General features: G+C 40.1%; 1 protein-coding gene and 1 pseudogene across 1 annotated transcript; one reads left to right on the top strand and one right to left on the bottom strand.

Moving 5' to 3' along the window:
* Positions 1-51,957: 51,957 nt before the first annotated feature.
* On the bottom strand, positions 51,958-52,422 carry LOC149218112 (uncharacterized). Its single transcript, XM_089386483.1, has one exon. The coding sequence runs from the start codon at positions 52,420-52,422 to the stop codon at positions 51,958-51,960; it is 465 nt and encodes a 154-aa protein (XP_089242609.1).
* Positions 52,423-63,251: 10,829 nt separating this feature from the next.
* LOC149218111 (uncharacterized) lies at positions 63,252-99,356 on the top strand (annotated as a pseudogene).
* The last annotated feature ends 44,823 nt before the right edge of the window (positions 99,357-144,179 follow it).

Here is a 144,179-nt window from a genome sequence, read left to right as displayed (position 1 = left end):
GAATATGAGAAAAAAAATCAAATAGACTAAAAGGCGGACTTGAGGAAATATTACAATCACACCTATTCCTGTATCGGGTATAGTCCATATTGCAATCGACACTTTAGACTTCCGGAGGTCCTTTATACATCAAGACCATGGCATCGTTGATGGCCGATGACCAATCCTCCACTAGACGCGATATTATATTAAGCCATGTTATAATGTTTAATCAGGTCCACATGCTTTATTGCAATCGGTGCTTGTAGTCGGAAAACCCTCTCTGTAGCATTGTGATGGGCAGATGCAATATGGTATTAAACCATAGTTAATATGCCCATCGGGTCTGCAACCTTATTGCAACCTGCGCTTTCATGTGGTAAGGCTTTACGGCTTACGATCTGTGACGGATGTGATACTCCATTAAGTCATATTACATTATCACGACAGGTACACATACTTTATTGCAATCAAAGGTTTTAGTGTGGCAGGGCCTTAACCACTTGCGATATATAATCCCAATGTGCCGATGTGATATGAGGTGCTGGACCTGATAGGATCCCAAAACTCTCGTGCATATATTTTCAAGTTCGTTTTTTGGATCCAATAGTGTATTTGCCTATACTTAGTCTTTCTGTCTTTTCCGCTTCTCGATAGTGTTAAGCCTATGTATATGGGCTTTCTGTCCGCCGATAGTGTAAAAGCATGCATTCATGGGTTTTATGGGACTGATAGCATAAATGTATATATATATATATATAGATATATATATATAAGTTTGCACCTCCGATAGTGTTAAAAACACATATGTATGATATATGCTACTCCGCCTGTATCTGCATGCCTTTTGTGGCCCAATAGCTCTTGATAATATAAATGCACCCATTGCTCCTCTGATAGCTCTATCTGCTTCCTTATAGCTCTGCTTGTTCCTCTGTTGCTTTGATGGCATTCTGCATCCTCTGTTAGCTCTGTTTGCTCCTGTACTTTGGCATATATGTATGGTATATATATGGCTCCTCTGTAGCTTCGATAGCTCTATTTTGGCATATATGGTCCCTGAACGTTGTTTAAAGGCATGCACACACACACACACACACACACACACACACACACACACACACACACACACACACACACACACACACACACACACATATATCTATAGATATATATATGTATATCTGAGTTCTGCTCCTCTTGACTCTGTCTGCTCCTCTTGGCTCCTCTTGGCTCCGTTTGCTCCTTGAATATTGCCATATTGACATCAATGACAATCTATGTCCAACAATCTCCCCCTTTGACATCAATGGAAAAGGAATGCATACAGACTCCCCTTGTCAAAATGCTCCCCCTATCTTGCTACATCTTTATGAATGAACTTGAGTGATGATAAAGAAATAACCCCCATCTTTTGACGTAGATGTTTGAATGCTTCTCGAGGAAGAGGTTTTGTGAAAATATCATCTATTTGCTCCTTAGTACTGATATATTCCAAGACGATGTTTTGTTCAGCTACTTGCTCATAGAGGAAATGATACTTGATTGGTATTTGTTTGGTTCTTGAGTGAATCACTGGATTTTTTCTAAGACTGATAGCACTTGTGTTGTCACAATAGATAGTAATCGGTTGATCTATACATAAGTCGACATCTTTTAGAGATTCCTTCATCCATAGTATCTAAGTACAATAGTCTGCTGCAGCAATATACTCGGCTTCGGCTGTGGATAATGATATGGATGACTGTTTTTGGCTGAGCCAGGATACTAAACAGTTTCCTAGGAAGAACGCATTTCCACTAGTACTTTTCCGATCATCTATACTTCCATCCTAATCAGCATCGGTGTATGTAGTTACAGTTAGTGTTGAGCTCTTTGGGTACCAAAGACCGAAATCAAAAGTTCCTTTCATATATCTAAGGATTCTTCTTACAACTAATAAATGGGATTGTTTGGGAGCAGATTGAAATCTTCCCACCATTCCTACTACCTGCATTATGTCTGGTCTTGTAGCTGTTAAGTATAGAAGGGCTCTAATCATTGAACTATAATGAGTTGCATTTACTAGAGGGGAGTCATCATCTTTGCTCAATTTGCAGTTTGTGGTCATAGGTGTGCTCATGGGTGCACAGTCCTCCATTCCATATTTTTTGAGCATGTCTTTTAGATATTTGGTTTGAGATATACACAATCCTGCTCTGGTTTGAGATACTTGAAGTCCAAGGAAGTGAGACAACTCTCCTATCATTGACATCTCAAACTCTTTTGACATGTTTTGAGAAAATTCATGGCTCATTTCATCATTATTACTAGCAAAAATCAGATCATCGACATAAACAAGAGTAACTAGTAACTTACCTTCATCTGCCTTTATGTATAGATTACTTCTAGCCACTCCCTTTTTGAAGCCTTGTTGTTGTAGATAGTGATCCAATCTTGCATACCAAGCTCTAGGAGCTTGTTTCAACCCATATAAAGCCTTTTTCAACTTACATACTAAGTCCTTTCCTGCTGTTAGATCAAACCCTTCTGGCTGCTCCATGTAGACTTCCTCCTTGAGTTCCCCATTTAGAAATGTTGATTTCACGTCCATTTGATAGATTTTGAATCCTTTTGAGCAAGAAAATGCCAAGAACATCCTGATAGCTTCCATACAGGCTACTGGTGCAAATGTCTCTTCAAAGTCAATTCCTTCAATTTATGAATAACCTTTGCAGACAAGCCTTGCCTTGTTTCTGATAACCTGTCCTTCCGCATTCATTTGATTTTTGAACACTCATTTGGTTCCTATTATGTTTTTGTCCTTTGGACAAGGTACCAGCTCCCATGTCTTGTTCTTCTTAATTTGGAACATTTCTTCTTCCATGGCTTTTACCCAATGAGGATCCTTACTTGCTTCTGCAAATGTTTATGATTCTATCATAGATAGAAGGGAAATGACTTTTCTCTTGGGTGTAATTGTTATCCTTCTTCAGGTCTACACACCTTCATCTCTGTCGCCAATAATCTCCTCTTCTGGAAGATATATTTGGACATACTTCATCTTTGAAGGGGTATGAGGTGGTTCTCTTTCCTCTTCTTCTTCTTCCTCATCTATTTCTTTTTCTTTATGTTCTTCTTCTTCAATGAGAAAGTCATCTTCATGTTCTTCAATTTCTTTTTCTGGAAGATCTTCATCAATGCTTTCCACTATTTTCTTCAGTCGATAATTGTAGCACTTGTAAGCCTTGCTCCGTGTAGAGTATCCAAGAAATATCCCTTCATCAACCCGAGAATCAAACTTTCCTAGTGAGCCATCATTGATTTTTATGAAGCACTTGCTTCCAAAGATCTTGAAGTACTTCACTGAAGCAGGTCTTCCTTTCCATAACTCATAAGGAGTTTTTTCACAATTTGGTCTTAATTGAGTTCGATTCAAAGTATAAACAGTTGTCCCTACTGCTTCTCTCCAGAATTTAGGCTGCAAGTCTGCTGCTAATAACATTATTCTTGGCAATTCTTGGACTTTTCAATTTATTCTTTTAACTACCCCATTTTGCTGAGGTGTTCTGGCAGCAGAGAATTCCCTTTTAATTCCATGAATATTACAGAACTCACTAAACTCGTTTGATGTGAATTCTCCCCCTCTGTCTGTTCTGAGGCACTTAATTTTTGAATATGTTTCATTTTTTACAAGGGCTTTTAGATTCTTAAAACACTCAAAAGTTTTAGATTTATACTTTATAAAATATATCCACATCATTCTAGTATAGTCATCAACAAATAACACAAAGTACCTTTCTCCTTGGAGTGCCTGATTTCTAGTTGGCCCACACACATCAGCATGGATGATCTCCAAGGGCTTCGATGTAGAGAGCTCCTTTGTCTTGTGGTTGGTTCTGGTTTGCTTTCCATGTTGACATGGACCACATACTCCTTGATTTGGTTTGAACAGCCTTGGGATGTCTCGTACAGCTTTGATCTTGCTGATATTGATCAGATTTTCGAAGCTTGTATGTCCAAGTCGCTTGTGCCACAACCAAATTTCATCTGTCTGACTCAGGTAGCATTTATTTTCTTGAATCTTGTTCAGAATGTAAATGTTGTCTGGTGTTCTCACCCCTTTTGCCACAAGTTCCCCTGAGGCAGAGTTCCTTATTTCACAGTCTTTGGTGCTGAAGACAACCTTATGTCCTTGATCACAGATTTGGCTGACACTCAGGAGGTTGTGTTTGATTCCATCAACTAGTAGAGCATCTTGTGCTTTTCCTTTTCCATTGATCAGAGTAATAGTTCCTTTTCCTACAATTTTACCATATCTGCTTCCAAAGGACATTCCCTTCCTTTTTGCTCAGTGAGACAAACTTCCTTTTGTCTCCTATCATGTGTCTAGAGCACCCACTATCCACAAACCAATGGTTTCCTTTATTTTGAGCATATAGAGCCAGGCCGCATTTATCCGTGCTGGAGTTCTTACTACTTGTATTTCTTCCTTTGAGTGGGCAGTCTTGTTCATAGTGTCCATTATTGTAGCAGAAAGAGAAAATTAGATCAGATTTGGTCAAGGGATCAAATGAATTGAAGGTTTTGATTTGTCCCTTCCTTTTGGGGGCATACAAATTGATTATTCGGTCCTTTAGCTTTGGCGTTTCACTTCTGCGAGCCATGCAATGTTTGGCTTGATGACCGAAGTCTTTACAGTGAAAACAGTGTCCAAGAAAGATGGTTTTATACCTGTTGAAGCAACCATGGTTTGAGTCGATTTCCTTCCTAGGAATTACTCCTCCCTCAATCTTTGGATTTACGATGGGCCCTTGGTGGAGTACAAGTTTGTATTTTTTGTAGTGTCCATGATTCGACTCCACGTTCTTCTTTGGAATAATTCTCTCTTCACTCTTTGGATCTGAGATGCACTTTTGATAACATATCTTTTCTTGTTTTGGATTGCAGGAAAGTGCATCGACATATCTTTTTGCACTATTCTTAGTGCTTGAGGATTCTTCTTTGAAACCTATTCCAAGCTTGTCATGTTGAGGTTTTTGATTTTTCAGAATAGTCTCAAGTATTTGAGAGCTTTTATAGCCCTTTTTAATTTGCTCCAACTCCTTTCTTAGAGACACTATTTCGGCCTCACGTTCTTCACAAGTCTCTTCTTTTTCTTTAAGCTTTGCTTCCAAGAGATCTTCTATCCTTCTTGTTTCCTCATTTTCCACTTTGAGAGAAATGATTTTTTTCTGTAGTTTCTCATTTTCTTCATTGGCGCTTATTAATAGTTCATCTACATTTCCTTCCAGCCCTTAGTAGTCATCATCTGCGAGTGCCATGAAGAATGTTTCTTGGCTTTCATCATGGTCACTTTCCTCGCCTGATTTTTTTTTTATGACCATAAAATCATCCTCATCAGACTCATCTTGCTTAGAGAAGAAGTTCTTCTTATTGAACCCTTTCTTTTTGTGTGCCATTCTTTTAGAATTTCCTTCATCATCACTGTCATGTTTATGAGGACATTTTGTTGCATAATGACCTATTTTTCCACATTTAAAACAGATAAGGGGGTACTTGCCTTTAAGCTTATATCCTTTCTTAAGTTTTCATACAAATTGAGCCAATTCGGATTCCACATCTGACTCATCACTATAGTCATTCCTTTCTTTCCCCTTCTTTGACTTTGAGGCCTTGAATGCTGCATCTTTGGAGATTGGGCCACCTTTCCTCATTTCATAGGCAGTGAGAATTCCATGGAGTTCATCCATTTTGAGGGTATCTCGATCCTTTGCTTCTTCTATAGCGCTTATTTTGGAGTCAAATCTGTCTGGAAGAGATCTTAATACCTTTTGAAAAATGGTACTTTCTTCAATTTTTTCGTCCAATCCTTTCAGGGAGTTTACCACTTTAGCTACTCACAGGGGGTATGCTGCAATATCTTCTTCATCTTCCATCCTCAGACTTTCAAATTTTCTTCTGTGAGCTTGAAGCTTTGCCTTCTTGACTTTTGAGCCTCTATCGTATAAGCCAACTAGCTTCTCCCACATTTCTTTGGTAGAGGTACAGTGCATGACTTTTGTAAACTCGGAATCAGTGATTCCACTAGTGATGGAGTTCAAGACCTTTGAATTTGCGATGTAGGCTTTCCTCTCGTCTGGATCTGTTGGAAGAGTGGTAGTCATTTGGCATTCATTTTGAACAAAATGCCAGACTTCAGGTCCAAGGGACATTAAGTAGTAGGTCATTCTTTTTTTTCTAGAAACCAAAATTAGTGCCATCGAACATAGGAGGTCTTCCTGATGCTTTGTGATTTCTCATCATGGCTGTGGATCCTTCTTCAAGCTATTAGGCTAGTATGAAGAAGCTTGCTCTGATACCAATTGTTGGATATACTTGGGGAGGGGGGTGAATCAATATTTCTTTTTAATTGTTCTAGTTATTACCAAAAGCATATATATATATATATATATATATATATATATATAGAACACAGAAATCAACAGCTGGAATTAATGCTTTTATTAAACACAACATAGTGCAATGAAGTAAATACAATATAAGTATATATCTGATTGTGATTAGTTTCCAAGCTCCAATTTGGACTTCAGTGAGGCTCCAACCTCCAGAGCAGCAACTTTGTTTTGCAATGGTTCTGCACTTAGGAGCACCAACCCCTAAGGACTTCAATCCTGTTTAGTTCTGAGGCTCCAACCTCTTGGGCTCCAACCCAACCTTGGTATAAAGTGGTATGCTGCTAATATCTGTTCAGCTGAGGTTCTCCTTCACTCCTACTCTCCTACCTCTGTTGCTTCTACTACCTCACACTCTGGTTCTTCACCACAACAACAGCAACCACAATTCTTTGTTTTTACTATTTTATTCATTCCCATGCCTCTGTCCATTCGTTTCCGCTTACACCACCTCTTAGGCTTCCTCCTCGGTCGCTGCGGCTTCCTCTGTGTTGTGCAAGTTTACTGACTTTCTGGGGACACATAGATTCATTATACAGGTCCAAATGATCCATGGAGAACACATCTTCCCGGTTTACCGTAACAGTGCTCCTTTAGGCAATGATTGTGGGCATACACAGAGTTCTTTCAGTTAAACGGAGATGTTTTGTCCCGGTCGCAATCATAATCACCATGATTCACCCCTTTCAACTGACGTTCAGCCTTCTGAACCGTCGGAACAACCATCATAAGTCTTTTGGCTTAAAACACCCTGCGCAAGCCAAAAATTCCATTACACAGAGAATATGAGAAAAATAGTCAAACAGACTAAAAGGCAGACTTGAGGAAATATTACAATCGCACCTATTCCTATATCGGGTCCAGTCCATATCGCAATCGGTGCTTTAGACTTCCAGAGGTCCTTTATACATCAAGACCATGGCATCGCCGATGGTCGACGGCCGATCCTCCACTGGACGCGATATTATATTAAGCCATGTTATAATGTTTAATCGAGTCCACATGCTTTATCGCAATCAGCGCTTGTAGTTGGACAACCCTCTGTGTAGCATTGCGATGGGTGGATGCGATATGGTATTAAACCATAGTTAATATGCTCGTTGGGTCCGCAGCCTTATCGCAATCGGCGCTTTCATGTGGCAAGGCTTTACGGCTTGCGATCTATGATGGATGCGATAATGCATTAAGTCATATTACACTGTCGTGGCGGGTCCACATACTTTATCGCAATCGGAGGTTTTAGTGTGGCAGGGCCTTAACCACTTGCGATATATAATCCTGACGTGCCGATGCGATATGAGGTGCCGGACCCGATAGGATCCCAAAACTCCTGTGCATATATTTTCAAGTCTGTTTTCTGGATCCGATAGTGTATTTGCCTATACTTAGTCTTTCTGCCTTTTCCGCTTCCCGATAGTGTTAAGCCTATGTATATGGGCTTTCTGTCTGCCGATAGTGTAAAAACATGCATTCATGGGTTTTACGGGCCCGATAGCATAAATGTATATATATATATATATATATATATATATATATATATATATATATATATATATCTATTTATATATATATATATATATATATATATATATATATATATATATATATATATATATATATAAGTCTGCGCCTCCAATAGTGTTAAAAACACATATGTATGATATATGCTCCTCCGCCTGTATCTGCATGCATATAATTCTTTTGTGGCCCGATAGCTCCCGATAATATAAATGCACCCATTGCTCCTCTGATAGCTCTATCTGCTTCCTTATAGCTCTGCTTGTTCCTCTATTGCTCCTATGGCATTCTGCATCCTCTGTTAGATTTGTTTGCTCCTGTACTTTGGCATATATGTATGGTATATATATGGCTCCTCTATAGCTCCGATAGCTCTATTTTGGCATATATGGTCCCTGAACGCTGTATAAATGCATGCGCACACACACACACACACACACACACACACACATATATCTGAGTTCTGCTCCTCTTGGCTTCGTCTGCTCCTCTTGACTCCGTTTGCTCCTCTTGGCTCCATTTTCTCCTCGAATATTGCCATATTGACATCAATGACAATCTGTGTCCAATAATCTCAACATGTCATCTTTTCTTGTAGTCACTGAGCGATGGATCAACATGGTTTCAGCAAGAAGTGACTGCTGCTAGGATAAGGCCATGGAAGGCCCATCTGCACAGTATCTTCAGGCAAGACTGACATAAAAACTTGGGCAGCACTGTGCATTTTTGAGGCACAGGACGTTGTTGCGGGGTGGGGGTCTTGGGAGGACTGTTTTGCGCATTTTTGGAGAGAAGTGCAGGTTTCCTGACTGCTCTACGCATTTCTGGAGAGCAATGTTGGCTGGGGTATTTGCGAGTTGTGTGGTTTCAGTAGGCAAGGGAGGAAGCTTGATGTTTGCAAAAGAAAAGTGCACAGTTCCTGAAGCTAGATGAGGCTAGTTTGTTCGGGAAATGGCTAAGTGTGAGATCAGCGACACAGATGTAAATAGTGATAGGACTCGACTGTGATTACACATGGACACTTAGTGACACAACATAGACCATCCAAAATGCATAAGACATACTTTTCTTGATGTAAAAACCTTCATGACAAGAGTGCGAGAGGTGAGTGTGAAACATATCTATGTAATGAAAACAACTCCTACGCACAAGATTTCCCTTGAAGTGAAACAACATTCCCTTTGTATGACAAACAACAATCCCTTTGCCTAAGATGACACATGCTACATAAATATGAGAACACGGAAAACTCTTAAGATCAAGGAGGGGAGCTTGAAATCATCAACTTACCAATAAGTGACCAAGGATGATCAATCGTAGGATCCAAGGTAGGCTCAAAAATTTGCATGCGAGCTAAAATTTTGGAGGGTGGTTTTAGTCACTACAACAGGGGTATATGTTACAACTCCATTTTCCATGCCCAAGATCCATTAAGGGCCTACTATAGTCATCATGTTGAGACATATCCTTTCTACAATTGAATTCTTAGTTTTGTGGGGTGGTTTCTCCTTGCACCACTATCAAGGTGTGACTAATTGCTCCTTGCAACAATGGAAGGGAAGAAATAGCCACTTTCTACACCACAAGAAGTCGGTGACTACCTCCAAAGCCTTCTAGATTTGATGTTTTCCAAGGAGATTAGTGTAAGGTGAGTTGGATACCTTGCATCATGATATGGGTAACTTTTATTAGACTCAGAGTTCATTAAGCTTTAGGGGTCTAGAGACTTCATTTACCATCCTCCATCAATGTATATAAAGAAGGAATTCCAAGGGATAAGGGGAGGAAGAATAAATTGTAGCTTATCTTGCTGAATTTTCGAATACACTCTTCTACAACCTTCAAACATAAGAGCCTTGATGCTAGTGTGAGGGCCAAGAAGGAGTTGGAGTTGCGAGATAGGAGAGACCTTCAACCAAGAATAAAGGAAATACTTCTTGATGTACTATTTCTCTTAGTATCAATATAATAGTGTTATTCTCCATGACATGTTGCATTCAAACTTTTTTTTCCATAGAAAATCACCTGTAATTTTATTCACCATGAAATAAAGAACAAAATTACATCCCGCATATGCTAAAACCATTCTGGTAGTTGCACCTCACGACATTTGAGCTAATGAGAAAAAATATATATAAAAATTACAAAAGTAAATATTAGAAGTTAAGGCTAATAATAATCATTTAACTTCTCTTTTTTGCCTTTCTTTTTTTACACTTTCTACCATCCATATAAGTTTGGTTTACAGAGAATTACTGCCAGTTCTCTTCCCATGTGCTGTTTTTGTGCCCCCCAATCCCATTTTTTGTATGTGCCTCATCTTTCTATAGTTCTGATTTCTAGATCTCATGAGCTTCGATTTCATTAAGCAAGTGAGACATGTTTTCATTCTAGTATTCTGCATCCTCTTCTACTTGGTTTGGTGGGTTCTCCGTGATTTCTTCTGCTTATTATTCACAGAAATGAGGTTCCATGTTAGATTTTGGGTAGCTCAAAAGGTATTTCCAAGAGAGGACAACCCACCAAAAATAAGTTTGGTGGAAAATTTACCCAAAAGTGGGGTTTTGGACCCAAGCAGTGGTTTAGGACCAAAAGATAAATAATTAAATATTCTAAGGGTCAAAGAGGCTAAAACCCTAGATCTATAAGGTTTCCTAAGTGGCTCAAGGAAAAGTATAAGAGGAGCCTAAGAGAGGTTCACTAGACACATCGATTGCAAGAGAGATGTATCCCTCTTATGCTAAGTGTGCCCTAGGAGGGTCGAGTTTTGTTCATGGGGTTGCAGACCGTAATGAAGGTGGAAAGTTAATGCGAGCAACCCAAGTTTTCTAAGGCAAGGTATTGGAGGATAGAGACCTAACTGTGTTTTGTTATGAGTATTGAAGGAGGGATGAAACCCTATTTTTCTTATTGTAGGTGGACCATAAGGTTTCTAAGGTACTTGGAAAGGGTTTGAGACTCCTTAGGACTATATGTAGAAGGGAGAGAAGGGATGCACATTGGTTAGGTTGATCGCAGGCCTACAGAAGGGATATTTTAGAGGGTCGAGGCATTGAGATGAAGACTAAGGAAAATATTAGCAACTTGTTGTGGATTAGAGGAGGTTGTAGGGTGGTTAAGGACTAGTATGGCTTGATTCTTCCAAGATAGAGGTGTCTATGCTTCAAATCTAGAGGGTTGAGGGTTAGATCTGGTAAGCCAAAGGTCATATATGAGGTTCCAAATGTTAGATCAAGGGTGTTGATGGACAAATATAGACTTCTTAAGGTCGGAACATAGTGTTGTAGCAGACTGGACATGGAAATAGGGAAACAATGGTATAGATAAATGGTTTCATGGGTTTGGAAGACTTGGATAGAAATCTAAGTAGAAATGACTATTTATCTCATCACTGGAAGAAAAAGGAATCAAGATCTAAACAAGAAGGCTAAGGTCTAGGAGCTACAAATAGTGTGTTAAAGTACTGCTATACAATGAATTAGAGGATAAATTCATTGTGGGTTGTTGATCTTATTATGAGCTAATTATACAATGATTTGATGGGCAAGATCACTGTGAGAAGCAGATATGGTTAGGGCTGAGTATATTGTGTATTTTGGAGCAGCAAATACACTTTTGAGCAGCTGATATAAAGGAGGAAAAATGACCTGCCAGGTGTTAAGGACTAGAATTAATGAAAGGGATGATATAGAAAGGCTACATCAACAAGTAAGAGTTTTTTTCTTATCTTCTTTTGTGGTAAGATTGCACATTTGAAGTTGCTTATTGTAAGCCTTAGTTGTATACTATGTATACTAGTTCTAATTGTTGAGAATTAAATAGGGAAATTAATATGTTAATTCTCTTAACTTGATAATTGTTTGTGTTATCTTTTACTTATTAGCTTTGTTCATTGTTATTCCAATGTGTAATAAATCAAACAAATACCAAAATAATAAGAACAATGAAACAATATATAGGCTGCAAGCTAGGGCCAAAACCCCTCCTCTTGAGGGGAAAACTCGTAAATATATTCTTATCTTTTAGATCTTTCAATTGATGAATACCATGACCTACACTCAGAAAACTACCCTCGAAGATCAAGTCTACCACGACCTCTTGCTGCAATGTCTTTCACCTCCCAATAGATCCAAAATTCTACTCGCTGACAACAGCTGCAACTGTTGCTGCTTCTCTATGAGATTTTGATCTCCCTCTAATAACCTTCCTCTTGACTTCACTTGCCTTGTCTACTAAGATTCCCTAAGAGACATTCACTTGCCTTCCCTTATCTTACGATTCCAAAATCGAACCATAAGAGATCCTAGCGCAGAAACCCTAACTTCGATCTTCCCAAGAGAGATAGATAAGGCCCAGAAACATGTCGACTTCTTCGACTTCTTGTAACATCCCTAGTGATAATTCCATGTAATAAAAGTTAAAAATAATAACCATGGTTGATGGGACACTTATTCCAAGCTAAATGTTGGGTAAGGCATCCTAGGGGTGTTCATTTTGTTGTTTATGGCTAAGGAAATTGGCAAAGGCAACGACTAAGGCTTTAGAAAGGAAAAATGGCATTTTTGACACAATTATTTATGAAAATAATGGAAATTAGGAGAAAAAGGAGGTGAAGGGTCACAGGTTGCATGTGAGGAGGAAAATGAAGGAAAATAATGGAAAATGAAGAAAATAGAGGCCTCATTCATAAAAAGGCTTCTGAGGATTTGTTGGTAACCTTTTGTCAGTTTAGCTTTGGAGCTCTCTCATTACTCTCTCTCTCACTCTTGGACACTTAGAGTTTCTTGGAGCACTTTGGCATTGGAGCAAGAAAGGAAAAGATGGAAAGAGGAAGCAAAGATCAAGTAGGGAAAGGAAGGATCAAGCAGCTACATCAAGCTTCATTGTAGGTATGACTTGCATGCATATTTTCCTTGCTATATTTGGCATGCATGGTATCACATGTGGTTCTTTTATATCATGGAATGGGTTTTGCCAAGTGTGAAAATGTTCTTTGGCTTAGCCTTTCCATTTTCTGATAGTTTTGATGAGATGGGTTTCTCATATTTGGTTAATGTGGGATGGCCAGATGGATTCGAAGCTGAGTGGGTCCGAACTGCCAAACACATGGCCTAGCGGTATCTGAACTGGGTTATGGATCACGGTAAAGCCACTGGCCTAGTAACCCTTGAACTAGTCTACGAGTTGCGGTAAAGCCAGATTGTGTGCCTCAGTGGCCCAAGGAATCCTTGTCGATGAATGACGAGATATACGGTAAAGCCAAGAAATGGATTTATCTCCATTTGGCCTAGTAGTCCTAGGATGGGATGTATGGTAAATCCTAGAGAGTGTGTCTTGGTGTGGGGCCTAATGATCCCTAGATCGGACTATGGATTATGTTAAAGCCTGAGAGATTAGAAGGCACTCAAATTCCTCACGTGTAGGTAGAGAACTCTGGTGGCATCCATGCTTGTTGGTGTGTTCTATGAGTCCCACATTCATGCTTGGAATATGGCACGGGGTTGATTGGCTGAAGAAAGACTTGGCTCATCCAATCTATGGTTGGGTGGAATGTGGTAGTCCCATATCCAGTTGGTTTATTACATTCGTTAATGAGAAATTCATTCCCTTGATTTTCATGTGTAAATGTATTGATGTATATGTGGATTTTATGGTTGATATGTTTATGATATTTCTATATGCTAGTTATTTGTATGTTTTATGACAACAACTATGTATGGCTCTCAACATGTTTTTACTTGTAAATGAATGGATAATGTATCTATGGTGTAATAGATGATAATGCAACACATGACATGAGGGAATGATGGTTCATAGTGATTCTCAAATAAGTATGAGATCCCTACACTTAATTTTGTTGTTTACACTTGTAGGTTACATGTTGATGATATGTTTGACAAAATGCTTGTCATGGCTAATAGGGGTTCGATTAAGGTCTTGTTCAAATTATTTCTTTGGTATCATTGTTTTCTTGTTCATTTATTGATCTTAAGCTATCACTCCATTCTCGGTAGTGACTTGGGCTCTGGGCCTGAAAAACTGTCTTAAATCTCAGGGTCTTTGGCACAGAAATGGCAAATTGGGTCCCTAGATGCTGGCACATAAGCCTGTGAGAGAAACTTTGTGTTTCTGGATGTTTTCATGCATGTAGCATGGGAGTGAATGAGGCCTAAGATGGTTAAAACTTCAATAGGACCCAAGAGAAAGTTGTTTGAAGTGTTGGATTGGTTTTTGTGGGTCCTGAAGATGATGTTGGATGATTGTGTGTGATGTTTTTATCGATTCCACTTCCTTAAGGTCACATAGGAGGTTGAATCCAATCATAGTAGCCTCTCGTTGCATGTTTACCTTGGTTGTCTAGTTACTTGGGTAGATGTGGGAGGAGGGTGTTACACTTCCTCTTCTTCACACTTCCTTCTTCAACTTCTTCTTCTGCTTCTTCGCATAAGAGATGAGTGAGTGAGTGATCCAAATGGAGGACAAGTTCCTCTTATGTATAGGCTTATTCAAGGTTGGACGTGGCTCTTCATGTAGGTCGACTTGACAGCTCATTATGCCGACTTGATCTTGGAGGCATTTTGACACTTTAGATACAAAATAAATTTTTCTTTACAGTTTATAATGTAGCCATAGGGTCTTCAATATATGGAAATGACTCTACTACCTAGGACAAACCCTAGATGCACTCAATGGGTGCTTGACCTATAAAATAAAAGAACTTAAGCATGAAACCCATGCTCCAATAATAATAATAATTTCTTTTTCTTTTTATATTTACAAGAATACATTTCATACTTATGAAGACCCAACCTAGTTACACATTTTTCAATAGTACTAGTGATCGAGGTCCATGATTCTCGGTATTAGAGCCCCATGATTCTTTTGTTAATGAATTAATAAAATAACCAAGCTTTGGGATCAAATCATTGTATATTAAATTGATCTCATAGTTGACGATTTCTGTTGTGCAAAGTACTATAATGTTGAGGGTTCCTAGTGTGTTTGTTATGCTCTTAACCTGCAAAGTAATACCCAAACATAGAATTTGCGAAGAAAAGATACCGAGAACACAGAATATGCGAAGAAAATATACCTAGAGCACAGAATAGCAATGATTTTATTATTCAGAGAGAAATGTTCACAGGCCTCTTTGAGGGGGTAACCTCCAATAGAGCAGAGCTCGATTACAAAACAAGACACAATACTCCTCGCAGGGAGTCTCTATCCTTTATATATGACTCATACATGCAATACCACGGGCCAATACCGTGGGTTTTATTAATACCATCTATCTAATACTACCGCCCATTTACCATCTATCTAATACTACCGCCCATTTGAAACTAACTGTGGTCCCGTCATTAATTGCGGGTTAACCACTTACAAATATTAATATGGGCTTTATTGACTCTTGACCATGACGTGATCCCATGACATAAATAAGGGGGTTAGGGTGGGACCCTAACATGCCCTCCCCCTTAAGACTAGCCTTGTCCTCAAGGCTGAAGTTGCGGAAACTGCTGAAGAATAGTGGCTGGTTCCCAAGTTGCATCTTCCGGAGAGGTGTCTTTCCATTTGACGAGGACCTCCTTAATCATGCGGCCGTGCAGGTGCTTGTCTCGTGTGTCTAGAACCTGTTCAGGTTGAAGCCAGATTGACCCTTCTTCATCCAGTTCAGGTAGACTGGTTTGAACTCGGCAATTGTTCCCAATCACTTTCTTGAGGCACGATACATGGAAAACTGGGTGGATTTTTGCTGTAGGTGGCAAAGCCAACTTGTAAGCCACTTCTCCAATGCGCTGAAGTACTTGGTATGGTCCGTAGAATTTTGGAGAGAGCTTTTGACAACCCTTGTCTTTGAGTGATGTTTGCTTATATGGTTGCAGCCTCAAAAAGACCTGATCCCCTTCTTGAAATTGGCGCTTTGAGCGATGTTGGTCAGCCTGTTGCTTCATACGGTTCTGAGCTTGATGAAGATTCTCGCGCAGATGGGAAAGCATGGTTGCGCAGTGTTGTAGGAGTTGATCCACGGCTTGTACTTTGGAGCACCCCGTGAGATAAGAGGTAGGGGAAGGCGGAAGTTGTCCATAGACTGCTTCATAGGGAGTCATTTTGGTGGTGGCATGATAGTTGGTGTTATACCACCATTCCGCCAGAGGTAACCATTGTACCCAAAGGTGTTTCTTTTCTGAAGTGAAACACCTAAGGTAGGTTTCTAGACATTTGTTGACGGCTTCGGTTTGACCATCTGTTTGCGGATGATATGAAGTACTGAGTTTGAGTTGAGTGCCTTGTATTCTGAAGAGCTCCTGCCAAAAATTACTGGTGAAGATTGGGTCGCGGTCTGACACAATAGAAGTGGGCATGCCATGCAATTTGAAGATCTGATCCATGAAAGTTTGAGCAACCAAAGTTGGTGTAAATGGTTGGGGTAGGGCGCAGAAATGAGCATACTTCGACAGTCGGTCCACAACCACCATGATGACTGACTTGTTCCCAGACTTTGGAAGACCTGTAATGAAATCCATGGAGACCTCCGTCCAAATTGACGCCGGAATGGGCAATGGTTGTAATGTGCCTGGTGTGTTGACGGTTTCCCCTTTGTGGCATTGACAGACGTCACATTCTGCTACGAAGGTAAGGATGTCCTGTTTCATGCCGGCCCAAAAAAATGATCTTCTGGTGCGAGCATACGTCTTCTGAAAGCCCGAATGTCCTGCAATGGGAGATGAGTGCAATTCTGCCAAAATGTGACTTTTGAGGGTGGATGTTGGTGATATTACGACTCTGTCCTTGTAGCGAAGAATATCATTCTGCCACGAGTAGCCCTTGCTGGAATTAGGATCTACCAGCAATTGAGAAATGAGTTGGGAGAGCCCGGGATGTGAAAACCATTCCCTGCGAGCCTCTTCAATCCAGTCTGGAATGGGGAGGGAAATTGCGAGCAGAGTACTTTCCTCCTCAAATTGGCGCGACAATGCATCTGCTACCCTGTTGTCTTTCCCTTTCTTGTAAATGATCTCATAATCATATCCGAGCATTTTGGCTAACCATTTATTTTGTTGTGGGGAAGATAGGCATTGCTCCAAAAAATATTTAAGACTGTGATGATCTGTGCAGATTTGGAAACGTCGCCCCAACAAGTAAGGTCGCCAGGTCTCGACTGCATGTAAGATGGCCATCATTTCCTTCTCGTAGGTAGATTGGCCCAGATTCCTCCCACTTAGTTGTTGGCTGGTGAAGGCCAATGGTCGCCCTTCCTGCATTAAGACCGCTCCAATACCTGTTCCCGAAGCATCACATTCAATGACAAATGATTTGGTGAAGTCCGGTAGTGCTAAGACGGGAGTGGAACACATGGTGGTTTTGAGAGCGGTAAATGCCTGTTGTGCTTCCTCGTTCCAGAAGAAGGAATTTTTCTTTAGGAGTTGCGTTAGGGGCTTTGCTATGCGGCCATAGTTGCGGACAAATTTACGATAATAGCCTGTGAGACCCAAAAATCCTCTCAAGCTTTTCAAGGTCTTCGGTTGAGGCCATTCTTGCATTGCCTGGATCTTTTTGGGGTCCACCTTGACACCTTCTCGTCCCACAATGTGGCCCAAATACTCAACTTCTTCCATGCCAAACGCACACTTAGACATCTTGACAAATAATTTATGCATGCGGAGCAGTTGCAAGAGTAGATCTACATGCTGAAGATGTGCCGCCCAAGTGCCACTATAGATGAGGATGTCATCGAAGAAGACAAGGACAAATTTTCTGAGATATGGTTTGAGGAGGTGATTCATAAGGCTCTGAAAAGTAGAGGGGGCATTACAGAGACCAAATGGCATGACCAGGAACTCATAATGGCCTTCATGAGTTCTGAAAGCTGTCTTGGGAATGTCGACTTCCTTCATGCGAATTTGGTGGTAGCCTGAGCGAAGATCCAACTTAGTGAAGAATTGAGCCCCATTGAGTTCGTCCAGCAAATCGTCAACCACCGGGATGGGAAATTTATCTTTGACGGTTAACTTATTGAGGGCCCTGAAGTCGGGACACATCCGCCACTCCCCATATTTCTTGAGGACCATGACCACTGGGGATGAATAAGGACTAATGCTGGGACGAATGACACTTGCTTCCAACAATTCCTTGATGATTTTTTCTATTTCATTCTTTTGGGTGAACGGATATCTGTACGGTCGCACATTTGGGGGTTGGGCCCCTGGAACCAATGTGATGCTATGATCATGTTCCCCTCGCGAGGGTGGAAGCTCATGAGGCTTGTCAAAGACCATCCGATGTTTATCTAAAATCTGTTGCATCTCAGGATGAATTGGCAGAGGCATGGTGTCTACTACCTGGATGGCATTAAATTGAGCTACCACTCCATGATGGCCCTTTTTTAACAAATTTTCCATCCTATGCGAGCTGATGATAGAGGGGGCTCCCGCCTGTAGTCCACGAAGGGTGTGTGTGGAGTTGTTCTGCTTAAAACTCATATATAACTCCTGGAAATCCATTGTGATTGGCCCAAGAGTGTGGAGCCATTCCGCACCTAGGACAATGTCGCAATCCCCCATGTGTATTGAAAACATGTGGGTTTTCAATTGATAATCCCCCATTTGAATTTTGACATTTTCACAGCGACCTTCACATTTCATTGTGCCCCCATCTGCAATCTGGACTTGGAAGTTAGAAACTGCCCGGACGAAACAATGTGATGCTTCAGCGATCTTTTGGTGGATGAAATTATGGGTACTTCCACTATCAATCAAGACTACTACTGGGCGATGTTTAAGAAAACCCCTTATTTTGAGAGTTTGAGGGGAAGAAATTCCTGCCAATGCATTTAGCGAAATAATTGGTTCATCAGACACAATCTCCCTTTGGTTATCTTCTTCGATCGCCTCCGGTTCCTCAAGTGGTGGATCTTCCTCGGTGGAGCTGTAGTCAGTGGCATCTATTTGAAAAAGCTTGTGCTCTTTGCATTTATGACCCGGGGAATACTTTTCATCACAGTAGTAACATAGTCCTTGCTTCCTTCTTTCGGCCATTTCCGCAGGTGACACCTTTTGAATCTTAAGTGTCTGAGTCGTATTGGGAGCCTGTGAGGGACGACCTTTAGCGGGGAAGTTGGGGCGGCTGGATTGGGCTGTTAATGCACGTTCCACCTTACGGGCTACCTGGCAAGCCTCTGTCCATGTGGGAGGGTGGTGGAGTAGAACCTGAGCTTTGATGGCTTCTTTAAGACCGCTGATAAAGCATTCCATGTAGAACTCATCTGTGAGACCCCTAGTGCGGAAGGCTAAGGCTTCAAAAGCAGTAATATATTCCTCCACTGTACCCGTCTGTCGGAGCTTAGTGAGACGCCCCAAAAAAGAGTCTTCCTGTTCAAAGCGACTACGAAGAGTTTTGGCAAATTGGGCCCAATTCTGAAAATTTCCATTGCAACACTGATGCCATTCCTTCCATTGCCATCGTTCATTGTCCAAGTACATGGTGCCCACCATAAGCTTAGTCCCCTCATCTATGATATGATTCAATTGGAAATACTGCTCTATTTGTGCTAGCCATGCGGACGTGTGAGAACCGTCAAATTTATGCATATCCAACTTGGGAGGTCGCTGACTGGGTGGTGGATGTGTGTGCCAGATGTGATGAGAGTGGCTAGACTCACCCTCATGGTATTCATGGCCATTATACGCCTCCTCGTGGGCTGGCTCCTTGCCCTTTGGGAGTGCATCATGTATCTGGTTACTTATTCCTTTAAGCTCAAGTTCGATATTCTTCACCACAGTTTGGAGGGAGTGCACATGGTCTTCAATTTTGTCGATCCTTTCATTGGCCATCGCTTGAGCGCGAGTTTCTACCATACACCAACCTGATGAAAAATTGGGACCGCTTAAAAAATTTTTACTAAGAAATTAAATGGTACCACCTTGCTCAGCTCGTCGTCCTGATTTTGATGGGCTAGGTCACCAATAAGCGCCCTGGAAGATCTCAGACTCTTTTTTTTTTTTGGAAAACTCCTAACAGAGTTTTACTCCTTCCTAATCAATACTGCAGTCGCCAAATCCTCAGAATGTCAATGCCGCCAAAAGTCCTGCGAAAATTATATCCAGGGACAGGAACCCTTCACAACTACTCCGATCTGGTGGATCTGAGAGATCTGAATGGTGGAACAACTGCTGCTGCTGATCTGATGGAGCTGCGGGACTGATGTCGGCTGCTGCTGCTGCACTTGCTGATCTGGAATAGGTGATGTGTGATCCCCCGATAGAAAGGGAACTATGGTCTTGAGGAGTGTCAGGTGCTACAGATCGCAATATACATAAGGGTCTGATAGTAGTACTCGGCCCAATGTTTCAGGGCTCTAACTAAGGAGGATCGACCGTACCCTTAGTCGTACAACCCGACTACCCTATCGTACGGGCGAGTAATCTCTCCGAGTGCTGTTCTCGGTGTACTGTAGCCACAAGACGGCCAAAGGTTTATCTATGGCGAGGTTTCAAGGGAGCTAGGGGGCTTCCTATATACCCAGAGGGTACGTGGAAGACAGTCAGTGCGCGGTTCTGTCTAATGCGCTACTACTCGAAGGGGTACCCACAGGGGTTACAAGGGAGTCCAACAGACGTGACCACCTCTTGTATTTCCTGCGTGCATGCCTCCCCAAATCCGCAGGTTTATGTGCTTAACGACAGATCCCGTGGTTTAAAGACGCCGGGACACGTCTCTAGCCAAAATTTTTTTTGCTAAAATTTGGAGATCCCACCGAGCCCTGGAAAGAGCTCTGATACCACTTGTTATGCTCTTAACCTGCAAAGTAATACCCAAACATAGAATTTGCGAAGAAAAGATACCGAGAACACAGAATATGCGAAGAAAATATACCTAGAGCACAGAATAGCAATGATTTTATTATTCAGAGAGAAATGTTCACAGGCCTCTTCGAGGGGGCAACCTCCAATAGAGCAGAGCTCGATTACAAAACAAGACACGATACTCCTCGCAGGGAGTCTCTATCCTTTATATATGACTCATACATGCAATACCACGGGCCAATACCGTGGGTTTTATTAATACCATCTATCTAATACTACCGCCCATTTACCATCTATCTAATACTACCGCCCATTTGCAACTAACTGTGGTCCCGTCATTAATTGCGGGTTAACCACTTACAAATATTAATATGGGCTTTATTGACTCTTTACCATGACGTGATCCCATGACATAAATAAGGGGGTTAGGGTGGGACCCTAACAGTGTTTGTGTAGGTGATTAATCTCAGACCAGTTCTAGGACCCAAGGGAAAATTTAAAATGGAATTGAAGCTACTTTGAAGAGAAAATGTATCAGAGTGTGCATAAGAAGCAACTTAAGAGGGTGCTGTGAAATTGCTAGACATGGAGCAGGAGGTTTAACAAAGAAGGTGATTTGGCATAGATGAGATACCTTCGTGTGGATGGAAAACTGTTCATGAGATAGTATCTTCAATGGGTTGTGGAGTTGCACAACTAATAGAGGATCCATGTGCACATGAAGTATTTGACCCATGAGGATGAGGAATCATGCAGAGTTGAATTATGGTGGTCTAGAGTGGACTAGACCCAGTGTTTGAGCATAGCTAGAGATTGATTTTGGAAGGACATAAGATTAGTGACAGAAATTCCTGGGAGGGAAAGAGGAGTGAGCCAGTGGAGGTTGTGTAGATTCAAAGGGAGTCTAGCTTCAAAGGGAGACTGCGAAGGAAAGTCAGCCACCCAAAGGAAGTTTGAAACTTTGGGTTCAAGAGAGAGGATATTTCAGCCCATGCAAGGACAATCAAAAACCATGTTAGAACACTCATGGAGGTGCAAGGAAAAGTCGTGTTGCATGCGAGGACATCATGCATCACACATGAAAAACCTAGGCCTAGCACAAAGAAGTTGTAGCACTTGCGAGGAAGGATATGGATACACAAGGAAAGTCATGACTCATGCGAGGATGGTCATGAGCATGCAAGGAAAGTCATGGAGTTGAAAGTGTGAAGGAAATACCTTCCTCACTAGGAGGGAGTGTTGGATTTTGGGTAGCTCAAAAGGTATTTCGAGAGAGGAAAACCCACCAAAAAGAAATTTGTTTGTAAACAAAATTTGGGTTTTGGACCCAAATAGTGGGCTTAGGACCAAAAGAGAAATGATTAAATATTCTAAGTGCCAAAGAGGCTAAAACCCTAGATCTATAAGGTTTCTTAAGTGACCTAAGAAAAATTATAAAAGGAGCCTAAGAGAGGTTCATTATACACATCAAGTTCAAGAGAGATGTATCCCTATTATGCTAAGCATGCCCTACGAGGGTTGAGTTCTGTTCATGAGGGTGCAGACCCTAATGAAGGTGGAAAGCTAATGCGAGAAACCGAAGTTTACTAAGGCAAGGTCATGGAGGTTAGAGACCTAACTGTGTTCTATTCTGAGTATTGGAGGAGGTTTGAAGCCCTAGTTTTCTTATTGTAGGTGGACTATAAGGTTTCTAATGCAGCTAGAAAGGGGAAAAGACTCCTTAGGACTATATGCATAAGGGAGAGAAGGGCCATAGGTTGGTTAGGTTGATCGTAGGCTTGTAGAAGGCAAATTTTGGAGAGCACAAGCGTTGAGATGAAGGTTGAGGAAAATATTAACAACATGTTTTGTGTTATAGGAGTTTGTAGGGTGGTTAAGGCCTAGTATTGGCTAACGCTACCAAGACAGAGGCGATGATGCTTCATATTTGGAGGGCCAAGCATTAGATATGGTAATCCAAGGGTCATATTTGAGGTTCCAAAGGTCGAATTAAAGGTTTTGAGGGAGATATATATAGTGCTTAAGGTATGAATAGAGTGTTGTAGCAGATCAAACTTGGAAATAGGGAAGTTGTGGTCTAGATAAATGGTTATGTGTGTCTGGTATACTTAGATAGAAATCCAATTAGAACTGACTATATATCTCATCACTAGAAGAAAAAGGAGTCAAGGTCTAGAGAAAAAGGTGATGGTCTAAGAGCTATGAACAATGTGTTAAATTATTGATATTTAATAAATTAGAGGATTGATTCATTGTGCATTGTTGATCTTATGTTGAGCTTATTATACAATGACTTTATGGGAAACATCACCATGAGAAGCACATCTGGTTAGGGTTGAGTATATTGTGTATTTTGGAGCAACAAATACACTTGTGAGCAGCTAGTGTAAAGGAGGAAAAAGGATCAACTAGGTGCTAAGGACTAAAAGTGCTAAAAGGGTCGATATAGAAAAACTACATCAACAAGGGTTTTGTTCTTATATTCTTTTGTGGGTAGATTACAGATTGCAAGCCCTAGTTGTATACAAGTTGTTCTAGTGATTGAGGGTCATGATCCCTGGTACGAGAGCCTCTTCATTACTTTGTTAATGAATTAATAAAATAATTGAGCTTTGGGCTCAAATCACTATGTATTAAATTGATCTCACTGCTAAATATTTTCATTGTGCAAAATACTAGAAGGTTGAGGGCTCCTAGTGTCTTTGTGTGCATGATTAGCCTCATACCAGATCTAGAGCCTAAGGGAAAATTCAACAATCCAAGGGTTTCCATCCTTTTGATTTGTGGGCTTGGCCCTTTTTATTTTTTGGGGAATTTTTTGCTTATGGACATGTGTTATGCAAATGACCTATTTGGATGCGTATACAACATTAGAATGTCCTTTTCTCATAATCTAATTATTGGTTCCATTGAATATTTTTATGTTTCAATTGAATGTCATCAGGAAGACCTTTGTTAAGGTCTATTTCTACATAGCTTCTAGAAAAAGTAAATAGACCTTTCTATGTTTTATCAAGGTCTATCTTTCTTAATTTTACAAGAGTGTTTCCAATTTCCCCTAGAACCTTATGATGCTAGAAAGGGAGGGTTAGATTTAGTAGCTGAACCCATACCAAAATTATTGAGACCACCATTTTGGTGGTGTCAAAATATGGAAACCAAGGGATGATGAAGAGCCCATCTCTTCCCTAAAACCAGGGCATCCCATGCAAGACTTTCTCCAATTCACCTTGATTATCAAATTGGACTATAAAGAAACCTTTAGAGCATAAATAGATACCCTAGTTTTGGGTCTAGGAGGAAAAGAGCCATTGATCTAAAGCATAAAATTTTGGCTAGAATCCATTGAATCTACATATTACAGCCTTGGGTTGAAGGGAAGAAAAATGTGGTTTACCTTAGGGAGGTTGATCTCCATAAAAGGTTCTTGTTTCATGTTTTCAACAATATAGTGTCCTGGGTTGTTTTGAGGTTGATATCTAGGGGAGGAAACCTTCCCTTGCATAACATCCTTGTAAGAGGATAATCCATTAGATATCCTAGGTGCTGGAGCTCCTCCATGCAGCCACAGATTCAAGAATAGGGTTGAGTTCCTTGTAATGTAGTAGTCTTTAATCTGGGAAGCGTCTTGAAGCAACTTCCCTTATTATAACATGCATTGATTTCTTGTAGGGATGCCCAATCTATTCTCTGTGCACTGATTCAGGTTTTTGACTAAGTCTGAGCTCCCTATCTAGAAAAGGAATGACTTCCCACTTATATTCTTGAAGAAAATATAAAAATACTATGTCCCAACTCTTTCTATAGTTCATTATGCTCTGACCTGTTTACGCGGTGCACCTCCTTAAGGTGCATTTCCCTCAATGTTATGTCAATGAAGGAGCCATGAGCTAGAAAGGGAGGGTATTAAAAATATAGCCCTATTGGTCTTTCCCAATGTTCCCACCCCAAATATGCCACTCTGCCTGAAATATAGACAATGAAGCCCTTCTTTGAGCCTTGTTCCATTGCTTCATTTTGTTGGCATGTTGGTGTAGCCATTGATGTCATTTGTATTATGCCATGTATTCATGAATATTTATGTATTTTATTTAGTCTTATGTATGTATTCTGAAGGTTTTCATGATGTTGTAGAGAGTTGTCAGAGTCTGAGGAACTATCTAAGGAGTTTTCATGATGCATCAAGCTCACTCTTGAAGTTAAGCTAAAAGTTTGATAGATGCCCTGCAATTATGAGTTGATGCCTTGTACTGAGTCATATACATGTTCTCATGATGTCAAGTTGTGTATGGAAGGTTGTCACATTGGTATAATCATCCTCCTGAAGTTGAGTCACAAGTTCGATATATTTTGATGTATGCTCTGCCACATCCGCTTGGAGACAATGTTAACAAAGTGGTTGTAGGCTTTCAGTCATTGGAATGCTAGTATGAAGGGTGCAACTATAACTGAGGATATTTAGTTATGTCCCTATGATTGTGGTATAAATGGGAATTTCTCCAGGTTACATGCACACATCATATGTTTTTAAGTATTTTACGACAGTCGTGTTCAGAATTTTACACGAAAAGGTCGGGAAAGGTCAGGGAACTTCTAGAAAGTGATTAAATTTGAAAATTTCTATCATTGAGTGGAGTAAGTGACTAGATTAAGTCAAGAAGATTGACCCAGACAAATCCATGGTGTGAAAGAATTTTTTAGGGCTCCATCACTTGAGGCAATTATTGTTTTTACCATCTCAGGAAATTACAAATTTGAGAAGACTATGAGCTTATTTGATTATTTCTCTTGCAGTGTGAGAGTATGCGTGTGTGTATGAGGAGAGAATTTTCAAAAATCATTGGTTGTAGAAATATATTCAAAACATCAGAATATATAGAGATCATTATCAACAGTGATTCAAAGTTGTGTACAGGGATTGAAGACAAGTTTTGAAGTGAGTGTGTGGAGAATTGTGTAGGTTTTAACCCCGTACAGAAATTACCTGAATATAAATTCTCAAACACAAAAAAAAATAATGTGAGAGCATAACACATAAAACACATATACACAGAGATTTTCCCTTGGATCCCAAAACTGGGACTGACAGCTTTGATTTTTCATTATGTTCCTTTCAATGTTAAAATACATATTTATACATGCTGAAGCATCCAATACCATGGACCGAAAACCATTGCATCCAAAACCATGGGCTGAAAATCATCGCGTCAAAAACCATGTGCGAAAATCATGCACAAAACAATGTGTAGGTCAGCCCAACCTAATATAGGGTCAAATTTTTTTTTCCCAGGGCGCTGCCTCGGATCCCATAGAGGGGGGCTACCCACCCCCCTCAAACCCCCTCGACAGGGAGGGTTGCCGGCCCCCGTGTGACCCCCCCACTACATAATCGACACAACAAAGGGGGGTCTCCGCCCCCCCTCTAACCCCCCGGTTAACTACGTAGGCTAGTCGTGGAAATAATATAACACAACCCAACATTCTTTGAATTGTTTATTTCTTTCCAAAGGGGGCCACAAGAGAGCTTAATCATTTATCCAGCCCTGCAATGCCCATCATTTCTCTATACCAAGAGAACTTCTCAGAGCTCACAAATTTTGTCAATGCATCTGCAGTATTCTTCCAAATGTCCACTTTTACCAGCAACACCTTTTTGTCTTCTATCATATCCCTCACAAAGTGATACTGAACATCAATGTGATTTTTCTTTGAATGATAAGCATGATTCTTTGCCAAGAAAATTGCACTTTGGCTGTCACAGTCTATCCTTATAGCTCCCTGTACTAACCCCATACTTGAACACAATCTTTGCAACCAAACTGCTTCCTTGCTTGCATGAGTGGCTGCCATGTATTCTGCCTTTGTAGTTGATAGTGCCACTACAGATTATTTCTTACTCATCCAACTAACTACACCTCCAAATAGGTTAAACACATACCCACTTGTAGATCTTCTCTGATCCAGATCGCTAGCCTAGTCTGCATCAACAAAGCCATGAATATCCAACACTCTATCTAATCCTGGTCTTCCTTGGTAGCATAAACCATAATCACTAGTGCCACACAAATACCTGAAAACCCGCTTCACTACTGTCAAGTGCTCCTTCCCTGGTTTTGACATAAACCTACTCAATACTCCCACTTCATGTGCAATGTCTGGTCTAATACAGACCATTGCATACATCAGGCTATCGACTGCACTTACATATGGAACACGGGACATTTCCTCTTCCTCCTCTTTGTTGTGTGTGGAGAATGATTGTTCAAAGGTCTTTGTTTCAGCTGGATGTATACCCCAGGAAGTTTGTACACCCCTCCACGGGGGGGACTTGTCCCCCCCGTGGGGGTCCAGGGGAGCCAATCCCCCCCAGCTGGGGGGTCCGGGGGCCAGCGGTCCCCCGGCGGGGGTTCGGGGGCAGCGCCCCCGAAGCCAAAAATAGATGTAAAATTTCCTTGTAAAAGTATAGTAATTTCTAGTCAATCTGGGTTGTTCATTAGGCAGATGATCTGACGGTAGAACTTATGTTTAGTTTAGGGTTTTTTGCCCTAGAAGGCAACCCCTCTCTTTGTATGAGGGAGTTGTATTTGAGGCTATGACATAGATGTGTATTCTCTGAGCGAGAAACAGAGAGGTGAGACTGTGAGAGAAAACAGAGGATATTACAACGGATTTGCTGTAGGTTGTGTTTCTTCATTTTGCTAGATAATAGAAAGGAAGGACTGGCTGTTCAGGGTGGACGTAGCCCAAACTGGGTGAACCACGTATATCTGTGTCTCTCTTGTTTTATGCGTTTTTCTATGTTTATGTTTCTGTAGTATTTTATGTGTTCCATTGCTCCATAATAAATAATTCTCTAACATTCTTGTGTCTTGGGACACTGTTTGACAGATAACTTTACACCTATAGGAATAGGAAACTTCACAGGTTTACTATCCTGCATATTAAACCTCTGCAATATTTTCTCAACATACTTCCTTTGGTTTAACCAGAGCTTCCTCTTTGCCCGATCTCTTTTAATTTCGATGCTTAAAATATAGTTTGCAGCACCAAGATCTTTCATGTCGAATTTGGAGGACAATTGGGTCTTCAAATCCTGGATAATTTATTTGTCATTTCCAACTAGCAACATATCATCCACATACAAGACTAGATAAATAACACAGTCCCAATTAATTTAAAATACACATAGTGATCTGCTTTGCTTTTGGTAAATCCAAGTCCCCATATAAATGTATCAAATTTCTGATACCACATCCTTGGTGACTGTTTTAACCCATACATAGACTTCTTTAACTTGCATACCAGTTCTTTCTTACCCTTCACCGCAAAACCTTCAGGTTGCTTCATGTAGATCTCCTCTTCCAGATCCCCATGAAGAAATGTTGTCTTCACATCCATCTATTCTACCTCAAAATCAAAAGCAACAACAACATATAAAAGTAATCTAATAGAAGCTACCATGGCAACAGGAGAAAAAATATCACCAAAACCAATTCCCGGCACCTGGGAATAACCTTTTTCTACCAACCGAGCTTTGTATTTCTCCACCTTTCCTTCTACATTTTTCTTCTTCTTGAACACCCATTTGTTGCCAATGGGTTTCCTTCCAGTCGGCAATTGCACCAGATCCCAAGCCTCATTTTTGTGTAAATATGCCATTTTATCAACCATGGCCTCTTTCCAAAGTTTTCCATCCTTTGAATCTACGCTTCCTTCACAGTTCTCGGATCATCATCAGTAATAGATAAAGCAAAATTTTAATAGAAAGTAGATGGAATATACATTTTTGGCTACTTTCTTTCTCAAACTGATCTTCTCACACCCAGAGATTATGGCTCTTCATCTTTTGATTCCTCTTCTATTGTAGAGTTTGATTCTTCCTCTTTAAGCTCAAACTCTATCTTCTCAGGTTCCTTTGGTTGGACTTCATGTTTAATAACATCTTTCACCTCTCTAAACAACACATCTCAGTTGCACACAACCTTCCTTGTTACTGGGTTCCAAAGCTTATAACCCTTTAAGCCATCCTTATACCCAATAAAGATGCACTTTTTAGATTTACTATCCAACTTGGTTCTTTTCTCCTTTGGAACATGTACATATGCATCACATCCAAATACCCTCAGATGTGAAAGAGAGGGTATCTTACAAGTCCATACCTCTTGTGGAGTCTTATCCTCCAATGTTGATGAAGGTGATCTGTTGACCAGGTAACATGCTGTCTCCACTGCCTCTGCCCAGAATTCCTGTCCTAACCTAGCACCACTGAGCATGCTTCTTGCCCTTTCCATCCACATCTTGTTCATTCTTTCCTTAGCTCCATTTTTCTCAGGTGTGTATGGAGTAGTCTTCTGTCATGCTATACCACTTCTTACAGAATTCTTCAAATTCCTTACTGCAAAACTCTCCACTGTTATCTGTCCTCAACACCTTTATCTTCTTCTCTGTCTGGTTTTCCACCAGAGCCTTAGATTCTTTAAACCTGTCAAATACTTCAGATTTCTTCTTAAGGAAATATATTCATGTATTCCTTGAGAATTCATCTATAAATGATACATAGTACACATACTTACCCAGTGATGGAACCTTCACAGGTCCAAACACATCACTGTGCACAAGTTCTAATATCTGTTTCGCCCTCTTACCACTAAAGGGGAAACTCACCTGATTCTGCTTCCCATATACACAATTTTCACAGAAATCAAAATCCAGAGAGCTATTACTCATACCTTCTACCAGACCTTTACCATGAAGTATTCGAAGACCCTTCTCTCCAATATGTCCAAGCCTTTGATTCCATAGCATGGTATTCTCTCCAGATACCACTAGATTTTCTGCTCCACTTTCAGGAACCATAGAACTATTGCACCCATCAACAACAGTGCTACCTTGCAGCTTTTACAAAGTTCCAATTTGAACTCCCCACATTAATACCAGTGGTCCCCGAACCATCTTGCAGGTATCCTTCTCAAACACTGTTTTTACACCTGCATCATCCAACTTGCTTATCGAAATCAGATTTTTGGCCAATGTAGGAATATACAGAACACCCGAAAGTGTTCTAACCCTTCCACCTTGAAACTTGAACTTTACTTTTCCACGACCAATGATTCTAGCCTTCCTGTCATCCCCCAAGAAGACATCACCACCATCATATTTCTCATACTCGCAGAACCACTCTCTATGGGGAGTGAAGTGAAATGATGCAACTAAGTCAATCAACCGTGCCTCATGATCTACATGTGTACTTGAAGAAGCCAAGTACACATCCCCACCTTCATCTGAGGTGGTTTTTGCCTTTGCAGAAGAAGCATCATCAGATCCCTTTCCTTTGTCAGGAGCTTTAGATTTACAGTCCCTTTTGTAGTGCCCTTCCTTTCCACATTTCCAGCACACCACCTTTACAAGTTTTCCTAGAGATTTAGATCTCCCACTCGATGACTTATTTTTGTTTCTATTCTGGGACCGTCCTCGTACAGACAAGGCATCACCATTCTGGCTCTCCATATTTTTCCGTCTCATTTCCTCCATCAACAAGGATGAGACTATTTCATCAAACTGCGAGGCAGTTGCATTGTTACCTATTGCAATAACCAGACTATCCCATGAATCTGGTAGAGAACACAAAAAACTGATGCACTTATCTTCATCTGAAATTTTAATATCAACAAATAATAATTGACTTACCACAGTATTAAATGTGTTCAGATGCTCTGTCACTGAGTCTCCATCTTTCATCCTTAGGTTATACAGCTTTTTCCGTAGGAACAGTTTATTCACCAGAGACTTAGATTGGTACAAAGTCGCTAACTTGTCCCACAAAGCCTTAGCCGTAGCTTCCCCTGATACATTCAGTAATACTGAATCTAAGACACACAATCGTATTGTGCTCTTTGACTTCCGATCCAACATCTTCCATTCTTCATCGGACACTCCCGTTGGTTTAGTACTCGGATCTACCGTGATCCACTGATCTTTATCCACCAATAGATCCTCCATCTTGAGTTTCCATAACTGAAAACTCTGACCATTAAATTTCTCGATCTCTATCTTTCCACTGCTTGCCATCTTCTTTCACCACCAGAATCGATCCCGCAGATCTCCCACTGAACAAGGTCTACCACAGGCTTGAACGTAACCCCTTAGCAACAAAGACATTTCCTTGAAGCCAAAACATCTCCGATACCAAATGTAGGTTTTAACCCTGTACAGAAATTACCTGCATACAAATTCTCAAACACAGAAATAAACAATGCGAGAGCATAACACATATACACAAAAATTTTCCCCTGGATCCCAAAACCGGGACTACCAGCTTGATTTTTCATTATGTTCCTTTCAATGTTACAATACATATTTATACATGCCAAAGCATCCAATACCATGGACCGAAAACCATCGCGTCCAAAACCATGGACTGAAAACCATTGCGTCCAAAACCATGTGCGAAAATCATGCACAAAACCATAGGTAGGTCAGCCTAACCTAATATAGGTTCCAAATTTTTTTTTCCTAGGCCGCTACCTTGGACCCTATAGAGGGGGGCTACCCAACCCCCTCAAGCCCCCTGGACAGGGGGGGCTGGTGCCCGCCAATGATGCCCTCGCTAAACAATTGGCACAACGAAGTGGGGTCTCCGCCCCCCCTCTACCCGCCGGTTAACTACGTAGGCTAGTCGTGGAAATAATATAACACAACCCAATAAATTTTTGTCTTATTAGGAGAGAGGCTTTGTGACTTTTAAAATGATATTCATTGATGCTACTTTTTGTGTTTTGTAGTAGTGATTCAATTCAAATTTTAATTATAACTCCATAATTTTTTGTGCGTTAAGTTGTGGCTTAAAGCTAAGTGCATACTGATATTTCTATTGTAGGAGTGGTGGCTCCAAGTTGGTAGTGGCCAATATTCGCATTTATAATAAGGAACGGGGGCTCATTTTTTAGTGGTGGCTAGCTGATGTATGTAAATGAGAATATTTTGAAGAAATAGAAAATAAGAAGCAACAAGCAATTCAATGATTTTTTACTAGGAAGGGGTTTTCCACCTAAAATCTTGGTGTTCACGTGTGATTTTGTTTGTGTTCTACTTATGCATGTTTCTTTACATGTGATATTGATGCTTGAGCTCTAAAAGTTTTATTTGCAGAAAATTTTCTAATATTTGTGTAATATTGATTCAACACCCCCTAAGTATTACTAATTTCTAACACAATTTTGCAATTATCCCTATCGAGGGAGGATTCTACATGGTTGTACATTTGCTTGCCTTCATAGGCCGTAGTTGGTCTACAATAGGGGCTCGACCATTCCACAAGAAGTAGTATCAAAGATAGTCATTGATCATCGCCATGAAGGAAATTAAATTCTATATCTCCAAACCTTGGCACGTGTATGATGAATGTCTCGAGTGCTTAACCCGCAGCAGTGTTATTTGAACAACCACAAATGAGACAAACCCTAATCCCTCGAAAACGCTCCATATTTCTCTTATCCATCTTGTTGTATTCAAACTTATATACAAGTGAATGGAAAACTAATTTCCCTTGAGTAGATTGGCTTAGATCTATTTGTGATTAACACTCCTAGAGCTTGAAGAGGATTGAGACAGGTATTTTTGTCTTCTTGTGTGTAGGTAATAGGTGTTATGAGCTACAATTAGATCTCTAGAGTTGCACCAATTATGATTATGCAAGGAAAACCATAAAAAATGAAGTATTAACCATTATCTCTCTTCTAATAGCTTAAATATGGATTACTTATATTTACATATGGTGGGATATTGTATGCTTATTTATCATACAATTTGTCTTAAATCAAGGGCATATCCAAGGGACGTTCACCTTTCCATGGGGGAGATTTCTCCACAAAAAATGGTAATATGGGTCATCCACTATCAAGTCATTCTTCAACCATATTAAAATGAAAGAAACATTAACACATGCTTGAGATCATTCTCTGCTCTCTCCTGCTTCCACTAAACAACTGACTACTTCATTAGTGAGGCTAACCTCTTATGCTACTAAAACACCTTCTAGCATATATTCCATAGGTTGGAGAAGTAGGGATCTCTTCATACTCTTTACCATTATTTCTATACACTCTTCCCTTAGTTGTGTGATTATAATGTACCTCATTTTCACACTATTTTTTCTTTTCTATTAACAGAAAAATAATTTTAACAATAATTTTATCTCCTTATAAAATATGTCCTCGTGATAATATTGGAACATTAATCATATTCCTTGATTGAATGTATAAGTGTTATGTTACACTTAACATATTTACAATAATTTACTTATCAATACTTGAAGTCTCTTTGTTTTAGCTTATCTGCTGCATACCCATATCTATATTTTTAAATTGAGATACAACAATAGGTGAAGTCTATAAGACTACTATAGTCCTTTTTCTTTCTAACATGTTTACCTTTACATGTTGCTTGCAATAATAATTCTTACTGTTCGTAATACTTTTGTGTCATTTACTTCATATAGACATAGACTTTATGATATATATCAATCATAGTTTTCGTATCACTTGTACCATGGGGTTTTGTCCCCTTTTTGGTTCTGTCATGAGGGTTATGTTATGTATGTGCATCCCCATCCTTATACAACAACAAGGGAATTTCGTGCCCTCCTTTTGTATTCTTAACAAGGCACATACATTATACATTTCAATGGAACATTACACATAGGTGTTCACACTTAAGAACTTGGGATCTTTGGGTTTTTTTCCACCCATGTGATTGTTACCACTTGGTGATTTTCACATGGGCCAACACACCTTATTCACATGTTCATTAGGTTATGTGGATGTCATGGAATGAGGTAATTCGATGAATGAGGTTGAAAGAGATTTATACAACTAGGGTAATGTCGTTTGACCTCTGTTCATTTGCATTTTGGTTTTCCTCTTCCGCCATCAGGTTTTTTTCTCTACATAAACTTAGTTAGGGTTTTCGAACTATGACCTTAAGTCATGGCAGTGTTCTTGAGTCCATTATCCATTTGTGGTTTCAATATTGATTCCATATGGAATGAAGTCTTTCATCCATGTGGCCAATTTTTCCACAATAGACATAAGTAAAACACATTTTTCCTCTTTTTATTTCAACAAAGCTTAGTTTTCATTTCTCTCAGTCTGATATTCTATTTTCTAACTATACTATGGTTACTCTTGTAGGATATAAGAGGGTTTATAGGTTCCATGCTAGTGAAGAACCCTTTTGGGGTTCTGTACAATTTTCAAATTTTGGTTACCAAATGTCCAAAGAGGGTAAGGGGCTTTACTTAGCCATTTACCTCTCAGGTTACTTCCTCTGCATTTGTTCTAATATTTATGATATTTTCATTTTAGAAATTCTTTTACATTCCTCTTATTCTTTGCATATGTTCATATTTGAATTCTGATTCTTATGGTTTATCTTTTTAGGTTTTGAAGAATAGTAAGGGACAAAAATTTTCAGGACATTTGACATACAATTCTTAGGCAATCTCTATTACTTATTTTCCACTATGCCTTTTCAACATAATCACTCCCTTCTTGATTTATAATATCTCAAACTCATATCCTTTTGGGTTTTCTTAAGTATTTCATTTTGATTGACTTTACTGGCTTGGAATAATGCCTAATCTAAATTATATTAATTTTATAGATATGAGTATTTAACCCTTTCGAGGGTTTTATGAACTAACTCTAAGATCTTTGTCATCAAATTATTTTATTTTTTACCCTTATACATATTTAATGGAGAATGGGCTTTCTCATACTAGTTATTCTTCATATTTTTATTTTATGGACTCTAAAAATTGATTAAGGGTTTAAAATTTTGGTATAATGTTCTTTGCAGAGGTTAACCATGGTTTCCTCGATGACGATTCCATACCAGGTATATCTTGTTTGAATAACCATTTTCAAATAGTAGCAATATTATTCTATTTTTCATATTTCCCATCCATTTAGTAACAATTTTGCCTTTATTTCTTTATAGGTAACACTTACGTTCATGTGGCTCCTGCTCATTTCTTTGTTGGGTCATAAGGACAACACAAAGCTTGACCTCTTGCACTCTTAATACATAGGTTGGACTTGTGCACTGACTCTTCTTTATTTTTTATTCTAGCCCCATTTGTAAAATGGGTATTCTGTGGTTTTGGACCACCTTAGCTAGTTTCACCATAACTCAGATATTATTAATTCCAATATGATTGAAGGTACCTTCGTGTCCTTATTTCTCTTTTACCTCTTCCATTAAGAAAGCAGTGGCCACTTTCACTTGTAATTGAACTTTTGAACAAACAGTTTCCTTTAATATAAGTTCTTTTTATATAAAATATCTACTGGATAGATTTTCCTTATACCTGTTTACAATAATTCCATTATTTGGTCTCATTCCTATTTGAAGGAATTTTACTGTATTTATTTGAATGATATTGTTGTCGCTTCAAATCGCACCAGTAGCACAGGTGTTGCAGGGGAGATAAAAAGCCTCCTAGAGACAGCCTCTAAGTTGGTTGTAGACCAGTGCCTAGGACATCTTAGAGAGAGGAGTGCTTAAGAGATAATCTGTGAGCGGTTTTCAGCACTCCAATTGTCATGTAAAAAGGTAATAGGATGGGATTGGTTCAATAAGCCTTCACTGAGGTAGTTTCAAGCCAACACATGGATCCAAATGTTGGGGGTATATTGGGGCAATCTCGAAGAGAAATAACCTATTCTTCTGGTGGCCGACACATAAGAATGAGAAAACTTAAAACTGAAGTTGTAGAAATGGTGGAGAGGAGGAAAGGAATGAGGGAAGTAGATGCATAAGGCTGTAACAAACATAATCCTAAGAAACAATGTTCTAGCAGAAATATGGAATTCAATGTATAGGGCTGTAAACAACACAAAATCCCAAGCAAATCTTTTCCAATAGAAATATGGAAGAGGGAGGAGGTGGAGTGATAGAAACAACAGAGTACTTATTGAGGTTTCATGCCTATGACATGGGTACCTCTATCACTAAACAATGTGAGAAAGGTTATGATCATACAGGTACTACAAGTTAATCTAAGAACACAAGTAAATCTGTGGTTAATACAGGTACTGTAGGATATTGAACAACACAAGTAAATATGTAATACACCTAGGCATTGTTCTCTATTTAGTAGCTAGGGTAAATCCATGAACCAAGGAGAAACCAAAAATCTTATTACGCTATTTTAGAGAAGGAAAAACAACCTATGAAATGAGGTTACAGAAGGGAAAACATACTACACATCGATCATGCTTGGAATCAACAGGGAATTTCCATTTATCTTAAAGGGTCCAAATAACTAGTCCATACATTCAGCACGATATCAATGAAGTCCCCATTAAAAACAAATTCAGCCAAAATGGCTTCTTAGAATCAGACCCTGCGGGTGAGAAATTCTGGAACCAGCCAACCTTTGTTAAAGTGTTGCTTCCCCCTTTCTATAAGAAGAGGGGGAGCTAGAATTACAATTTACAAAATATCTTAGCCTAGGGCCATCTGTCCAACGGGCTAGCTGCTTGGGCCTGTGATGGCACTATTGCCCAAAAATAAAACAACATGGATCTGCTCCCTTTCTTCTAAATAAATGGAAATTACATAAATAATGAGAAAACTAGAGGATGATGGAGGAAGTGTCCCTTCTGTTGTCCCTGTGAATGGCCTCTGGTCAAGCCACTTCTCTAGAGTAGGGAGTGGGTCGATTGTAAATGTATGTCTTGGTAGTCCTTTTGCTTTGTGTCGAAGTAGAGTCCAATGCCAAACCATTAAGTCTTCTTGAGCCTCCCATACTGGTTGACCACCACACCATACTCTTATTCAATGCTCCAACTACTGACCCATCCACCTTTACTGCCTTGTACCATGCTCTCGGAGCCATGTTGTAATCAGGGTCTTTACCCTTACAAACACTGCATAATGGCAGGTTTCAATGTTCCTTAGCCCCCTTTAGTTTAGCCCCTTATACTGTTGTTCTCTTCATATGACCAGGGGCTATGACCGGGGGCTTAGCCTTCAGGCAATAAGACCCTTTAGACCTGTGTCCGCGGGCTGCTTTCCTTTGTTACTGGGAATCCCACATCCCAGAGATATCCTGCACCTACCTTTGATAACACCTAGTGATACCTGCGATCGCCGATCTGTGGGATTGGGCCCACTGACTGTATCGCAATTGCAACACAAGAGAGGGAGGGACCTTACATCTTTTTACATCACAAGCCGACAATTTGGATGCGAAGTCCTCATGAGATATGTCAAATAAAGTATCGCATCCGGGAGGATTCCCAGAATATCGTAATCACAGGCCCGAAGACTTTGGTGTAGGATCACTTTAGCCTATGCGATCATCAATCTGCAGGGGGTGACATCATCACTCCCATGTGTCACCCGAAAATGCCCTCATAGGACCCCTGAAAATACTAAATCTGAGTGACATGTGCCCTCCGTACTTGTCGCGTCACCTTCCGTACTACCACGTGGAGGAGAGAGGAAGGATCGGCCCAGCCTTGGTTTTTCCCTACATTTCCTTTGTTCATATTTTTCGGCCTCCTCCGACGATTTTACATTGGATCGCATAATCGGTAGTTCATAGGGCTTTTACAGTGGTAGCCCCTCTATTCCGTCGATTGCCGATATTGTGATGTGCGAGATTGCGGGGTCATGATAATGCAGGATAGCGACATTGCGGGAGTGTGGGGTCGTGGTACTATGGGTTCACGACACTGCAGGATCGCGACATTATGAGACTGCGGGGTAGCGGCACTGCGGGATTGTGGGATTGTGACACTGCGGGACTGCGGGGTCGCGGGATGGATGATATGTGGGTTGCGGGGTGGCTGATATGTGGGATGCAGGATGGCCAATATGCGGGATGAGGGATGGATGATATGCGATGAGATTAGCTCCCAAACCTCCTATTTGGGATTTTCTTTAAGTCCCCTCTCCTTGTCTTCTGGCTTTCCATGGGTAACTTTAACAGGCCATATCTCATGCTCCAGAAGTCCCTTTTTGGACTTCCATATACTATTGGAAATCTCTTCCAGAGAACTATGCAGTGGAGGGGGTCTGATTAAGCTCTGATAGCTCCTTTTGTTTGGAAGAGGGATTCAAAATTCATTGCTCTTTGTTACCCTTTTCACAGCTGCAAGCATATTTAGCAGTGACTACAACATATATATGTACTTCAAATCTGTTTACTTGCATCAACACACTCTATGTGTAGTTTTTAGGTTAAATTTAAATTCATTACTTTCTTTATGAAGTGAAAATACACTCATATTTTGTTTACAAGTATTTCCTTCATTCGTCATCCTTAAGGCGTGAGAGTAAAATTGCGTATTATGCTATACCTCCTTTATTTTTACTGGTTGTGGATATTTCTAACTAGCCAAGGATTTAAACCCTCCTTTTTATAATTGTATTTATTAATACAATACAAATTGAGGTTTACGATGACCGCCCTACAAAATTATGATCAAGGAAATATACATTTTATTCTTTTACTTAAGTTTATACTCCAAACCCTTTGATTGATTGTGTATGCCATAGCTAGGCCATTACCATTTATCCTAGATTTATTTGGTAATTGATAAATATTTTTCCATATTGAAAAACTCTAAAAATTGATTACAACATGTTCCTTGATATGTATTCTCACTTCAACAACACTTCACTTCTATTGACCCACTTACTAGTGTATTGATAAAATATAGGGAAAAGTCTCATAACATTTTACATGCAATTACTAAGAATTACTAATACATGTCTTTTCTATTCCATGTTTCCTTACTAAATTTCATTGAATAGCTGCTTGACTTCAACATAGTAGTACATGTTTATACTCACTGTGTTTCTGTGGGTATGCATGCATATTTCCATATTTTTTGTTGGATTGTCATACCACTCAGTACTACTTTTCTAATGTTAGATAATCTAGCTATACTTACATACCAACACATTAGATCATGAAACTCCAGTTAGTGTTTCTTAACCATTCTACATACTTAGGATTACACAAAATATATCAACCTATTTAATATAAAATCACTTCTTATTTCGTTCAACACTTCCCCACATTTGATAAGTGTGTGTGTGTGTGTGTGTATTCTTTCTGCATCTAAATTCCTTCTGGTTTACATATTTAGATATAACACATACACATTTTTTATGCATCCCTTGCACATGGAGTGAGTTGTGCACTATCCCTAGCATATACAACTATGTGTATTAATTTATATATGAACTAGCACATTAGTTGTATTGACATACCATATCACTACCAAGTCAATATTAAGTATAAAGACGCGTATATCTCCTTTCCGATTTTAACCAGACACATATATAGATTTAGAACGCGTGCACACATAATATAATATGAGGTCACACAACCGTTACAGATAATCAATAACACAACTAAAATTATCCAACTAGAACAACTTTTTGTAAACCTATGGGAGAAAGCACGTTCCTCCCAACCAACGACCTGCCACTAATAACTCCCCCCAGGCTCATACTTCTTATATGTGGGAATCACAACCTCTTTTGTATTCCTTAGTGGTTTTTTAATAATTTCTTCCCAACATATTTTTCCTTATCAACATCCTGCTTGTAGGGCCTATTGATGGCGCTCGACCCACCAACATGTCAAGGGGATCTCCCTGCTAAGAAGTCCCAATTAGACCTCAGACCCTTTGGTATAGGAGTCCCAGAAGTGGGTCGTAAAGCAATGCCTTGAGTGCGATGTCGCAGATAGGCAAGTAAGATAACTCTATCAGTAGCAAGGGTGTGACCATTGTAGTGAGTCAAGGAAGGTGTATGAGAGGTTTTGAACACATGTGGGTTGAGATGTTTGCACCCCTTGGCAACCTGTAAGTGTACTCAGCTAGGAAGGGAACACACGAGCGAAGATGCATCACAAGCTGGAAAGAAGGTCAATTTAGAAATCCAAAGTTATGGTTAAACCAACAACACATCTGCAACAATATTCATATAATTGCATACAAAAGTTTTCATACACAACTATGTAAGTTAAACAACGTACATTGCTACAACAAACGAAACAATCCAACTACAATAAAAACATATGCATGAAAACGTGTTGGCTCTTATTATATAAAAAAGTGTAAGTTCTAATGATACAATACATCCATGCAAACCTGCTAGCCCCAACAGTGAAACGTTACAACCACATCTGCCTGCTCCTCCAAAGAGATGAACTAGCTCCGTGCAATGGAGAAGCGAATGTGTGTTACCATATTGTCCAAGATCTTTCCAAGATAGTTTTATTAGAATCTTGGCTAACCAAAATCCTATACAATGAGTTATGAGGGACTATTTATAGCAAAGGGTGGGGTGGCCCTTGACATTCCCCTTTGTGACTGTTCAACTGCCCTCATGACTCTTCACAGACTCTATGACTGTTACATCCACTATTGACACTTGAATTACACTTGACATGATTCAACATTACAATGCACATGTACCCATGTGAACACAATGGCTTGAGCAAGCCAAACTAGACATCACTATGACTTAGACAACTATAGAAGTCCAACTGCTCAACATCCTCATGTTGATCAATAGTAACATATTGATGCCAAGATCTGTAGTCCCTGATAGTGTCCATGTGTTCCATGGTGACATTTGTATGAAACCTGACCTTTGCCTCCATAGCATCTGGGTACACTGCTTGGGCTCCTCTATCCAACTCGTCTGAAAGCATGCACATCATTGTCTTCAATGTGGTCGGACCAACAACATACTTGTGCATGATGTTTGCACTAATAGGCAAGTCTGGGCTGGTGGCGATGTGCATCAACTCGTCGAAGTACGAGTCAAGCTCTAGTCGAACCTGCTTCTTTGTCTTCACTTGGGTGAGAGTCCTAATTGATGGTGCATGGGTGTGCACCATAACATCCATACTCTTGAATACTCATGCATGGGAGGCCTGTATGCTAGTGATGAACTACGGGAGCTCTTCATAATTCTAGATCTGACTCTAGATACGTGCCTTCAACTCGACCGCATTGACCCTCATCATCTTAGGCAAGTGAAGTGGGGGTCCCTTGTACTTCATCATCCATGTTTGCATGTCATCAAAAACAGCATGCACATTCGTCAAAATGCATGCTCTTCTTGCACATCACCGCTACCATTCATTGAGATGGATGACTACCTTGTGCACAGTACCAAACTTGGAGTACAATGCTTGTATAACTATGTCAAGGGACAATACTTCATCTAGTCTTTCCTTCTTCAGTTCAGCTCGGGTAGACATTGTCACCAAGACTCCTCCTTGCTTGGCTGTTTGTAGTTCCTTTGCCATTTGCTCATTCTCAACTATTAGGAAATGAACACTTAAGCTAGTGTGTTCGGCATACACTCTGGTTGCATTGGCCAAGGCAGTTGGATGTTTGCGCACATCAGTCATGATCACTCGTTCTTCAACTTGCGTAGGAGATGTTTGATCCTCTGGAGTTAACACTCTGTGAGACTGCACAACTCTATGTTGGGATTCATCAAATGATATGTTGTACATCTCTTCTTTCGGTTGATCACCAAGGATCACAGTTCCTCCTTGGTCATCCAAGACTTGCTCATTATTAGGATGCATTGAAGCAGTTGAGTCGACCTCTTTGTGGTGAGGCATGAGATCGGTGTCTTGTTCTAACTCCTTCTTCTCCATGTTTGCATCCAGCTGTTGAAGTGCTTTTTCTATCTCACGAGCAAAGTATTACCCCAGTGATGTTTCACCCTGTTCACCTGATGCCAGTTTTTCAGATAAATCAACTACTTGTGTGGGCACTACTTTGTCTGTTTTCACATGTTGCACCCCTTGCTGTATTTGCTGCTGCTGCGCTTCCCTCTCCTGTTTACAGCTCTTGTTCCTTTCGGAGTTGCTCCCTCAACTCATGCAACTCCTTCTCTACTTCTTCAATTCTCTTCTTATACTTCTGCCTTCACATGATTCACTTGTCACACTGCTGCCTCTTTGCCTCTATAGCCATAGCTGCTTTCTCTACTTGTGGATATTCTCAAAACTTGCATCTTTTCTCCTCCTCCATGCGATCGACAATCTTCCTCTTCCCTTTGTCGTGTACTGATATGCTTGGCTTTGCTTCCACTGTTGCTACTGCTTGTGCTCTCTGTGATGTTTCTTCACGCTACTTCACTAACTAGTCCATAGGGAAGCCAACTGGTTCATTGGTTCTGGAGAAACTGTATAAATATCTCCATGGGTTCTCCTCAGCCCAATGAAATGCCTTGTGGATCCAGTTGAACTGAACTCTCATGTAGTGATATTTCATAATGCAATGTGGGTCATACAGATTGTAGCTTCGGAGGTCAAATGGGTACTTCTTCATCAGTTCTGCTTCAACATCCACTTGCTTGATACTCCAAATCTCATATAACCCAATCCGCAATGGAAGAGTGGGCCAAGGTGCCTTCTTCTTCCGATGAATTATAGTTGTCAATCCTGCCGACATGTGATATGCTACTTCTAGCATGACAGGCACGTCTAAGGAAAACATTGGCAGAACATGTGGAGGCTTCTCCGTAATGAACATTTAGATGAAAGTGTTGGACGATGAGCATACCAATCTGCAATGCCTATCAATGCCTCCATTGCTTCCTTTGATATGCAGAGTGGATCTTGTTCGAATATCATCTTGTACACAGGGGTGACAAAATGATCGGACAACCGTGTGATTACTCCTTTGAAGCTACATTCGGAAAGAAACTTGAAATATGTGTTCACAGCAGTCTCTATTAGTGACCATGCCCACTCCATGCCCACTCCAAGCCTAGGAACTCCTATCGAACATAGACTGCATCTAGGATGTAGGCGGACATTTAAATCTCTGTATGCATACCTCCCAATGACTATTGAGCCTTCGTTACTTGCTCCTTCAGCTGATGAGCCAGTATGTCAGACCAGTTACATGTTTTTCCTTCTCTTGCCAATTGGTACAGTGTGGGAAGGTTTCCGTGCTTGCTTGGCCATACAGTTGACAAGAAAATATGATCAAGTATTGGTATGCCTTCCTCAACATCTTTGTCTTGTAGTTCTGGTTGGGTGTAAACTTGAATCGAGATGGCTCCTTTACCCAATTCTTCAGAATGTCTCTAGAGTTAGCACTAATGTTGGGTAAGGTAAAAGGAGTCTCCATGATAGTCATGGGCTCTGACATTTGATACATCTCATCATAATCCCATTCCCAAAAGGTCGCAAGCTTCATCCCACGGACCCTGCTCAAGGTCATCGTCTCGGGATGAGTGTGAGAGATGATCCAGTGTATCATGTCCACGCATAGGAACACGAGATATCTACATGCATTTCGGTAGAAGATAGACTTGTGAATGTTCACATACACCTGACAGTCTTCGAGGTGTTCCCCAAAAGTGCCTGCAAATGTTTCATTGACCTCTTGCTACTTCAGTTTGATGTCCTTGTCTAGATACAACTTTGTATCTTCATAGATCGATAGACTAGAGGACACTTGCTCAACTGCTACTCCAGCTGCATTCCCATCAGTGTCCTGAGATCCTGTTCTCTTGGAAGCCATTCAGACAAATGAACACCTGAAATATCTGGAGACAAGCAACATTCATGGCAAGGAACCTGTCAGTGAAAACAAAGCAACTTTGGCAAATGACACAACACATACCTGGGAAATTGATGGGAAAGATTGTGCATTTTCTTCTTGGAGGTTGGGTGACTAGCTACCAGAACTGCACCAAAGGAAGTTTGGGCTATCTGGGCGGTAGGACTAGCTTTCGGATCTGTACAATGTGCAATCTAGACTGGCCGCTAGCTGCTAGGATTGCACAATTCCATTTGGGAGTAACTGCAGGCTCAAGGACTGCATTCCGCAATTTTTTTGGGCCAACAGTCACTGCCCCTCATAAATAAGAAAAACAATCCTGGATGGCAGTGATGGGTAGAAATGCACATTTATGGAGGGGAAGGCAGAGCCTTCCTTCCCCAGATTGCGTAATGCAGTCTCAGTGAAGGTAGAGTTTGGGCCAAGGTTGGCCCGACTCACCGACGGGCAACTAAAAGCAAATAAGACAGTGGATGCATGAAGACACTGAGTGAAAGCATAAGTGATTGACAATGCATTCAAAACATGAATGAAATATTTACCAAATAGATCAACATGCATGTGGGTGAAGCGGTTCGCCGGTTCAACAAACGTTCGTGCAAAATAGTTTCATGCATGCGGCAACATTGAGACAACAACGAAAACTGAAACAGACCTAGGACAAGCTAGTATACATGTAAACGACAACAAGCGTTCAAAGAAATCAGGCAAAAAACACTCACACAAGCGAATACACAAAAAGTGACAGAAATGTTGAAAAAGACAAGTTGAGACCACTTACCTGTGAATAGCTGAGTTGTATGTGTCGAAGAGTCCTTGATGTGCTGTGGAATGTCAAAGCTCCAAGATTGATGTGAAAGAATGAGCTCTGATGTGTTGAGTGAATAATTTTGGGTTCATGACGCACATGCCACAAATTTGGGAAAAAGAAACACTTGGAGGGAAGTTTCTAAAACAACTTTGCATGTAATCCTTGACTGCTAAAAATAGCTCCCTAAATCATGTGATGCCTTTTGCATGTTGCCCTTTTCTATTCCAGGAAGAGAAAGTCATGCATGCATGCAAGTCAATTTTCCTTTGTCCCGGGTGGAACTGGTCAACTAGACTGCTCATGCATGTAGCTGCTCAACTGCTTGAGAAAAATGTGCATTTCTGGCTGGGAGTTGGGCCAACTGCCAAGGAGGTTTGCACAATTTCTTGGCAGAGTAGCTGAATGCTACCCAGATTTGTACAAATTCTGGGTTGAGCAGCCCTGCTGGGGAAATTTGCACAATTCTTACTGGGAGTGTTGGTTGGTAGAATTTTGCAATTCTAGAGCCCAGCAGGCTGCCAGACACAATTGCACAATTTCTGGAGGGAAGGCTGGTTGCCCTCCAGAAATGCATAATTTTCTTTGGGAAGCTACTCATCCTGTAGCTGGACCAAGTTTGAGTTAACAACCTGTGAGGGAAATGCATCAAGCTATGATCGACAGGGTACCTTTGTGCATGAAAAACACTGAAGCTTGTGTACTTGACGAAGCAAGACAAGGTGTTGTGAAAGGTTGGTAGGGAGGCTCCAAAACGGGCTAAGACAAAATTTTGGAGGGTGGTTGTAGCCGCTACAACACTTGGCGACACACTGGTAGAACTCCAGCTCTTTGAATGGACCTTGTTCGTGAAAAAAAATTCTAACACCTCCGGAAGTATTGTTCAATTCTCAACTCACCTTGGTTTCACACTAGCTTGATTGTAAGATGTAGCATCTACCAAGCTCTTAGTCGATTGACACACATTCCAAGCCAAGGCAACATAGTTGTTTCGATTGGGGTTGAGGGGTATATTGGTGCATAAGCAGTATAGTCGTTAAAGTCTTAGTTTCATCTCTGGTGTTGCTTTGCTGCCAGCATGCCTGGACAATACCCTGGTGGTCACATAGGAACACGAGCATGGCTCTGCTGCTAGCAAGCCTGGTCAGTACCCCGCTGGAGTTACTTGCATCACCTACTTGTGCAGGAATTCTTTCTCTTCTTTCGCCTTATTCATTTTTCATTTTGAATATTTTGACTTTTCATTTTTTCATCTTTCACTGTGCATAGCACTTGTTCATTTCAGAGGTGGAAGAGCGATCCCGACTTCTTGAGAGTAGAATAGGTTGTTCCAGCAGAGAAGTAGTTTATTGTATCTCTGGCGTGCCTCTTAAGGTTTCCCCCCTCACCTTACTCTACTTGCCTAAGCTAACAAGGGTTAACCCAAAAACAACCAACTAGAGAAGGTGACACTAATTAGCATGCAAGCGTTGTGTTTTCAACAAGGTTCACTTTGAATAATACATATTTTCCTTCAATGTATCATGTACTAAAAGTAACAAGATCTTCATACAGAGGTAAGATGATAGATAACCAAGTAGCGATAGTTGTACAAGCCCTCTTGTACTTCACCCAGCTTGTTTCAAGAGTCATACATGGTTTCATGCAAAACTAACCTACGAACGAAACAAACAAACTATACGAAACAAGTGAACTAACAAACCACAAACCAAAGCAAAAGTAGAAGCAAAAGTGAAGGCAAAGCAAGTAAGAAAACCAGCATGCAGACAAACAAGCAAACAAAGTGAATAAGCAAACAAGCATGCAAGAAAACTGACTAAAAGCAAACACTACTCCTACTCCTACACTAACGGTGCATGGGCCTGATCACGTGAAGTGATATTTGTAATGCAGCCACCGGCGCATTGGTTGACCCGTGTTGGTGAAGTCTTGTTCTGTGAGAAACCTAGTGTTTGACAGTGCCGACAGGACATAAGTGAGTGCAAGTGCATGGCGAGCAGTCTGTGGACTTATCATGGTGTTGTGTGACACTGCGTGCAACTTTGAAGCACGAGCACACTCTTGATTGAGACATGCAAGAAAATGAAAGAAACAAAGATAACTTGCATCATACACGTGTGCTTGCAATGTAAGATTCCTCCAATGCATAAGTGATGGGATCGCGTAGTTCGAGTGGAGGAAGTGTGATCTGTGTGTGAGATGGATCTTCAATGCATACATATTAGTGATGAGGAGCCTTGGGTGATTGAATAGTTTCATGATCAAAAGTCAGACTAACCCTTAGAGAGCGAGGGCCTGCCATAACCATTAGCTTGGGCTGAAGTGCCTCGACAGTGTTGGGTGTTTCAACTTCATCATCAGATAGATCATCATAAACCGGTGGCTTCGAAAGATCAACTGTGATAGACTCATGATTGTGATAAAAAATGGAAGTAAATGGATCACGACTGCCACGATCAGAAAAATCAATGATTTCATCAGCATCTTCATGATCAGATGAATCAATCAGAGGGGTAGATGAAAAGCGAACAAAGTCATCCTCTATGTTTCCAGAAAAGAAAGATGAAAGATCAAGTGGATTTTCAATGAATAACTTATCCTCTTCGTTGTCGAATGATGGACCAACATTTGGTGAGTCTTGCAAGTGATCAACAATGGGTGCATCCATGGATGAAGACACACATGCAAAATCATGGATGGCAGGTTCACCAAAGAGATCAGGAAAGAATAGAGGGGGCTTCGATGGAAGGGAGTCATCTTTCGCCGAGTGTTGATGTTCAAGCTCCCACTCATATTCTTCATGAATGATAGCGAATGTTGGTTGTGCAACACCAACTCCACCAATGGGTTGTTCCTTGTTCAAAACAAGTGAAGAGTCTGGAATGGACGAACACAAGACAACATTATCTGAAGGAACACTGGAGTGCGAAGATGGAGGTCGTAGAACAGAATGCATATGAGAACTTGAAGAAATCACAACCAAATCTGCCTGAAAATTGAGTGAAGTGATGTTGGGAGGATGTGAAAGATGAATATGTGTGTGAGCATGATCCTCAACATCACTCGGTAGTGGTGGAGCTGTTGAATGAGAGGAAGGTAGACAACCAGTCAAGATAGTGCCCGCATCCACATGGGATTGCGCAGCGTCATCAATGAAGAATGTTGAGTGAGGCTTGATCTCAAGCATCTTCTTGGGGCAAGAAGATTTATTAAAGCAATACTCAAACCGGTCCCAAAGATAGGCAAATTTCAATTGGTTCCTCGGAGCTTGAAACTGCAAGTCACAGAAGTGCTGCCAAAAATCAATAACCGATTCATGCGGAGTCTTCCGTTGCTATAACAATTTTTGGTCAAGATAGTTTGGATCAAAATTATAGAAAGTATCTTCAATGAGATCACAAAAGTGCTCAAGTGAGTGCATGCTATCAACTGGTAGGCTGAGTAGCATACGACGTGGAGATTCGCGAAGTGTGTCTGCAAGCAACAAGCTGGCCTCTTCATTAGAACACCCATATTCCTCATGAAGCATGGAAAGAAAGTCATGTATGTACTTAGCCCATGCCACTTCGCCTTCACCATCATACGTGTAAGTGGAAAATAGATCGAAAAACTCCCCCTATGATGGAGACATCTTCACGATTCGAAAAACATCGTAAATGGAGAAGAGTGCAAGAATCCATGAAAGGTATGCAAAGGTTCAAAACAGGATGAGAGGATGTATCTTATCATCTAGCCCTCCTTCTAGTGCTAGAAATGTTGACGGTGCTGGACCCACCAACATGTCAAGGGGATCTCCCCAGTAATAAGTCCCAATTAGACCTCAAATCGTTTGGTGTAGGAGTCCCAGCAATGGGTCGTAAAGCAATGCCTTAACCGCGAGGTCGTACATAGGGAAGTAACATAACTCTATTAGTAGCAAGGGTGTGACTGCTGTAGTGAGTCAAGGAAGGTGTATGAGAGGTTTCTAACATAGTGGGTTGAGATGAGTGTGCCCCTTGGAAACCTGTAATCGTACTTAGCTGGGAAGGGAACACATGAGTGAAGATGCATCACAAGCTAGAATGTAGGTCAGTCCGATAATCCAAAGAGATGGTTAAACCAATAGAACACCTACAACAAGATTCATATAATTGCATACAAAAATTTTCATACACAACTACATAATTTAAACAACATACATTGCTATAGCAACTAGAACAATCCAACTACAATAACAACATATATATGAAAACATGTTGGCTCATATTATATAAAGAAGTGTAAGTTCCAATCATACAATACATCCATGTAAGCCTTCTAGCCCCAACAGTGGAACATTACAACCACATCCACCTTATTGACGCCGGACAGAATAGATATTATTTTGCAGGCTAGTTTCTACCAACAATTTACAGGAAAGAAACAAGAGAACACCCAAAATACAGAGAAAACGTCTCTGATATCAATGAGAATTATCAATTATCCCTCCATTGTCCAATCCCTAGCCCACAAGTCGGGCTATATAGCTAAAATTCGTGCAATAGGGAATTTTACCAAAATTGGCAAAATCCCAATAATCATGCCAAAAATTAAATACACGCCAAAAGAAATAGTCTGCCAAAAATCTGGCCCAAATCGGGTCAAAATCACTTCCTAAACGATAAACAAAAAATTACCATAAAAGGAAAAGAAAAACTAAAATGAAGGATTTGGAAAGGAAAGCGGCAGAATTTGAGGTTGAAAACGATGCTCACCAAGCGTAGTTGGTTGGCCACGACGTGCGCACTGAAAAGAGCTTTCCGGATTGGGTTCATATGCGCGATACGATACTTGTAGACAAAGTTATGGCCATAATATCGAAGCACACTCAAACTTCCCCAAATTAGGTAGAAATCAACGTTTCCTTCCATATTTGCGCTGATCTTCCAACTCAAGGTGTCTCAGCACCATTAACGTGCTATTTGACAGCTCATAATCCTCTGGCTTGGATCCTCCTACATCAGTCGCCCCGAGTTGGAAAGAACTCGTCCTTGAGTTCACAGTAGTGTCATCGTGATCCCCAAAACAAGGACTCAGGTGCTTCAAATTAAATACATTAGAAGTCCTCAAATGACTAGGGAGGCGTAACCTGTAGGCATTATCATCGATCTTCTGCAGTATCTCACAGGATCCAATCTTCCGCTCCTTAAGCTTATTATACTCCCTAACAGGAAAGTGATCACGAGTTAATACTGCCCAAACAAAATCACCAACATCAAAAAGTACCAGACGATGATGACTGTCTGCTCAAGCCTTGTACATGGAATTGCTCTCGTGAATGGCTAGTTTCACTTGCTCATGTATGCTCCTAAGATGTTCAGCCATCTCATCTGCCTTAGGGTTCAGACGACCTACTTGTGGAATAGGAGCTAATTCTAGCACCCGAGATGGATTCTGACCATAAACAATCTCAAATGGGCTCACTCCTATGGTTCTATTCTTCGACTGGTTATATGCGAACTCTGCCTAAGGTAATGCCAAATCCCACTACTTGGGCTTAGTTCCTGCCAAACACCTCAAAAGGTTGCCCAAACTCCGGTTCACCACCTCGGTTTGACCATCCGTCTGGGGGTGGTAGGCACTGTTGAAATTCAACTGTGTCCCCAGCTTCTCCCATAAACTCCTCCAGAAATGACTAATAAACTTGGTGTCACGATTTGAAGTGACTGATCGAGGAACACCATGTAATTGCACAATTTCCCTGAAGTAAATATGGGTGATCCGGGCAGCATCCATTGTCTTCCTGCAAGCTACAAAATGGGCCATCTTGGAAAACCTATCAACCACAACCAAAATGGAATCTGAGGCCTGTTGTGTATGGAGAAAACCCAACACAAAGTCCATACTGGCATCAAACCAAGGGCCTTTAGGAACAAGTAACGGAGTGTACAGGCCCGCATTAGTGAGAACTCCCTTGGACCACTAAACACATAACAACCCTCCACATAATGGGCCACATCACTGGTCAACTTGGGCCAATAATAATCAAAAGATATCAAGGCCAAAGTCTTATCTCGCCCAAAGTGACCCTCGCTATGAAGTTCTCTGATAATCTGCTGCCTGAGTGAGCAATCTGGAATGCACAACTGTAATCCTCGAAATAGATAACCATTATGCACAACAAAATCATGTCATTTACCATCTGTTACCTCCTGAAATATCCTCCTGAAGGAAGGATCTGCTGCATACATATCAGTGAATGTCTCAAACCCTGCAACTCTGGTGCTCATGGTGGTGAGGAGTAACGTGCGACGGCTCAGGGCATCTGTGACTCGGTTCAGGCTCCCGGCTTGGTGTCTCAGTGTAAATGTGAACTCCTATAAGTACACCACCCACTTGGCATCTCGCCTACTCAGCTTGTGTTGGCCATTGATGTACTTCAGGGCCTCATGATCTATGATAAGAATGAACTCCCTCTATACTAGATAGTGATGCCAATGCTTCAAGGACTAAACTATGGCATAGAACTCCATATCATAGGTGGAGTAATTCTTTTTTGATCCAGATAAATTTTCACTGAAAAAAGCTATGGGATGCCCTTCCTGACTCAGAACACTACCAATACCAATTCCAGATGCATCACAATTTACCTCAAACACCTTCTCAAAATTTGGAAGCGCCAAAACTAGTGCCTCTGTCATCTTCTGCTTGACCAGTTGAAAACTGGCATCTTCCTCCTCAGACCACTGGAAATCACGACCCTTGAGGCACTCTGGGATAGGAGCAATCAGAGTGCTGAAATTTCTGATGAACCTGTGGTAGAAGGATGCTAATCCATGGAAACTTCTGACATCATGTAAGGTCTTTGGCTTGGGCCATTCCAAGACCGCATCTATCTTCGACTGATCTGCTTGAACACCATCAGTAGACACCACAAAACCAAGGAAAGTGACAGAAGTAGTGAAGAAGGAACACTTCTTCTGATTGACAAATAGGCGCTCTGTCCTCAGCATATCAAAAACTGCACAGAGGTGGTCAAAGTGTGACGCCCATGTCTGGCTGTAAATGAGGATGTCGTCGAAGTAGACAACCACGAATTTCCCCATGAAAGGCTATAGAACCTGATGCATAAACCTCATAAAAGTACTGGGTGCATTGGACAGTCCAAAAGGCATGACCATCCACTCGTACAACCCATGCTGCGACTTGAACGCTGTCTTCCAGTCATCTCCAGGCCTGATTCTGATTTGGTGGTATCCGCTCTTAAGGTCAATTTTTGAGAAGACCTTGGAACCAAATAGCTGGTCTAACATATCATCCAGGTGGGGAATTGGAAACCTATACTTTACTATAATCTTGTTGATGGCTCTGCTGTCTACACACATACTCCAGAAGCCATTCTTCTTTGGCACTAACAAGGCAAGAACTGCACATGGGCTCATAGTCCCACAGATGTAGCCCCTATCCAACAACTCTTCCACCTATCACTGCAACTCTTCAGATTCCTTAGGACTGAGGCAGTATGCCGATCAATTAGACAGACTCAACCCTGGGATAAGGTCTATCTGATGCTGAATATTTCTCATAGGTGGTAACCCAGGAGGGAGATCCTTTGGCATTAGGTTAGAAAACTCTACTAGCAGCTGCTGCACCTCTGCCAGTAAATCTGTAGTCACGTCCATTGCACTATTCCCACAAGGCAGCAATGCATAGACCACATCTCCACGCTCCATCTCAACTAAGAACCTAGACATAGAAAACATGTTATTATTATTGGCCACCGGGGTAGGATTGGTTCCTTCCCGTCGAGGTGCCAACACTATCTTCTTCCCTTAGATGCTAAGGGAATAAGTATTCTTCCGTCCATCATGCACAACATTACGATCATACTGCCAAGGCCTGCCTAACAATATATGACAAGCATCCATAGACACTACATCGCACCAAGCATTATCAAAATATTTTCTACTGACCGAAAAAGACACTAAGCATCGCCTATCTACTTTTACCTCACTGCCCTTATTTAGCCATGACAACTTGTACAACTTGGGATGGCGATCTGTCTTCAACTGCAGTTTTTGGACAGCCTCTTCAGACACCACGTTCTCACAACTGCCACTGTTAATGATCATCTTGCAGACTTTATCTGCAACTGTGCAGGTTGTGTGAAAAATATTGGTCCTCAACCAATCGTCCCCTGAATCATCCTTGGGAGTCAGTAGACTCTTACGAATGACTAGAGTCTCATGTCCATCTCCATACAGTACATAACCCTCGTCATCATCATCATCAAACATAGGCTCTCCAATCTCCTTAGTTTAATCTACCATGCCATCCCCAATCAGGAGATTTTTACCCTTCTGACTGGCAGGCTTCCTGCAATTAGTCGCTATATGTCCCTATTCACCACATCTAAAACATTTAATACTAGGGTTAGAATTACCCTGCGGTCTCACTTCTCTTCTAATCACTAGCCTCCTATTTTGTTGTTTCTCCATAGCAAGTGCATGTTGATACGCTTCAGAAATGGTCCACAGTGAGTGAAGGCTGATGGCATCCTGCAGGGGCTGATGTAAACCCCCCAAATACCATGCCACCATCTACTCTTCCGTCTCAGATAAATCATTCTGAGCTATCAATTGATAGAACTCCTCAGTGTAATAATCAAATGATCTCGGGCCCTGCCTCAACGAATGAAGTCGTTGGAATAAGGATTGGATGTAGCCGAGAGGAAGGAAGTGACCCTTCAGCTTCTTCTTCATCTTCTCCCAATCAGTAATCTTGGCCTTGCCCTGCGTTTCCCGTGAATGTCTCAACTTCTCCCACCACGTAGATGCTCTGCCTTTCCCGTGAACGTCTCAACTGCTCCCACCATGCAAATGCTCTTCCTTTGAGTTTGATGGTGACCAGTTTCACTTTTACACGATTTGGGACTTCTTTATAATAAAAAATACGTTCAACCTCATTCAACCAATCAATAAATCCATCAGCCTGTAACGTACCAGAAAACTCAGGCATATTCACTCTGAAACCGAGGTCTCCATGACAATTCTCCCAACCACGATGCTCCTAGAATAGGGCATGATTATGATACGGGTTCACGAAACTGGAGTCAGAATCGGAATCGTGATCCTTCATCTCACGATTAGCGAATTCCTGCGCCGCTAGACGTTGGGTTAACTCTACAACTTGTCTCTGCAAATCCTCAATCATCACATCCTGAATGCTACGATCATAGTGCGAGACTTCCTCATTCAAAACCTGCCCACGACGACCGCGACCATGACCACCAGCCATTGAAACTGATGAACTCGCACCCCAGGAAGATGCTGAAGCTCTGATACAAACTGACGTCGTACAGAATAGAGATTATTCTGCAGGCTAGTTTCTACCAACAATTTATAGGAAAGAAACAAGAGAATGACCAAAATACAGAGAAAACGTCTCTGATATCAATGAGAATTATCAATTATCCCCGCATTGTCCAAACCCTAGCCCACAAGCTGGGCTATATAGCTAAAATTCGTCCAAAAGGGAATTTTACCATAATTGGAAAAATCCCAATAATCACACCAAAAATTAAATACACGCAAAAAGAAATAGTCTGCCAAAAATCTAGCCCAAATCGGGTCAAAATCACTTCCTATACGATAAACGAAAAATTACCATAAAAGGAAAAGGAAAACTAAAATTAAGGATTCAGAAATGAAAGCGGCAAAATTTGAGGTCGAAAACGACACTCACTGAGCGTAGCTAGGTGGCCACGATGTGTGCGACGAAAAGAGCTTTCTGGATTGGGGTCATATGCGTGATTCCGATACTTGTAGCCAAAGTTATGGCCAAATTACCGAAGCACACTCAAACTTCCCCAAATTAGGGAAAAATCAACGTTTCCTTCCATCTTTGCACTGATCTGCCAGCTTAAGGTGTCTTAGCGCCATCAACGTGCTATTTGACAGCTCATCATCCTCTGGCTCGGATCCTCCTGCATCACTTATCCTCCAAAGAGATGAACTAGCTCCGTGCAGTGGAGAAGCCAAGGCATGTTACAATACTGTCCAAGCTCTTTCCAAGATAGTCTTATCAGAAGCTTGGTTGACCAAAAGCCTATTCAATCAGTTGTGAGAGACTATTTATAACAAAGGGTGGGGTGGCCCTTGACATTCCCCTTTGTGAGTGTTCAACTACACTCATGACTCTTCACCTACTCTATGACTGTTACATCGACTAACGACACTTGACTTAAACTTGACATGAATCAACATTACAATGCACATGTACCCATGTGAACACAATGGCTTGAGCAAGCCAAACTAGACAACACTCTGACTTAGAGAAGTATAGAAGTCCAACTGCTCAACATCCTCATGTTGATCAACAGTTACATATTGATGCCAAGCTCTGTATTCCCTGACAGTGTCCATGTGTTTTGTGTTGACATTCGTATGAAACCTGACCTTTTCCTCCATAGCATACGAGTACACTACTCGGGCTCATCTATCCAACTCGTCTGAAAGCATGCGCATCAGTGTCTTCAATGTGGTCGGACCAGCAACATACTTGTGCATGATGTCTACACTTATAGGCAAGTTTGGGCTGGGGGTGATGCACATCAACTCGTTGAAGTATGAGTCAAGCTCTAGTCAGACCTGCTTCTTTGTCTTCGCCTGGGTGAGAGTCCCAATTGATGGGATCGCATGCGTGCACACCACAACATCCATACTCTTGAATACTCATGCATGGGAGGCCTGTATGCTAGTGATGAACTGTGGGAGCTCTTCATAATTCCAGATCTGACTCTGGATACGTGCCTTTAGCTTGACTGCATTGACCCTCATCATCTTAGGAAAGTGAAGTGGGGCTCCCTTATACTTCATCATCCATGTTTGCATGTCATCAACAGCAGCATGCACGTTCGTCAAAATGCATGCTCTTCTAGCACATCCTTGCTGCCATCTGTTGAGATGGATGACTTCCTTATGTATGATACCAAACTTGGAGTATAGTGCTCGCATAAATATGTCAAGGGACAATACTTCACCTAGTATTGCCTTCTTCAGTAAAGCTTAGGTGGACATTGTCACCAAGTCTCCTCCTTGCTTGGCCATTTGTAGTTCCTTTGCCATTCGCTCATTCTCAGCTATTAGGAAGTGAACACTTGAGCTAGTGGCTTCGACATACACTTTGGTTTCATTGGCCAAGGCAGCTGGATGTTTGCGCACATTAGTAACGATCACGCGTTCTTCATCTTGCGCAGGAGATGTTTGATCCTCCAGAGTTGACACTCTACGAGTTTGCACAACTCTATGTTGGGATTCGTCAAACGAGATGTTGTACATATTTTCTTCCGGCTAATCACCAAGGGTCTCAGTGCCTCCTTGGTCATCCGAGACTTTCTCATTATCTGGATGCATTGAAGCGGGTGAGTCGACCTCTTTGTGGTGAGGCATGAGGTCGGTGTCCTATTCTAACTCTTGCTGCTCCATGTCTGCATTCAGCTGTTGATGTGCTTGTTCTATCTCATGAGCGAAGTCTTGCCCATACAATGTTTCACCCTGTTTTCCTGATGCCATATGTTAAGGTGAATGAAATACTTGTACTGGTGCTGCTTCATCTATTTGCACATATTGCGCCTCCTGCTGTGTCTATTGTTGTTGCGCTTCCCTCTCTTGTTTGTGCAACTCTTGTTCCTTTCAGAGTTGCTCCCTCAACTCATGCAAGTCCTTCTTTGCTTCTTCCATTCTCTTCTTATCCTTCTACCTTCGTGTGATTCACTTGTCGCGTTGCTACCTCTTTGCCTCTATAGCCATAGCTTCTTTCTCTACAAGTGGATCTGCTCAAAACTTGCAACTTTGCTCCTCCTCCATGCGATCGACAATCTTCCTCTTCCCTTTGTCATGCACTGGTATGCTTCACTTTGCTGCCACTGCTGCTACTGTTGCTACTAGTGCTCTCCGTGATGTTGCTTCATGCTGCTTCGTTAACCACTTCAGAGTGAAGCCGACCGGTTCATTGAGTCTGTAGAAACTGTAGAAATATCTCCATGGGTCCTCCTCGGCCCAATGAAATGCCTTGTGGATCCAGTTGAACTAAACTCTCGTGCAATGATCTTTCACAATGCAATGTGGGTCATACGGATTGTAGGTTCGGAGGTCGAATGGGTACTTCTTCATCAGTTCTGCCTCAACATCTGCTTGCTTGATACTCCGAATCTAACGTAACCCAATCCGCAATGGAAGAGTGGGCCAAGGTGCCTTCCTCTTCCGATGTAGTCTAACTATCAATTCTATCGAGATGTGATATGCTACTTCCTACATGACAAGTATGTCCAAGGAAAACTTTGGCAGAACATACGAAGGCTTCTCCGCACTGAACATTCAGATGAAAGTGCTGGACGGTGAGGCATACCAATATGCAATGCCTATCAATGCCTCCATTGCTTCCTATGATATGTTGGGTGGATCCTGTTCGAATATCATCTTGTTCACAGGGGTCACAAAATGATTGAATAGTCGTGTGATTACTCCTTTGAAGCTGCATTCAGACAAAAACTTGAAATATGTGTTCACAGTAGTCTCTATCGATGACCATGCACACTCCAAGCCCGGGAACTCCTGTCAGGCACAGACTGCATCTAGGATGTAGGCGGACATGTAAATCTCTGCATGCATATCTCCGAGTGATTGTCGAGCCTTTGTTACTTGATCCTTTAGCTGATGAGCCAATAGGCCAGACTAGTTACATGGTTTTCCTTCTCTAGCTAATTGGTCCAGTGCAACTACCCAACTCTGTGGGAAGGTTTCCGTGCTTGCTTGGCCATACAATTGACAAGAAAATATGATCAAGTATTGGTATGCCTTCGTCAACATCTTTGTCTTTTAGATCTGGTTGGGTGTCAAACTGAATCGAGATGGCTCCTTTACCCAATTCTTCAGAATGTCTCTGGAGTTAGCACTACTGTTGGGTAAGCTGAAAGGAGTATCCATGATAGTCATGGGCTCCAACATATGATACATCTCATCATAATACCGTTACCAGAAGGTTGCAATCTTCGTCCCACTGAAATTGCTCAAGGTCATCATCTTGGGATCAGTGTGAGAGATGATACAGTGTATCATGTCCATGCATGGGAACACGAGATATCTGCATGCAACCCCGTACGAGTCATACTTGTGAATGTTCATGTACACTTCACGATCTTCGAGGTGTTCCCCAAAAGTGCCTGCAAATGTTTCATTGACCTCTTACCACTTCAGTTTGATGTCCTTGTCTAGATACAACTTTGTATCTTCGTAGATCAGCAGGCTAGAGGACACTTTCTCAACTGCTGCTCTAGTTGCATTCACATCAATGTCTTGAGATCCTGTTCTCTTGGAAGTCATTGAGACAGATGAACACCTGAAATATCTGGAGACAAGCAACATGCATGGAAATAAACCTGTCAGTGAAAACAAAGCAACTTTGAGGAATGACACATCACATACCTGGGAAACTGATGGGCAATATTGCGCAATTTCTTTTGGGAGGCTGGGTGACTGGCTACTAGAACTGTGCAAAAGGTAGTCTAGGCTATCTAGGAGGTAGGATTGGCTACTCAATCTGCACAATGCACAATCCAGACTTGCTACTAGCTGCTGGGATTGTGCAATGTGCAATTCCAGCTGGGAGTGACTGTAGGCTCAGGCGCTGCATTGCGCAATTTTCTGGGCTAGCAGTCACTGCCCCTTAGAAATGTGCAAAATAGTCCTATATGGTAGTGCTGGGTAGAAATGTACATTTCTGGAGAGGAAGGTGGAGCCTTCCTTCCCCAGATTGTGTAATGCAGTCTTAGTGAAGGCAGAGTTCGGGCCAAGGTTGGCCCGACTCGTCGACGAGAAACTGAAAGAAAATAAGACAATGAATGCATGGAAACACTGAGTGAAAGCATAAGTGATTGACAGTGCATGCAAAACATGAATGGAAGATTCATCAAATAGGTCAAAATGCATGTGGGTGAAATGGTTCGCTAGTTCGGCGAACGTTCATGCAAAACAGTTTCATGCATGCGACAATAGTGAGATAGCAACGAAAATTGAAACAGAGCTAGGACAAGCTAGTATACATGTAAACGACAACAAGTGTTCAAATAAATCAAGCAAACAACACTCACACAAGCAAATACACAAAAGGCGACAGAAATGCTGAAAAAGACAAGTTCAGGCCACTTACCCGTGAATAGATGAGCCAGATGTGTCAAAGAGTCCTAGATGTGTTGTGGGATGTGAGATATCAAATATCGATATGAAAGAATGAGCTATGATGTGTCAAATGAATATGTTTGGGCTCATGACGCACATACCACAAATCTAGGAAAAAGCGACACTTGGAGGGAAGTTTCTAAAACAACTTTGCACGTAACCCCCGGCTACTAAAAATAGGTCCCTAAATCATGGGATGCCTTTTGCATGTTTCCTTTTGCTATTCTAGGAAGAGAAAGTCATGCATGTATGCAAGTCAAGTTTCCTTGGTCCCGGGTAGAACTGGTCAACTAGACTACTCATGCATGTAGCTACTCAACTGATTGAGAAAAATGTAGATTTCTAGCTAGGAGCTAGGCTGACTACCCAGGAGGTTTGTGCAATTTCTGGGTAGAGAACTGATTGCTACCCAAATTTACGCAAATTATGGGTTGAGCAGCCCTACTGGGGAAATTTGCGCAATTCCTGCTGGGAGTGTTGGCTAGCAGAATTGTGCAATTCTAGAGCTCAGTAGGTTGCCAGATAGAATTGGGAAATTTTTGGAGGGAAGGTTGGTTTCCCTCCAGAAATGCGCAATTTTGCTTGGGGAAGCGGCTCAATGTGTGGCTAGACCAAGTTCGAGTGAAAAACCTGTGAAGGAAATGCATCAAGCTATGATCGACACACTGCCTTTGTGCATGAAAAACACTGAAGCTTGTGTACTTGACGAAGCAAGACAAGGTGCTATGAGAGGTTGGTAGGGAGGCTCCAAAATGGGCTAAGGAAAAATTTTGGAGGGTGGTTGTAGCCGCTACAACAGGGCCTACATCCCTTTTATTACCTAGTATTTTCTATATTTTATTTAGGAAAAAATATCTTATTTTTCCTTTAAATCATACATTTCTCTCCCATTGTTATTTTCTCTTTATTTTCACCCAACTTAGCATTTCTCTCCAGGTAAGTTCTAATATTTACATATCATAATATTTCTCTCCCATTGTGCTATTATGGAATTAACAATTTTCTCCTAGGATTTTTAGGAGAAGATTTGGGAAGGTCCACCATGTGGACTTGACCACTTAAAAATATTTCTAGAATAACAAGAAATCTCTATCACTGATGTGCTCTTCCCATAGATTCTTAAAAGAAAAAAAAATCATAATATAAAATTTAATTACATAATCAATTAATTCAAATCTTGACCTCTAGAGCCATTAAGTTCAAGCAATAAATAGGCATGGAAGAAGCCAAGCTAATTAAAAAACAAGACCATTATCTTAAAAGGAAAATCAAAGAAGCCATTGAAATAGAAAAAAGGAAAAACAACTTAAATCAAGACGATGGTTTAAAACTTAGCAATTCATGGAAACCATTACTGGAAATCATTAAAAACCAATAATTTCTCCCATCTTTTAGTTCCTTAATAATTAATTTCATAACTCATTTAGTTCCAATAAATCAATCTCAAATTTGAATTCTTTCTCTCTTAATCAATATATATAATAATATTATAATACTTTATTCCAAATTTATGAAACAATCCTAAAGGAAATTCATTTAAAAACAATACTAAATAATGAAGCTAATAAAAATTTACTTACTGTATACACATTAAGAATCAAAATTATATAACCTCATATGAAATCCATTTAAATAAAATTAAAAGATTGTAATGAAGAATCAACATATTAAATGAGTCAAATTAAAAAATTAAATTAAGAATCAACATATTAAATAAACCAAATAAAAAATAGAACATTAAAAAAAAAATCATATTTCAAAGCAACACTAATATCTAGTCAAACCCTGGAGTCTAGATGGTCCAAGAGATGGCGCCGCTAGGGTTTGATCCAGGAACCCTAGGCCTAGGGTCTAGCTGAAGCAGATGGCGCAGAGAGGACAGAGAGAGTACAGGCTACGGGCTAGCTGGCATCTCCATCAAGGACGGCAAAGGCAGGTTTCGGCAGTTAGTGACAGCTGGGAGCAGGTTGGAAAGTGGTCTCTACGACAGCGACAAACGGAGTTTTCCCTGCCCTGCAGCTGCTCTTTCGGTTTCCTGAACACGACGGTTTGGTCACGGTTTCAATCTCGTGAAGGTCTTCAAACTTGGTGGTATTACCCTGAAACGGCACCCGGTGGCGGTTTTGGACAGTTTCCTCTTCGGGCTTCGAGCGTAGGTCGGTTACAGTTTTTTACGGAGCGTTTTTAACCATGGTAAATTCAAATGACGCGGTTGCACTGGACCCGGCTCCTGAAGATATTCTCACTGTTTGGGGCAAGGAAGTCACGGAGAAGAGTATTAATGAAATTATTGGGCAACCGAACAGTTTCCCTGGTGTGTTTTTTCCGGCAGGTGTCTCGTGGCGGCATAACCCGGTGAAGGGGCTTCTGGAAGAGAGCTTGGAACTCTCAAGCAGCTATGGGGGTGGAGGAAGACTCACGGAGCCTTTAAGCCCTCACCATTACCTCGGCATACAGAAGGAGAAGGTCGGCACCTCCCCCGTTGGTAAGTCCTCCTCTCCGTCAAAAATTTTTGTTTCATCGGGCGGTCTCGAGGATATAATCAACTCGCCCCAACTTCATGGAGTATGGAGATCGGTGGGTGGCGTTCAGAGTGTGGGGAAAGTTGGGGGAGAACAGCCCTCCCTGGAGAATGTAAAAAGAAATCTGATTTCGAAGGACCGTCTGCCGGGTCTTCTTGAAAGGGATGAGGGTAATGCGAGTCAGTTCCATTCTATGCATGAGGGGGTCTTCTCAAACCATAAGCAGTGCGAAAATTCTTTGCATGAGGGACACTCGGCCCTAGGAGAAGCGGGCAGTCCTGTGGAGGGTCTGGTTGATTCCTCACTGGCCAATGAATTCCAAAACCCTAAGGACAAGGGGAAAACCTTAGGGCAGGAGGAAGGCGATCTACCTTCGCCTACTGTCGGAAAGAGCCCGGAGCCGGCAACCGAGAAAATAGAGGATAAGAGAAAGAAGGCGAAAGCGTGGAAAAGGAAGCGGGTTTCAAATCTGGTTTTGGGCATGGATGTCCAGGTCGAAGAAGCTTTGGAGGTTGCCGAGTGCACTCTTGTGGGCAGAGCAAGAGGGAGGTACGTATCTGGAAAATTCCTAAGACAATGGGCTGAGAGCCAATGGTTGGAGACCCCAGCAAAGTCTTTCAGAACGGATACGCTGCTTAAAGGATGGTTCAGGGTGAAATTCGATTCTAAGGAAGCCATGGAATGGGTGGAAGCTCGGAATTGGGCGTTCGGGAGCAGACCGGTCTTTTTCAAGCGCTGGACCCCCATGTTTGATGCAGCAAAGGAGAAAGTTGATGAAATTCCTGTTTGGGTTCGGGCCCCAAATCTCCCGCCACATTTATGGGTGGACTCAGTCTTCAAATCGATAGGGAATCATTTGGGTACTTTTCTGGATGTGGATAGATCCTATCTCCATACTTTTGAAAGAGGAGTTGCAAGGATCCTGGTTAGACTCAATCCCTCCGAAGGACTAGTGGAATCTTTTCCTCTGCAATACAAGGAGTATGTCTATGAACAATTACTGGATTATGAACTCTTTCCTTTCAGATGTCATGTTTGCCATGAATACGGGCATTTAGCGAGGGACTGCCCTTTGGGGAAAAGAAGAAGGGGATTTCATCAGAAGGAGGAGGAATGGGAGGACTTGCTGGGATCACCCAAATCCCAAAAGAAAAATGAGGAAGTCCCTGAGGAGAATCTCCAGTTCGAAGTTCCCTCCTCACAAGGGGAAGAGGATGTGCAGCAGAAGGAGGAGTGCCTCAACCATCGACCGGATGATCAATCAGGTCGGGAGACCCCTGCGGCTGAGAAGGCTGGTCCTTTGGAGGATCCAGCTCCCGGTATGCAGCCCCCTTCTTTTTTGTCCCCTGTTAATTCTGTTTCGTGCAATGATGATTATGTGGCAACCTCTTTTAAGTTACAAAACTCAGAAGATCTCTCACATAACATAGAGTGTCTGTCGGAAGCCATCCCGTCCTTAAATCTGAACAGTGAGGTGTTTCCAAAGAATAATATGGGAAAGGGTTGTCCTTCTGTCTCTCGTACCTATAACCTAAGGTCCCTCCATAAGCCCTCTCCTCTCACCAATGATTTTCAGGAATCTGTGGGTGGTCTAAGTCCTGAGTCTTCTAGGGGTCCTTCAAAGAAAGGTAGAGGTAGAAAATCTTTGTTATCAAAGACTCAAGTCAAGGCAAAGTTTGATGTGGCTGATGGGAAGCAAATGACGATTCCTGGGGTGCTTAGAGCAGGGAAAACCCCTGAGGCGGTTCTTAAATGATCTGTATGTCCTGGAATTGTAGGGGTTTAGCTAGTAAGCCCAAAAAACTAGCACTGAAAGACCTCATTTCTCGTCATCATCCGGATGTTGTTTTTCTTCAGGAAACCTTGGGTAAGGGAATCGATGTTGAATCTTCTATGTGTTCCCTCTTACCGGGTTGGTCCTTTACTGCTCTCGACGCTGCTGGTCATTCTGGAGGCCTTGCTATAGGTTTCAAAACCGGGAGGTTAAAGATCCAAAGCATTTGGGGCTCGGATCATGTTTTGGGTTTGGAGGCTCTATCGTCTGAGTTTGACCAGCCACTGCTGCTTATTAACATCTATGGTCCTTGCCAGGGTAGAGTTTCTTTTTGGAATAATTTTTTGGCAAAAGAGATCCTAAGGAACAAAAATTTGGTGATTGGGGGGGATTTAAATTTCTCTTTGGGACTGGCGGAAGCTTGGGGACCATCCGTGAGGGAAGATCCATTATCAGATTTCTTCTCAAAGGCCCTTCAGAGTGCAAAGCTGATTGATGTAAATATTATAAAGACAAAGCCGACTTGGAGGAACAGAAGAACGGGCGAAGACAGAGTAGCTAAGAGGTTGGATCGTTTCCTCATCAATGAAACGATGGCGACTTTTATCCCATTGTTCCGTCAATGGGTGGGTGAGGGGGGAAACTCGGATCACTTTCCAATCTACCTCGAACTCACTAAGCCCCCTGCAAAGCCGGCTTCCCCTTTCAAATTTAATGCCTCCTGGCTTCAGGAGGAGTCTTACCAACAACTGTTCAAAAGCACCTGGAGACATTTGGGGCCGAATTCTCAGGTCAGCAAAGGAGGTCATTTTATGGAAAATCTGAAGAGACTTAAGAGAGCAACCATTGATTGGGCTGCTGAGAGAAGAAGGAAACAGAATGAGGAGCTGGTAAAGATTGAGGAGGCTATTGGGGTTCTTGAAGACCCTGATTCAGATGCCTATGCGTCCCAGGAAACAAAAGAGAAAATTCTGTCTTTAGAAAAAGGTAAAGCAAAGATTTTGTTGGAGAAAGAAGAGGAGTGGAGGCTGAAAAGTAGGGCCATTTGGCTAAAAGCAGGGGATGAAAATACAAAGTTTTTTCATAATTATGCAAGAGGGCGAAAAATAGCAAACACCATTTGGAAGATGAGAGACCCAGATGGAAGGGAAGTGTCCTCTTTTGAAGCAATTTCTTCTTTAGGGAAGAATCATTTTCAAGCCCTCTTTTCAAATCCAGGGGGGATCTCCTTGGCGGAAATTATTAGAACAGCTCAAGCATTTCCAAGGATGGTGGATGAAGAAGATGCAGAGCTTCTCTTTAGGGAAGTGGACAAGGAGGAAGTCGAGCGTATTATAAAGACAATGCCTAAGGATAAAAGCCCGGGACCGGATGGCTGGACGATAGAACTTTTCACTCATTTTTTTGATATTATTGGTGATGAGCTTACCGAGGTGGTGGAGGAGTCTAGAATGAAAGGAGAAATCTTCAGCTCTTTCAATTCCACCTTCATAGCACTTATTCCAAAAAATGAGAACCCCTCCTCTTTTGAAGACTTCAGGCCTATCTCCCTCTACAATACTATTTATAAGATTATTGCAAAGATCATTGCAGTACGCCTGAAGCCCTATCTATCTGAGTATATCTCAAGTGAACAGTTCGGGTTCCTGGATGGTCGGCAAATTCACGAAGCAATTGGAGTTGCACAGGAAACCATCCACAGTATCAGACAAGCAAAGAAGAAAGGGGCTGTTCTAAAAATTGACCTGTCCAAGGCCTATGACAGGATTGACTGGTCGTATTTAAGATTACTTCTGACCCACCTGGGGTTCAAAGTAGAGTTTATAAATTGGATTATGGGGTGTATTTCAAAAGTCAATTTTGCGGTCCTGATAAATGGGGCGGCCTCCCAGTTTTTCAAAAGCCAGCGAGGTCTGAGACAAGGGTGCCCGCTGTCTCCTCTGCTCTTTCTCCTGGCTACAGAGGGGTTGAGCAGACTGATCTTAAAAGCAAAACAGGCGGGCTTGTTTACAGGTTTGGAGGTTGCTGTAAATTTATTCATTTCTCACCTATTGTTTGTTGATGATATTTTGTTATTCTTAAATGGGAACCTAGATGAGGTAAAAGTTCTTAAAGATATTATTGACCTATTTCTGAAAGCCACGGGACTTCAAGTTAATCACAGAAAATCTCATTACATTTTGGAGGGCTTCAATAGACATGAGGTAAGTGCAATTACTTCCATCATGCCATTTGAAACCTGTCCGATGGATGAGCCTTTCAAATACCTGGGGTTTTGGCTGAAACCATCATCTTATCACAAACAAGATTGGTTCTGGTTAGTGACTAAGATTGAACAGAGGATTTCGCATTGGAGCTATAAGTGGCTCTCTCGAGCCGGCAGACTGACTTTGGTCAATTCAGTCCTTCAAGCCATCCCTGTGTTCTGGGCAGCTCTGACATGGATTCCCAGAGGAATTATTCATAAAATCAGGCAGATTTGTAGAATATTTTTGTGGTCAGGCTCAAAGGAAAATGCTGTGCTCCCCTGGGTCGCCTGGGACAAGATTGCTAGACCGAAGGAGTGGGGAGGATGGGGAGTAAAACAGCTGGTGGATTTCTGCCAATCCTTGGCGGCAAAATCAGGTTGGCGAATTGTTGTAGCTGAAAACCTCTGGACCAGGGTTGTTAAAAGGAAATATATTGATCCAACCCCATTGGAAGACTGGATAAGAAGCCCAAACAAAAAAGGGAGAAATTGCTCGGTCATTTGGAAGGCAACAGTGGACGCCTTTAAAATCATTGAACAAGGATTAGCTTGGCAGGTGGGGAATGGTGAATGTGTGCGAATTGGAAAGGACCCTTGGGTGGGGTGTAATGAATTATTTGCTCTTTCTCCTGGGTTGCTGGAACACCTAGCCTCTAAAGGAATCAATCAGCTTTCTCAGATTGCAAACCCGGGATTATCTTCAATTTGGGGACAGGGATGGAAATCAGCTGAAGACTTGGATCTGGATTTTCGTTGGCAAGAAGAATGGAATGCTTTCATCCAAGAACTTAAACGATCGAATGTCAGATTAAAGGATGTTCATGATTCACTGGTCTGGGCTCATGCAGAAACAGGTCGTTACTCTCCAAAGGCCGGATATGGTTTTTTGATGAGTAGAAAAGGGTGGGAACCCCCGGTTTGGTGGGCAAAGCCCCTCTTCAAATTAAAATGTCCTAAAAAAGCCAGATTATTTCTTTGGTGTGCGCTAAAAAATAAAATTCCCACTTGGGACATTCTACAAGCCCGTTTCCAATTGGGGCCAAGCAGATGTCCCCTTTGTAAGGAAGCCTCAGAATCGATTCACCATCTTTTTGTCAGGTGTCCTTTCTCCAGGGCAGTTTGGGAGGAGATTTTCAAACTTCTGAAATTCTCAGGGAGATGGGAAGGGGATACTTTATCTGCTGCTTGGGATTACTGGTGGGATCACTACCCCGATAAAAATTTGAGAAATCTTCCGCCCATTGTTTGTTGGGGTATTTGGATCTCCCGAAATGGATGCATTTTCAACGAGAAGCTCTCCCCTGCACATGTTATTGCTCTTCAAGCATCAGCTATTTATGCTAGTCTCCCTGAACCTGAGGCCTCTACTTCTTCAAACAGGCGGGCAGATTTTAATATCAGAGAGGGCATCCCCTATGCTTTTTTTGACGGAGCTGCCCAAAATAATGTCACTGGGGCCGGAATCATTATACATCTCTCTCCTTCACATTCCTTAAAAGCCTCTGTTGGACTTGGGTCGGGAACAAACAATTTCGCAGAATTATCTGCCTTAAAACTTGTCCTGTGCTGGCTCATCCATAGAAACATCCTCACTGTTCAGATTTTTGGCGACTCGGCAAATGTGATTCATTGGGTCAATGAGAAATTTATATGCAGAAATTATATGCTGTTCCCCCTGCTGGAAGAAGTAAAAAGTTTAAAGTCTCATTTCAATAACTTCTCCATTGCTCATATCTACAGGGAAAATAATGAAGAAGCCGACCGGTATTCTAAAACAGGTCTGCAGCAAGTTCTGGGAGTTTGGAGGATAACGGAGCAATCTCAGGACCTGATCCGTGTGTCGGATCACCCACCTTTTCCTTAGTCTTTTTGTATTCCATACATCTTTGTGATGTTTCGTTTATAGATGATACTGTGTTTTGGACCGACTGTTTGGTTCAAAGTTTCGGCTTTAAGTTTTTTTTTAAAACTCATAGTTTTTTTGTATTGGGCTGTTTTCCCGTAAAAAAGGAGGCCCAAGATCTCTAGTGGACGTTTCTGAACTTCTATTTTTGATATGGCCGTTTCAGGCTGAAATCTAGGAGGACTCAAAAAGTCCTTTGGTCAAGAAAGACATGGACAACTATGATAACTCAACAGAGATAAATTTCTCTGTGGACCTTGCAAACAGAGGCTGAATGTTAACGCATTCCTTTTTGTAGCTTTTTTATTACTTCATTAATAGAAAAGCGTGGTATTTTTTCCTTGGAAAAAAAATATCTAGTCAAACCCTAATCTTAGATTAATAATATAGGATTACAAGTTAAATATAATAATAAAAATTCTTAATCAAAATTTATAAAAACAAGTAATTCATTTAACTTTCCAAAATAATAATAATATAATAAATTAAATTATCATAATTCATAAAATAATTGAAGCTTAAAGATTTACATAATATATAGATTCTAATAATTAAAATAATTTAAAATTATATAGTTTTATAAGAAATCCATTAAAATAATATTATAATATTGTAATTAAGAATCAATACATTAAAGAAGTTAAAATTAAAATTTAAAATTAAATAAATTAAATAAATCAAATGAATAAGTAAAACATTAACAAAATTTCATTTCTCAAAGAAAAATAACCAATCAGACCCTAATTTCATAGTAAAATCAATTAATTCGAATAATGGAATCTCCACTTTTAATTAAATCAACTAATACACAATTAAATAAATATAAATTATCATTTTTATCCAAATATCAAATTAACCTGGCTGACTAAATCTTTACTTATTGATCCTTTCCAGTAGCTATATACATACATAAGTTTATCTCTACAATAAATCATTAATCTCCTCTTAAACAATTAGTGTATCCCCTAAAGATAGACTCTCTTGGAAGTCCGAAACGTCGGGTTAATTAAACTCTATAAACAGGTTATTCCTCTCTTATTTAAAAATTCTCCCCACCTATATGGATTCATTATTTAAAAATAATCATAATAGTTTAAAAATAATCATGTCTTTTAAAAGCAAAGCATAGGGGTATCATAATGATCTTTGGTGTGAAGCTATAGATGAAGACATCAACTATTTGCTTCCTAATGGCCATTCAAATTTTAGTGGTGATTTTTTTTTTTTTAATGCCATTGTATGGACTACTTAATATCATCTTCCTCTCCATGTGTTTATGAGTTTGATGTTGGATTAGGGAAGTCTTCTTTTCATTCTTCCTCTAAACCCATTCAACCTTTTCATGTATGGCTTGCTTCTCCTAGCAATATACTATCTAATGGAATTTCTTCCCATAGAATGAGCATGTCTTTGAGTTCCAATAAATGATAGAGCTATGTCCTTTCCTCTTACAATAGTGAAAAACAAGAGAAGTCTTGCTAGATGCAGACTTCTTGCTTTTTGCCTTATTGTTCTAGATAATATTCTTACTCTTTGTCTTCTTATTCTAGCTAATTTTATTTCCACTTGTTATAACTGTTGGTGCAAGCTAATCCTTTACAATCTTCTCACCACTAACCTTCTGCAATCGACCATATGAAAGCTAAGGTGGTAATGGGTTATGACCTTCATGCACTATTCTCTTTCTTCTAATGAGTAGGAAAACTCCACCATGTCATTTGCATTCACAAACATGATCTTGGATTTTGTGGGGTTTCCTCTCTATCGTTGAAGCCTAGGTGTTCATGTTTGACCCTTTAATAGGGCTTAGGATGCCTTGCCTTCTCTTATGTAGCTCTGGTCTATCATAACACATTTTGATTAACACTTTCAATCCAATTCCTCCACTATTCTTTTCAAGTCCAACAATATACAATTGAGAAAAGCCTAATAAAGGTGAGCTTACCATAATTGTCTTGCTCATAATACCGACCTTATAGTGGCATTGGAAGGTGGCTTTCCTTTTTTCTTTTTTGAATAATTTCTTGTAGCTTTTCCAATGTTTATTCCTTCTCTACCAATTATCAATGTAGTTGAGCCATCATTCGAGTGATATTTCCCTCCTACAATATATCCATCTAGATAACCCTTTTCCCTAATTTCACTTTTCATTTTACTCTTGTCCCAATCTTCCATGATGTTTGTAAGGAAGTACTAACAATCATCAAATCACTTCTTTAATAATGGTGACAATTTGATAGAGGTATAAAGTTTCTTCTACGTATATACTATCCTATGGTCATACATTTTGACCTTCTCTTACAAGTGTTCACTATATTCTTGAAGCTAAACATTGATGGCACCTTAAGTCTTTGATCCATGATCTTTCCTTTGGTGATGTTAAACAAAATTGCTTAAGAAGTATGAAAATGCCATAAATTCAATATTCAAGAAGAAGAAACACAAAATGAATACATTATATACAATTTCATGAGCCCTGGTATTGCAACAAGAATGTTGCAACTGGCAAGGCTACCAAATTTAATTATCAATCCAGAATTCGTACAAACTTAAGAGGGGCCGACACTGTATGTGTAGCAACACCTTCCTCTTCCTAGTTTGACTCCCTTTCATGCAAGTGGAAAAAAGGAAATGAACCAAATTCAAATGAGCAAATATCTATGTAAGACACCAATCCTAAGTTTCAAAAGGAAATAGCAATAAGCAAATCTATTCTACTTTTGTTGGAAAGTAAATGACATAAAAGAAATCTAGAGTAATTGTAGAAATAAACAAGAAGCAAGTAATGAAGAATATAAATGGCGACTTAACGAAGAATTGGATCAATAAAAGTGGTATTAGAGAATTCACAGGCTATAAATATACTTCTACCATGAATTTGGAGTGAATCCGTGCAAGGAAAGACCTCGAAAACAAATTTCTACAAGAAATTCTCTATTGCTACAAGATTCTGCTAGCTAGTCTGTCCTCTAAGTTATCTCACCGAATGGCAAAGAAAATCAAATTCAAATGATATGGGGTAATTTTTTTTATTAATTAGGATGTCCCAGGAACCCAATCCAAGTGGAAACAATTTGAAATACCCTTGTTAACATGTGATAAAAAATAGCATAAATTTACTACTTCTTTGTTATAGAATTGTTGGGAATGACTGCCTATCTACTCTATTAACCAAAGAAAAGTTCCCAATAGGTATATAAATAAAATTTATTCATATTTTTGGTCTTATGATCATTATGGATTTCTTAGGGGTGTTCAACAATGTTGTGGAGCAAATCAAAATTCATTTTGAGGCTTTTTCCATAGTGTTACAGGATTAGGACAAAGTGCTAAAGGATTGTCTTGTTTGCTATAGGATCAGATCCAAGAGAAATATACGGGATTGGAAGGTGTTCTGAGGGCAATAAATAGTGTGATAAGGTAGGGGATGGGTCTATGAAGCCCTTTCTAATCCTAGTGCTCCTCAAGAGCCCATGTTGCATAAGGAAAGATGAACATGGTCGCCTCTAACAAATCTGAAAAAAGTGATCTCTATAAATAGTCTGATTGAAGATGTTTCTTGGGTAAGGAAGGAAAGTGATGGTGATGGAATGAGAAGTGTAAATGGTAATTCACAACCCTATGAACCCATACCCTGACCTAATGATAAGATATATTTGTTTTTTGATGCTTGAAAAGACTGCCAAACAAATGATTTAATTACAGAAAACAAAGGTGAAAAATGAAACTAATTCAAGATCTAACTATTGCAATAGGAAATTACCTATTTTTTTGGCTCGACAAAAAATATATACAACCACACTTCCCACAAGAAAGGTGACTTATAGACCTACACAAGCAACTTTCTCATAAACAAATTCAGTTAGAAAGGAAAGGATATACTACTAGCTAGATATAGGAAAGAAAATGCATGAATAAAATACACAAAGGAGAGAGACTAGAGACTTTGGGTCGAGCCCTAACCCAAGAGGAATCAGTGCTATAAATATGGATCAAACCAAAAATAAGATGGCTTTTATTCACTCTCAAAATAGTTCATACATAACAACATACTAGGTAAAGAAGCTTGCTACTCCTCAAAGTCTATTCTCCACTATTTCGAACTTGCGATTGGGCTACTAAGGCCCTTTATTTATATAAAAATACTTGAGGGGAAACATCCTTGAATAGGGGGACTTATTCCCTCTAAAACTTTTATAAAAGTGGATTTGGTCCCCAACAAGAGGAATCTTTATTAAACACTGAAATTTGGCTTCTCCTGTAGTAGGGAACACATCCCTAGGTTTTCTCAATCAATGGAGCTCCAATTTTTTTCAATAATTTAATAATACCCCATTCATTTATTATCTATCCTATATCAGAGAGAAAGTCCCTAGATTATATCATCTTCCAAATCTTTAAAATCAGCCTAATATTCTCACAATATTCTACAAAAATAAATATTATTAGGCGCATAATATGAAATTATCTCTAAACCTTCATGATGAACATATTAAAGCTAAAATTTTTTTATTAAGTGCATACAAAGAGATTTAATATAGCCTTTATGGGCCTAATAAAGGTTATATGGGACTTAATTTGTATATAATTTGGAGGCCCATCATAATGAACCAAGAGTTGTTAACGAAGTTCACCGACAAGGTGTGAGCTACGTCTTCGTCCCAACTTTAAAGTGGAGAGGCCTCTATATTATCTTAGCAAACAAATGGAAAGTAAATGGAAAACCACATGGTGGTACCTCACTTCTGGGAGTGACCTAGAATTTTGTTGCTCAGATCACAATTCTGACTACACCAATGGATTCCTTGTGAAATTTCATGAAAAATGAGTATAAACTTGACCAGGTTCTGTAACTTTCACCTTTGGGTCCCCTAGGGAATCTTGAATATGCCACAACAGTCAAAATATTCTAGGAATATTCTTGTAAAATTTTTCCTGGAATATGTCTTAGGAATCTTTCTCGAAAATCATGCCCACCTGGGGGTTGGTCCGTTATCAGCCCCTGTGTTGAGACTTGATACGCCCGACCCCTATTATCTCTTCTCCATGGACTATGATTAGTTGAATTGGTAGGGGTTTATATAATTTTGGGCTAGCATACCTACCAACATCCAGGTCATTGGCTCATTGGTTGGCATGTGATATGTGGGTATGTTCATTCGCGAGGGTCCCAGGTTCAAACCCAAATACCCCAACCACTTTTGTTTGATGTGTGTTGGTTATAACATACGTCACCTCCACCAAATTTAACTGGCTCTGCCAGATTTGGCCATGTTCCACCAATCCAACTGTCGCCATGTGACATTCATCGATGGTTGGACGAGGTGCATTTTACTTCCAGTTGGGTGCCACATGGCCTCATTTGATTGGGCCATGTGTTCCCATACTATATACATGTTCAATCCTCATTGTCCCACCATGTTATCCTCCTAGCAAGTTGCCAGATGGAGCATCCGATGGGTGACACATGGAACTCCTTAGGTGTGCCATGTGGCATGTCCTAGTGGTGCCAATGTGGCACTGTTAGTGCCAATTTTTTTATTGTTTGCCAAAAACTTCAAATGAGCATAACTTTTTCATATAAAATTGGATTAAGGTGTTGTTCATGATGTTGGAATCGTCTCAACATGATCTATGAGTTTGTGCCAATTTTATTGAGATTTGAGGACTTCAAATTTTGGGCCTTTTAGATCCTCCTATATTATTCCCTCACTTTCTCCTTTTCAATCCAACATGCCTTGCTAGGATCCATTCCTTTGAAACTCACTCGATGGTACTCCACATCTTCTTGTCATGAAGTCTTGGTTCTTCTGTCTAGGATGATCTATTTGGAAAACTTTTCCAAGTATTCTAGAGAAAATTCATCGACTAATGGAACCTTACCACTCTCCATTAGTCCCTGATCATGGGTGGTTCATAAAGTTTCAAGTTCTTATCATTGACTACAAAATACATCTATATATATGTTGGAAGATCAAGGCGATAAACATTTGTTCCAATATTTTCTAAGATAGTGAATGGACCATATCTGATTTGTTTCAACTTCTTTCCTTCTCCCTTCAACTTGTCCTTGTTGATGTGAAACCATACTCTGTATCCAACCTAGACTTGCTGATAAACTTTGTGCTTGTCATGTTGGGTCTTATACTGTGCCTAACTCTTCTCCAAATGTTCTTGCATTGCTTGATGAATCATCTAGATTGATTGAATTAACTTGTGAGCTATGTATTCATCACTTCTTTCATTAGAATCCTCATCTTTCCCATATACAAAATCTAAGGGAGCTTTCAACGTATACCAAAACGATGTCTCAAATGGGGAACTTTGAGTTGAAGAATTCAAATCCCTATTGTATGCATGTTGAACATAATGTATTTTTTCATCCCACAACTTAGGATGCTTGTTGCAATACCCTTGGAAAAAATGAACCACTGTTTGTTGAAAATATTTGTCCGTCCGTCGATTTGTGGATGGAATGTCATACTCCTCTTTAATTTGGTGTCTATCATCTTCCACAATCTTGTCCAAAAATCTCCAAGGAATCGAGATTCTTGATTTGAAACAATGGATGTGGGTAGTGTTAGTGTCAGTCTTTGCAGCCTTCCTCCAGTGATCAAATATGTTCTTACAAAGTGATTTGAAGGTGTCAAGGTCAAATTTTGTCATTTCAGTGAGTCTTCAAGAAAAATTTGGTCACTAGGCATTAGGTCTAGGGTTTGCTTTTACTCCTGTCAAATTTGTCCAAATGTCGGTCCTTGTCACCGTTCAGCTGAGTGTACCATCATTCAGAGGGTTGTCATCATCATGTCAGGGTCCAATGGGTCATTTTACACCTTGCTCATGCTTCAGTTGCGCCTAGGTAAGGTTCATTTCCCTCTCCTAGAGTTTTGAAGGCAATTTCTCTTGGATGGTCAAATCATCAGCAAAAATTGTATCCTGATGTTCATACACCTTCCCCTATCCTTAATTTACCTTATTAAACACTTCCCATCACTGAGATCCCCCAAATTCCTCATTTTTGCACAAACCCTAGTTTCTTGCTACAACTTGGCAATTTTCTAGGCAAGACCTATGTTTTGCCCTTTTGGACCCCTTCCCCTCACTCAATCTTTGAAATTCCAATTTCCCCTGCTTCCTAACATACCTCCCCACCTAGCAAAATTTCCTCAAGAATTTAGGAGTCCCCTATCCCCTTCATTTCACTTCATTTCGACAAATCCCTTGTTCCACACATCGGGATAGGTTTCACGCAAATGATGTTTATGAGAAATAAAAGATGAATTTTTGAAAATTGAGAGAGGTTTTTGTCCCCAACAGACCAAGGAAGAAAAACCTCCTTCAATTTTTACACAGGTGTCATGGTTTTAGAGAAATGTCAAAAATACAATCGCCTCGGGAGAATTGATGCACCTTTGAAGTGACCTTGGGAAAATAAAGTTTTCTCCTATATTGGTTGGCCAAATGACTTGCTTGATGAGTCAAAGGATAACTAGACACAAATGTATTTCCAATGAGCTATTATGAGCTCAATTTGGAGTTGAGGAAGACCTTCAAAAGTTGACTGCAACAGCACTCTGCCTTTAGGCAGCCTCATTTGGCACATTTTGACCAGTCTTGGGAGATTTGCTTTTTGACAGGTCAAATGAACTCCAAATTGAAAAATTACGATTAAGTGGGAAAGTAGACTCAAAGAATTTTCCAACGCGCTATCCTGCGCTCAATTTGGACACCGGGAAGGCCTCCAAAAGTCTCCTGCAAAAAGCACTACGCACAGGCTCTATGCGTCGCGCCTTCCCTATGCGCTGCGCCAGTGTATTTTTGGATTGAGAAATGCAGCCCAATGCGCCGCACCTTCCCTATGCACCGTGCCAGTTTCCCAATGAACTGCGCCACCAAAAACTTCAAAAACGTGCTCCAAATCGCTCAAAATGCATTTGTCTTCACTTGTACAAGTAAGATGAGCTTCCATCATTGCTTTTCATCCAAGGTTAGTGCTCGTGGTTGTCTTATGGTGTTTTTATCATCAAACCCTACCAAAGAAAATAGTATCAGGGTTTTGTGTTAATTACTTGGCTGCCAAGTTATCCCCTCACCTCAATCACTTCCTACTCCATTTTCCCTTGATTTTCCTATCCCTAAGACACATCATTCCATATTATTCCTATTTCCCCATCTCATTTGTAAAATTCCCAAAACCTCAAGTTTTTCAAACAGTAAAGTAACTGTCCATTGTTCCTATATTTGTCAAAATTCCAAAGGCAAAACATCACTTGACAAGACCCCACTGTCCACACTGCCCTATTTCCCACAGTCCCTCCCACATTTGGCAATTGCACCAAATTCTCATTCTTCATCTCATTAAAAGCCAAACAGACTTTGAAACACCATGAAGGTAGACACCGATACATTATATAACCAAGACAATGACTTTACAACTGAAACTGCATGCACCAGGAGAACACTGAAACATCGCAAAACGAATGATAGACTCCGAATCTTGGCCGAAGCCTCTTTAGCTCAGCATGGCATTTTATGAAGAAGCTCCAGCCAAAATTTCAAGAAATTTGGGACATTTTTTGCATTTTGACAAATTTTGGCACTAAAAAACAGGGTTTTTCTCCCTATGCGCCGCGCCACGTGGCGTGCACTTTTGCTAGGGAGCTCCAAATCACAAAAAGTTTACATTTCTAGATTTTTCATGAAAAATCATGGTTGCTGGTGCATGGTCAAGAAATTTGGGCAAGTTTTGAGTCCCCAGGAGGTCAAAAACACTCAAAAAATGACCTCTCTACCCCTATTTTGACACACAGGAAGCAGTCTTGGAAGATTGTAGTTTTGGAGGGGAAAATGACATCCAAATTGAAAAATTCCACTTGGGTTGGAAAGTAGACAGGCAAGGATTTCCAATGAGCTATCTTGGGCTCAATTTGGACTTCAGGAAGTTCCTCAAACTCAGCCTCAAAGTGGCGCGACACATAGAGGATTCGGCGTGGCACATAGAGGATTTTTGCTCAATTTTTCACCTTCTAGCTTAGAAATTCGGCCAGTTTGACTAGTTTTGCTTTTTGATGTGATTTTTGATCTATCTTGATGTAATTGGATAAACATGATGTAATTTTGGCACTCATTTACTTGTTCTACAGGATTCATTCACTAAAAAGTGAAAATTTAATGAATGAATCAGTTTCCTACCTTATAGAGGCAAGTTGTTTTGATTGCCTAGATTTTAGTGCTTTGTTTAGAATTGGTTGAAACAGCTCCTAGAATGATGAGCTCGACACCTAGAGGCAAGGGAATGGGTTGGGCTAGTCTATATCATGTAATTCCTAAGTCATTTTCAGGGTTGGACACTTGGGATTGCTTTGGCATATCATTGTACATTCTATCTCTGCATTTTTGGCTAAGGAAATACTAGGGTTTTGCAGCACTGTTTGGGATCCATGTGGTTTTATGTTTTGATGGTGTTCTTCTCTAAGTAATTGTAATTTCATTAGTGCTATGTGTATCATTTTCCTGTCTCTTCTTCTGAATTTGAACAAATGAGTGATTAAGGTAGAATCCATTAACTGCTATGCTCTGCCTTTGAATTTGTTTAAATTTCCATGTTTTCATCTATTTAAGGAGAATTCTTGAGACTCTCTTGCTCTCCTTAGCTCCTCACCAGTCTGATCTATCCATGCACTCACTTTAAAGCATCAAAACGATTGCCTTCCTTGCCCCAATTAGAACTCTGCAGAAACTGTGCCTCATCCCCAGACCCAAATTTGCCTTTCCCTGTTTCCAACACAAAACCCCCAAAAACTCTAAACAAACCCTTGTACTTTATACCTAGCCTAAAATTAGCTTTTATTTCAGTCATCTCGAGCCCCATTTCTTGTCTTTTGCCGAGATCGACCCGGAGAGAGCCCTCTCCTGTCCTCGTAGGGCTAGCTATGAGGTTGAGCGTGGTTTGATGTGGACCTAGAACCTTGTCTTTTCAGCCTGAGACAAATCTAGGCTCTAACATAGTGGTGATCGTACTGGGGAGAAAATGGTTTGCTTGTTGATGTCATTGGTTTTATAAGCTACAGACGAAGCCTGAAGTTATGCCAGGAAGCCTTCGAAATGCTTTTTCTTTGCATTAGCGCAAGTAGATAAATGCTGCTTCAGTCAATCTCCGGTCTAGCTTGTAAACGTGACATCTAACTTGTTAATTTCCCCAGTACATGTATCAAGTTCAGATCTGATGGTTGACGGTGGAAAATGATCAGACATAATAGGCTAAAATCATTCACCTGGCGACTTCATTCACTGAAAAATCCAGAGATCAATGCTTCATGGTGACTTCACTGCAGGAAAATTAGTAGCTTTTAGATTTTCAAGATGGATCGGGTTGCAAGAAGATACACTCCCATGAGCAGAGATCACATCCTAGGTTTTCCAAATAAAATGCCCAAGGTAGATTGGTCAAAGAATTTTCCTATGTTCAGAAATGTGGAAGGTAATGACGCTGCTCTTCATCTAGTGAAATTTCACATTCATGTGCATAAATTAAAGATCAATTTTCCTGAAGACTGTTTGATGAAAATGTTTATGGCTACTCTGGAAGACGAAGCCCGATCTTGATATGAAAGTTTGCCACTTGCTTCTATTTATTGTTTAAAATGTTTTCATGCAATATTCTTTGAAAGGTATAAAGAATCATATCCATCCTTGGCTTTAGTTCAAGACTGTTGTAGCCATGTTCATAGTTTTATTGAAAATCTTGAGAAAGTTTATGAAGATGATAATTTCATGGATGATGAGATCATGGAAGCCCTGTATGAAAATCCATTTCAGCAGCATAAAGATGATCATGAAAATTTGCAGCAGGATCAAGATCTTAGTACGGCGGAAGATGAAGGAATTTTGCATCTTGACAGTCAACAGGAATTACATGAAATGGATCAGTAGTATGAGGAAAATTTGTACACTCCTTCACTTGAAATTAATGAAGACAATCACTGCTTGAGCAAAACAAAACAGAAAGTATTATCTCCCCTATCTGAAGATGAGATAGATCAACTCTTGAAAGGTCATGTTACAGCCCAAGCTAAAGCAGATTTGTAGTGCACACATGGTCAAGAAGGTGATGGTGGAACTTCTTCCTCTTCTGAAAAGGATGGCAGTCCTGTAAGCAGCTTTATAGATCAGCAGGTTGAAGATGTCCATATAGCTGAAAGTGATGAAAGAAAAAATGTCGTTTCAGATCTGTCCATAGAAGAAGACAGCATGCAGGGAAGTCAAGTTTCAATTTCAGAATGTGATAACATTAAGTCAGCCATTTCAGATCTAGATTCAGATTGTGATGACCAAGAATACCTTGTACTGAATCCCATGAAGGAGAACCCTGCTGCTGAAAACATCTGGAATAGAGAAGACAGAGTTATGAATCCAAATGTTCTCATGTCATCAGAACAAAGCCTTCATAAAAAAGTAATCCAGTCAGTTCATGAAAAACAAGATGAAATCTTTGTTCAAGTAAGTGAAAAAGTTTCTTTGGATGCATCGTTGGTAGATGATATAAATGATAGTGTTGGGTTTCACGAAACATCTGAAGTTTCTTTTCTTATGATTGATGAATGTAATGAGAATCCGGCTATCATATCATATGAAGATGATCTACAATATATTCAGACTGCCGAAGATCAGACCATTCAGGATTCCCTTTCAGATTCTTCTTCATATGTCTCATGTTTTGAAATGTTCTTTCAAGAGGAGATCTGCTCATCTACTTGTTCAGAATTTTTTGAGGACCAGGAACATACTTTTACTAAAGTACATGATGAAGGAAGATCAGAATCAAGAGAAAAAGATACCTTGTTTCTCCAGCAGGAGGTAAATCTTCATGTTTTTCATGATCCAATGGCAAATCTGTTGCAGGCAGCAGTGAAGGTGATTATTACAGTGTTCAGTGATGAAGGAGATCATGGTCAATTAGCATTTTGGATGCCCAGTTACAAGTATCTATTGTTGACCAGGAGATCTGATCAGGAGAATCAATCAAGAAGGCATATGCTTGATTGGTTACATTGGCATTTTGATATAGTTTGATCGTATATTGCCTTTTAAGAAACACGGGTGGTCATGTACTGCCCTCAAGCTTTAAGTTTTAAGTTCAGGTCTTAGTCACTTTGAGTTAGTTTGTTAAAGTCAAGTTTTTAAGTCATTTCAGTTTCAAAATTTAGTCAAATTTTTAGTCAATAAATCAGTTAATAGTCTTGTGTCGATTTTTCAAAATAATGGACTCCATGGCCCAATGGATGTAGGCACGGTCTGCTCTCCTAAAGCTTTGCGGTTCTTGGCACCTCCAAGGAGCTACCATCCCCATTGGAGCCAATGTTAGTGTAAGTCTTTGCAGCCTTCCTCCAGTGATCAAATATGCTCTTACAAAGTGATTTTAAGATGTTAAGGTCAAATTTTGTCATTTCAGTGAGTCTTCAAGCAAAATTTGGTCAGTAGGCATTAGGTCTAGGGTTTGCTTTTACTCCTGTAAAAGTTGTCCAAATGTCGGTCCTTGTCACCGTTCAGCTGAGTGTACCATCATTCAAAGGGTTTTCATCATCATGTCAGGGTCCAATGGGTCATTTTACACCTTGCTCATCCTTCAGTTGCGCCTAGGTAAGGTTCATTTCCCTCTCCTAGGGTTTTGAAGGCAATTTCTCTTGGATGGTCAAATCATCAGCAAAACTTTTATCCTGAGGTTCATACACCTTCCCCTATCCTTAATGTACCTTATTAAACACTTCCCATCACTGAGATCCCCAAAATTCCCCATTTTTGCACAAACCCTAGTTTCTTGCTACAACTTGGCAATTTTCTAGGCTAGACCTGTGCTTTGCCCTTTTGGACCCCTTCCCCTCACTCAATATCTGAAATTCCACTTTCCCCTACGTCCTAACATACCTCCCCATCTAGAAAAATTTCCTCAAGAATTTAGGAGCCCCCTATCCCCTTCATTTCACTTCATTTCGACAAATCCCCTATTCCACACATCGGGATAGGTTTCACTCAAATGATGTTTCTGAGCAATAAAAGATGAATTTTTGAAAACTGAGAGATGTTTTTGTCCAAAACTGGCCAAGGAAGAAAAACCTCCACTTTTTACACAGGTGTCATGGTTTTAGAGAAATGTCAAAAATACAATCGCCTCGGGAGAATTGATGCACCTTTGAAGTGACCTTGCGAAAATAAAGTTTTCTCCTAAATTGGTTAGCCAAATGACTTGCTTGATGCATCAAATGATAACTAGACACAAAGAGATTTCCAATGAGCTATCCTGAGCTCAATTTGGAGTTGAGAAAGACCTTCAAAAGTTGACTGCAACAGCACTCTGCCTTTAGGCAGCCTCATTTCGCACATTTTGACCAGTTTTGGGAGATTTGCTTTTTGATAGGTCAAATGAACTCCAAATTGAAATATTATAATTGGGTTGGAAAGCAGACTCAAAGACCTTTCCAACACGCTATTCTGTGCCCAATTTGGACACCAGGAAGGCCTCCAAAAGTCTTCTACAAAAAGCACTACGCATAGGCTCTATGCACCGCGCCTTCCCTATGCACCGCACCAGTGTATTTTTGCACTGAGAAATGCAGCCCAATGCGATACACCTTCCCTATGCGCCGCGCTAGTTTTCCAATGCGCCACGCCACCAAAAACTTCAAAAACTTGCTCCAAATCGCTCAAAATGCGTGGGTCTTCACTTGTACAAGTAAAATGAGCTTCCATCATTGCTTTTCATCCAAGGTTAGTGCTCGTGGTTGTCTTATGGTGTTTTTATCATCAAACCCTACCAAAGAAAATAGTATCAGGGTTTTGTGTTAATTATTTGGCTGCCAAGTTATCCCCTCACCTCAATCACTCCCTACTCCATTTTCCCTTGATTTTCCTATCCCTAAGACACATCATTCCATATTATTCCTATTTCCCCATCTCATTTGTAAAATTTCCAAAACCTCAAGTTTTCCAAATAGTCAAGTGACTGTCCATTGTTCCTATATTTGTCAAAATTCCAAAGGAAAAAACATCACTTGACAAGACCCCACTGTCCACACTGCCCTATTTCCCACAATCCCTCCCACATTTGGCAATTGCACCAAATTCTCATTCTTCATCTCATTGAAAGCCAAACAGACTTTGAAACACCATGAAGGCAGACACTGATACATTATATAACCAAGATAGTGACTTTACAACTGAAACTGCATGCACCAGGAGAACACTGAAACATCGCAAAACGCATGATCGATTCTGAATCTTGGCCGAAGCCTCTTTAGCCCAACATGGCATTTGATGAAGAAGATCTAGCCCAAATTTCAAGAAATTTGGGACATTTTTTGCATTTTGACAAATTTTGGCACTAAAAAACAGGGTTTTTCTCCTTATGTTCCGCACCACGTGGCGCGCGCTTTTGCTAGGGAGCTCCAAATCACAAAACGTTTACATTTCTGGATTTTTCATGAAAAATCATGGTTGCTGGTGCATGGTAAAGAAATTTGGGCAAGTTTTAAGTCCCCAGGAGGTCAAAAACACTAAAAAAATGACCTCTCTGCCCCTATTTTGACACACAGGAAGCAGTCCTAGGAGATTGCAGTTTTGGAGGGGCAAATGACATCCAAATTGAAAAATTCCACTTGGGTTGGAAAGTAGACAGGCAGGGCTTTCCAATGCGCTATCTTGGGCTCAATTTGGACTTCAGGAAGTGCCTCAAAATCAGCCTCAAATTGGCGCGACACATAGAGGATTTGGCGCGGCGCATAGAGGATTTTTGCTCAATTTTTCACCTTCCAGCTCAGAAATTCGGCCAGTTTGACTAGTTTTTCTTTTTGATGTAATTTTTGATCTATCTTGATGTAATTGGATAAACATGATGTAATTTTGGCACTCATTTACTTGTTCTAGAGAATTCATTCACTAAAAAGTGAAAATTTAATGAATGAATCAGTTTCCTACCTTATAGAGGCAAGTTGTTTTGATTGCCTAGATTTTAGTGCTTTGTTTAGAATTGGTTGAAACAGCTCCTAGAATGATGAGCTCGACCCCTAGAGGCAAGGGAATGGGTTGGGCTAGTCTATATCATGTAATTCCTAAGTCATTTTCAGGGTTGGACACTTGGGATTTCTTTGGCATATCATTGTACATTCTATCTCTGCATTTTTGGCTAAGGAAAGACCAGGGTTTTGCAGCACTGTTTGGGATCCATGTGGCTTTATGTTTTGATGGTGTTCTTCTCTAAGTAATTGTAAGTTCATTAGTGTTATGTGTATCATTTTCCTGTCTCTTCTTCTGAATTTGAACAAATGAGTGATTAAGGTAGAATCCATTAACTGCTATGCTCTGCCTTTGAATTTGTTTAAATTTCCATGTTTTCGTCTGTTTAAGGAGAATTCTTGAGACTCTCTTGCTCTCCTTAGCTCCTCACCAGTCTGATCTATCCATGCATTCACTTTAAAGCATCAAAACGATTGCCTTCCTTGCCCCAATCAAAACTCTACAGAAACTGTGCCTCATCCCCGGACCCAAATTTACCTTTCCCTGTTTCCAACACAAAACCCCCAAAAACTCAAAACAAACCCTTGTACTTTATACCTAGCCTAAAATTAGCTTTTATTTCAGTCATCTCAAGCCCCATCGCTTGTCTTTTGCCGAGATCGACCCAGAGAGAGCCCTCTCTTGTCCTCGTAGGGCTAGCTACGAGGTTGAGCGTGGTTTGATGTGGACCTAGAACCTTGTCTTTTCAGCCTGAGACAAATCTAGGCTCTAACAGGTAGTCCAAAATGGACCCATACTTGGTAAAAGAAAAGTTGAGCAATTTGCTCAGGACTAATAATATTTTTACATGGCATCAAGACACACATATTTCTAAACCTATCCAACACTACATACAAGTATTCATGACACCTTTTTGACAAAGGAAACCCCCCTACAAAATCCATGGAGATACTCTCCCAAGGATGAGAAGGAAGAGGAAGTGGTGTGTACAACCCTAATTTTCTATTAGTGTGCTTACAAATAGAGAAATTCACACACCCCTTTATATATTTTGTTAAAATTTATTTCTTCTGAGGCCAATAACAAAAACTATACAAATGAGATATAATTTTCCTACTCCAAAGTTACCAGACACAAGAGAAATGAGAGCATCTTGAATTACATTGACTCTTTCAGTTGTAGGAATACATAACTTGCCAAGATGGTAGAGTAAATTATCCTGCAAATGGTGGTTTTCTACCTGTGATCCATAGGTTATCCTTTCATAAACTTCTTTAAAATCTTTATCAGTAGCATATTTTTCAACATAGCTATCATGAGATAAAGAAGCATTCTTCAAAACAATAGATGTAGAAACATGATTTCTAGAAAGAATATCTACCACTTTGTTACTTGTACCCTTCTTGTACTTGATTACCAAATGGAACTGTTGAAGGAATCCCACCACTTGAAGTGACAATCATGTTGCAACTTGGTATTTGACTGGAGATGCTGTAAGGGCTGATGGTCTGTATGTATGACAATCTCCTTCCCTATAAAGTAATGATTCCATTTCTTGACACTTTGAATCAAGGCATACAACTCTTAATCATACATGGAAGAATTTACAGTAGCTTGAGAGAAATTATCTAAATGGTAACAAACTGGTTTACAATGTTGCATCAATATTGCACCCATGGCATATCCACTAGCATCCATCTCGATCTCAAATGGTTGTTGAAGGTCTGGCAAGGCTAGTATTGGCACTATGCTAATATTTTCCTTTGAGGAGTCGAAAGCCTTCTACTACTTTCCTCCCCACTGAAATATCTGCTTCACACTAGTCAGGGCATGCAAAGGAGATGCATTGATGGAGTTAGTTATAAATATTCTCCAGTACTGTATTGTTCCAAGAAGCTTCTCTCTTCTGTTACATTTGTAGGTTTAGGCCATTTGATAATTGCATCAATCTTTAGTTGATCTCCTCCAACAATATGACTTAAATATACAAAGGTTTTTTTTTCAAATTCACATTGGACAATTTTACATATAATTTCTCCTTTGGCAAAGTATCTTGTGATTTTTTGACATGTTTGACATGATCATCCCAGGTTTTTCTAAAGACAGGTATATCATCTAGCTATATAAGCACAAACTCATCTAAAAATGGTACATCATTCATCACCCTCATGAATGTAGTTAGGGCATTTCAAAGCCCAAATGGAATTACCAACCACTTGAACATTCCTTCCTTGGTTTTGAAGAATGTCTTCCATACATCATTCTCTAAAATTCTGATTTGATGATAACCACTGTGAAAATCCAACTTAGTGAAATAAACAACATTATTCAATTGATCAAGAAAATCATTGATACAAGGGAGTGGATATCAATTTTTCATCACAATCTTATTGAGAGCTTGATAATACATGCACAATCTCCATGTGTCATCCTTCTTCGGCACCAACACAATCGGTGAACCATATGGGGATGAGCGAGGTCTAATGACTCCCTGGTCCAACAAATATTGCACTTGCTTCTTTATTTCTTCCATTTCCAGAACTGACATCTTGTACATGCCTACATTTGGAAGAAGGGAATCTTGCTAAAGATGAATCTCATGTTGAATTTATCTTTTTGGAGGCAATCCAACTAGTTCCTGAAAAATCTCATCATGATTAGATACATCTTTCCTGTGAGAAGGATTACAACCTTTGAAAGCATCAGATGCATTGACATTTTTTGCCTCAACCATGAACATACACTTCTTGCTAGAGTTGATGAATCTCTTCATCTATCTTGCACTAACAAGGGTTGAATTGACTTTCATGCGGTGAGCTCTGACAATATATTCCACCCCATATTTGGTGAGATGGTACTTTTTCTCATGCTTGAAAAAGAATTCTTGTTTGTCATTGTGGGCTTGTTGGGGCCTGACCCAGGTTCGGAGTTAATTAGCCAAACAAATCCCTTTACTACTAGCCCTTTCGGCAACAGTACGCAGAGCGTGGATTGAGGTCTCACCCGAAGTAGTATGGGAGGGTGCTAGAACCAGGTTTCCACACCGTTGAGATGTCTGAGAGGTTCGACTGGTCCTTTGTTTGTCCCTGCGTGCAGGTGACTTCACGCACCTTCCATTCGTCGCAGTCTCTTTGCGCAAATGTAACTAGGGGCTGTGTCGCGCTTTGCACTATTACCCGAGATCTTATTTATCTTCCAGTATTAATTAAGCACCTTCACATACTTAAATGAATTAATTTATACTTAACAATATAAAACATTCATACAGGTTCACGTAGTAAATAAACAATATACTTGCAAATTATATCCAATCATGCATTAAACCAGAAAAAGATACACATAATTATAGCAAAACTTCTCTTTATTGATTCTTCCAATGGTTACAGACTCGACCCTCTCTATGCACTCAGCTACAGGGGTTCGTGCACTCAGGTGCAGAGCCTTTTCCTACTCTACAACCCACAGACACACTTTACACTTCAACTCAATCACTTAGACTTCTCATCCTTCTATTAGTTCCTTGGTTAGTAGCTTTTTTCTACACTTAGAGCCTTGCTCTATTTATACAATCCCATGGTCCGCAGACCATGGGTAGGTCTATCCAGCCGAAATTACATTACAAAAACTAGGGTGGACAACCCTGTGACTCTATCATACTTTCGTGCCCTGCGCCCGCAATTCGCAGAGCTTTTACAACAAGATTCGGTCAAAACTTGGGCTTTAAGCCTCAAAACATGCCTTAGGGGGATTCCATGCCCAACAAGCCCCCAACACAAACATCGTGACTCACCCTCGAGTCACTTTGTCGGCACGAAGATCTTTGCGCGGAGTCCCTCCAACTGTTCTCGAACTGTGGCAAGGTTAGCAGCACAATGAGCTGCTGCTTGCTGGATCTGCTGCATACATTGTTCCAAGACCTCTGTGTCGGAAGTGCTTCTCTACATAAAGGTGTGCATCCCCTACATTTGTGCAAGATTGCCTTAAATTTTTGCTGTGATGGTGAAGGCCTCGTCGATCCAAGGTGGAACGCGCACCTTCAGGACTGCTTCGTTGTGTCATGCCGCATCCACCTATTCTTTCAGCGCTTTAGCTTGTTGCATCTGCGTGAGCCTATGAGTGAGGGCCACCATCTGCGCAGTTCCTTTGATGCTGTCATACTGTTGTTGGAGTTCTCGTGCCTCTGTCTCTAAGCGCTGGATGTTGGGGTCCTCTTGCAGATTTGTGAGGACCTCAAATGATTCTTCCAACATGCTGGTGCAGTCTCGCACTGCACTGCCAATTTCCTCTAGTCCCACTGTGATAGCACTAGCGCGTTGTTCTCTGACTTCTAGAGGGGTGGATGGCTACGCCTTTAACCGCAACTCGGAGACCTAAAGGTTCAGCTCCATCTGAACCTTTGTCATTTCCTCCCTGACCTCTCATACCCCTATTGCTAACCTGTGGATCCGCGCCTCTGCTAGTATGTCTGCTGGGATGGCCAGCTCTGGGATGCTTTGGCAAGCATCGTCTATTACCTGTACCAGCTGTTGATTCTGCGACACCACTTTGTCGCGCTACAAGCTTAGTTGTTCCATATTGATTTTCTGCTCATTGAGGACTTGCAGTGCGCGGCTCTCCCTAGCTCGCAGCTCTGTAGTTATCCCATCCTGTAAAACATATAAGGTCTCTCGCGGGAGTACATCCATATTGAGACTGAGACTTTTCAGCGCATTAATCGTAGGCTTGTCGGCCTCATTTGATGTCACTAGTGCCCCTTCCAGCAGCACTATGGTATTCATCATCCACGCATGCAACATATGTTCTGTTGCTGTTGCACTGACTGCAAGGCTGGTCGAAAGGGTACCAGCCTGAGGAGGGCGCACCTGTAACTCTTGCTACTACGCTTTGACGGGCCCCAACACAATCTGGTTCTCTTGCATGAAATTCTGGAGGGCCTTGGAGGTGACATCACGCACTGTCTCGCCAATGTCATGCAGATCACCCTTGGCTAGGGTGATTGGATCAATCGACAACTTCGATGCCTTTACCTTCTTACACGACCCTTCCCACTCGGCTGGGTGTTGGCACTTTAACTGTGTTGACACGGTTCGTGGGTCCATGCCTTCCTATTCTTCCTCTACTTCCTGCCCATGTGAAGGTGATGGTTGGCCCTTGCGCGCCTTTGTGGCTACCTCCTGCGCTGTTGCTGCTGCTGCTGTGGCCTATTCCTGCTCAAGTGTTGTTTGTGCAGTTGCCGCTGCTTCCTTCCTTCATTTTTCAGCCAACTATGCAATGGGCAGCTTGACCTTGTCTTTCTTTCTTTGTGCCACCGACTTCTCTATCTTCGTGATTTTTGGGGCGCACCACTCTAGCGGCCATGCCTCCAGTATGTTAAAAATGACACCGTCTGTGGCTATGAAGAGTAGCTTTATCCACTGTTTGGTCGGGTCCTTGTTCTCTCTGATGTAAATGTTGTGGATGTTCGCTTTGAATTCTGCAAAACTTTGTAGGCTGTTATAGACAGTGAGCAACAACCACGGCTTGCAGTTCATCTCCATTATGAGGTTCATCTCCATGAACACCCAGAATATTTTACTGTTGTGGAACCTCTTGGCATCCTTTGTGGCCTAGAGAGAAGCATACTTCGCAGCCTCTGGCACGTCCCTGTCAATTATGGTCTGGTAATTCTCCTGCCACAAGCACTATGGATAGCAAAAGCCATATATAATGGAACGTTTTGCCCTGTTCCTGAGATTCACGGCAATTCTCTAAAAACTCCTTGCAAAGGAACTCAGACTAGTTAAACTGGACCCCCTCCTTGCACTGCTCAGCCAGTGCGACCATCAGCACGGGTACATTGTCTGTGCGGCACTTGTGCATAACCTTACTAGCCAGTGTTTGGGTTGCCACTTTTAGTGCTTTGTGAGTGATGCTAGATATGGTGTAGCCCCTTTTCTTGTTTGCCAACTTATATTTTTTCTTCATTGCCTCTGCAATGGCCAAGTCACTGCTCTTCCCCTTTGAGATGTCTGCAGGGTCCTCTCCTTTGCATGGAAGCCGGGAGCTATGGTGAATCAAGTCTGCCGTGATGGGGATGGGCTCCTCCAGCCACAAACACCCATCATGCACCAGGCATAGCAGCGGCTTGATGACGAAAACGGTTATTGGGGCACGGTGGAAATGCGGCACCGAGAGCAGGTTCAGTAGCCCAGCCTTTTCCACTCTGCACAACCACTTTTGTGGCTCTAGTTCTGTAACCCTTGTTGCAGTGTTCTGCTTGGGCTTCATGAGGTGCCTGGTATCAAGGTGAGGGAACTTCTCGTGGTCAGCGAGGTCCCAATCTTCAAATTTTAGGCTCGGAACCTGTCACAAGTGTGTGCCCTAAAAAATAATGTTGTTTGGAAGGAGTGGGGTCTAGAGCAAGCTCTTGGTCTCCTCTAGGTCCTTGGGTACTTTAGCCTTTCCTTTTCGCGGGGGGACATAGGCGGGCAACTTTTTCGGGGGGTGCGTAGGCTAAGTTTCCTCCTCGATGCCTTCATCCTCATCTTCTACGATGATTAGGTCCTCTAGGTCTTCCTCTTATTCATTAGTCTCTATGGTGACAACTTTCCCTTTCTCCTCCATTGACAGCTTGATGTGCAGCAGGTTCCGCGTGGACACACGTACGAGAACCATCACTTGCTTGTCTTTCTTGGGTCTTGGTGTGTGCGGTGATTTTAGGATTTCTTCCACAATCTCGGCACCTTCTGGAGCATCCCCCGCAGTTAGGGCCTACGTAGCCTCCTCGATGGTCATTTCTGTTATCTCTATAACATCCTCAACTGTTGCCATTGTATCTGTCCAGAAATATAGCACTCACGAACTTAGGGGCTCAATCAATGCTCAACACACAACAATCAGGGCTCTACTCAATAGCTCAATTCATAAAATACCAAGTGTTGTTTGCTGGGCAGCCCTTTGTAATTTATAGCACTTTTTGAATTTGAATTTGACTGTTCCCCCAAAATCCGGTTCATTAATTCTCCCTTGGCTGCAAATTTTCCCAAATCTTGCCCATAAATCATGTCTTAAATGCCTGCCACCTGCTCTATTTGGTCTCAAGTTGAGTATCCCATCGCGAATAGTGACTTCAGCGGTCACTTTCTGGTCAACCCATGCGGTAGCGCAGCCCCCTGTGTGTGGTCATGGACCTTATGACTCTTTGCTTCTGCGCGCAGCTTCAACCTCGCGCAGCTCCTAGGTAGAATAGTTTATAGTCCTGCCCTCCCTTTCAATTGCCTGGAGCGCTGAGATTGTTCTTCCTTCGGCTAGTCAGGTGGTCGCACCACCCATGAAAAGTTTCACCCTGTCATCCATCATGTTTCTTGGAGAATACCCACCTTTTATTGTTACGGTCGGCATCGCGCACTTTACCGCTACCCTGGTCAATATGCTTAGCAATGTGTGGTCCAAGCCAAGGAATCAGACTGATCAATTCATGGCGATAAGCCTTAGACCTATCATAGTGATCATATGCATCCTGCCTTATCACCCTGGTCTTTTTTCCGAGAAAATATTCCTTTATTTTGTCCTCCAGCTTCTTGACCTCCACGTCCACTAGAGCGCTTTTCTTCCTTAATCGTATCCTTTCTTCTTCAAGTTCTTGGAGTCAGAGATTTCCTTGTCAAATTTCTGCCTGCGCGGTCAGGTTTTTGCACGCAGTCCTATAACCCCAGAGAACCACTGGTATGTGCAGGTCCCAGTTAGTTTGCTTCACATTTTGGACCTTATTCAGCGCTTCACATACTTTGTTAAAAGCTTCTGCATGGATATCTTTCTGCGCACTTGGTCTTTCCATACTGCGTGGTCCCAACCGGGGAGGTCATTCGCGCAATTTCCTTACCCACACCTGCTTACCAATCGTGTCTCCTATTGCGAGGACGGCGTGCATTCACGCAAGTTTCGCACCATATGTCTGTACCCACCTAGATTGGTGGGTGTGTAGGCCGGTTCATCTGTCATACTTGTCTTGCACACGCATTTGAGGCTTCCCAAACAGCATTTGCATCATCCTTATGTATTCACGCCAATCCTCAAAACGTCTTTGGTGCGTACCCCACAATCTTGTGGGCGTAGCTCATAGTACCCTTTTTAGAGCGTCGAAATGCTATTGCTCTGGTATTTCTCTTTCAAATTTGTTCAGGAAATCATCCACCTCGCTCAACCCATCATACGTAGGCAGATCTCTTACCTCTGTTGCTACACAATGCCGCGACCTTGTCATCACGTTACAGTTGAGCGGGGTTACCTCATGTAACCGGTTCTGCCATCGCTCTATCTCCTCGTTAGAATCTGAGGTGCAGGAGCTTTCACGCTCCCATGAGATTCAACCATCCACAGTTGGATTTACTTAGTCCTATTCCCGTGTGGTTATTTTGTAGATATAGTCCAAGTCATCGTCATTGTCATAGTCGCGCACTAGCTCTGTGTAGCGTGATCCTTCTATAGGGTCTAAAGGTACCACTACGCACAGTGACTTTTTCTCAAAGATCATCTTGCACTTCTTTAGATTTATCAGTCCATTCATGTCAGTGGCCCAATCTATTCCCAATAGCATGGGATAGGGATTGCTATCATCAACAATCTCTATCACTTCGAAATCTTCTAGCACACTCGCTCCTTTGATATCTACTTTGATTCCTTGCAATCTCCCCATAGGTAGGATCTTTTGCTGGTTCGCCATACGTAGTTGGATAGGAGAGAATTGCAGCGCAGGCCTACCCATGCGCTCCCATGTTATCTTTGGTAGGATGTTTGCATCCGATCCTAAGTCCAGAATCACTTGGTCCATCTCATATTTCCCGATCTGCGTGGTCAATCTCATTTGCCTTCCTGTTTGTGTTGTGTGCTTCCTGAGCTTCCAGACTATGCGCGGTTCTCCTAGCGCGGTCCTAGCGCATCCAGTTATGAGTTCTTGCAACCCCTTTACAGCCTTGCTATCATGCAACAGCTTCATGCATGTCTCCAAGAACATAGTGAGCATCAATGGGTCCATTTCCGGCTCCAGTATGTCTTTACTTCCTAAAGTGGAGGCATCAATGAAGCTCCTCTTAGCTTCCATGAAGGTCTCCTTAGCGCACTCCAAATCAAATTCCGGTTTCTTCGTTGGGGCCTTGCGAACCCAGGTTCTTTCTTTAGGCTGCTTGCCTTTGTCATCCCCTGTCATAATACCACACCGGAGCATGATATTTACATTAGGGTCTTCCTCGCATGGCTCAGACCTCATCATTTGCAGGTTCTGAGTCAGGGGAGGTTTGAGTGCTGCTTTATCACTGAACCTCGCTATCAGTGTTGGAGAGTCATTTGTCTCATGATCAAAAAATGTACAATACAAGCATGATGGTCGCGTTGGACTCATACAATTGCGGGCATAGTGCCCTGGCCCTCTGCAATTGTAACATATTAGCTATCTGTGACCTCTTCCTGGTCCCCCTCCACCTCGGCCTTGTCTGTGCCCCTGAAATCTGGTGCATGCCCTTCCTATGTTTTGATCGAGGGCTTGTGTTTCGGCCTGAACTCTGGAGGTAGGAGTCTGATCCATCATCAGTTCATAACTTCTACAGGTGCGCTCATCATGTCCTATTGACCTATAGAAATTACAGAACAACTGTTGTGAATTATGCGTATACTTCTGTAATAGATGGCAGTTATCTATAGCATGCTTCCCTCCTATCTAACCAATTGCGCACCATAACGTAGGAGCCGCACTTGGTCCTTCTTGTGCCTTCGGTATTAGTGGCAATGGCCCTCCTCTTGCAAGGTAATTCATGAACACCGGGCAGTGGTCCTTGTCATGCCGCTGGCCCTTGCATTTTACGCACCATACCTCATCGTGCATCTCTTGGCAGGTTGTCCTGTCTTATTTCAAACTCTGCATCTCCAGGCACAAGTTTTTTTGCTACGTGTGAATTTGCTGAACTCCTAGGTTAGTATCTTGTATCAAAGTCTTATGTAATCTCATTGCAACCTCCAAAGCCTCAGCCTGAGTGGTTAGTCTTTGTTGCGACAACGCATTCCGTATATGCGGCGTTAACAATGCTATAAACCATTCGCGGTGTTTCCCATCTATTAATGTCATGTTCGCTTCGCGAATTGTGCACTTTAGTCTTTGATCCAACTCCCACGGGGTTTCACCTGGTAGCATTGTGATTTCCTTGAATCTGATGATCGACTGTGCCTCCAATTTTGGCCTGCTAAATTCTTTGTTTAGCGTAGCTTGGATATCTGCTATCCCCGCATTTGGATTGTCATTGGAATGCTTAATGTACCAGGTCAGCGCGCAATCCTACAGAGCGTTGACCAACGTTGCCTTCTTTATATTATCGTCCGTGACACCCTGTGCTTCCCATACAACTTTTATCACGAACCAAAACTGGTCTGGATCTTCATTCCCTACTCCCTTGAACACTGGTAGCTTTATCTTGCTAGCCATACTGCTTCGTGGTGGTAGCGGAGGTGGTATGGGTGAAGTTGGGGTTGAAGATGGTGAAACTGGTGGTGGTGTGGGTGGGGGTGGTATGGGCGGAATTTTTTGCCTTATCAGATTGATCGCACTTCTTGGCGAAACCTTCACGAGCTCTTCTTCACCCCCTCACGGAGGTGAAATCAAGGGGCTAGTTTCTAGTTCTGTGCTACCTTCATTTCTGTAGATTCTCAAACTCCGCGTAGCACCAAACATCAATTTAATCGCATAACCCGTTTTTCACGCAGTAGAATTCTAATCCAAGTGTTCAAAGATTTAACGTCTTACTTTGCGGTCCCTTGAGGAAACGTCGTTTTGCCTTGCTATAGCTGACTGAAGTATCTACCACGAGTTCGGTGATGAATCCTCCTATGATTCGATCAAGCCAATGATTAACAGCGTGCGCAATCTTATCTTCCGATGCTTCCAGTCTGCACACCAATTCTGGAGTCCACACAATAGGTTTATCGAGTTTACACCTTCCTTGGCTATCTGCTAGCTTCGTGATCCACTCGTACAACTTAGTAGGGAAGGATGAAAAGAAAATTTCGTGGATCTCCGTATACAAGTAGCAACCTAACCACTCTTCCTTTGATAGTCGCGGGTTCCTGTTTTCCTGCGCTGCGAACTCGTGAATCTTTCTGTGCAACCACTCTTCAATTCCTTTCTTTGTTGGATTCCAGTGATATGACATGAGACATCTCTATGTAGATCTTGGTCTCGGTAACGAAACTGTTTGTTGGCTTGTTGGGGCCTGACCCAGGTTCGGAGTTAATTAGGCAAACAAATCCTTGTACTACTGACCTTTTCGGAAATAGTCCACAGAGCGCGGACTGAGGTCTCACCCAAAGTAGTATGGGAGGGTGCTAGAACCAAGTTTCCACACCCTTGAGATGTCTGAGAGGTTCGACTAGTCCTTTGTTTGTTCCTGCGTGCAGGTGGCTTTGCGCACCTTCCGTTCCTCGCGGCCTGATACCCTGCCTTTGCGCAGCCCTAACCAGGGGTTGTGTCGTGCTTTGCACTATTACCCAAGATCTTATTTATCTTCTAGTATTAATTAAGCACCTTTGCCTACTTAAATGTCTTAAGTTATACTTAACAATATAAAACATTCATATAGGTTCACACAGTAAATAAACAATATACTTGCAAATTATATCCAATCATGCATTAAACCAGAAAAAGATACACATAATTATAGAAAAACTTCTCTTTATTGATTCTTCCAATGGTTACAGACTCGACCCACCCTACGCACTCAGCTGTAGGGGTCCACGCACTCAGCTGCGGACTAGTAGGCCTCTGTGCACTCAGATGCAGACCCTTCTCCTACTGTACAACCCACATACACACTTTACAGTTCGACTCAATCACTTAGACTTCTCATCCTTCTATTAGTTCCTTGGTTAGTATTTTTTTTCTACACTTAGAGCCTTACTCTATTTATACAATCCCATGGTCCGCGGACCATGGGTAGGTCTATCCAACCGACATTATATTACAAAAACTAGGGTGGACAACCCTGTGACTCTATCATACTTTCGCGGCCCGCGCCTGCAATTTGCAGAGCTTTTACAACAATATTTGGCCAAAACTTGGGCTTTAAGCCCCAAAACATGCCTTGGGGGGATTCCATGCCCAACAGTCATACAAGTATGGGATTCCAAATACCATGCCACAAATGTCAAGTGGGGAAACTTCTAAATCAACCTCATCTATCATCTTTGAAGGAATGGAAAAGTTAACCCTACATTGCTTGGTGACATTGAGTTTTGCATTGTTGCACACCCAACCAAGGGGATAGGGTTTTGGATGAGGTCTCATTTCCAAACCTAACTTCTCAACAATTGATTTTGAGATCAAATTAACTTGACAACCCAGATCAAACAGTGTATCTATTTTTGTGTGCTTAGATACAAATCTTATATGAAACAATTAACTTCTTTTTATTTCATTAACATGAGCTTTCCTTTTAGAACTTGAACTAGCATGAAAGGATTCCTTTATCTTGTACCCCAACAGCTGTGATCTTCTTCTCATCACCAAAATCCAAACAAAGGTCTTGCTGCATTGTAGAAATTTCTTTCTGCTTCCCTTTTCCACTAAAATTCCTAGGCTTCAATTCTGGATATAACTTCCAACAATGCTCATGATCGTGCCCTTATTTATTGTAATGCGTGCAAGAGGGACTTCCTTCTTCTTTCTTGGTTGTTGATGTCTTCTTGCCCTTTTCTTTCCCTTTGAACTTGTTTTTCTGAGGCTTGGATGAAGGCTTCTTTGGATGATCTTCTTACTCATGATTTCCCCTAGTTTCAAGATTAATGTCTTTCACACTAGCTTCATCTAGATTAGTGGGATCAAACAACAACAATGAATGTCAAAGATAGCTATGTAAAGCACCAATATATTCATCAACGCTTCTAGTGAGTCTAAAGGAAGATTCGATGCCAATGCTTGCTTTCCTAAAATCCTCTTTAAAATTTTGAACATTTTAACCATATTCCTATCTCAGGTTTTTCCATTCCATCATGGATTTATGTCTGTAACCCATTGGATAAAATTTCCCTCTTAATGGAGAAATAAACTTAGACCATGAAGAAAGGAGTTTACCATTATACTAACTACCTTTCTCAAGCTTTCTCTCCCACCATACAAGAGATGTTCCTCTCAGTCAAAGAGATGCCAACTGAATCTTTGCTTCATCCTCTTTGATATGTTGTATACAAAAATATACTTCGATTTGTCAAATCCAGTTGTTTAGTTTCTCAACATTAGCTTCTCCATTAAACATGGGCAAATCAAATTTCACATCTAACTTTAAAAATGGCTTTTTAGAAGCATTTTTCTGATGACTATGTGAATGATGATAATGAGAGGAATTAAGGGAAGAAGAAGAGCTTGAAATTGAAGATGGATATTCAAGAGGTTCTCCTCCCCCTCCTCGGTGTACCAATGCATTATCTTCTGCCATAACCTTCAATTTCTTTCCCTATTTTGGCATTATCCTTTCATAATCTGCAAACAACTTCTCTATTTGATCTACCATATGGTAGAAGGCTTTGTGGAAATCCTTCTCATTCTATGTGTGCATGTTATTGTACTTCATTTTATTTCTTCATGTTGCACAACTAATATCGGGGTTAAAAGACTTGAGTTTTCTTTCACCCTTTATGATTTCGGCCCTAGTAATCATCGACACTCATAATTCACATCAAAGAAGATTGCTTTGATATTAACATGATCTATGATATTTCCTTTGGTGATGTTAAATATAATTTCTTAAAGAGCATTAAAAAAACCATAAATGCAACATTCAAGAAGAAACAACACAAAATGAAGACATTATAGAAAATGCACCAAGATTTGTTAACAGAATTCACCCATAAGGAGTGAAGTACATCTTCGGGCCCAACTTCAAAGTGGAGAGGCCTCTATATTATCTCAACAAAATAATGGCAAGTTCATCAAAAAATACATGGCAATACCTCACTTCTAGGAGTGACTCAAAATTTTTCTACTTAGATCCCAATTTTGACTACACTAGTGGATTTCTTGCTAAATTTCATGAAAAATGAGTATAAACTTGACTAGGTTTTATAACTTTCACCTCTACGTCCCATAGGGAATCTTCAATATGCCACATTAGTAAGAATATATTAAGAATATTCCCTAGAATTACCCTAGGAATATTCCTTGAAAATCGTACCTGCCTAGGCGTGGGTCCCCTCTCGACCAGTGTGCTAAGACTTAATATGCCCAACCCCAATTCTCTCTACTTTGTAGACTGCCATTAGTTGAATGGGTGGTGGTTTATATAACTTTGGGTCGACGAACCTACCAACATTTGGGTTGTTGGCATGTTAGTTGACATGTGATATGTGGGTACTTTGTTAGCAGGGGTCCCAGGTTCAAAACTGTGAACCCAAGCCACTTTTGTTTGATATGCCTATTTGTTATAACATATGTCGACCTCTGCCATAATTTACCCACTCTGCCAGATTTTGCAATGTGCCTCCAATCTAACCGTTTCCAAGTGGCATCCATCGTGGTTTAGCTGAGGTCCGTTTGGCTTCTAGTTGGGTGCCAAGTGGCACCATTTGATTGGGCCATGTAGCCCCATACTATTAGGCCACATACACACTCAGTTAGCCCTATCCCACCACTTCATCCACCTAAAAGGATGCCACACCATTCCATGTGGAGCATGTGGTGGGAGACATGTGGTGCTCCTGAGGGGTGCCACGTGGCACTATTAGTGCCAAAATCTTTATTGTTTGGAAAAAACCTCAAATCAACATAACTTTGTCATATAGACTTGGATTGAGGTGTCATTCATGTCATTAGAATCGTCTCGATGAAATCTACGAATTGGTGCCAGTTTTTCTAAGATGGTAGGACTTCAAATTTTGAGCCTTTTTGGATCATATTGCATTTGCTAAAGAAACACCCAAACTTTTTACCTTGTACACCTAAATTTTGGGCCCCTTTGTGATTTTCAAGGTCTAAATAGGTATCTTGTTCAATTGGACTGGGAAAACTCCTATCATCGAGGTTACAAGTTGCTAGTATGTTCATGAAACAAACTACTTATGCTTGCTTGCCTAGCTTCATCCTTGATATTAGGGTTTATTTCATTTCACATTCATTTGTTTTACAGATAATGCTTTAACGTTGCTTCTCCATTTGTGTTTAAGTAGATTAAAGAAATTAGGGTTTTTTTAGAAATTGCCAAAATTATTCTTATCTGTATATTTTGCATGCCCATGGTTTGGATCAAATCCCAACCATACTTAGAAGTCTTTTCGCCACCATTCACAACTCTTGACAGGAAGCATATATCATTATATCAAGCTTTGGACTCATGCACTTTCTTCATTACATAGCACCCTACGGAAAAACCAAGGTATTCCAGTTTCACAATTTGTGAAGTGGTTAGCCATGGAGGGAGAGGATATGGGAGCTCTTCTCACTTACCATGTTTTGTCCCTAAAGAGATACGAACAATAATACATGGACAAAGCAGGTCCACTCCTGAACAGATAATAATTTTCCAACAAAACGTTCACAACTTGTGTAGAATAGGAAGACAAGCTTTGCCAACTCATTAGAATCACTGTGTTTTCTCACATGTGCTTGGATGAGTGCAAGTCCTATCAACTCCTGCTTCAATTAATGCAAGCATTTCGTCTTGGGAATAGAGCATATAAATGTCAACGATGGAAGTGGAGCTAAGAGTTGACCTGCAAAAAGATCTTTAAAGCCAAAGTTGCGTGTCTTTTGGCTAATTCAATGTAGCAACAATTTTACTTTAAGGGCTCATTATAGAGCAAAAAAAGGAAAAGGGAGGTCACATTATCAAACTTTGGGTTGACATTTCAATTCATGCCTTTGTCATTAGATGGAAAATTTTATACATTTTTCCATTATGTTGTTTGTTCGACATGGCTGTGCATAGATATCAGATATTCATTCTTACCTTGTGTCTCTAACCTTTTCTTTCAATGGCATGAATGCATTTTGAGGTGCTTAAAACTGTGATGGATAGGGTATATGAATCACTCTTATGATTTTGGAAATATCATTCAATTCTTCAGGTTGAAATTTTTCCATTTCCAATTTCGAAACAACTCCAAAATTGATAGTCTAGATAAGGATGATTATCTATGACTTTCAGGCACAGAGATTCAAAACTTTGATTTTGATCTCAATGCTTAATATGCAACTCATAATCTCATTGTTGCTTTTGCATAAGTTTTCAATGATGGAAATGCAACATTACAAAATTCTCCTTGTATATTTAATAAACAAGCCTCTCAAGCCTTGGACCTCATGATAAAGAATAGCATAAGCTATACTTGTCTATGAGGAAATATGGTTGTCAAGCTTGAGCGCAAAATATGAGGGATTCCTTGGCAAAGGCAAAATCAGATATTGAAGTAAAGGTTGGCTTGAGGAAAGGCTCTAAATATTTTGTTGAAGCACATGCAATAGGATTTTCAAAGGAAAATAGAACTCCTGGTAAAATGACAGACTTTGCATGTGTAGATTTTAACCCTATACAAAAATTACCTGCAAACAGATTCTTCAAACAAAAAAAAATCAATGGCGAGAACAAAAAACAAATATACACAAAGACTTTCCCCCTAGAACCCAAAACCGGGACTACCGGATTTATTTTTCCTTATATTCCTTTCAATGTTACAATACATATATATACATGTCGATACATTCATAAACCTCGTTACATTAACCCTGGATTAGAACATAATTTTAGTTCCCTTGGCCCGATCTATAAATTACCATGGGAAGAAAATCATCATGCCAAAAACCTTGTGCAAAACCCATGCACAAAATCATGGGTAGGTCTGCCCACCATCTTTAGGTCCGCCCCCCGGTGCAACATACAACACATGAGGCTAGTCGTAGAAAGAATATAACACACACACCTAACAACATGGGAATGGCCTTGTATCACTTTTGATATATGATGCTACATAGGCACACAATTATAAAAAAAACTTTTTTGCAATGAAACCAAACAACATCCTTGGTCTCTCTCATGGAATTTTACTGAGACATTTGTAGTCCAGTTGGGATGACTTACCCAAGCACATTAGTGTGATAGTTGTATGTCCAAAGAGAATGGGACCATAATGTGATACAGTTGTATGACAAGGGCAAGGATATTAATGGCGCAAGAATAAACTCCAGTTCTGATGTGCATCAGTATGTTAATGGATGAACAACAAATGTTGCTTTGGAATGGTAAGTTTCTTTGGGTTCACCATTTACATTTGCAATGACCCTGTAGGATAAGCACAAAAGTGATATTTTTTTTTAGGGTGTGGATCTTGTTGGAATCTGTACATGGCATCGTTGAAGCATTTTTCTTGGCATCGTTGAAGCATTTTTCAGATGATACACCGAGGGTGAAATGCATGACGAAATTGCTTATAAAATACGTGGAAGGAATAACTGAGATCATATAAAAAACTATCTCGACAAAGGGATTGCTAGCTGTATACAGTCCTATCAATGAAGAAGGAAGGAGAACGTAAATATTCAGAGCATTCATGATGTTATTTGTATTGGTTATAACATGATTGATGTGGAATCCATGATGTGACCTATGTAGGCTTTTGAATTCTGAGCAAATGAACTCTTCCGCAAGTTGACTTGAAGTCTCTGCTTTTACAAGTTGGACAATTGTGATCAATGGGAGACCATTTCAATAACATGTGAATACACAACAACAAACCATACATTGGCCTGCAATAGAAAGTGCACGGGATACCCTTTCCTTTTTGAACGCTGAAGAGCTATCAAATGCAGCACAACATGCATTAATTCGCATGTGACAAAGTGAAATTTGGTCGCAGGTCACAATCGACATGTGCAGTGGCAACCTCACTTGCCACTGAGTTTGAAATTTGCGACCTTCTTGAATCTCCTGTCACACTCAGTCGCAAATCACATTTCCCATGTCCAAGAATGTGATTTGTGACATCCTTATGCCTACGGCACGCCATAAAAACTCTGCGCGTTTTTTCATTGCGACCTCCTTTGGATAATGGGTGTGACTATAACGCTTGTTTTTCATGTTTCCATTTTCTAACTGGCGATTACCCTCCTCTGCGTGCCCCCAAGCTTCAAATATGAGCTCTCCTCCATATTATTCTTGCACTTGGCCATGATACTCTTTCCCTCAACCTATGATTTACTTTTGAAGACGCACTCCCAAGTAGGTGTAGATTGTTTATTATTAAATCAAAGGCTCAACGCTTGTGATTCTTCATGCCCATTCCCAAGTTGAGCATTTTGTTGCCAATATTTTTACGATAGATTTGGAATCTATTTAATATTACCACGTTGAAATGCCCAAATTGATCATGTTGATTGAAATCCCCATTTCAATTGCTCATATTCATGGCTCAAGGAGGAATATGCCATTTTGTGTGCCATCGTGGGAGTTGTAATGTTTTCCAAGCCTTATGACTCACTACAATCCGGTAATATACACGCACGTGCCTCCAATTGCAAAAAATTAAACCCTAGCCTTTAGGTTGGGATTTTCAGAGATATGCCAACTAAGTCCTGGTAATTAATAGTCAAATCACATTTTGTGTAAGCAGTGAAACAATACGACAAAGCCTCACATTCCTAAGCTTACAGTGCACATCTACAAACCATGGCATTACTATCGATTCATGCGACTTGAGATAGGACTTAAAGATTGTGACCTAAACTTGGGTTGTGACTTGGCTACTGGAGGTCGCCTTTACAATCCACATCAATCCAAAAAAATGTGACCTCCACTGCTTTTACAAAATGCGATCTATCCCGCATTTCGAAGTTGCAACCTACCGTGGAGTTAAAAATCATGACCAAGCCTGAACTTGTTATTCACATTCGGAAATGCAATCTCTGTCAATGCTTGGACCTGCAATGGAATATTTTTTCTTTACGGGGTATATCAAGGGCTAGATATGTATAGGAAAAGGTGCTTAGAGTGCAAATAAAACTTGAGGAAGGAGATCTAGGACTGTTATTAAAATAAAGTATTCTTTGGATGAATGTTTTGGAAATATAAAGGTCAATACAAAACATGTGGCCCAAACACTCAAATATTCAATAAAAGTTTTAATCAACCAAAATCCGGTAAAATAACTAGAGATGGATATTGTTAATATATGTTATGGACTACTCACAATGGATTGGAGATCACTCTCTTTAAGACATCCCTCTAGCAAAAGGTAAAGGATGTCAAGCTCTTAGAGACATGGTGATTAAACTAAGAATATATTGCCATGATAATGGAAAATCTGAGGGTAACCGAGACAACATTGAAATATAGCATAATAATGGTGATGATGAAGAGAAGAGGATCCTTTTTCTTATGGCAGTATGTTTGTCGAAAAGAAAATTCAAAAAATTAGGCATCTTGCATTAGAGTTCTAGATCCTAAAGCCAACGGATAATGGCAAAGACCCGTTTCTTTTGCATAAAGAACTAGTTGATGGAGTACCTCTTGGATTATGCCCTGGATCCTGCATGGGTTATACATACCTTGAAAATATTATGGTGCAAAAAGGAACTCTACAAGAGTCCAAATTAATATATTGCTTTCAATCAATTTATTATGTCTCTAATATTATTGTTTGTTTATAAATATGTGTTAAGATATTCCGACACATAGGAAATAGTTAAGTTCAACTTGGTCTAGTATAGAGTTAGGTATAGAGTTAGGTAAAGTGTGTTTCTTTACCGTTGTACATTTTGTAACTTACAATCTGACGGTCACGATATGTAGTGATCCGACGAGTCATTCTCTCCTCGGTATTACCGACACTTGATCCGTGGCTTGACACCCGATTGGTCCATGAGTTCTATTTAAAGCGCATGGAGGGTCATTGTTCGGGGAATCCGTGCATGAGAGAAGCTTATGTAAATTTTCATTCTTTGATTAATAAATTGCCTGTAGTACCCACGTTGGGACAGGCCGTGGACTGTTTCCCTCTTTGAGGGTTTTAACCACGTCAAAAATACTGGTGTATTGATCTGTGATCTGGTTGTGAGCGGTGTCCTTTTGGTATTTTTTCTGAGGAACTTACCCTGTAAATTCCTACATGGTATCAGAGCTATTTGAGGGCCGCGTCCGTTGGTGATCCAAATCTGAAGCCGGTAGAACTGCATGCGGCTGTCGTTTCCTAGATCTGCTGTTTCTGACTGCTTTCGGGCCGAGAGGACTGCTCTGTTGCGTTCCGAGCATCTGTTCCAGTGAGGAACCCCTTTCGTTTCACGCGAAAAGGTTTCCGGTAGCCCTAGCTGCGTCATTTTTCAGATCGGGAGGTATACAGTGTTTTTTGTAGTTTACTGTTATTTTCTCTCTGCTTATTTTGGTTTCGGTTTATTTAGCCTTTTTTTTTTAACCAGATCTATACCTTTCATTTCTGCGTATGCTCTTTGCCCTGCGACTCTGTGCGATCTAGGCAAATCAGAAACAGAAAGGAAGGATTTTTCTCATGCGTATGCTCTTTTCCCTGCACCTTAGTGTGATCTCGGAAAATCAGAAACATTGAGAAAAATATTTAGTTTTTCGGCTAAAGCTAACTTTGAGATTTTTTTTTTTAAATTTCTAGTTTTTTGGCTAAAGCTAACTTCGAGCCGCAAGGTTCGTTTTTTCTTTGCATATTCGTGTTGGGTTTTGTGTTTTGTGTTTTGTAGGGAAAAAGAACTTTCTCAAGGCAAGCACGCAAACCAAGGCCCCCCCCCCTCTCTCTCTCTCTCTCTCAAATTTTTTGTATAGATCAATTGGTTCAAAGCTATTTTAAGAGAGTAGAGGTCTTGGGTTCAAGTCTCCATTTTGTGGGGGCGGATTTTTTCATTCCCGCACATTCGCGCACTTTGCCGGCAACGTCAACAATTTTTTTTTTAAAAGCCATAACTTCTTCATCCGGAAGCCTTTTTCAGAGCCGTTTTTTTTAAAACCGCCTATTTTTTCGAGATCTATCCATTGGAACACTTACTTTTAGCATCTTCAGCTTCAGTTTTTTTTTTAAAATGGAAAGTCCATGCCAAGTCATTCTTGACAGCACTAACTACTTCCAATGGGTAGCCTACATGGAAGATTTACTTAGAAGTAAAGGTCTCTTCAGAATAGCCACAGACCAAGAGAAGAAACCAAAAGATGAAGACAAGGCTGCAAAATGGGAAAATAGACAAGATCAAGCACGTGGTTTGATAGGGATGTCTATTTCTCCTGATCTTAGATTCCACATTGCAGAACTTGAGACTCCTCATGAAGCATTAGAAAAACTCGCTAAAGTTTTTGGGATTAAAAATGAAATTAGAGCCCATCAACTTGAAAATGAGTTGCTTACTTTGGATCCTAATAATTTTTCTTGCATTGAAGATTTCTTGTCCAAATTCAAGACCCTTAGATATCTCTTGGAAGGTGTTAAAGTTAAGAAAGAAGATGGTAACCTTATTTATTCCATCCTTACTAAGTTGGGACCAGCCTACTCTGTATTTGTTTCCACTTTCCATTCTACAAGGGAAGCTTTCATTTGTCAAGGAAAAGACTACAAGGCCCCTTCCTTTGACTCTTTTGTGATTCCTTAATAAGAGAACAAGAAAAACTCTTACACCTTGGTCTTCTTAATCTTGGAAACTCTTCCACGAAAGCGTTAGCCGCCCAGCAGCAACCAAATTCAAAGAATCCTAAGAAGTCATATCCTCAAAAGAATGGTCCTAAACCAACTCAGCCTCAAAATGAAAGATCATTTCAGCAAAATGATAAGACCAATAAAAACAAATGGAAGAAGACTGATAGACATTGTAACTTTTGTAATCGAGATGGCCACTTAGAATCTAAATGCTTTAAGAAGATGGAAGCCTTGGAAGCCGCAATGAAGAAACATAACATCCATGTGGAGCCTACTTCAACTTCAACTTCCGGAATGGCACTTTCTGCATGTCGTTGTCAATCATCTCAGTCTGGTTATGCATTAAATGTATCTTCTTCTTCTTCTCATTCTCATGAGTGGCTCATTGATTCTGGAGCCTCTTATCACATGGCCAAAAACCAAGCCATGTTTTCTTCTTTAAATGATTGTAACACCAAAAATATATATGTTGGTGATGATAGATCTCTTAATGTTGTAGGGACTGGAACTGTTCATCTAGACAATGGTCAGTTTAATGATGTATTATGTGTTCCAACCTTATCCTGCAACCTTCTATCTGTCTATCAGATAACTCATTCAGGTGAAGGTAAAATTGTTGAATTTTCACCTCATGATGTTGTAATCAAGGATCTAAAAGATCCTAAACAGATTCTAGCTACTGGTCTTGCTGATGATTCCAAAAGGTTGTATAAGTTTCACAACTTTGGGTCATCAAATCTTCCCTCAGTATTTGTTGCTCATAATGATGAAGTGAGCAAACTTTGGCATGAGCGATTTGGTCACTTAAACTATCGCTCCCTTCAGCATCTATGTAAAGAAAATATGGTGACAGGTCTTCCTATGGTATCTTGCAGAGATGGTGTTTGTTCCGGATGTGTACTCGGAAAACATCATCGGGACAGTTTTGACAAACGTGCCTCTTGGCACGCCTCAGCCCCTTTACAGCTTGTGCACAGTGATTTATGTGGTCCTCTTCCTGTTGCTTCATTCTCTGGCTGCAAGTACTTCTTAACTTTCATTGATGATTTCTCCAGACGCACTTGGGTATACTTCTTAAAACTCAAGAGCGAAGTATTTAACACATTTTTGGCCTTCAAAGCCTTTGTTGAAAAACAATCTGGACATCAAATTCTTAAGCTAAGAACTGATAATGGTGGAGAATATGTTAAAAACACATTCATCAACTTTTGCACCGAAAATGGAATTCAAATGCAACATATTGTTCCATACACTCCACAACAAAATGGTGTAGCTGAAAGGAAAAATCGCACCTTAAAGGAAATGGCTAATTGTATGCTGCAATCTAAAGGACTCAGTCTTAGTTTTTTGGCCGAAGCAATTAATTGTGCAAATTATATAATCAATCGCACTCCTACTAAGGTTCTAGAGAATATCACTCCAGAAGAAGCTTGGAGTTCCATTAAACCAGATGTAAGTCACTTTCGTGTGTTTGGAAGTGAAGCATGGGCCCATATTCCAGATGAAAAGCATAAAGCTTTAGAACCTAAGAGTGAGAAATGTACTTTTGTTGGATATTCTGAAGATGTAAAAGGTTATAGACTTATTCCATTTAAGTCCAAAAATGTTTATCATTAGAAAAGATGTAAAATTTGATGAAAATAAATCGGCCTGCGAGCCTAGTCCGGCGGATGTGCCACCTCTTCCTATCTCTTCTACTTTTGAAAACATTTCTTCTTTAGATGATGAAAGCGAGGATGATAATCCTCCCCCACCTTTTCAGGATCCTCAACTTCCAAGATGGGTCCGTGCTACTCGGGATGCAGCAGGTGATCTTGCCGGTGATCCTACAGATCAGCGACGTACACGTTCTCAGTTTGAAAGAGCCTCTTCTTTACTGGCTCAAGCTCCAGTAAATCATGATCCTGACACTTTTGCAGAAGCTTCAGGCCATCCACATTGGGAAGCAGCTATGAATGAAGAATATCATTCATTGATGACAAATGATACATGGGATCTTGTTCCTCTACCAAAGGGACGCAAACTTGTTAGATGTAAATGGGTTTACAGAACCAAGTATGGACCAGATGGGAAAGTTGATAAACATAAAGCTCGTCTCATTGCTAAGGGCTTTTCACAGGTTGAAGGCATTGACTACACTGAAACCTTCTCCCCTGTTGCCAAAATGAACTCTATCCGCCTTGTTCTTTCCCTTGCTGCCTCTTTAAAATGGGAAGTCCATCAGATGGATGTTAAATTTGCCTTCTTGCATGGGGACTTGCAGGAAGAAATCTATATGGAACAACCCATTGGCTTCATACAAACAGACTCCAGCCTCGTTTGTCGACTTAAGAAATCCCTTTATGGCCTCAAGCAAGCTCCTCGGGCTTGGTATGCCAAAATGGATAGCTTTCTTTTAGAATCTGGCTTTTCTAGGTGTCATTCTGACAATACTGTCTACACCAAGAAAGTGGGAAACTCTCTTATCATCCTTGTTCTTTATGTTGATGATCTTATTCTTACTGGTAGTGATCCCAACCTTATAAACCATGTGAAGTCCAGCCTTAAAAAGAAATTTGAAATGATGTAAGAAGAAGAAAGGGAACGAGAATGTTGATCTATGTAGAGGAAGCAAGGCTTTCTCATTAAGGCTGTGCAGCTAGGGTTTTGACTAGCAGGTGAGTTGACTCTATATAGGCTTCAAGGACCATTCAAAAATGCCAAATGTGTGACATCATGAATTGGTTGGATGATCAATCCCATGCAAATAAGGCAAAAAGACAATTGGCATACATTTTTCGAAGGTTGGAATTAATTATCATAGGATGAATCCATCTAGCTGCCTGAGGCACTGTGTCAACTATGTTGTGGGATGTTGATATCGCTCCTAAAAACAAGTCTACTTGATGGCAGATGCAATAAATGACAAATAAATATTCAATACAACAAATAAACATCACAACCCTCCTCATCAACTCATGGAAGTTTGCATGACTTTGCAACAACGTTAAAAACATATGCACTAGGGTTTCCAACAACCTTCTTTATTCTCTTCATAACCTCTCTTCTATCATAGTCTAAACATTTCTTATCAAAATGCCCACAACTATGTAGTGAACAATTGGGTATGTAATAGTCATTAGACATGAGAGAATAGTGAGGAAGGTCAAGAGTCATGAGGGTGAGAGAAAGGTCATGGTATGTGAACAATCACCTCATTTCTATAAATATATCCTCATGCTTCATTCAATGGGAGGACTTTAGCACTTGATCTAGGACTAGCTTTAGATGGTTGATTTATGCTTAAGTAGCTAGAGACACTCAAATCTTGGTAGCTAGTAGGGTGAGTTGTGGTGAGGCTAGGGTTTTTCTTTGGATGATGGTATGAACAATCCATGTTCCACTTTTGGGCCATGATGGATTTGTTGAATATGTACTTGGATATGCAACATGGATAATGAGAAGTTCCTCGCTTTCGACATGAATCCCTATGCATTTTTTGTTGGAAATAATACTAAGAGGGGGGGTGAATCAGTATTATCAAGTCAAATATTCCTTTTTCAAAATCAAATGATATACGCTACTTCCGTTAATTAAACCCGCGTATATACGCAACTATGCAAAAGGAAACCCGTGTATACAATGCAAACTTTTAAATGACTTTATCTTCCTGATGTTGATTATTAATCTGTGTTTGAGAATCAAATAACCAGTAACCAGAAACAGTAAAACAGAGCAGAAAGACAATCGCACACAAGAACACAAGATATAAGGTGGAAACCCAATGTGGGTGAAAACCACCTGCTGCAATTCATCTCTATCTTCTCTTTAATTAGAAACTTCTTTTTACAATTGTACTGGTGTAGTCCTTTACCAGTACACAGGCTGCAACCTGCAGAGAGCTACAACCCTCTCTCGTTTTCCAGCTTCTTCTGGAAGGGAGCTACAACCCCCTTAGCTCTTGCACTAGCCAAGATACTAGTACGTAGGTGCTGGCCTACAGAAGGCTACAACCTTCTCTTTCTTTCAGGGACCACGTTTCATGAATTTTCAGACTGGATCCACAAATAGCATCAATCAAACATCAAGAATTTCTGCATCAACCAATCACCTTTTCACCAATCAAAACTGAATCAAAATAACCACTTTTCTGACGACTGTACCCAGATCACAGTAACAGTAACCACACACCAAATCTGAACCCAGAACACTGCAACAATAAACAGAAGCAGCAAGATCACAACTCAAAATATATACGCTACTTTAATAGCTTGAAACCTGCGTGCATACGCTTCTGCGTATGGAACAACCTGCGTATACGTTGTTTTCCTTCACTGAACCGGCGTATATACGCGCCTTCGCTTCACTGAACCTGCGTACAGATCTATAAAGGATAATTCGCTCTTTCAGATATTCAAACACTAATTAACCCAGATTATCAGTTTTATAGATCAAGCAAGTGCCACATATAACAGATCAAAATCATACAACGATACTACCATTCGAGCTTAAAGATTATGATCCATCAATAGAACTTATCCTTCTCTTTGCGCTAAGGTTCCTCCTTCATTCAGATCCAGATCTGCACCATAACCCAATTACCAGTATTCCAGATCTAGCACTTTATCAGATATTCAATAATAATTCAGATATCATTTTGCCACATGATCTCCTTCCTCTTTTATAGTTTTAGGCCTTCCACAATACCACGGTCCAAAACCATAATAAACCAATACCACTGGCCCAATACTTGGGATCAACACGTCTGACGAGGTACCATGGTCCAAAACCATAGGTTCAAATACCAAGGACTAACTACCACGGACCAAAGGTAAGTTCTCCAACATATACGCGCTTTTCCTTGCATGAAAGTGCGTGTGTACGCACACGCGCCTTTGAAATGACTAACCCGCGTGTATACGCGTATTCGTCTAGATGAACCTGCATATATGTCTTTTCCTTCATTCTGAAAGCCTGAACTGAGATCTGTTACCAAAGAGAGTTGCCATCAAGGACAACACCTATGCCATAGCTCCAAACCTGTGCCATAATGCCAACATTTTTATGATGTTTGTATTGGCTTTCCTATATTTCTATCATGTTTGTATGCGTGCTTTCATATGGGAATATGTTAATGAACTCAATCTTAGGTTATGGCTTTCATATCCACTTTGAATCTTTTCTTTCTTATTCCATGCCATGTCAGTAAATTATTGTGAATTGTTTTTAAATCATCCTCTCGCATGTTCCTGTTCATGTATGTCTAAGATGGTTTTAGTTTACTAATACTTCTTGTGGCATGCTTCTTCTTGTTGCTTTGTTGTTATATCCTTGTATCTCATTCTATAGGTTCTCGATCGCGGGTTGACTTCATTCCCATTTTCTGGGAATTTCTTTCTCATTCTTGCTCTAATACCTCCACATTTGACAGGTACGATAAAAATAACATGATGGCTACCAATCCTACATTCTGAATGGGGCTCTTATCCCAAACGTTGTGAGGTCTATTTAGGACTTCACACTAAGGAGATCCTGTAGCTATTAGCAATACATTCCAACCCATCAACAAATGTTTGGCACTAGAAAGAGGACCAAATGACAAGCTAAGCCCGTGGAGCCACTATCTTGGCTTGAAATGGTTCTTTCCCAAATCTTCATTCCAAGATGTTTTTCTAGAAGTATTAATCTTTCTATCCCTAAGGAAATAATTCATCACTTGTTGCCAAATAAGTTTGATGGTGAGGGTGGAATATATGTGTTTGAACATACATGTCAATTTATTCAGTTTTGTGATTCTAATGAAGGACATTGTGAAGATGTTGCATGTGGAATTTTCACCCTTACACTTGGAGGTCACGTCAAGGAATGGTGCAAAACATTTCTAGCTATATCCATTCATTCTTTCGAGTAGTTCGTCAAGGAACTTCATCAAACTTTCAACAAGTATGATTTTGAAAGTTTGTTTAAAAATATTAATGAGGTTAGATAGAAACCACATGAATCTTTGGAAGATTTTTCTTATAGGTTTGATCTTTTTTATCAATGTCCTAATAGAGATGTGGATTGGATGTATTTGAATGAAACAATTTAGTGATTGGCTTGCATGTCTTTAACAATTTGAATTTGAAATGAACCCTGATTCTGGTGACAATTCTGGTAATTTGCAAATTATAAACCAGCTGAATATTATCCCTAATCTTGTCTTTCCAACTTTTTGAGTCAGGAAAAGCCTTGAGCTTCTGGGGAGGAAATTACCACATGTAAAGTTCCACATCCTACTTCAACGTCATTACCTAATGAAATTTTGGTCATTAATAATCTAGGTGATGAAGATTGTTTGTAGGTTAAGGAACCAAGTTGTCTTGCTTTGAAGCTCTCATACATCCTGGTGAAATTGGACAGCCTAAGAATCAAGTTGATAAAACACCTCTCCTTGTTGACAAGATTTAACTTGATCTCATTAAGCATCTGCCTAAATCTATTCCTGAATCTCCTTCACCTACTTGTAATGACCTAGGACATCTCTCACATAAAATTCATTGTACAATCAGTTCCACGAAGCATAATATGGGAGTTGATATTTTAATGATAAATCAAAATCTCAAATTAGATTTGGTTGGAAGTGATGCTTATTCTAGGGATTCTTTACATTCTCCTTCATTCATAACCCTAACACAAATATTTCTCTCAGATAACAATGGGTTTTCAATTCAGCCTGTGAAACATAACATGCACGTTGATCCGTTGTTTCCTCAAGCAGACATTGATGTGCGGGATTGGAGTTTTGGATCTGATTTAATTGGAATTGATCTCTCTCCACCTAAGTATTTTCATCTACTTTTCCCTGATTTATTTGATGATTCTACTACACCAACTATTTCTCTAAACCTTTTACATATTCATCTTGTTGTTTTATATTGAATTTAGGTACATAAAAACATTGTCACACAATCAAAGGATGATGATATTGAATCCTTGGCTCATGATCTTTTCAATCAAAAATATCTAACAGTTTAAGAGGAGGATTCAACATTTTGGAAAGTTCAAGATAGTACCCTGGTTAATCGGTCTTCGTCCTTAATCCTTGAAGAGTCTAAGGTGTTAGATTCCAAATTTGATCAAGTTAGTGACTTTAATGATTGGTATCCTATTGACAACATATTCACTGACACCTCAGATGGTAGTTGTTCATTTTCACTTGTTGATTTTACTAAGCCAATAAAATTTGATGATCAACCTTTAGAAGGTTTAAGGACTCATCACAAAGTTGAGGCACTTCAACTTCCGCTGATGATTATGTCAGGATCTCACGATCCTGATGAGATCCTTGCACTGTGTTAGAATAAGGTTTCCTAACATAAGTCTCCTGTAGGAATTTATAGGGTAAGTTCCTCAGACAGAACACCAAAGGACACCGCTCACAAACAGATCACAGATCAATACACCAGTATTTTGACGTGGTTAAAACCCTCAAAGAGGGAAACAGTCCACGGCCTGAGCCAACGCGGCCACTTCAGGAAATTTATTAATAAAAGAATGAAAATTTACATATGCTTCTTTCATAGACGGATTACCCTACAAATGACCCTCCATGCTCTTTAAATAGAGATCATGGACCAATCGGGTGTTAAGCCACGGATCAAGTGTCGGTAATACCGAGGAGAGAATGAACCGTCGGATCACTACATATCATGACCGTCGGATTGTAAGTTACAAAATGTACATAGTAAAGAAACACACTTTACCTAACTCTATACTAGACCAAGTTGTACTTAACTATTTCCTATGTGTCGGAATATCCTAACATCCCCCCTTAAGAACAACTTGGGATAGGATTGAAGGATTTACAAATATGACACAATAGGAGAAGGAAGGAGGCACTAGAGCGTATCCCCCCTTAGTGACAACTTCCTGAACTCCAACCATAAATCAAAGTTTAGTGAACTTCGCCTCTGTGAGAGCCTTTGTAAAGATGTCTGCAACTTGATCATCTGTTGAACAATGTTGCACTTCAAGAACATGGTCGTGAATGAGCTTTCTGATGAAGTGCATGTGCAGTTCAATGTGTTTGCTGCACTGATGTTGGACTGGATCTTTGCATAGATGAATGGCACTTTGATTATCACACCAAAGTGTAGTCGGATGCTGTTGTTGAAAGCCAAACTCTGACAGGATCTGACAAAGCCACAAGGCTTCCTTACTGGCTTCTATGGCACCACGATACTCTGCTTCTGCTGAAGAAAGAGAAATGGCACCTTGTTTCTTGCAAGCCCATGTAATAGGTCCTGAACCAAGAGTGAACACATAACCTGTAGTAGACTTCCGATCATCAGGGTCACCAGCCCAATCGGAATCAGTGAAACCAACCAATAGAGGAGTTGCTTCGGCACTGTAATGAATCCCAAACTGAATTGTACCTCGAACATAACGAAGTATTCTTTTAGCTACTTTCCAATGACTTTCATGTGGGTTTTGCATAAACCGAGCAACAAGGCCAACGACAAAGGAAAGGTTAGGACGAGTATGGGTTAGATACAAAAGTTTTCCTACAAGTTGACGGTATAAGGTAGCATCAACTTCAGGAGAAGTACAAGTGACTGAAAGTTTGACTCCAGGCTGAAAGGGAGAAGGGGCTGGCTTACAGTCTTCCATGTGAAAATGGCGTAGAATATCACAGGCATACTTGGACTGAGAAAGGGAAATACCTTCCTTGGATTGCAAGACTTGAAGACCGAGAAAATAATGTAAGTGTCCTAGGTCTGTCATTTCAAACTTTCTTTTAGGGCTAGACTTCACATGGTTTATAAGGTTGGGATCACTACCGGTCAGGATAAGATCATCAACATAAAGAACAAGAATGATAAGAGACTTGCCCACTTTCTTGGTGTAGACAGTATTGTCAGAATGACACCTAGAGAAGCCAGATTCTAAAAGAAAGTTATCCATTTTGGCATACCAAGCTCGAGGAGCTTGCTTGAGACCATAAAGGGATTTCTTAAGTTGACATACAAGGCTAGAGTCTGTTTGTATAAAGCCAATAGGTTGTTCCATATAGATTTCTTCATGCAAGTCCCCATGCAAGAAGGCGGATTAACATCCATCTGATGGACTTCCCATTTGAAAGAAGCAGCAAGGGAAAGAACAAGGCGGATAGCATTCATTTTGGCAACAGGGGAGAAGGTTTCAGTGTAGTCAATGCCTTCAACTTGTGAAAAACCCTTAGCAACAAGACGAGCTTTATGTTTATCAACTTTCCCATCTGGTCCATACTTGGTTCTGTAAACCCATTTGCATCTAACAAGTTTTCGTCCCTTTGGTAGAGGAACAAGATCCCATGTATCATTTGCCAATAATGAATGATATTCTTCATTCATAGCTGCTTCCCAATATGGATGGCCTGAAGCTTCTGCAAAGGTGTCAGGATCATAATTCACTGAAGCTTGAGCCAGTAAAGAAGAGGCTCTCTCGAACTGAGAACGTGTACGTCACTGATCTGTAGGATCACCGGCAAGATCACCTGCTGCATCCCGAGTAGCACGGACCCATTTTGGAAGCTGAGGAGCTGAAGGAGGATCCTGAGAAGGTGGGGGAGGATTTTCATCCTCGCTTTCATCATCTGAAGAAGAAATATTTTCAAAAGTAGAAGAGATAGGGAGAGGTGGCACATCCGCCGAACTAGGCTCGCAGGCCGATATATTTTCAGCAAACTTTACATCTCTTCTAATGATAACATTTTTGGACTTAAGTGGAATAAGTCTATATCCTTTGACATCTTCAGAATATCCAACAAAAATACATTTTTCATTCTTAGGTTCTAAAGCTTTATGTTTCTCATCTGGAATATGGGCCCATGCTTCACTTCCAAAAACACGAAAGTGACTTACATCTGGTTTGATTGAGCTCCATGCTTCTTCTGGAGTGATATTCTTTAAAACCTTAGTAGGAGTGCGATTTATTATGTAATTTTCACAGTTAATTGCTTCTGCCCAATAATTAAGACTAAGTCCTTTAGATTGAAGCATACAATTAGCGATTTCCTTTAAGGTGCGATTCTTCCTTTCAGCTACACCATTTTGTTGTGGAGTATATGGAATAGTATGTTGCATTTGAATTCCATTCTCAGTGCAAAAGTTGATGAATGTGTTTTTAACATATTCTCCGCCATTGTCAGATCTTAGCTTAAGAATCTGATGTCCAGATTGTTTTTCAACAAAGGCCTTAAAGGCCAAGAACATGTTAAATACTTCACTCTTGAGTTTTAAGAAGTATACCCAAGTGCGTCTGGAGAAATCATCAATGAAAGTTAAGAAATACTTGTAGCCAGAGAATGAAGCAACTGGAAGTGGACCACATAAATCACTATGCATGAGCTGTAAAGGGGCTGAGGCGTGCCAAGAGGCACGTTTTTCAAAACTGTCCCGATGATGTTTTCCGAGTACACATCCGAAACAAACACCATCTCTGCAAGATACCATTGGAAGACCTGTCACCATATTTTCTTTACATAGATTCTGAAGAGAGCGATAGTTTAAGTGACCAAATCGCTCATGCCAAAGTTTTCTCACTTCATCATTATGAGCAACAAATACTGAGGGAATATTTGATGACCCAAAGTTGTGAAACTTATACAACCTTGTGGAATCATCAGCAATGCCAGTAGCTAAAATCTGTCTAGGATCTCTTAGGTCCTTAATTACAACATCGTGAGGTGAAAATTCAACGATTTTACCTTCACCTGAATGGGTTATCTGATATATAGATATAAGGTTGCAGGATAAGGTTGGAACACATAATACATCATTAAACTGACCATTGTCTAGATGAACAGTTCCAGTCCCTACAACACTAAGAGATCTATCATCACCAACATATATATTTTTGGTGTTACAATCATTTAAAGAAGAAAACATGGCTTTGTTTTTGGCCATGTGATAAGAAGCTCCAAAATCAATGAGCCACTCATTAGAATGAGAAGAAGAAGATACATTTAGTGCATAGCGAGACTGAGATGCTTGACAACCACATGCAGAAAGTGCCATTCCTGAAGATGAAGTTGAAGTTGAAGATTGCTCCAAATGGATGTTATGCTTCTTCATTGCTGCTTCCAAGGCTTCCATCTTCTTAAAGCATTTGAATTCTAAGTGGCCATCTCGATTACAAAAGTTGCAATGTCTATCAGTCTTCTTCCCTTTGTTTTTATTTGTCTTATCATTTTGTTGAAATGATTTTTCATTTTGAGGCTGAAATTTCTTAGGACCCTTGTTTGGTTTAGGACCATTCTTTTTAGGATACAACTTCTTAGGATTCTTTGGATTTGGTTGCTGCTGGGCGGCTAACGCTTTCTTAGAAGAGTTTCCAAGATGAAGAAGACCAAGGTGTAAGAGTTTTTCTTGTTCTCTTATTAAAGAATCACAAAAGGAATCAAAGGAAGGGGACTTGTAGGTTTGTCCTTGAGAAATGAAGGCTTCTCTTGTAGAATGGAAGGTGGAAACAAACACAGAATAGGCTGGTCCCAACTTAGTAAGAATGGAGTAGATAAGGCTACTATCTTCTTTCTTAACCTTAACACCTTCCAAGAGAAGTCTAAGGGTCTTGAACTTGGACAAAAAATCTTCAATGCAAAAAAAATTATTGGGGTCCAATGTAAGCAATTCATTTTCAAGTTGATGGGCTTTAAGTTCATTTTTAATTCCAAAGACTTTAGTAATCTGTTTCATTGCTTCATTAGGAGTATCAAGTTCTGCAATATGGAATCTAAGATCTGGAGAAATAGACATCCCTATCAACCCACGTGCTTGGTCTTGCCTATTTTCCCATTTAGCTGCCTTGTCTTCATCTTTTGGTTTGGTCTCTTGGCCTGTGGCTATTCTGTAAAGACCTTTACTTCCACGTAAATCCATAATGTAGGACCACCATTGGAAGTAGTTGGTGCTGTCAAGAATAACTTGGCATGGAATTTCCATTTAAAAAAAAAAATAGAAGCTATAGATGCTAAAACTAAGTGTTTCAATGGAAAGATCTCGAAAAATTAGGCTGTTTAAAAAAAAACGGTTCTGAAAACGGCTTACGGATGAAGAAGTTATGGCTTTTTGAAGAAAATTTGATAAAGTCGCTGACGAAGTGCGGGAATGTGCGGAAATGAAAAAATCTGCCCCCACAAAATGGAGACTTGAACCCAAGACCTCTACTCTCATAAATTAGCTTTGCACCAAGTGAGCTATACAAAAAGTTTGAGAGAGAGAGAGGGGGGGGGGGGGGGGGGGGGGGGGTGGGGTTGATGCTTTGGGTTGCGTGCTTGCTTTGAGAAAGCTCTTTTTCCCTACAAAACAAAAAACACAAAACCCAACACGGACATACAAAAAAAACGAACCTTGTGGCTTGAAGTTAGCTTTAGCCGGAAACTAGATATTTTCAAAAACGAACCTTGCGGCTCAAAGTTAGCTTTAGCCGGAAACTAAATATTTTCCTCAATGCTTCTGATTTTCCGAGATCACACTAAGGCGCAGCAGAAAAGAGCATACGCATGAGAAAAATCCTTCCTTTCTATTTCTGATTTGCCCAGATTGCACAGAGTCGCAGGGAAAAGAGCATACGTAGAAATGAAAGGTATAGATCCAATAATAAAAAAGGCTAAATAAACCGAAACCGAAATAAACAGAGAGAAAATGACTGTAAACTGCAAATAAACACTGTATACCTCCAGATCTTAAAAATGACGCAGCTAGGGCTACTGGAAACCTTTTCGCGTGAAACGAAAGGGGTTCCTCACTGGAACAGATGCTCCCAACACAACAGAGTAGTCCTCTCGACCCGAAAGCAGTCAAAAATAGTAGATCTAGGAAACGGTTATCGGATGCAGTTCTACCGGCTTCAGATTTGGATCACCAACGGACGCGGCCCTCAAATAGCTCTGATACCATGTAGGAATTTACAGGGTAAGTTCCTCAGACAGAACACCAAAGGACACCACTCAAAAACAGATCACAGATCAATACACCAGTATTTTGACGTGGTTAAAACCCTCAAAGAGGGAAACAGTCCACGGCCTGAGCCAACGCGGCCACTTCAGGAAATTTATTAATAAAAGAATGAAAATTTACATATGCTTCTCTCATAGACAGATTACCCTACAAATGACCCTCCATGCTCTTTAAATAGAGATCATGGACCAGTCGGGTGTTAAGCCACGGATCAAGTGTCGGTAATACCGAGGAGAGAATGAACCGTCGGATCACTACATATCATGACCGTCGGATTGTAAGTTACAAAATGTACATAGTAAAGAAACACACTTTACCTAACTCTATACCTAATTCTATACTAGACCAAGTTGTACTTAACTATTTCCTATGTGTCGGAATATCTTAACATCTCCATTCAACACCATCTTGCCAGATGAAAGATCACTTTTGAAAGATTATGATTTGAGTGATGTTTCCTCTAGAGGATCTTCTCATCTCTTCTTTTACTTTGATTTGTTTTGTTGGAGAAAGTACAATGACCATTGTTTCAAATCATTCAGATTCTTTCCTCACTAGTGCAGATTATGATCATGTACAAGTTGGTGCTATTTTACATTCTACTGTGTGCAAAGGAATAAATCACATGACTCATCTCTTTCTTGAGAGTAATTAGGTTGATTCATTTTCATCTTAGAAATCAGAAGAACCTTACGTGTTGAACAACTAGTTTATCAATACTAGAACATCAGATCAAACTAGTCGTTTATTCAAGGATGATTTTGCTGTCACAACTGATGATGACCATGTGTATTCATATGTTGATCTTACAAAGCCAACGATATTCGATGATCCACCATTTGAGGTTTTAGATTGTTTTTAGGATGATGAGACACTTCAGCTCTCACCGATGGTTATGTCAAGTCCTCACATCTTAGACAAAATCCATGAACAAGCTCAAATTAGAGTTTTTGAACTTAGGGATTCTATTCTAGAGTCCTCTCGTATCTCAGTTGCTCCTGATAGATGCCCATATTTGGAAAATTTTTAGGTTCTTCATGTTAGTTATTTTGAATTTCATTATAGAATTTTTTATTAGCTCGAAGAGTCTTATCTGGAAAATTCCTCTACAAGCAGGTGACATATTTTCTTTCTTGTGTTGAATTTAGGGTTAGGAACAAATGAATGCATACCATGGATAAATGCTCAGGGTTTTCAAGTTTATCATTTGGTTTACTAAGATAGAGTTGCAACATAACTAGAACAATCTTTTCTGGCATGCTTCGTCGCCAACAGACATGACCTTCTTATTCTTGTGCATGTTTTCCAGGTAAGATTTTTTGTTTTTACACAATACTTTGTACTGAGTCTAATCGTTGACATATTTGTTGTTGCAGGTCATGAACTGTTGTGATGGTTGAACTGGAAGTTTGACTTAACATTACTTGATTCTCCCTGTGGTTAAATTAGGGTTTTATGTTTAGCGTTGGAAATTAGTTCATTACTGATAGGGGGAGTGAATCAGTAGTTCCTGTGATTATATAACTTTTAACTATTTTTACCAAAGCAAAAGATTTAGTAATTCATTAGATAAACTTATGAAACTAGCATGAAATAAATGTATCAAATCATGTAAAAGAACCATAAGAATCAACAAGAAAAAAATGCACATAAGATGACACAAATGTTTTCTAGTGGAAAACCCTCTCCAAGGAAAAAAATCACCTGCTGCTATTGTTGCTCAAATCTTCTATTATGCTAAAAAAATTTACATAGAGGATCTACCACCTAGTAGCTAGAAGACTCAACTACTAAGACATTCTTCTAGAAACATTAGTTGGAAAGACTCTTCTCTCACAACTCTACGAATATCTACTCATTGGAAGCCACCACAACCAACAAGCCTCGACCAACTCTACTGGACTCTAGAGAAACTGCTTCTCATATTGATCTGTGCACTAGAAGGCCCCCACCTTATCTACACACTGCATGTTATGAAGCCTCTACGCCTTCACCACCTCCATGAGAACCACATTTCATGCATTTTCAAGCTGGGCTCTCAAACCTGCTTAACATGAGCAACCTAACAACCTCACTAATCTGAATAAGAAATCTAATAAATCACCCAACTCAACATAGCTATAGATATACAATATGCTAGATATAACACTTTAGCACAATCTCACACTCACACCCATCAATTAATCAACAACACACTCTCACACAAGTATATGTCAAATTAACCTTAATAATTTCCAAACCAATACCATGGTTATGCTAATACCTAGGACATTTTTACCATGGTAATATCCAAACCAATACCACAGGAAAATATCATGGTTATGTCAATACCTAGGTCACATGTACCATGGTAATATCCAAATTAATACGATAGGAATATACCATGGTTATGCCAATACCCAAGACACATGCACCATGGTAATCTCCAAACCAATACCATGGAAAAATACCATGGTTATGTTAATAACCACGATACATGTATTGTGGTAATACCAATACTATGGTAATACCAAAACCAAGATCACCTGTACCAAAGTAGTACCTGCTCCACACATATACCAATATCATCACAACTGTCAAAGCACCCTGCAACTAACAAGCCAAGCAACATAATCATAACATTTTCACATAAGCGAGGCACTCACTCATCTATCATAACCATTCACACTCAAGCCATTTGTAATACAATCATATACAATACATGCCCAGGTTGACATCAATGCCAACCATCAATCACTGCAACACAAAAACAACATCATCAATGTACCTGCAACACACACATCTTCACATAGGTTATCAAGTTGACATTAATGCCAACCATCAACTCATCATCAACACCAACAATCTCCCCCTTTGGCATTGATGGAAACCCTAGATAAACCATCCAATTGACCTTTGAACAACTTGTCTCCTCAAGCACTCCCCCTTTGACATCAATGACAAAGGGATAAACTCATTAAGCACTCTACTGTAAACACAATAACTCCCCTGAACATTGGTTGGATCTGATCATAATGCAGCAAAAAACATCATACTCCCTCACTCCTCAAGGAAGTATGATAGCAACAATAACACAATTATGTCTCTCCTAAAGCAACACTAACACGATTAATCAACAACTCTAACAACACTCAAATCGGCAGCAACAAATGGATGTATCCAAGTAGCAACAAACTCAATCAACAACTCCAACCACATCAACCTCACTCTCAACCAAGGAAACAACATAAACATCAACAACAATTTAACATGAGTAGTAACATCATCCTCCCAAGAAGCAACAAACTCAACCATCAACATCACCATCATCATACCATACCCATTAGTCAGCAACATCTGAGAAAAAATATAACACATCTAATATCCAACTATACACTAGACATGCTCCCCCTGAGCATCAACATCATCTTGCAAAGAATTCCTTCTTGTTGAAAGCTACACCGCATGAACCAAAATATTGACTCTACATAACATGACTGATACATAGGACATACATCAGCTCATATATGGATGTAACAATCAACTAACATTAATGACTCTATGGACCCAACTTTGACATCTTGACACTCTTTATCCAACCAATGACATGACCAAAATTTTTTGAACATTTCTTACAGGGCCTTATAAATGAGATACATGGCTGAATATGAAAGTGACTAAAACAACACTCACTTTTACAGGGCTTCATTATGAAACATTGGATTGTGATACTGATATCCAAGCCTACAAATGGTTGAAGTATGAATTCCTTAGACACATGACTCTTTACATGACAATGATTAGCCAAAGTAACCTTCTAGACATGGAATCTCAAACTAAACTATGATTGGTTCACAATGTTATCACCTAAAAAATGATCACCTAGCCATTTCTTCCTAGGTTGATCGAAATACACCATGTAGGATTAATTTTACCATAGTAAATTCACTTTCACCATAGAAAATAATTTAGTAAACCATTTTTCCTAAATTATTTCTCATTAAAATCCAAAAACCCCCATGAGAATAATTGAATAAATCATTATTTATTTAATTTTCTCTAGAAATAATTATTAAATCATTATTTGATAATTATTTCTAGTCACCTTTGACTTAATCACCTTGGAATAATTAAATAAATCACTATTTGTTTATTATTCCTTATTTTTATTTTTGGAATAATTGTTAAACCATTATTTAATAATTATTTCAAATTCACACTTTTCTTAATTCTCACAAAGTGATTAATAAATCATTTTTATTTGTTAATTACTTCAACCACTTTCTAAATAAATATATTTGACAATTTTGACTATCTTTTCTCTCTCAAAAATATAATAAAGTATTCTCGATGCCTAGATTTTGATTTGGTCAATAATATTTTATTATTTTCTAATTCCTAATTTAGATCAATAATTTGTTATAAATAGAGGGTTTTTCCATTCATTCTTCACCTTGATCATTCTCATCATCACCACTATCGTCTTATCGCATTTGAACTCCCACATGAGTTCAAGCTATTTCTGTTTGTTTTTTAGAGAGAGAATCAGATCGCTGAAGCACAAGGACATCAAAAGGACCCATCCCACGGAGGGGGTCTATTGGCATTATGTTACAGGTGTTGTCCTTGATGGCAACTTAGATGAAAAATCACGATGCAACATGACAACAGTAAAGAATTACATATCAAATTACAAAGAATGAAGAAAGAGAGGTATACGTAGGTTCACCTTGACCAAGCTGCATATACACGCAGAATCACTGAACACAAGTAGCGTATACATACACATGCACTTTCACAAAAGGAAAAGCATGCATATGTTTGAAAACTAAGTTTTTGGTCCGACATATTTGGTCCAAGGTATTTTGATCCATGGTATTGGTCCAAGGTATTTGGTCCGAGGTATTGACCCTAGGTATTTGGTCCAAGGTATTGGTCCTAAGTGGTTTTGATCCATGGTATTGAGAAAGGCCTAAAACTATATAAGGAGGAGAAGATCATTAGGCCAAGGTGTGCAAGTATCAAATATCTGATGAAGTGTGAGATCTAGTATGTAGGTTATTGGCTTATGGTGCTTTGCTAGATCTGAACCAAGGATGAACCTTAGCGGTTGATGAGGGATAAGATCTAATGATGGATCAGGATCTTAAGGCTTAAAATGGATTATCATTATATGGTTTGATCATGTATAATCTAGATCTGAATATTGACGCATGTGTTATTTTGTAAATGTTATGATATGGGTATAACTGAAGTTTGGAATGGCTGAAAAATTATGAATTAATATTTACAGATGTGTGCACTGGTTGGCTTTGATAAAAGCGTGTATACACACTTGTTTGACACATGGAAGTAGCATATACCTTATGAAGTATGTTTTAGCTATTTTTGTTTGCTGTTGCAGAGTTCTGGGTTCTACTTTGGGTTCTATGACTATATTTTGATGACAGTATTCTGAATGATCATATTCAGGTTATGATAATTGAGTTTCAGTGATGGTTTATGCAGATGTACTTGATTGATGTTGTTGATGGGTCCAGTATAAAAATTGAATGAAACATGGCCTTCATACTGTGGTGTTGTGTTCGAGGAGTATCCAGTCTGAAAATTCATGAAACGTGGTCCCTAGTAGAAGAGTGGAGTTTTCTGTAGGCTGGCACCTACGTACTAGTAAACATATTGGCTAGTACAAGAGCTAGGGGGTTGTAGCTCCCTTCCAATAGTAGCTGGAGAATGAGAGAAGGTTGTAGCCTTCTACAGGTGGGTGCCTGTGTACTGGTATGAGTCTGCACCAGTACAAGATTGTAAACAGATTTTCTTATTATTAAAAGAAGACAGAGACGACAGCAACAGGTGGTTTTTACCCACATTGGGTTTCCACCTTATATCTTGGTGTTCATGTGTGTTTCTTATGTGTAATTCTTTATTTTTCTTTTACTACATTGTCTGATAAATCTCTAATATACTGGTTAAATTTCAATACATGATAAACTGTCTAAATCAAAATTTCTATGCATATACGCTGGTTGATTTAAGTACAGTCGCGTGTACACACTAGTTCACTTAGCTAAAGTAGCCTATATAAATCTATTCAGGAAATTAAATTATTGATATGATAATATTTATTCACCCCCCTCTCAGTATTATTTCCAACAATTGGTATCAAAGCAGGTCCTTCAAAAGAAGCTTGATCGCTTGAAGGGAGATCCATCATCATGAGTAATCAAGAAAGCATGGGATCCATCAGACCGCCAATATTTGATGGGAGCAACTTTGTTTATTGGAAAATAAGAACCACAGCCTATCTACAATCACTTGGAATGGATGTCTGGGAAATTGTGGAAGGAGGATATACATTTCCAACAGCAATTCCTACAGATACGGCAGGTAAGAAGCAATATGAAACCAATGCCAGAGCTGTCAATACCTTATTGGGAAGTCTGTCACAATCAGAGTTTGTCAAAGTCATGCAGCTCAAATCAGCCAAAGAAATATGGGACAAAATTGTTCTGAGCTACGAAGGAGACTCTCAGGTAAAACGTGCTAAACTTCAAACTCTCAGAATTCAGTATGAAACTCTTAAGATGCACAGTGATGAAAGTATAGCTAGTTACTTCTTACGTATAGATGAGGTTGTTAATTGTATGAAGAATCTGGGTGAAGATATAAAGGAAGTTACCTTAGTTGAGAAAGTTTTGAGATCCTTGTCTGCTAAATTTGAATCAAAAGTGTCTGCTATAGAAGAAAAATAGGATCTACAAACTATCACTATGACACAGCTTCACAGAATCTTAATTGCCTTTGAGATGAGAAAAGGAGGTCCATCAGATATGAGAAAAGCTGCATTTAAAGCTTCATCAAAAGGAAAGGAAGAACGTAATGAATTAGGACATATTTTAGAAGAAGAAGATGAGGTAAACTTTGTAAAGAAGCTTCAATGGGGTTCCAGAAGATTTATAGGTAAGCTACCCTTCAAATGCTTTGCTTGTGGAAAAGTCAATCATTATGCTACCAAATGTCCTCATAAAGATAAACATGAAAAAGGGAAGGAACATGCAAAATGGAATAGAAAACAAGTTGTAAATAAAAGAAGTTACTATACTCATGAAGATAGCGATGGTTTATCAAAGTGATGAAGATGAAAAATAGTAATGACTATAGACTTCTAATGGCTTATGACGATGATAAGTTTTTGAATGCTTTAGAAGAAGACGACCTTCATGAAGAAATTTCTAAACTCAAAATCTTTTTAGAAGAAAAGAATATGATTATAGATACCTTGGCATACCAACTTGCTGAAAAAGAAAAACACAATGAAAAACTAGAATGTGAAATTGTGGGTATAAGAAAGGATCTTGAGAAAACGAAATCTCTCAATCTTAGATTTGCTAAAGGATCAAAAACCTTAGATGAAATTATCAAAGTGCAGCATTCTCCTTTGATAAAGACAGGTCTTGGATATACTGAAGAAGCATCTCAATCACAGAAGCCGTCAACCTCCACTAAAAGCTATCTTGATGCAACAAAGACCAGTGAACAGTATGACAATCGTCAGCAAAGGCATAAAGCAGATCACTAGGTAAATCAGACTCAATTTATTCCAAGGATGAATAGAAGCCACAACCAATCTCAGGTAAATCATACTCAATTTGCTCCAAAGATGAATATCAATAGAAACTACAATCACCAGGTCAATAGATTTGATAGTTGCAGGAACTTCTTTAATGGGCAATGTTTTTCATGTCATAATTTTGGACACAAAGCTGCTCAATGTGTTGCTTACAAAACCATCATGACTAGAGAAGCATGAAATCAAAGGAATATAATAGGGGTTAAGAAAAGTTCCTATAATAACTTTTCCATTCTTGAAAATGAAATAGAATGCTCAATCTGTAACAACTTTGGTCATGAAGAATCTGAATGTAGGAGCAAATTTCGGCAATCATCTCAAAAGGAGAAAACTCCATTAAATCCCAAGATATGGAGAAGGAAAGAATCTCAAACAGAAAGATGTGGTATAGCCTTGTATGCAGAAGGGCAAAAAAATCAGTGGTACATCGACAGTGGATGATCAAAATACATGACAGGTGACAAAGAAAAAATTCACTCATATAATTCCTTAGAAAAGGAAAAGAATGTCTCATTTGGAAATGACACTCCTATTGTCATAAAAGGTAAAGGATCTGTTTTCTTGAAAGAAAAGGTTAAAGCTGGAAATGTTATGTATGTATATGGTTTAAAGCATAACCTGTTGATTGTCGGTCAAATGTGTTATCAAGAAAATGAAGTGGTGTTTCGATCAAATGGATGTGTTGTTCATGAACTTGATACTGGGGAGACAATGATCAAAGGTACAAGAACTCCAAACAACTTATACATACTCAAGGGAGGACAACGACAGTGTTATCTAAGAAAAAATGATGAAAACTGACTGTGGCATAGAAGATCGGGACATCTAAGCTTTTTTCAAATAAGAAAAGCATGCAGATTCAAGGTTGTTCGTGATCTTCCAGATATCAGCATCCCTGAAAATACAACATGCAAATGTTAATTCGGTAAGCAAACCAGAGCTCACTTCATTGCAAAAGAAGGGTCAGCTAGTAAGCCTCTTGAACTTGTTCATACTGATTTATGTGGACCATCAAGGAAAAAGTCACCTCGTGGAGAAGAATAATTTATTTTGTTCGTTGATGACTTTTCCAGAATGTGTTGGATAGGTCTGCTAAAGCATAAAGATGAAGCATTTGAAAAGTTCGAAGCCTTCAAAGCTTTGGTTGAAAATGAATCATATTGAATCAGATCGAGGGGAATTTACCTCGGATGAATTCTTTGACTTTTGTGAACAACATGGAATAAAAAGGCAATTCTCCACCACAAGGACTCCTCAGCAAAATGGAGTGGTAGAAAGAATGAACAGAACTGTTCAACAAATGGCTCGAGCTATGCTAGATGAATCTGGAACTCCTGCAACCTTCTAGGGTGAAGTTGCATTTGCCGCCATAACTATTCTCAACCAAGCAAATGTTCAGGTAAATAGCACTCAAACTCCACATGAACTTTGGTATGGTAAGACTCCTATTGTAAAATACTTTAAAGTTTTTGGAAGCAAATATTATATCAAAAGGACTGATGAAAAACTTGGTAAGTTTGAGCCTATAGCAGATGAAGGTATCTTCTTGGTTACTCTTCCCGAAGTAAACGATATAAATGTTATAATAAAAGACTTGGGAAAATTGTTGAAAGTATTGATGTTGTAGTTGATGAAGCATGAAAAAATCCAAAACAAACAAAAATAGAAGATTATGACAATGAAGAAGATGGGGAGTATTTTCCCTCATCAAATCACGATGATATTGAAGAAGAAATCAATGAAGCAACAGAAGAAGAGATAATGGTAGAAGAAAAGACTCCGTCCATGTATGTTCAGAAAAATCATCTAGAAACTCAAATTTTAGGGGAAAAAGAGGCAGGTGTACAGACAAGAAGAACTATTACAAAAAACTCAAGCTATCTAGCATTACTATCCTCCACCGAACCTCAAAATGTAAATGAAGCATGCAAGGATGAATGTTGGGTCAAGGCCATGAATGAAGAACTTGAGCAAATTGAAAAGAATAATACTTGGGAATTAGTTCCTAGACCTCATGATAAAAATATCATAGGAACTAAATGGATATTCAAAAACAAGCTGAATGAAAATGGAGAAGTCATTAGAAACAAGGCCAGACTTGTTTGTAAAGGGTATGCTCAACAAGAAGGTATAGATTTTGAAGAAACTTTTGCACCTGTTGCTAGACTTGAAGCCATAAGGATGTTTCTTGCTCTTTCTAGCTTTCAGAAATTCAAAGTATACCAAATGGATGTAAAATCTGCTTTCCTTAATGGAGATTTAGAAGAAGTTTATATTGAACAACCAGAAGGATTCATTCTTGGAAATGATGCAAAACTTGTATGCAGACTCAAAAAGGCTCTCTATGGTCTAAAACAGGCTCCAAGGGCCTGGTATTACCGTCTTGACAAATATCTACACCAACAAGGTTTTTCAAAAGGTTCAACAGATAGAAATCTATATACAAAGATTGACATCAATAAATTGCTCATTATTGTTGTTTATGTTGATGATATCATTTTTTGTAGCAATTAAGAATCCATGAGTCAGAATTTTGCATCAGTAATGCTGCAAGAATTTGAAATGTCCTTGCTTGGTGAACTTACCTATTTTCATGGTCTACAAGTTCAACAAAATAAAGATGGTATTTTTCTTTCACAAACCAAATATATCAAATAGATCTTGAAAAGGTACGGCATGGAATATTCTAAACCTGTATGTACACCAATGATAACAGGATGTAGTCTCAGCTCAAATGGTGAATCAGCGGAAGTACATCAACCAACTTACAGATCCATGATTTGTAGTCTACTTTATCTAACAGGTACCCGACCTGAAATCATGCATGCAGTAGGAATAGTTGGAAGATTCCAAGCAAATCCAAAGGAATCACACCTTCAAGCAGCCAAAAGAATTTTCAAATATCTTCAAGGAACACAAAAATTTGGATTATGGTATCTTAGAGATACAGATCTCACTCTTCATGCATATACAAATGAAGATTGGGCAGGAAGTGTTGATGACAGAAAAATCACTAGTGGTGGTGCATTCTATATGGGTTCCAGGTTAGTGTCTTGGTTCATCAAGAAACAGAGTTCAATTGCGCTATCTACAGCTAAAGCAGAATATGTGGTTGTTGCATCTTGCTGCACACAACTACTTTGGATGATGCAAACCGTGCAAGACATTCAGATCACATGCACTCCACCCATCTCCATTTTATGTGATAATACAAGTGCCATTAGCATTTCAAAGAATCCAGTCATGCACTCCAAGACCAACCACATACCCATCAAATACCATTTTTTATGTGAACAAGTGCTTGAACAAAAGGTAAAATTGGAATATGTTCCCTCCAAAGAACAGGTTTCTGATATATTCACTAAACCACTACCCAGAGATACATTTGAATATCTCAAACAAAAGCTGGGAGTAGTTGCTGCATCATCTTGTTGTTAAATCCAAATTTTTCAGAAAAATGCTATTATACGCGTGTTTCATGAAGTAGAGTCACGTACACATGTGGGTTTCTATGGGTAAATGAGCGTATATGTGTTTCAGACAAGAAAAACAGTGGGGTAGGATCTGATATGGGTGCTCTGACTGATATTGATGATTAATGTCTATATTCTCTATTCATTAATTTTATCTAACTAACAAAGATGCCTTGATCATTGACTTGTTAACAATACATAGGTAGCACAGGTTCAGGGGGAGCATTAGCCTTCATGTACATTCAGCATTGTTGGCATTATGGTTGCTGAGTCTAGCTATGGCTTCGGATATCTATACCATATGCTACTTAAATCATGTAAAAGTCTAGGAAGTGATATGACTCCTCTTGGACAAATGATGTAATATTTATTGTTTCTGTCATGTATAAACAATTGGTATATCCCCACTTGGTTGGGTGGATGAGTCAAATTTGGTATATCTCCACTTGGTTGGGAGATGGATGTATGTATGTGTCATTGGTGAAGGAAGGTCATCGTCACATAGTTGAGTTATAGAGTCATGTTATTCTTTTGTAAAATACTTTTGCAGACTCTGCTTGTGCTCAGGGGGAGCATGGACGGTTTCAGTGCATCTCAGCATGTACAAAAGGGGATCTCAATCAAAGATTTCAGCATGTATTCAAGGGGCACATGAACAACATAATGTATGTCAAAGGGAGAGAATATCTTGGTCCACCCTTTTCCCTTGATGTCAAAGGGGTAGAGTGACTTGGTGTTGTTGTTGCCATCAAGTCTAAAGGGGGAGATTATTGGCATTATATTACAGGTGTTGTCCTTGATGGCAATTCACTCAGACGAAAGATCACGATGCAGCATGACAAAAACAAAGAATTACAGATCAGACTAAAAAGAATGAAGAAAGAGAGGTATACGCAGGTTCACCTTGACCAAGCTGCGTATACCACAGGTTCACTGAACACAAGTGGCGTATATGTAGAAATGCACTTTCATAGAAGGAAAAGCACTTATATGTTGGAAAACTAAGTTTTTGGTCTAAGGTATTTGGTCCAAGGTATTTTGATCCATGGTATTGATCCAAGGTATTTGGTCCGAGATATTGACCCTAGGTATTTGGTCCAAGGTATTGGTCCTAAGTGGTTTTGATCCATGGTATTGAGAAAGGCCTAAAACTATATAAGGAGGAGAAGATCATTAGGCCAAGGTGTGCAAGTATCGAATATCTGATGAAGTGTGAGATCTAATATGCAGGTTATTGGCTTATGGTGCTTTGCTGGATCTGAACCAAGGATGAACCTTAGCGGTTGATGAGGGATAAGATCTAATGATGGATCAGGATCTTAAGGCTTAAAATGAATTATCATTATATGGTTTGATCATGTATAATCTAGATCTGAATACTGATGCATGTGTTATTCTGTAAATGTTATGATCTGGGTATAATTGAAGTCTGGAATAGCTGCAAAATTATGAATTAATATTTACAGATGTGTACGCTGGTTGGCTTTGATAAAAGCACGTATACACGCTGGTTCGACACATGGAAGTAGTGTATACCTTATGAAGTATGTTTTAGCTGTTTCTATTTGCTGTTGCAGAGTTCTGGGTTCTGCTTTGGGTTCTGGTGATTGTATTCTGATGACAGTATTCTGAATGATCATATTTAGGTTATGATAATTGAGTTTTAGTGATTGGTTGATGCAGATGTACTTGATTGATGTTGTTGATGGGTCCAGTATGAAAATTGAATGAAATGTTGCCTTCAGATTGTGGTGTTGTGTTCCAGGAGTATCCAGTCTGAAAATTCATGAAACGTGGTCCCTGGTAGAAGAGTGGAGTTTTCTGTAGGCTGGCACCTACGTACTAGTAAACATATTGGCTAGTACAAGAGCTAGGGGGTTGTAGCTCCCTTCCAATAGTAGCTGGAGAATGAGAGAAGGTTGTAGCCTTCTACAGGTGGGTGCCTGCGTACTAGTATGAGTCTACACCAGTACAAGATTGTAAACATATTTTCTTATTATTAAAAAAAGACAGAGATGACAACAACAAGTGGTTTTTACCCACATTGGGTTTCCACTTTATATCTTGGTGTTCATGTGTGTTGCTTTTGTGTAATGATTTATTCTACTTTTACTGCACTGTCTGATAAATCTCTGATATACTGATTAAAGTTCAATACATGATAAACTGTCTAAATCAAAAGTTTTTTGCATAAACTCTGGTTGCTTTAAGTACAATCGCGTGTACATGCTAGTTCACTTAGCTGAAGTAGCGTATATAAATCTGTTTGGGAAATTAAATTATTGATCTGATAATACTGATTCACCCCCCTCTCAGTATTATTTCCAACAGGGTCTACAGACCCATGTTGTAAATCTTCCTCACCGAGTGTTTTTATAAAATTATTAGTCATTTGAAGTCCTCCATTGGGTTATTTCACTTTCATTTATTGTTCCTATATGTTTTGGGCTTGCATCATATATTTTCTTGCAGGGTTTTCTCATGTTTTATTATAGATCTAAAGCATAGAAGAAACCATTTTCTGTTGTTAGGGTCACTAGTCACCAGTGACTTAAGTGAAGAATATTTGGTACACATGCTAAAATATTTCATATTAACACACAACATTACATATCCTTCTCAAAACATATTACATGAATGAGCATAGGAATTACAATATGTCCCTTTACAACAAGAGCAAGGATAATGATAGCATAGGTGATACTCTCCAACAATAATAGATACATGATAAATGTTTTGAGGCTAGGTAGAAACACATAGAGAACATGATGAAGGGTCCTCAACAGTGTTGGAAATATATTCACTACTTGGGGGGGGTGAATCAGTAGTGATGGCCTTTATATTTATTTTCACCAATTTAAACTTTTGCCAAAAAATCAAATATCCATGCACATCCACAACATTAGTTCCTCAAAACATATAAGTGGCAATAAACTCAAATCATAACAATCATGATAAATAATGATGAGAAACATAAGCATGCACACATAAGAACACAAGTATTTCTGGTGGAAACCCTTTGGCTTCCTCTACAATATGCTGACATCTATCAATTCAAAAATTTGTTTCTCTTGTGAATCTATGGACTACCATCCACTATAGATCCCACAACCAATGATCATTGCCCAACTACAATTGGACTGTCCAACTCTGATTAGATGGAGAAAACTCTTCCTACTATTGAATGCGAAATCACCATCTATACTAAAGCCTCCACGCCTTCACTTCCTCCATGCAAACCACGTTTCATAAATGTTTCATAATAGGCTCTCAATTTACTCAACATGAGAAACCCAACAACACCATCGTTCTGCACACAAAATATGAATCAAAATCTGACCCATAGGGGGGAATTTATTCACTTATTCTCACACCAAAATACTGGTCTCAAACAGACCACGAGTAGCCAATTTTCTGCCACAAACTACACACAAATTATGAATCAATTTCCCAACTCTATCTCTAATTTCTTGTCACTAATCTATGATATATCTTTGCACAAACTATGTGAAAGATTTATTCATACTCAACTCACTCACAATGCTCTCATAATGGCATTCTCACACACTCTCCAACCAACCAACCAAATAGACTCAAATCTTTCCTCTCTTTATCATTTTTCTGTGTTGAGTAACTCAGTAAATGCTACAAGTTATGGATCACTCAACAATTCTATTCACATGCCTCAGATTTGGTCGAAATAGATTTCTTGACCAAATTAACCACTAAATCCACTAGCCCTTTGATATCTTCAACCTTTATAAGCTTTTAGAGGGCCCATGAACGTTTTCGACCATATGCCAAAAAATTTTGATCAATAACATTGCCACAAGTTACACCAAAATTAGCTTAGTAGCACGAGGAATGTGGAGAAAAACTCGTTAGAAACCTCAGTCACTCCCACAACACAACTTCCATGCGACTGGAAGTCCTCAGTGACTCCCATAGGATTGGCTCCATCTGGTTGGAGCTTTTCAGCTACTCCCATGACTCAACACGCATGCAACTAAGGCTAAGGATGGTCAACACTCAGTCAAATATTCTAAAAAAGTTCTCAAACTTCTTCCAGAGCTTCAAAATCCTTTGTAAGACCTTTGAATGTCTCTGGAGCCTCTACAACACTTCACCAAGTCACTGCAATATCACATTCATCATCAGAAGTTAAACTAGGTTGACTAGGATGTCAACCAACAACCATACTAAACATTTGAGCCATCAAACTTCTCTGCAACATCCCTGCCATCAGTATGTAACTCTAATACCTATCAGACATCCTCCATCACTTGTACAACCATCTCAAGCATCCATTGACACATGTAGATCCTCTCCAAGCCCAAAGTATAACATCATCAACATGAGAGACCTAATCCTGTACATGGAGACCCAATCAACAAGGATCCTTAAGTCTAACTCCTATAGCAACCACTATTGTTTGTATGCAGCAACATGATCAAGGAGATCATCATCATCTCCAATCTATTCCAAGCTAGTATACATGCCAAAGACCATCCATCACATCTCCAAGCTAGTCCAACCTAGTAGGCATGCCAAGCATCATCTACACCTCAACCATACACAAGCCACATGAAACCACCTATACACATGCATCTCCAACACACCTGCAACCTAAGAAATCAAGTTGACATCAATGGCAATCAACCAACACATCTACAACACTACAACATACATCAATGATAACAATCTTCCCCTTTGGCATTGATGTCAACCCGTGCTGAAGAAATCATTTGATCAAACATCCTCACATTCTCCCCCTTTGACAATGGTGGAAAAGGGATAAACATGTCAAGGAAAAATGTTATATACTCCACTACATGCAAGGGGCTCCACTCAAAAACATATGCAAGTGATAAAAAATAGAGTGCAAGACTGAAAGACAATAACACTCCCCAACATAACTGAAAAATATGTGCAATGAACTCCCCTTGGACACAAGCTATGCCCAAATAAAAACACAAAGGTGTAAAAATATATGTCTCCCATGGAAGCATGATAATAAACAAGAAAAACAATAAATGGAACACATGCTCTCTCTCCTGAAGCAGTAGAAGCATAATTCATGCCATAATAATAGCAGCAAACTAAATCACCAACACATAGCTACAACAACATAATGTGACCAACTAGTAGCAGCACCTCTGATCAACTCCATAACAACAACAACATATATCCAACCATCTCTAAATCAATAGCATCAAAAACATCCTCTCCATAATGTACTACTCAACATCATAAAAAACATCAGCAACATTGTCTATCTAGAAGCAACATCTCTCTGAAGTAGATATGGTAGTAGAAACTACATGATGATAGGGCACAATAATATGAACAACCATACTCCACTGAATGCAATCATCTCCATGGCTGAATGTGTACTTATAAGTATATCACTTCCAATGCCTCCTTGCCATGTGCAAGAAGCTACTCCACATGAACCAATAACTATGACTCAATGATATGCAACAAAGTATAGGGCTTCATGAGCCTATTACATGGCTTCAAAATAATTGTACAATGAAAAGAAAAAGTTAGGGTCTGCGAGTTGCCAGTGTTATGCCTGCAGGCCCCCGCGCGCGGGTTTCTAGCCTAAAAACCCTCTAAAAAATGAAATAAAACCCTAAAACACAAATTGAAACAGTTGAAATTGAAGAGTACGATGATGTGGATTACCTGGAGAAGACGACCTTCGATTCCGACGGATGGATTTTCCGCAATCTTCACGGGAAGTTTCTGAACAAAAGCATTATTTTCTCACCCAAATCTCAAACGGTAAAAATGAATTGACGAAAGCCATTTTTATAAGTTTTTTGAATAAATGAATTGCAAGTTTGTTTATGTTTCACTTTAGAAAGGTAAATTTTGCAGCATTTTTATCCATTTCAAATAGGTATGAGTAATGTTTGCAATTTTTGTTCAGGATAACGGATCGTTCAGGCGAAATCGATCATTTTCGACGAAAAAAAAACATTTAGAGTCACCTTTAAGCTCTTTTCTGACTCCTAAAACCTTTAGAGTCACAATTTACTTATCAACCATACCAAGGACAGTACCAATTCGGTCCTACTGTGTAGTAGCCAGTCTATCAGTATCAGCTGTACCCTGGGTATACATATCAACAACCTCAACAACCCTAGTACGGTCCGGTTAATCCTGGTTTTCCCGGAGGATACAATATCCCAAATGCAATTCCTATTCCTAGTTATCCTGGATATCCTCCTCCTGGGGCTGGTCTCATGACCCATAGTTTTAGGGACCCTAATCGTCAGTTACCATTTATCGCAATTTTGGACTTGCCTGACTTGTCGCACCTAACGAACGATCCCATTAACTATCTTCCGTTTTGGCCACCAATGCCGAATAAGTTGCCTAGTGATATTCCTAAGTTTGAAGGCAAATCAGGAGAGGACCCGTCGAACCATGTGATGACTTATCACCTCTGGTGTGCATCTAACTCCATTTCAGATGATTCAATCCATCTAAGGCTTTTCCAGCGCACTCCACCTTTTAGTCAGTTAGCTACCTCGTTTTTAACTCATTTTTAGTTGCCAGTCAGATATGACAATGGCATGGAATTACTAACTTCATTAAAGCAGTCGACGTCCACTTACATTTCAGATCACATTCATGAATGGAGACGTCGACGGCGTTTAGTGAAGGTTTTTATTTCGGATCAGATCTTAGATGAATGGTTTGTAAAATCTTTATTGCCAAAGATCACTGAGGATGTAGCTAAGGCCGAAGTCGTTACTGAGGAGCAAGTAATTGCTCAAGCACAGTACCTTGACTTGGTTTATACTCAGTCAGGTACGTTACATGAGAAAATCCCCGATCTTCCTAAGCAAAATCAAATTGCTGCAGCTCCTTTAGGGTCTCATGCCGCTGATGGTATGATTGGTACGGTTAACACCAAAAGTAAGAAGAAGTCTTCCAAGAATTCTTCTCCTATCATAACCTTGCCAGATTCCCCGACAGGAGATTCTTCCACGGAGATTTCCGCCGATATTCATGTTGTAGAGTCATCTACAGCCAAATCAAAATCCGGTGGTAAGAAGAAAGGGAAGAAGAAAAATAAAACAGATAAAAATTCAAAAGAGAAACCAGAAAAAGTGGAATCAAATGATGAGAAACGCAAACCTCGTTATCCTTGTCTCATTTGTGATGAAGAGCATTTTACAAGAGACTGCCCTCATCGTGCAGAGGTTGCGAAGATTGTCAAAGGTTCCCAAATGCCTATTGTTTTGAAGGATCCTTTTCCAATTCAAGACAGTAAGATGATAGGTTCTTCCTCGAATGCCAATGAAGAACCCATACTGATGATGTCCCATGTTAGGATTGCGACTCGGTCGCATGATTATGGTAGTAAAGGTCCTGTTGATGGTAAAGAAGAAGAATCTTCTCATTCTAACCCATCAACCTCAGCTCCCAGTTCCGATCCACTACAGATCGAGAAACCTAATCCAGACTTAGTAATCAAACCGCCCGCCAAGGGTATACTTCGAAAGTCAGCTTTCAATCCACATGCGAGAGCGGCTCAGAACTATAACATTGTTGAGGATTTAGTTGTTTCACCTTCGGCAATGTCGGCTTTGGAAGTGCTGCAATCATGCCCAGCACAGCGTAAATTACTTTTGTCGGCTATAGGAGCTGTTGACATTCAGGACTCGAACCTAATAATTTTCGATCTAGAAAATAGTACACCGCGCTTACCTCATCAAATGGCTTTCCAGATCCCAGTGATAGTAAAAAATAGGCCTATTCATAGGACTGTGATTGATGAGGGAGCCTCAACGTGTATTATGTCGATACAGTGTTGGAGATCGCTTGGTTCTCCTTCACTAAATCAATCCCCGATGATTCTAAAGGCCTTTGATGGCTGTGGGTTTCATCCTTTTGGCATTCTACAGGATTTACCTATAGGGGTTGAAGGAAAAACTATTAATCTAGATGTGGAGGTGGTTGATGCCCCTCTAGATTACAACCTTCTCTTGGGTCGTAGTTGGTCTTATGCTATGACAGTTGTCGTTTCATCAGTCTTTTGGGTTATAAAGTTTCCTCATAATGGAAAGATCGTAACAATAGACCAGCTGGCTTACTTTTTGTCTGACCCAGCCTCTTCTGAAAGCATTCAGCATGTCGGTAGAACAACTATCCCGTATAAGGATGTTGGAGTAGGACTAGTTAAAGATGCCGGTTTACTGGGAACTTTTCCTTTTCCTCCGATCAACGCATCGTCTTCTTTTGCAACCATTCATATGATTTCGTCAGACACCATTGTTTATGATGATCCTTGGATCGTACCTTCTGAATCTAAGATAGACTCATTTGGTGATGTTATGCCTTTGAGTCCATATGAAATTGTGTATGAGGCCGTGCAATCGTTTACCGACCCATCTTCAACCAAAATTGACTTAATGAATGTGGTCCATGAGGAATCACTTTTCACATCAAACTCGGATTCAACAACATTTTCCGAACTTGTTCACTCTGATGAGAAAATTCGTGAAATCCTATGTGTAGATGATTTACCATGGGAAGATCTCCATCACAGATCTTCATTCTTACCCGAGAATGATCGTTTTAAAAATGATTTTTCATCAATTTTTACAACTGAATATGTCAAGGAACCTCAGAAAACAATGAAAAATCCTAATTCAGAGTTAAATTTGGGAAACATCTCTCAAACTATTCCTATTGATATTTCGGTTAAGCCTGGAATTGTTGAAAACATTCATATAGGTGCCTCGTGTACAAAAGATGAAATTCAAATATATAAGGCCCTATTTCAAGAATTCTGCGACGTGTTTGCCTGGTCATATGAGGAAATGCCAGGAATTGACCCCGCAATTGTTGTTCATGAAATCAAGACTTACCTGGACGCTAAACCCATCCGGCAACGTTTGCGTCAGATTCACCCAAGAAAAGCTGTTGCTATTAAAGCAGAAGTTGAAAAATTACTCAAAGCAGGTTTCATTTATCCGATTCCGTTAACGGATTGGGTATCGAATATTGTTCTGGTTAACAAAAAGCAAGGGACAATAAGAATATGTATCGATTATAGGGACATTAATCGAGCCTGACCAAAGGAAAATTACCCAACTCCCTATATCGATCAAATCATTGATGATTGTGCCGACAGCGAAATATTCTCCTTCATGGATGGTTTTTCTGGATACAATCAAATCAATATTCTACCTGTCGATCAACCAAAAATAGCTTTCATTTGTCCATGGGGGACATTTGCTTATTACAAATTACCCTTTGGGCTCAAGAATGCGGGGGCAACTTTTAAAAGGGCCATGTCTTATGCGTTTCATGACATCAAGCACATTGTGCAACCCTATCACGATGATTTGCTTGCTCATTCATTACATCGAGCTGATCATCTCATCCATTTACGAGCAATCTTTATGAGGTGTAGGCATTATCGGATTAGGTTGAATCCACACAAGTGTGTTTTCTGTATAGAAACAGGTCGATTGTTGGGGTTTGTTGTTTCGAAAGCTGACATTCACGTCGATCCCTCGAAGGTTGAAGCTATTGTCAAATTGCCTCCTCCTTCGAGTCTTCACCAAATCCAAAGTTTGCAAGGGAAAGCAAACTTTTTACGACGATTCATTCCTAACTAAGCCGAGGTTACAAAGGGTTTTACCCGGTTGTTGAAACAAAATACTCCATTCTATTGGGATGAGATAGCTCAGAAATATTTTGATGCACTAAAACACGCGTTGACCCATGCACCGTTATTGCATCCTCCCAACTACAACCAGGACTACTTCTTGTATCTCGCCACCTCTCATTCCACCATTCGAATGGTCTTAGTTCAGGAAGATGAATTCGGTACTGAACATGTGATATATTACCTTAGTCAAACTTTAAATCCAACTGAGCTAAAATACTCACATGTGGAGAAATTGGCATTGGCAGCTGTTCAAGTTGTCCAACGTTTTCGTCACTACATTTTCCTACGTAAAACTACAATAATTTCTTATTGCAACCATATGATCTACATTTTGACCAAGCAATTGCTATGGGGCAAGTACTCCAAATGGATTGTGATCCTGTAGGAGTTCGACTTGGAATTTGAAAAATCTAAGTCTAAGAAATCTTTAGTTTTTGTGGAGTTAATGTGTGACTTCCCGCGTGCTGACACGGAAACTGTGGCGGAGGAGCCCATTGCGGACGAATCCTTGTTTCTAATCAGCACTTTAGATCCATGGTATGGGGATATCATCGTTTATCTCCAGACCCAATCCTTTCGGCCAGAAATTTCAAGGTCAGAACGTCGAAAAATACGATTCCAGTCCCAACAATTCAGAATTATTGGAGATACTCTTTATCGCCGTGGGGTGGACTCTGTTTTTCGACGTTGTTTAACTCACGAGGAAGCTGAAAGGGTTCTAAATGACTGTCACTCTGGAGTGTGTGGTGGTCATATGTCTGGGTATGCCACAGCCCAAAAGATATTGCGCGCTGGCTACTTCTGGCCGTCTTTGTTTAAAGATTGTATTAACGTGGTCCGAAAATGCCACAACTGCCAAATTTTTGATCGAAAGATGCACGCTCCACCTGCTCCTCTCCACCCTATAATTTCCATTGGTCCTTTTGCCAAATGGGGTATCAATTTTATTACATGTAACCCTCACTCAACCGGGGGGCATGCGTATATCATCCTTGCGGTAGATTATTTTACCAAGTGGGCCGAGGCGATGCCTACATTTGAGGAAGACAGCAAAACAGCTGCAATTTTCGTGTTCAATCATATAATTGCTAGGTTTGGTGTTCCACAAGCGATTATCACTGATCATGGGGGTCATTTTCAAAACATTATGATGACCGAACTTACAGGCCAGCTTGGCTTGCGTCACGATAGTTCAACTCCTTATTATCCACAAGCTAATGGTCTAGTTGAATCCATCAAAAAAAATTTAGTCATCATGATCCGATGAGTCATTGGGATTCATCGGTCGAATTGGCATAACATGTTATTTCAGCGCTTTGGGCGTATCGAACCTCCATAAAAACGTCAACTGGGTTCACTCCTTTCCAACTAGTTTATGGTCTGGAAGCTGTGTTGCCCATTGAATGCGAAATCCCGTCATTGCAAATGGCCATCGAGTTACTTCCAGCCACTTCCGAAGAGGAAAAACGTTTGTTATACTTGGCTCAATTAGATGAGAATCGACGTGATGCTGCATTGGCGATTGAAACTCACACAAAACGTATTAAAGCTCAGTATGATCGAAATGTGACCCCTCAAAATTTTTCGGAAGGAGATCTAGTCTTATTGTACGATCAAGCTAATGATAAATTAGGCACTGGAAAAATCGTTTCTATGTGGCATGGTCCCTATGTTGTCAAGTGAAAGCTAGCAAAAGGGGCCTATGAATTGGTAAACTTTGACGGGGACTCTTTAGGTAAACCCAAAAATGGTCTTTACCTGAAGAGGTATTATGCTTAAAGGATGAGTATGGAGATTTTTAGTTAGGATAGTTTTCTTTCTAGCTGGTGTGTTTTAGTTTAAAAAGTGTGCTTAGCTTAGAGAGTGTTTTTCGTCATTATTCCTGCTTATCTTGGTTTTACTCTTGATATTGCAGATGCCGATGCCTCTCCAAACATACATTGGTTTCGCTGATGGCGCTTGTCATAATACACAGAACATTTCTTCCGCAGCTTGGGTTATCTATTCGCCCTCTGACGAGTTGGTCTCTATGCATGGGGAAAGCCTCGGTCAAACAACGAACAACATTACCGAGTATAATGCAGTGATTGAGTTATTATCTAAATCTATTTCATTAGGTATTCGGAGTTTGATAGTGAGGTTAGATTCTGAACTCATTGTATTACAGCTTAATATAGTGTATGCCATTAGAAATCCAGTGTTATTGAGATTATTTTTGAGAGTGCGTCTCTTGGAACATGAATTTGATTATATTGAATATCAGCATATTCCAAGATCTTTAAATACATTAGCAGATGCAATTGCTTCTCGAATGTTAAGTAGATATTTGCAATAATCATACATGTAAATTTAAAAGCATTCCATAGCATGATTTACAAGATAAGCCGGTAATAGTGATATCTATAGGAGTGTGTCATAATATACATCGTCCTCGATCATAGGTTGAAAAACACCTTATGATCGGCAAAAATGATAAGTACAAAAAGCAAAAATATCATATGTGTCTACAATAGGCGATCATCCTATCACTAGTGATGATCTCGATAAGAAACCACTGTACGGGCAACCTTACAAAGGAACCTCCTAAAAGGTCCTGGGATGCCAATCACATAGTGCTGCAGTCGACGAGGAATGTCATCTATGCTGGTCTCTGGAATGTCCCCTGTCAAGCGCTCTAGATGACTCTCCAACTCGGCCAAGGTCTCTGCTGATTCGTCCTGTGGGGCTGGTGCAGCTGCAGCTGGTTGTTTCCTCTCGTAAGGCCGGAGAGCGGTAGTTCGCTGTGGACCCACATTTGCATTGAAACTTTTACTATCAGTTTTGGGACGACATAAAAACAAAAAAAATAATTAAAATAGGAAAATGTTGAAAATGATTTTACCTGAGTCATCCCATTGCTCTCCTGGTGGAAGAGCCATGTCTAGGTCACCGCGAAAATCTACCCCAGCATAAGGGAAGTCCTGAATAGCAAAAACCTAGTTTTCCAACCAATGGAAATACTCAGATTTGAATCGAACAACCTCTGTCCCCTCGTCAGGATGACAGGCCATAACTGCAACCCATCGCATCAGTTTGGGCTCTTGAGGAAGCCCAACTCCAACAGTAAGGTGTTGCGGGACCAACATGGGGACCCTCTCCAGACCAAAGCTCACAACCAAAGCCCCATAACCAAAGGTCTTCAGTTGTCCGTTCTTGGCTCTAGTCAGTTGGCCTTTTACATTAGCCAACACAGCATCGCACTAGTTGAAGATGGTGCCTCGAAAGTAGTCAACTGCCATCTGCATATGGGATCCGATGGCAATATGTAGTGCGGCACTCCCGCAAAGTCTGGTAACAGTAAATGCGATCACCATGAGTTTAGGACGGGATATGGTTTTAATGTCTATCCCTTTGTCTCTAGCTTGGCTGTTGCAGAACTCTAGCCGAAGACTATCGACAGACTGGCCACCTGGCCTAGTCCCGAATAGAGTCAAGTCTTTGCCTCTCTTAGTGTTACACTAAAAAATGTCACCATGGCTATTTACAGTTAGTATGGCTCTATCAACAGTCATGCTATCCTCTTAGGCAAGTCTTATGCCTCTGCTCTCCATGTCAAACTCCAAAAAGAGAGAAAGTCTTTATAAATGTATTTATCTCTGGGTACGCAGGTTCTCTCAACCTTACCTGCGGGTACGCACCCAATGTTCACAAAAGCTGTGTCCTTGGACGCTCTGTATTTAAAGGGGCAGGTGCGTCCCCCTGTAAAGGTCAAAATGCGCAAGTTTCATCTTTAAAAAGTTACTTGTGGTCATTTCTAGATCATTCTAGAAGGTTGTTCGACGTGTATTGAGCGCCTCCAGATGGTTCATGTACCCCTACCAAAGAGGAACTTATCCCATCAATAAGGGAGCTATCCCATCCAAAGAGGGGATTATCCCATTGATGGTGGACCTGAATAACTTCCTCTTGAGCACTATAAATACAGGCATTGGGCCAGAAGGAGGGGAGGTTGGAAGCTATACATTTCTAAGGGTAGATGCTGCTGGAATTAAGACTCCCATTTAGAAGCTTGTGAGGAGAGATTGCCATCTTTGCTTGTTCTATTTGGAAGTGGGTGAGCTTTGTCAAAGTAAAGGAGAACTCTTGATGGACCCTGGGAGGGACTTGCACAACACCAAGGCTCAGGCTGTATTTGGTCCTTTTGTTTCCTATTAATGCAAATGAGTCCATTCTTCTCAATAACTTGTTATTTATGAGTTGTTTCATGTACTCCTTGGTCTATGTGTTAAATATGTTTTATTTTATGAGATTATCAAGTGTTATTTAATCGTTTGATTGTTAGTGGATGCAGGTTTCAAAGTGAAGGAGGAGCTCATCCGGATCAGTGAGGCTGGACTGCTACAACAGCGTTGGATTACAGGTAGGATCTAAACACTTGATTTCTTATATAATAAATGCATGTTTAGAGAAGGATTGCTCTCATTTGTCTTGTTTGTCACTAGAAAGCTTTTGCTTCTAGGGAGGTCGGTTGTGTCCGCACAATCGACTCTTTCCGCCTGACAAAATGGCGACCATACTGGGGACTCCATTGATGTGAAAGTCTTTTCCTTTGTATGCAACTTTGATCTGAGAAAAGTCATTTCTTTTCTGGTTTTTGGCTTTTTGACTTTGTTTTTGGGTGGGTTAGCTTAGGGTTAGATTCAATTTAGTTTTTCTTGGTTTTTTCAGTAGGACGCACCCTCTGAGTATTGCACAGTGCGTACTTGTACGCACTGTTGCTGTGTGCACAGAGTGGGCCCGCACCTGGCTTAACTGGTTGCCTGCGTCCCCTGCTAAAAATTAAGAAATTTCCATTTTTTGCATTTTTTCTCTTAGATTTTGCTTTTTCTTAGTTTTTACTGCCCAGATCCATTAGTCTCTTGTCAAAGATCTTCACCTAAGCTTGTTTCATCGGCATTCCTGCTTTAAGCTTTCATCAATTGGGTGTTTTGAGACTCTTTTTTGAGAAATTCTTGATTTGATTTCCTTTGGTCATTACTTAGAGGTTTCTCTCAGTCCTTTCACAATTTTGCATCTTTTTGTTTTTGTTTGTGTATGAGTGTTAATCACCTTTGAGTGTTTTTATTTTTGATCTTTGGAACTCTCACCCAATTTTCTCAATTTGCACTTGATTGGTTCTTAGATCACATTAGAATCGTCTTGTGTTTGAGAATTCTCTTGCATAGATCACATTTGCATAATTAGAATTCTCATTTTCAGAATATGAATGAAAAATGTGCATAGATTACATTTGCATACTTTTCAAGTGAATTGTGCTTAGATTACCATTGCATAGTTTACATTCTGAAAAATCAATCGTAGATTTAGATCAGTTTTCTTTGATTTGAATTTACACAAAAAATAAAAATAAAAAAATGGTTTGGAATTGATTTGCATTAGTTTTTCTTGATAAAATTAGTGCATTAGAGAATTTGTTATATTTTATCTTAGTGATCAATTTTTTGCATTGTTGGAAGTGAATGGAAACTCTCTCCTTACTTTAGTTAGGATTCATCGAATTGAACAATTACATTATCATATTCGATTGCATTCAGTTGAGTCGGGTCATAACACCATTGGTTTCATCTCCATTTACCCATTTGAGTAATAACAGCCTTAATAACACAGCGCTTAATTAAAATTCATCTAGTAATTTTTACATTTCTAGGGCTCTGAAACACCAACATAGCTTAGGCTAGTGTCTTGGAGTAGGAGAGTAATTAACTCTCCAAGACAACAAAACCAAACAGGTAGCTCATCTTGTGGTAGGATAAATCCGACTGTTTCATTTGTACTCTGGGAAAGCTCCTCTTAAAGGAGAAGCACGAGCTCGTGTCCGAACCAGTGAGGGGATCAATCCTCCCTCGTTGGGAACGACGCCAGACACGCACGTATTACAAACGGTAAACCTCGGATTAACCATTGTCGAGGAGCCAGGGGTCACTTGTCGGTAAACCTTGGATTATTGTCAAGGAGCCGACAAGGGGATTGAGCTTGATACTCTGCCCTTGCGTGCTGTCGGAGTGTAGACTGTTCCCCCAGGTGCATTTGTTGCTGTTGGTAACCTTAGTGACCATTATCTTTAGGGTTCTACCCAAGGTGACGGTGGAGGGAAGATCCCACTGTACCTGGAGCAGACGTCGGCTAGACTCACTTGGATTTTCTGGGGGGTTCACTTCACTCGAGATGGTTAAAGTGGAGGAACTTGGTCCAGTCTATTCATTAAGCAGGTTGCCGGGGTAACTGTTCCACCCACCACTTCTGTACTGAATTCGGCGATGTTGGGTTTCATCACCAACTAGTGTTTTCGGTCCGGAAGGCTACTGTTTGTGTATGGTTTGACTCCTAGATTTGATAGCGCGTGTTAATTTGTTTGTTTTTACTTTTAGAGACCATAGGTGTGAACTGTGAATTTTAATTGTTAGGTGTGAATTGTGAATTGTTAATTTTAGTTTTAAATTGTTAATAAAATTCACTGAAGTTGAATATAATGGCAAATGTTCCGGAATTTACCAACCTAGGAACACCTCCTAATGAGAATCCTAGTACTTTTCCTTACTTTGGAAATGTTGGTCCTCCTTATATGGCTACTTTGTCATTAATTGGATTTACAATAGGTTTACCGATATGGTTATTTTCAACTTCGTTGGCCCAAAATACTCCAATTGTTCCATCTCAACCGGATGCTTCACCTCAACCGAGTTCACCATCTCAACATCACCAACCTTCTGTTGACCCTTTACCTTCTTCGCCTAATTTTTCTTCCTCCATTTCTTCCTCTTCGCCTGGTAAAAGCCTTGATGTTAGTAACCAAGAGGCTAAGAAGAAGAAGAAAGGGAAGAAGAAGAAAAAGAAGAAGAAGCAAGATAAGAAAGAAGTCAACCAACCAACCACGACTGTAAGTGTTAGTTGTGTTGAGGAAAACTCCGACATGCATCGTAAACCCAAATACCCTTGCAG

This window comes from Pinus tabuliformis, chromosome Q, assembly GCF_031772625.1.
Source record: "Pinus tabuliformis cultivar Carrire ecotype Pingquan chromosome Q, CPIR1, whole genome shotgun sequence".
In the NCBI taxonomy this organism is placed as follows: Eukaryota; Viridiplantae; Streptophyta; class Pinopsida; order Pinales; family Pinaceae; genus Pinus; species Pinus tabuliformis.
This window is presented reverse-complemented; position numbering and strand designations above follow the sequence as displayed.

What these genes read in the sequence shown, in the direction of transcription:
- LOC149218112 (XM_089386483.1), bottom strand. Translation starts at nt 52,422, where the DNA reads ATGTTTGATGATGATGATGACGAGGGTTATGTACTGTATGGAGATGGA.